At 44.7% G+C, this 144,179-nt stretch overlaps 6 protein-coding genes across 10 annotated transcripts in view; all 6 read left to right on the top strand.

Annotated features, from left to right (window-relative positions):
- swap70b (switching B cell complex subunit SWAP70b) overlaps positions 1-3,130 on the top strand; it is a 29,384-nt gene extending 26,254 nt beyond the window's left edge. Inside the window, exon 12 of the mRNA XM_042301273.1 lies at positions 178-3,130. Coding sequence (XP_042157207.1) covers positions 178-296 — 119 coding nt within the window. The 3' untranslated portion in view covers positions 297-3,130. The remainder of the gene's footprint in view (positions 1-177) is intronic.
- A 30,888-nt stretch (positions 3,131-34,018) lies between these two features.
- Positions 34,019-36,156, top strand: LOC112218256 (pro-adrenomedullin). Its single transcript, XM_024378902.2, has 4 exons — positions 34,019-34,158; positions 34,645-34,760; positions 34,908-35,030; positions 35,199-36,156. Exons 2-4 carry the CDS (start codon positions 34,657-34,659, stop codon positions 35,566-35,568), a joined length of 597 nt encoding a protein of 198 aa, XP_024234670.1. The 5' UTR covers positions 34,019-34,158; positions 34,645-34,656; the 3' UTR covers positions 35,569-36,156.
- A 6,694-nt stretch (positions 36,157-42,850) lies between these two features.
- Positions 42,851-52,165, top strand: zdhhc7 (zinc finger DHHC-type palmitoyltransferase 7). 4 transcript variants are annotated; one of them, XM_024378895.2, is made up of 8 exons: positions 42,851-42,954; positions 44,734-44,843; positions 44,993-45,298; positions 45,614-45,738; positions 45,986-46,082; positions 46,590-46,671; positions 49,307-49,437; positions 50,126-52,165. In XM_024378895.2, exons 3-8 carry the CDS (start codon positions 44,999-45,001, stop codon positions 50,303-50,305), a joined length of 915 nt encoding a protein of 304 aa, XP_024234663.1. In that variant the 5' UTR covers positions 42,851-42,954; positions 44,734-44,843; positions 44,993-44,998; the 3' UTR covers positions 50,306-52,165. The 4 variants fall into 4 exon arrangements, with proteins under 4 accessions (XP_024234663.1, XP_024234661.1, XP_024234662.1 ...); XM_024378893.2 differs by lacking the exon at positions 42,851-42,954 and adding an exon at positions 43,748-43,876; XM_024378894.2 differs by lacking the exon at positions 42,851-42,954 and adding an exon at positions 43,769-43,876 and having other exon boundaries at positions 44,738-44,843.
- Positions 52,166-52,618: 453 nt separating this feature from the next.
- On the top strand, positions 52,619-56,843 carry LOC112218255 (transmembrane emp24 domain-containing protein 6-like). Its single transcript, XM_024378899.2, has 4 exons — positions 52,619-52,951; positions 53,229-53,355; positions 53,467-53,630; positions 56,177-56,843. The coding sequence occupies exons 1-4, from the start codon at positions 52,757-52,759 to the stop codon at positions 56,411-56,413; spliced, it is 723 nt and encodes a 240-aa protein (XP_024234667.1). The 5' UTR covers positions 52,619-52,756; the 3' UTR covers positions 56,414-56,843.
- Positions 56,844-56,928: 85 nt separating this feature from the next.
- LOC112218254 (transmembrane emp24 domain-containing protein 6) lies at positions 56,929-59,787 on the top strand. The gene is made up of 4 exons (XM_024378898.1): positions 56,929-57,405; positions 58,146-58,272; positions 58,361-58,515; positions 58,821-59,787. The coding sequence occupies exons 1-4, from the start codon at positions 57,184-57,186 to the stop codon at positions 59,040-59,042; spliced, it is 726 nt and encodes a 241-aa protein (XP_024234666.1). The 5' UTR covers positions 56,929-57,183; the 3' UTR covers positions 59,043-59,787.
- A 5,722-nt stretch (positions 59,788-65,509) lies between these two features.
- Positions 65,510-135,826, top strand: LOC112218242 (DENN domain-containing protein 5B). 2 transcript variants are annotated; one of them, XM_024378876.2, is made up of 21 exons: positions 65,510-65,847; positions 94,382-94,491; positions 95,675-96,368; positions 96,517-96,704; positions 103,958-104,458; positions 104,637-104,868; positions 107,491-107,641; positions 107,772-107,859; positions 108,161-108,277; positions 108,772-108,924; positions 109,026-109,110; positions 109,371-109,446; positions 109,556-109,684; positions 111,704-111,825; positions 113,713-113,858; positions 114,064-114,182; positions 114,553-114,734; positions 115,028-115,110; positions 127,052-127,178; positions 127,581-127,743; positions 132,060-135,826. In XM_024378876.2, the coding sequence occupies exons 1-21, from the start codon at positions 65,736-65,738 to the stop codon at positions 132,241-132,243; spliced, it is 3,762 nt and encodes a 1,253-aa protein (XP_024234644.1). In that variant the 5' UTR covers positions 65,510-65,735; the 3' UTR covers positions 132,244-135,826. The 2 variants fall into 2 exon arrangements, with proteins under 2 accessions (XP_024234644.1, XP_024234643.1); XM_024378875.2 differs by having other exon boundaries at positions 108,158-108,277.
- The last annotated feature ends 8,353 nt before the right edge of the window (positions 135,827-144,179 follow it).

Below are 144,179 nucleotides of genomic sequence, written 5' to 3'. Positions count from 1 at the left end.
CTCCTTTTTTATCAATACTCTCTTCATTTAGTTATCTTCCCTCTCTGTCTGTTCTGGTATTTTGCTTTCTCACCGTCTGTGGCCTGGGCACATCTCAATAATCTAAAGTGGCTTCCTCATTTCCTTTCCTTTGTCTGCAGTGATGGCGAAAGACCTTCATGATTTTTGTTTTCTCAGGTTCAAAGGGGCCTCAGAAGATCACTAACTGGGGCCCAGCAGCCTTCACTGATGCAGAATTAAGCCTGAGGAAGAAAGATTGGCAGGAGAGGAAGAACCGACCCGCCCAGACCCAGTAGAGCCCCCATTCAACACACTCATGGTTGCTGAATCATTGATGGAACATTGATGCAACTTTGCCCTCAGTGTGCAATGTTGCGTCTTCAGCATTCATTAACTCAAAAGGGAACAGGGAAGGCAGGCTCACTTTTACAGATACCAGGGTTGTGTTCATTAGGCACCAAACTGAAACAGAGAAGGCCTACCTAGGCTTTTTGTCCAATAGGAAAGGCACATTTTATTTTCCCGTTGCAAATCGATTTGAAACGTTTTCTGTTTCGTGCCCTAATGAACTCGACCCAGGTGCTGCACAGATCTTGATACTACCTGCATCGCCTGAGAGTAAAATGAACAGCCAGATTCAAATTGCTTTCATATGATGGACTGAAGGAGCTGCGCACTTGACACGAGTAATTCAATGTCTGAGGAAGGTGGAGTGTGGTCCGAAACGTTAGATTCCTTTTATCAAAACGTTTTTGACCATGTTTTGATGATAGGGATTTCATAATTGTTTGTGTCTTTTGTAAATGTAAAACTACAGCTTGCATAATTTTTATCAGTTTGTGGGTTACCGTTTTTGGTTCCATTGCCAAAGTGATGGCACTTAATAACCCATGAAGTAGTATGAACAAAACTCCATGTTAACATCATCAAATTTCATTACTTATGAAAATAATAATCAAATAACTAGCCATCATAGTGTACTACTCCCATTTTATTAAATGTACGTTTTCCGTACACATACTGTGAGAAATGGGACATTTGCCGTGTTACACTTGAAACATTGCTGCTACACTGTAATGAAAAACTGTACAGTAATCGGAGGTATTATCAACATTCAAATAAACGATTTACAGCAACATACTGTACATTATGGCGCATTTTGGGAAAATGTTATGGGCTAGGAAAGAATTGCTGTATTTCAAATGTTACTGTAATTTCAGCACATAGAATACAGTACCCTACCATATCTTTGGCACACCAAAACCCCTTTATTTTTTTATTTTTTAAAAAACCTTTAACTAGGCAAGTCAGTTAAGAACAAATTCTTATTTACCATGACGGCCTACCCCGGCCAAGCCTGACCCGGACGACGCTGGGCCAATTGTGCGCCGCCCTATGGGACTCCCAATCACGACCGGTTGTGATACAGCCCGGAATTGAACCAGGGTCTGTAGTGACACCTCTAGCACTGACATTCAGTGCCTTAGCCCACTGCGCCACTCGGCAGCCCTCGGCCACTAGTGGATGCATGGTATCGTTGTTTCTGGCTCATTCAAATATTTTGAGGAATGCCTTGTAAAGGCTGTATTTGTTGCACCTGGTGAGTAAGAGTGCCCTATCACTTTAACTCCTATGTGGTTATAGTTCCCCATCAATAGAACTCCCCATGTTGTAGTCCTAAAAACTGAAAATGATTTACTGCCATCTCTATGGGGGAAATTAATGGGGTTTTGGGATAAGGTCTGACGTTAACACAGGCTTCGGAGATCTTATGTTTTAATCTATGAGATATCAGTCAGGTACCATAACCTATGTGTTTTCATGCTTGTTTTGATTACAGAAATGCTTCAAAATTCACAGCGATGTTTCCCAATGAAGAATATCTCATAGAACAAAACGTGTAAGGTCGTAAACCTGTGTTTTGAAAATAAAAGAGAGCCGCACACTCTAAAAGCTCAGATGCAAAAATGTAATACCAACGTTTCGACAGCCAAGCTGTCTTCAACCTGTGTTTACCACAGACTTTATTTTCAGCGTTTATCCAAAACCCCTACAAAAACCTGATTTCATTTCCCGAAAGACTTTGGCCAATGAGCCATGGCGGAGTTGGCGCCTACTAAAAGACACCATTACTATTGCTCTCTATTTAAATTCTATAGGGGACAGATTGGAGTGGCACAAAAATGGTTAAGCGTTGTATCTTCTTGTGCTTTTGGTCTGTTTTGCCCTGTAGTTCCGGCCAGTTTAAAAGCCTTTGTTGGCCCCTAGAAGTATGCGTGATAGAAGACACCCAAATATTCATTAATATGCTGTAATGTGTAAACTTCACCTAGCAACCACCCGCTTGCACCAATCCTTTGTAAATACCATTAAGTAAATACAAACCCCTCCCTTCAATCATCCATTCATTCCGATTACAGTAGCGTTGAATTTATTTTATTTTATAATAGTACATTTTAAGGTATTGTACTCTGTCATTACACAGTACTTGATACCGTATTTATATTACTGTAGGTGTACTGGAAAATGAAATGCAGAATTTCTTTACCTGTTACTGAGCTGCCTGTAATTGTCAAATTCACAGTAACCCCTTTACAGTGTAGCAAATTACAGGGCTTTGTAGCACGGTGCCAGAACCACGCTCATGGTGGGGGATGGAGTTGTATACTGACAATTTCACAAATGACAACTTTTTTGTGTTTTGTAGTCGTTAATGTGTTTAAATAGCTGAAGACCGGTGTCATGTTTTATTACAGGGTTCAGTCTTAAACAATAATTGTATGCAGTTGTTGCAAGGATGCACACGTAAGTAGAGAACTGATTGTTGATATGTCATGTAATAATATTCACAATAGACACAAGACCCCAGTCTCTAATTGATATGGTGCTGCCATTGAAACAAGAGGAATGGTATGGTACTTTCAAATGATGTACTCCAGGGGGCACTATAGTTTTAGAAAACGCAGGTTATCCTTCATTTGGTCATCTCCTAAACATACTTTACTTATGATAATACAACATGTTATGCTGTTAACAGTGTGTGTTTGGGGTCCCTATTTCCATTACTTCACTGCATAAACCCTCCACTTTCTAAAATAAAATATAATCTACAGTGACATGTAAACCAAGATTATCTGCATTGTTTTGTATTTGTCTGCCTAACAACTTTAACTTTCGTTCATATTGAAATAAAGTTTTTATAGCTTTTTTGCCAAATCCAGTGGTGAAAAGTACTTAAGTAAAAATACTTTAAAGTACTAAAGTATTTTTTTGTGTACATCTGTACTTTACTTATTATATTTTTGACAACTTGTACTTTTACTTATCTACATTCCTAAAGAAAATAATGTTATTTTTACCCAAAAGTACTCGTTACATTTTGAGTGCTTAGCAGGACAGGAAAATGGTTTAATTCACGCACTTATCAAGAGAACAAACCTGATCATGCCAACTGTTTTTGATCTGACGACTCACTTAACACACATGGTTCCTTTATAATTAATGTCGGAGTGTCCTCTGGCTTGCTTAATATAAGGAATTTAAATTCATTTATACTTTTGCCTTTGATACTTAAGTATAGTTTAACAATGACATTTACTTTCGGTACTTAAGTATATTTTAAACCAAATACTTTTAGACTTTTACTCAAGTAGTATTTTCCTGGGTGATTTCACTTTTACTCGGGTCATTTTCTATTAAGGAGCCTTTACTTTTACTCAAATATGACAATTGGGTACTTTTTCCACCACAAGCCAAATCTCTGAACTAGAAGTTGATCTTTTCTAGTCCGTAGCTAGGTTTCCATCCAATTGGCAACATATTTTCATGGCAATATCAACAAGTCCGAATTAAAAACAATATTCGCTTTGTCCCACCAGCGACATGTTTATCAAATTGACCTGTTGTGGATAAAATGCTGTGCCGTTGTGATGTAGTGCACGTAATAATACATTTTGCGGTTAAATTCCCATGTGCTAAATTTAAAGAAAATGCAAGTTAAATGGGTTTCCATCACATTTTAAACTCTACTGATGATGTGTTATACAGCGAGAGTTCCCACCCTAGTATTGGCACATGCGATCTAGCCAACAGATCGCAGATATGACCTGAGATTATTATGGACAAAAGAGCGGCAGCCAAGCATCGATAAAGTCACCAGAATAAGACCCTCGATATTTATTTGGAAAGGTGCATCAAGCTCATCCCTTTGAACTTTCACCACTCTGAGATTCATCGTCATTTATTTCATCTGTAGCCTAATAAACTGCACGCTTTCCCCACGAGCCATGGTGAGAGGACCACACGTGATTGCGTGACTAGAACTTTACTTCGATATGATGGTTCTCAGTGGTGGAAAAAGTACCCAATTGTCACATTCGAGTAAAAGTAAAGACACCTTAATTAACAGAAAACGAAACTCCCAGGTATTGCAAATACCTGCAAATGTAAAAACGAAGGAATTTCAGGTATTTGCTGTGAAGGGGTACTCCAAGTTAAGGAGCCTTAAGTGTCTCTGGACATGCTGTTTGTTTTGAGTTTATAATACTCAACTAAAGGGACTACGCCATAGTGTCCTTAGAGACAATGAACCTCTCAGGCATTGTTGGTTTAGTAAAAGTTGAGTGACCTTAACCAAGCATCTGGCGAGACACACAGTTTATCAGAGTATCTGTACATCATTAGTCTCGAAGGTAGGTTTAGGTTAAAAGGTCTGCAGAGAATTTTTGTTCAGGTCAATGATTCATATGACCTTGCTCAGCTCATAAACGGAGATGAGTATCAATACAGCAAAATGTATCTTGGTACAAAATGTAAAATACCCTAAATGTACCAAAATATACTAAATGTAGTGCGTTACTGTTATCGTATTACGGTCATTGTAATGAAGGAATTAATAAATGACATTCATTGAGGGGAGATGGGGTTTGTATTTGACCATAAATCCATGGGATTGGTGCAAGCAGGTAGACTGCTAGGTAATGTGTTTATCTATTACAGCATATCATTAACACTTTTGTTTGGTTACTACATGATTTCATGTGTTATTTCATAGTTTTGATGTCTTCACTATTATTCTACAATTTAGAAAATAGTAAAAAAATAAATAAAGAAAAACCCTTGAATGAGTAGGTGTGTCCAAACTTTTGTCTGGTAATACACAGTATTACACTGGTATTGTGCTGGAGAATGGGAAATGAGGTTGAAAAGTGGTGGAATTGTACTTTAAGGGTAAAAAATGCGCCATGTCAGAGGACACCTGGATCATCTATTGAGATGAGCCTTTTCAAGTTTATTTGTCACATGTGCCAAATACAACAGGTTTAGGTAGACCTTACAGTGAAATGCTTACTTACAGACCCGAACCAACAGTGCAATTTTAAGTTAAAAATAGGTATTAGGTGAACAATAGATGAGTAAGGAAATAAAAAACAACAGTAAAAAGACAGTGAATAATAACAGTAGCGAGGCTATATACAGTAGCAAGGCTATATACAGTAGCGAGGCTATATACAGTAGCGAGGCTATATACAGTAGCGAGGCTATAACAGTAGCGAGGCTATAACAGTAGCGAGGCTATATACAGGCACCGGTTAGTCGGGCTAATTGAGGTATGGTTAAAGTGACTATGCATATATGATAAACAGAGAGTAGCAGTAGCGTAAAAGAGGGGTTGGTGGGTGGCGGGACACAATGCAGATAGTCCGGGTAGCCACTGTGCGGGGGCACCGGTTAGTCGGGCTGATTGAGGTAGTATGTACATGTAGGTATGGTTAAAGTGACTATGCATATATGATGAACAGAGAGTAGCAGTAGCGTAAAAGAGGGGTTGGTGGGTGGTGGGACACAATGCAGATAGTCCGGGTAGCCACTGTGCGGGGGCACCGGTTAGTCAGGCTAATTGAGGTAGTATGTGCATGAATGTTTAGTTGAAGTGACTATGCATATTTGGTAGACAGAGAGTAGCAGCAGTGTAAAGAGTGGTTGGGGGAGGCACACAATGCAAATAGTCCGGGTAGCCATTTGATTACCTGATGACGGGCCTCCCGGGTGGAGTCTTATGTCCTGGGGGTAAACGCTTTTGAGAAGCCTTTTGGTCCTGCTTGCCATGCGGTAGTAGAGAGAACAGTCTATGACTGGGGTGAGTGGGGTCTTTGACGATTTTTAGGGCCTTCCTCTGACACCGCCTGGATTAGAGGTCCTGGATGGCAGGCAGTGATGTACTGGGCCATACGCACTACCCTCTGTCGTGCCTTGCGGTCGGACGCTGTACAGTTACCGTACCAGGCAGTGATGCAACCAGTCAGGATGCTCTCAATGTTGCAGCTGTAGAACCTTCTGAGGATCTGAGGCCAAATCTTTTTTTTTTTAAGGAATAGGCTTTGTCGCGCCCTCTAAGACTGTCTTGGTGTGTTTGGACCATTCTAGTTTGTTGTTGATGTGGACATCAAGGAACTTGAAGCTCTCGACCTGCTCCACTGCAGCCCCGTCGATGAGAATGGGGGCGTGCTCGGTCCTCCTTTTACTGTAGTCCACAATCATCTCCTTATTCTTGGTTACATTGAGGGAGAGGTTGTTATTCTGGCACCACCCGACCAGAACTCTGACCTCCTCCCTACAGGCTGTCTCGTCGTTGTCAGGCTGTTGCTGTTGTGTCATCTGCAAACTTTTTATTTTATTTTAATTTTTACCCCTTTTTCTCCCCAATTTCGTGGTATCCAATTGTTTTAGTAGCTACTATCTTGTCTCATCGCTACAACTCCCGTACGGGCTCGGGAGAGACGAAGGTTGAAAGTCATGCGTCCTCCGATACACAACCCAACCAAGCCGCACTGCTTCTTAACACAGCGCGCATCCAACCCGGAAGCCAGCCGCACCAATGTGTCGGAGGAAACACTGTGCACCTGGCAACCTTGGTTAGCGTGCACTGCGCCCGGCCCACAGAAGTCGCTGGTGCGCGATGAGACAAGGATATACCTACCGGCCAAGCCCTCCCTAACCCGGATGACGCTAGGCCAATTTTGTGCGTCGTCCCACGGACCTCCTGGTTGCGGCCGGTTGCAACAGAGCCTGGGCGCGAACCCAAGGTCTCTGATGGCACAGCTGGCGCTGCAGTAAGCTGCAAACTTAATGATGGTGTTGGAGTCGTACCTGGCCACGCAGTCGTGGGTGAACAGGGAGTACAGGAGGGTACTGAGCACGCACCCCTGAGGGGCTCCTGTGTTGAAGATCAATGTGGCAGATGTGTTGCTACCTACCCTCACCACCTGGGGGCGGCTCGTCAAGAAGTCCAGGATCCAGTTGCAGAGGGAGGTGTTTAGTCCCAGGGTCTTTAGCTTTGTGATGAGCTTTGAGGGTACTGTGGTGTTGAACGCTGAGCTGTAGTCAATGAATAGCATTCTCACATAGGTGTTCCTTTTGTCCAAGTGGGAGAGGGCAGTGTGGAGTGCAATCGAGATTGCATCATCTGTGGATCTGTTTGAGCGGTATGCAAATTGGAGTGGGACTAGGGTTTCTGGAATAATGGTGTAATGTGAGCCATTACCAGCCTTTCGAAGCACTTCATGTAGTTATTTAGGCAGGTTGCCTTAGTCTTCTTGGGCGCAGGGACTGTGGTAAATGAGCTGAAAAGGAGACTAGAGTAGGACTTTAAAATACGCATTTCAAATACATGTGAACAGAAATACGGCCCCTCTCAAACCAGGAAACATAGGCAGAGATCATACAGAACTACGGGTCATGTAGACACTACTATCATCACCAGTTATCATGATCATATCTTTCACTTGGTCAGTCTATGTCATGGAAAGAGCAGGTGTTGTTAATGTTTTGTATACTCGGTGTATGTGTTCAGTTATCATCAGCTTTAGGTAATAAGAGGAATACTACAAGGTTATAGCATTGTGTTTGATTCTGTGAAGAGGCAAAGATTCAGAATAAGGGAATACGAACACAAGGTTATAGCATTCTCAAATTATTGCTTCGCCTGGTTCACCAACTACTTCTCTGATAGAGTTCAGTGTGTCAAATCGGAGGGTCTGTTGTCCGGACCTCTGGCAGTCACTATGGGGGTGCCAAAGGGTTCAATTCTCGGGCAGACTCTCTTCTCTGTATACATCAATGAGGTTGCTCTTGCTGCTGGTGAGTCTCTGATCCAAATCAACTGTAAATTTCGGTGTTCCTCAAGGTTCCGTTTTAGGACCACTATTGTTTTCACTATATATTTTACCTCTTGGGGATGTTATTCGAAAACATAATGTTAACTTTCACTGCAATGCGGATGACACACAGCTGTACATTTCAATGAAACATGGTGAAGCCCCAAAATTGCGCTTGCTAGAAGCATGTGTTTCAGACATAAGGAAGTGGATGGCTACAAACTTTCTACTTTTAAACTCGGACAAAACAGAGATGCTTGTTCTAGGTCCCAAGAAACAAAGAGATCTTCTGTTGAATCTGACAATTAATCTTAATAGTTGTACAGTCGTCTCAAATAAAACTGTGAAGGACCTCGGCATTACTCTGGACCCTGATCTCTCTTTTGAAGAACATATCAAGACCATTTCAAGGACAGCTTTTTTCCATCTACGTAACATTGCAAAAATCAGAAACTTTCTGTTCAAAAATGATGCAGAAAAATTAATCCATGCTTTTGTCACTTCTAGGTTAGAGTACTGCAATGCTCTACTTTCTGGCTACCCGGATAAAGCACTAAATAAACTTCAGTTGGTGCTAAATACGGCTGCTAGAATCCTGACTAGAACCAAAAAATGGGATCATATTACTCCAGTGCTAGCCTCTCTACACTGGCTTCTTGTCAAAGCAAGGGCTGATTTCAAGGTTTTACTGCTAACCTACAAAGCATTACATGGGCTTGCTCCTACCTATCTCTCTGATTTGGTCCTGCCGTACATACCTACATGTACGCTACGGTCACAAGACTCAGGCCTCCTAATTGTCCCTAGAATTTCTAAGCAAACAGCTGGAGGCAGGGCTTTGTCCTATAGAGCTCCATTTTTATGGAACGGTCTGCCTACCCATGTCAGAGACGCAAACTCGGTCTCAACCTTTAAGTCTTTACTGAAGACTCATCTCTTCAGTGGGTCATATGATTGAGTGTAGTCTGGCCCAGGAGTGGGAAGGTGAACGGAAAGGCTCTGGAGCAACGAACCGCCCTTGCTGTCTCTGCCTGGCCGGTTCCCCTCTTTCCACTGGGATTCTCTGCCTCTAACCCTATTACAGGGGCTGAGTCATTGGCTTACTGGGGCTCTCTCATGCCGTCCCTGGAAGGGGTGCGTCACCTGAGTGGGTTGATTCACTGATGTGGTCATCCTGTCTGGGTTGGCGCCCCCCCTTGGGTTGTGCCATGGCGGAGATCTTTGTGGGCTATACTCGGCCCTGTCTCAGGATGGTTAGTTGGTGGTTGAAGATATCCCTCTAGTGGTGTGGGGTCTGTGCTTTGGCAAAGTGGGTGGGGTTATATCCTTCCTGTTTGGCCCTGTCCGGGGTGTCCTCGGATGGGTCCACAGTGTCTCCTGACCCCTCCTGTCTCAGCCTCCAGTATTTATGCTGCAGTAGTTTATGTGTCGGGGGCTAGGGTCAGTTTGTTATATCTGGAGTACTTCTCCTGTCCTATTCGGTGTCCTGTGTGAATCTAAGTGTGCGTTCTCTAATTCTCTCCTTCTCTCTCTCAGAGGACCTGAGCCCTAGGACCATGCCCCAGGATTACCTGACATGATGACTCCTTGCTGTCCTCAGTCCACCTGGCTGTGCTGCTGCTCCAGTTTCAACTGTTCTGCCTTCTTATTATTCGAACATGCTGATCATTTATGAACATTTGAACATCTTGGCCATGTTCTGTTATAATCTCCACCCGGCACAGCCAGAAGAGGACTGGCCACCCCACATATGCTCTCTCTAATTCTCTCTTTTTTTCTCTCTCTCGGAGGACCTGAGCCCTAGGACCATGCCCCAGGACTACCTGACATGATGACTCCTTGCTGTCCCCAGTCCATCTGACTGTGCTGCTGCTCCAGTTTCAACTGTTCTGCCTTATTATTATACGACCATGCTGGTCATTTATGAACATTTGAACATCTTGGCCATGTTCTGTTATAATCTCCACCCGGCACAACCAGAAGAGGACTGGCCACCCCACATAGCCTGGTTCCTCTCTAGGTTTCTTCCTAGGTTTTGGCCTTTCTAGGGAGTTTTTCCTAGCCACCGTGCTTCTACACCTGCATTGCTTGCTGTTTGGGGTTTTAGGCTGGGTTTCTGTACAGCACTTTGAGATATCAGCTGATGTACGAAGGGCTATATAAATAAATTTGATTTGATTTGATCTTCTGCACCTACCATTCCAGTGTTTAATTGCTATATTGTAATTACTTCGCCACCATGGCCTATTTATTGCCTTACTTCCCTTATCCTACCTCATTTGCACATACTGTATATAGACTCTTTCTACTGTATTATTGAATGTAGGTTTGTTTATTTCATGTGTAACTCTGTTGTTGTTTGTGTCGAACTGCTTTGCTTTATCTTGGCCAGGTCACAGTTGCAAATGAGAACTTGTTCTCAACCAGCCTACCTGGTTAAATAAAGGTGAAATAAAAAAATAAAAAAATGAATTGGAATTTGTGAGGAGGCAAAGATTCAAAGTTTGGGACAAAGGAATCTGGCTTCAATCAGAGTTTCTAACTTCAGTCTACACTGCTCTCTTACAGGAAGATCCTTACAGGAAGATCATGCCAAAGGCCTTTGCAGGAAAATGAATCCCAGCTTTTTCAATTGAGCCAAGTAAAAGGTGAGTGGTGTGTCATCCCCCCCTTCTACAGCAGGATTTCTATTAGGTTTATGGCTAGAGGTTACACATGCACACACAGGTACAGGTAAGTGTGCAGCCTGAAGTGGACATGGAATGGGGGGGGCTACTCTGTTTGCTGTGTATCTGTGTGTGGAATGTTCTGTATGTGTGTCTCAGCAAAAGGACTTGCACCAACACCCCCATGGACCGTACCATACAGAGCGTTAAAAGAGAGACTCTCTCTCCTCATCCTCCCCCAAGAACACTGAGGAATGTGTGCAAATGTGTCTCAGCAAAAAGGACTTGCACCAACACCCCCCATGGACCGTACCATGGACAGTACTGCACTCTAGCCAGCCAGCACATCAGTTTATGCTTCTGTGATTTACTTGGACAAAACACAACGCAGGTAGATTACGATTTACATCTGTTACACTTCTCTCTTGATTTCTTCTGGCTGGGGCTGAGTAAGCCAAAGTTGAGTTGACCAACGCATTCTATGCCAGCATCCTTTAAAAAAAGTAGACTCTCTAAAAGTACCTGAATATCTGTATTAAAAATACCTGAAAGCAGTATAAGGGAGAAGAGGAAGAAGTTAACCGTTTCAGAAGGCTCTCTTTTAGTGGGTGAAAGGCTGTGAGCTTGATGTGGCAGTGCCTATAGGTAGAATTACCTGTGTGCCACTGTATCATCATTTGTTTCCTAGCACATACGTATTGTGCCCTGTGGGAGTAGTGTGTCATACAGGTAGAGCAGCAGCTGCTATTTTCAAATTAAGACAACATTGACTGCTTTGTTCTTGTGCCAGAGAAAGGAATTACACATAACCTTGACCGCAATGTCCCCCGATTCCCCCTTCTATCCACGGACACGGGCCCAGTGTTTAACAATGTCAAATTAACAGGATTTATCTGTTACTGCTCTGTCATTCCTTAATTGCCTGTGCAACAAATCGAAAAATGGTGCCGGGACAGAAGGCAGATGTTTAACGTGCCCCCAACCGATTTGTGTTTTTTTTTGTTCGTTTATCTGCGTTATTTGTAACTTATTTTTTTACACAATGTTGCCGCTCTAGGGAACAGGCCGCGACCGCAGTGATCTGCGTGATGGTGAGGCGGAGAAGGAGAGACCAGAGGGCAGGCTGCCTTCTGAGGAGTAGGAGGCGGTCGGAAAAAAAAAACACTCCCCTCAATTCAGCTCGCAAACATGCAATATTTGGACAATAGAATAGTCAAGTTATTGGGAAGATTAAACTACCAACGGGACATTCAAAACTAACATCTTATGCTTCATGGAGTCATGGCTGAACGACGACAATATCAACATACAGCTGGCTGGTTATACGCTGTACCGGCAGGATAGAACAGCAGCGTCTGGTAGGACAAGTGGCGACGGACTATGTATTTTTGTAAACAACAGCTGGTGCACCATATCTAAGGAATTCTTGAGCCATTGCTCGCCTGAGGTAGAGTTTCTCATGATAAGCTGCAGACCACATTACCTACAGAGAGAGTTTTTGTCTATATTCTTTGTAGTTGTTTACATACCACCACAGTCAGAGGCTGGCAACAAGATAGCATTGAATGAACTGTATTCCGCTTCAAGCAAATAAGAAAACGCTCACCCAGAGGCAGTGCTCCTAGTAGGTGGGGACTTTAATGCAGGGAAACTTAAATCCATTTTAACAAATTTCTATAAACATGTTAAATGTACAACCAGAGGGAAAATAACTCTGGACCACCTATACTCCACACACAGAGATGCATACAAAGCTCTCCCTCGCCCTCCATTTGGCAAATCTAACCATTATTCTATCCTCCTGATTCCTGCTTACAAGCAAAAATTAAAGCAGGAAGTACCAGTGACTAAATCAATAACAAAGTGGTTAGATTAAGCAGATGCTAAGCTACAGGACTGTTTTGCTAGCACAGACAGGAATATGTTCCGGGATTCCTCCAATGGCATTGAGGAGTACACCACATCTGTCATTGGCTTCATCAATAAGTGCATCAATGATGTCATCCCCACAGTGACCGTACATACTGTACATACCCCAACTAGAAACCATAGATTACAGTCAGCATCCGCATTGAGCTAAAGGCTAGAGCTGCCTCTTTCAAGGAGCGAGACTCTAACCCGGAAGCTTATAAGAAATCCACTATGCCCTCCGACGAACCATCAAACAGGCAAAGCATCAATACAGGACTAAGATTGAGTCGTACTACATCAGCTCTGACGCTCGTCAGATGTGGCAGGGCCTGCAAACCATTATATAATACAAAGGGAAGCACAGCCGAGAGCTGCCCTGTGACACGAGCCTACCGGACGAGCTAAACTACTATGCTCGCTTCGAGGCAAATAACACTGAAACATGCATGAGAGCACCAGCTGTACCGGAAGACTGTGTGATCACTTTCTCCACAACCGATGTGAGTAAGACCTTTAGACAGGTCAACATTCACAAGGCTGCGGGGCGAGACGGATTACCAGGATGTGTACAGCAAGCATGCGCTGACCAACTAGCAAGTGTCTTCACTTATTTTCCACCTCTCCCTGTCTGAGTTTGTAATACCTACATGTTTTAAGCAGACCACCATAGTGCCTGTGCCCAAGAACACTAAGGCAACCTGCCTAAATGACTACAGACCCGTAGCACTCACATCCGTAGCCATGAAGTGCTTTGAAAGGCTGGTAATGGCTCACGTCAACACCATTATCCCAGAAACCCTAGACCCACTCCAATTTGCATACCACCCCAACAGATCCACAGACGATGCAGTCTCTGTTGCACTCCACACTGCCCTCTCCCACTTGGACAAAAGGAACACCTATGTGAGAATGCTATTTATTGACTACAGCTCAGCGTTCAACACCACAGTACCCTCAAAGCTCATCACTTAGCTAAGGACCCTGGGACTAAACTCTTCCCTCTGCAACTGGATCCTGGACTTCCTGACGAGCTGCCCCCAGGTGGTAAGGGTAGGTAACAACACATCCGCCACGCTGATCCTCAATACAGGGGCCCCTCAGGGCCGTGTGCTCAGCCCCTTCCTGGCTTAAATAGCCCAACTAAAACCTAAACAAGAAACAGGTGTAACCAATAAGACAAAACCAACAGAAAAGGGAAAAGGGATCGATGGCAGCTAGTAGACGGGTGACGACGAGCGCCGAGCTCCGCCCGAACAGGAAGAGGAGCCACCTTTGGTGGGAGTCGTGACAGTACTTTAAATGGGAGATTTGTTTTTTTGGCTTTCCTTTAACTCACACATGTTGACAACCCTCAGGCACTCCAACAAATGCTAGGTTAAAAACAACCCAGCACTGGGTAAATAGTGGACAGAACACACGTTGGGTTATTTTGACCCAGCCAGTTGGTCACATAGTTTATTTGTATTTTTAAGACTGGTGGCATGACTTAGTAGGGGTGTGGCTTTCAGATAGTTCCTTTTGGCCAACCGTGAGAGTAAATGTCATTCAGTTTCATCTGTTGTGTTGTTATCACATGTCAAGTTTTAGCACTGACTAGGGCTGTTGTGGTGACCGTATTACTGCCACAACGGCAGTGACGAGTCATGGTCGCAGTAAAATTACAGCTGACCGGTGTCACGGTAATCTCCTTTTAGGCACTATGGACAGGCTCTGGTAGTACCCAACTTGCTAACTACCATCAGATCCTAATGGCCTGGTATTCAGGTTGCTGTTGTCCATCTAACCACTGACTTCAATGCAATTGAAAATCACATCAAACACTTACCATCAAAACAGTAGGCCTATCATACTTTTTTTTTACCTCACTGTGTTGATCAATATGAAGAAAGAAGTTCAACCGCAGGGTTAAAACATGGTTGTTGTGGATGTTGTTTCAAAGCCTTAGCGCTGTCCATTTCGTTATCTAAGGTGATGACTCATTCAAAACATCCAGATTCATATTAGAGCTGATGCATAAAGTTATGAGCCCCGCGGGGAAAAACCTTGAATTAAAATGATGATTGTGCTGTTATACAATACATAGCCTACCGCACGTTATGCATTGTAGACTGTATTATTATGCATACTGGATGGACTGGTTACCTTATGCTACACTTCAAAATGTACATTCATGAGTGGGAGAGAATGTATAACCCTAGGCTGTTGACTCATTGGTTGTGCAGAGCAGGTTACAGTTAGCCTAAAACTATTGAATTTGTATTTGATTTTTAATGGCCTAGTAAATAGAGAATCCTTGAATTCTTGATCGCGCAGACGGGCTGTCAACAGTTTAGTGCACTATAACTTGTTGCCAAAACATGTTACTGTTGATGTTCCCGAACAGATTTCACTTGGTTTCCCAAATGAAGCACTGGGTAGCTGCAGGATCAAGGTTTGAGAGCCCATGGTATACAGAGTTTGGGTGGAATATCCAACAGATGACAATAATTTTTTCCCCTGCCCCTGTTCCTGCCCATTTTGATAATGGGTCATTCTAAATGCTAAATACAAGATAAATTGAGAACAGTCTGATGGGTGAAAATATGATCAGCTGTGCAGCCTGCAGCCTGAGGCAAGGAACTCAAGCTTCTTTTTTTACTACTCTTTCAAATCATCAATAGCCTATAGTCGCACCATGCAACTAAAGGTGCCAAATAACTCTACATCTAGCCTATAGGACCTTTTGCAAATGATCACTTTTATGCTCCACATAGCCACTTCATATGCACACTTGATGTGTTAACTCTCGCAAGGCTGCCAGCCCAGACGGCATCCCCAGCCGTGTCCTCAGAGCGTACGCAGACCAGCTGGCTGGTGTGTTAACGGACATATTCAATCTCTCCTATCCCAGTCTGCTGTCCTCACATGCTTCAAGATGGCCACCATCGTTCCTGTACCCAAGAATACAAAGGTAACTGAACTAAATGACTATCGCCCCGTAGGACTCACCTCTGTCATCATGAAGTGCTTTGAGAGACTAGTCAAGGATCAAATCACCTCCCCCTCCACCTTACCTGTCACACTAGACCCACTTCAATTTGCTTACAGCCTTCTCTTATTGGGCAGGTACATTTGGAAAAGGTGAATATTCTTGTACCTTCTTCAAACCCTTTCATATTCCCTTTTCAAACAACTTAATAGGAAGGTCTCACTTCATGTCTATGGGAAGGAAACCCCCCCAGTGTGAAACTCACAACTTTATACAAACCATACTCATAAGGAGGGCTTACTCTACCTGACTTCCAGGTGTATTACTGGGCATCTCAGTTAAAGGCTGTGTGAGTATGGCAAAGTACAACGAGTTCACCCTCTTGGAGACAGACAGAGGAAGAGTGTCATTCCCCTGTTTCATTAGCATCTATACCAACTTTATACAAACCATACTCATAAGGAGGGCTTACTCTACCTGACTTCCAGGTGTATTACTGGGCATCTCAGTTAAAGGCTGTGTGAGTATGGCAAAGTATAACGAGTTCACCCTCTTGGAGACAGACAGAGGAAGAGTGTCATTCCCCTGTTTCATTAGCATCTATACCTTGTATTAGCCCACCTAAAGCTTTGCTAGGTCTCACAAACAACCCTTTCATTAAAAACACTCTAAATATATTGATTAAAATCTGTAAACAAACAGAAGGGCATAGATCTATATATAAACAAACACTTTTCTATAATAACCCAAAGCCCTGAGAGTGTATTACATTTTATTTTCTTGGTTCAACAAAGGAATTAAAGCATTTGGTAATCTCTATAGAGAAGGTGAACAACTATCCTTTCAACAACTGGCATCTCATTTTCAGTTACCTCAATTTCTTCAAGTACCAACAGGTTAGGCATTATATTGCCACTCAACAGGGAGGTAGGATTCAGCCCACGAGTAAATCTACAACTGATTAACTGTGGCTGGAGAGGAAAGAGGTAAAAGGTAATTTCTTACATTTATTCTAGTGTTCAAACGCTGAAGGCTTGCATGAAGTGGCATGATAACCGTGGTCTCCTTTTTGAGGATGAGAATGGCGAAAGCTCTTTTTAGATGGTCAGCGTCTTTCATTTAACACAAGGCACAAGTTGATGCAATTCAATATTTTTTTTTACATAGGGTCTACTTTACACCAGAGAGACTGTATAAGACCAATTCTAAATATTTAAAATCTTGCCCAAGGCGTGAAACCGGCATGGGCACACTTATGCATTTGTTTTTGTCCTGCCCTGAACTAGGTAATTATTGGGAAGACCTTATTCAGATCTTATCACAGGTCATGAATATGACTTTACCACTAGATCCATCATTTTCTTGAACATAACTCCGTTCTACCAGTTAATATTGGTTGTAGCCAATAAATGCACAGCTTTTATATGGAAGAGTGACACTCTGCCAAACATGCAGATGTGGCTAAAGAACTAACTTCCTATATTCCATCTGAAAAACAATGTATAATTTACGTAATAAACCCTTTGAGTTTACTGATGTCTGGGGGGACTTTCAACAGTTTCTAGAGTTACCTTAGCTGCCTGATGATTATGTTCTTCATTAATGTATTTTTTTGTTGTTTTTGCGTTGAATAATTAATAATCATTTATTTTCTAGCTTTGAATGTGAAGGTCATTCTGTTTCATTTGTTTGTTGTTAATCATTGAAGCTAATACTGGGTGAGGGGAGGGAGGGGGTGTTCATGGGTTGGGGAGGGTTTTGCACGATGTGCTCCCATGTAGCCTGATGTTTTGTGTAGGTGGGAGGGATAACGTGGCATTACCTGTGTCATATTTTTCTGATGATTGTTAAATTGTAAAAAAAAATGCAAATAAATATATTGTAATAAAAACAAAGTATGACTTCATCAACTGCTTATGCATAGTCCAATGTTGGGGTCCTTACCACTTTGTTAGATTATTTAAATAACAATGTTATTACTTTTATATAAAAATATGTCATGTGTAAAAACATTGACGGAAAAATTACATTTGCAATGCACAAACTTAACATGATGAACAGGAATTACATTTACTCTCACAGGAGGTGGAGAGGAAGTGAAAGGCACTTGCACGCTTACGTTACAGCCGCCAGAAACAAACACAGAGCAGACGAAGCCAACAAGCTTGTTAACTGCCAGCAGTATACCACCCTGCATCCCACTGCTGGCTTGCTTCTGAAACTAAGCAGGTTTGGTCCTGGTCAGTCGTGGTGTTGGAGGGCCAGTAGGAGGTGTCCAGTAGGAGGCACCCATTCCTCTGGTCTAAAACAATATCCCAGGGCTGTGATTGGGGACATTGCCGTGTGTAGGGTGCTGTCTTTTGGATGGGAAGTTAAAAGGGTGTCCTGAATCTCTGTGGTCACTAAAGATCCCATGACACTTATCGTAAGAGTAGGGGTGTTAAAACCATTGTCCTGGCTTAATTCCCAATCTGGCCTTCATGGTCACCTAATCATCCCTAGCTTACAATTGGCTCATACATCCCCCTCCTCTCCCCTGTAACTATTCCCCAGGTCGTTGCTGTAAATGAGAATGTGTTCTTAGTCAACTCACCTGGTAAAATAAGGGTAAAAAAAAACACTTATTTGCAAATAAACTGTCCTTGTAGCAGGGACAACAGAAACAAACATCATTCTTGGTTCTTGGATCTGAATCAACTCGACCCCAAAAGAGAAAAAGAAGTGAGAAAAAGACTGCTCATGATCAAACCAGATAAACATCGGAATTCATTTTTTAAAGAGTGACACTGACATGGCCACTGTTCTTATGGACAGGTAGGTAAGTGTTGGATTGCGTTTTTAGCCTGCTAACTACATAAGCTGCTAATTTTAGTGTGTTCAGTGTTCACGCTAGTTAACCCGGCTACTTAGCTAGCTAGCTACCATCTGTATTCTGACTGTTTTGCGATGGAATCTAATGATAGCATCATGTGCTACACTATATAAACCCCACAAGATACCCAATGCCTTTATTTCAACTAGCTAATGTTAGCTAGCTAGCTAAAGCTAGATATTCAGATTGTTGACATGGATAACATTAGTGTGTTTGGTTTGTAGATGACACTGCTTGCTAGCTTGGTGGTCAACAGCATTTTTGGCCCAGGACCATCACAAAAAATACATCTAGCTATAGAATTCGGTACAGTAACATCACACAAACATGTATTTCTCAGGGAGATACCGGTGGAGACTCCCTCGTCTGATTTCGAGGGAACATGAGGCTGTACAAGTTGTGGTTGTGCAAACCCCAACACTGAATGAGAGGTAAGTAATCCTGTATGCATTTTTTGTTATCCTTTGTGATTCAATAATTATTTTGTTGGTAATCAACCAAAATTCACTGAACAAAAATGGAAACGCAACATGAAAAGTGTTGGTCCCATGTTTCATGAGCTAAAATAAAAGATCCCTGAAATGTTTCATACACAATTTTTTTTTCTCTCAATTATGCACAAATTTGTTAACCAACATACACTGTTAGTGAGCATTTCTCCTTTGCCAAGATAATCCATCAACCTTACAGGTGTGGCATATCAAGTAGATGATTAAATTCCCTGATAATTACACAGATGCACCTTGTGTTGGGGATAATAAATGGCCACTCTAAAATGTGCAGTTTTGTCACACAACACCACAGATGTCAAACATGTTGAGGGAGCATGCAACTGGCAAGCTGACTGCAGGAATGTCCACCAGAGCTGTTGCCTGATAATTGAATGTTAATTTCTCTACCATAAACCGCCTCCAACTTCGTTTTAGAGAATTTGGCAGTACGTCCAACCTTGCCTCACAACCGCAGACCACGTGTAACCATGCCAGCTCAGACTGCAATTGTGTTCGTTGTCCGTAGCTTATGCCTGCCCATACCATAACTCCACCGCCACCATGGGGCACTCTGTTCAGAACGTTGACATCGGAGAACAGCTCACCCACACAACGCCATGAAACCGAGATTCATCCGTGAAGAGCACCCTTCTCTAGTGTGCCAGTGGCAATTGAAGGTGAGCTGACTGACTGAAGTCAGATTTTTATTTATTCATTTTATTTTACCTTTATTTAACCAGGTAGGCAAGTTGAGAACAAGTTCTCATTTACAATTGCGACCTGGCCAAGATAAAGCAAAGCAGTTCGACAGATACAACGACACAGAGTTACACATGGAGTAAAACAAACATACAGTCAATAATACAGTATAAACAAGTCTATATACAATGTGAGCAAATGAGGTGAGAAGGGAGGTAAAGGCAAAAAAGGCCATGGTGGCAAAGTAAATACAATATAGCAAGTAAAACACTGGAATGGTAGTTTTGCAATGGAAGAATGTGCAAAGTAGAAATAAAAATAATGGGGTGCAAAGGAGCAAAATAAATAAATAAATTAAAATTAAATACAGTTGTGAAACAGGTAGTTGTTTGGGCTAAATTATAGGTGGGCTATGTACAGGTGCAGTAATCTGTGAGCTGCTCTGACAGTTGGTGCTTAAAGCTAGTGAGGGAGATAAGTGTTTCCAGTTTCAGAGATTTTTGTAGTTCGTTCCAGTCATTGGCAGCAGAGAACTGGAAGGAGAGGCGGCCAAAGAAAGAATTGGTTTTGGGGGTGACTAGAGACCTGCTGGAGCGTGTGCTACAGGTGGGAGATGCTATGGTGACCAGCGAGCTGAGATAAGGGGGGACTTTACCTAGCAGGGTCTTGTAGATGACATGGAGCCAGTGGGTTTGGCGACGAGTATGAAGCGAGGGCCAGCCAACGAGAGCGTACAGGTCGCAATGGTGGGTAGTATATGGGGCTTTGGTGACAAAACGGATTGCAATGTGATAGACTGCATCCAATTTGTTGAGTAGGGTATTGGAGGCTATTTTGTAAATGACATCTCCAAAGTCGAGGATTGGTAGGATGGTCAGTTTTACAAGGGTATGTTTGGCAGCATGAGTGAAGGATGCTTTGTTGCAAAATAGGAAGCCAATTCTAGATTTAACTTTGGATTGGAAATGTTTGATATGGGTCTGGAAGGAGAGTTTACAGTCTAACCAGACACCTAAGTATTTGTAGATGTCCACGTATTCTAAGTCAGAGCCGTCCAGAGTAGTGATGTTGGACAGGCGGGTAGGTGCAGGTAGCGATCGGTTGAAGAGCATGCATTTAGTTTTACTTGTATTTAAGAGCAATTGGAGGCCACGGAAGGAGAGTTGTATGGCATTGAAGCTTGCCTGGAGGGTTGTTAACACAGTGTCCAAAGAAGGGCCGGAAGTATACAGAATGGTGTCGTCTGCGTAGAGGTGGATCAGAGACTCACCAGCAGCAAGAGCGACCTCATTGATGTATACAGAGAAGAGAGTCGGTCCAAGAATTGAACCCTGTGGCATCCCCATAGAGACTGCCAGAGTTCCGGACAGCAGACCCTCCGATTTGACACACTGAACTCTATCAGAGAAGTAGTTGGTGAACCAGGCGAGGCAATCATTTGAGAAACCAAGGCTGTCGAGTCTGCCGATGAGGATGTGGTGATTGACAGAGTCGAAAGCCTTGGCCAGATCAATGAATACGGCTGCACAGTAATGTTTCTTATCGGTGGCGGTTAAGATATCGTTTAGGACCTTGAGCGTGGCTGAGGTGCACCCATGACCAGCTCTGAAACCAGATTGCATAGCAGAGAAGGTATGGTGAGATTCGAAATGGTCGGTAATCTGTTTGTTGACTTGGCTTTCGAAGACCTTAGATAGGATAGATATAGGTCTGTAGCAGTTTGGGTCAAGAGTGTCCCCCTTTGAAGAGGGGGATGACCGCAGCTGCTTTCCAATCTTTGGGAATCTCAGACGACACGAAAGAGAGGTTGAACAGGCTAGTAATAGGGGTGGCAACAATTTCGGCAGATAATTTTAGAAAGAAAGGGTCCAGATTGTCTAGCCCGGCTGATTTGTAGGGGTCCAGATTTTGCAGCTCTTTCAGAACATCAGCTGAATGGATTTGGGAGAAGGAGAAATGGGGAAGGCTTGGGCGAGTTGCTGTTGGGGGTGCAGTGCTGTTGACCGGGGTAGGAGTAGCCAGGTGGAAAGCATGGCCTGAAAGATACAGCATTGAATTCTACCTAGTGTGAACTACCCACCAGCACGACTGAGTGAATATCCAGCGTGGTCAGTAAAGTAAGCAACGGCTCATCTGCATGACATATTGGTTGACTATGGGCCATCAAGTAATAGGATGGTTACATTAGTATGACACATTACACTGGTTACAACATAACACCACATTCTATTTATGCAGTGGCGATTTTACCATGTAAATCTTGGTGGGGCAAACATTTATTTTTTATTTTTTAGATGCATGCCTGCAAAGCCACAACACAACACTAAACAATACATGAATTGCACTATAACGGTCACAAACTGTGCCCACAAACTGTTAGGGCACACATAAAGCTGTCCCAACATCTGAGCTTTGTTTTCAGCACCAAGGGAGTGAATCCTTACCACCGCTACACCTGACTATCAGCAGAGCCTTGTCTGACTGCAAAACAGTTCATTCAGCATCATTTACTGCCTTAAAGAAAACATAGTTCACATGGCTGACTTGTTTAAACAAATGTGGTTTTTACAGACAATTGAGCAGTACAAGCTATTGCATAAGCGGACGACGAGCGGCTAAGAGGCAATCTGTAATTTCCATTAAGATATTCAATGATTGCATTTCTCTAAAACAGGCTATAGGCTACATGTGCACCACTAAGTCAGAACAGTAGGCTAAATTATGAGGGGGAAAGGGATCAACTTATTAGGGTGAGGCACATGGGCTACTAACAGCTTACTACACAACATTAGTATTTCTTTCTTAGCTACAGTATACATATCTCCCTGGCATATTACATCATTTATGCAGCAGCATACAATACATTGTTGGACTCACCTTGTTGTGCTGTGTTCACTTGAACAGGAATGTGTTGCGGTGGTCCTTTGTGGGCAAATTTTGTCATCACACTATTCCATCAAAGTCTGGCGTTCTCTGGATTTATGGTGCTTTCAAGACAACTGGGAACTCGGGGGAAAAAACAAGGTCCAATTATCATGACGTCAGTGATCTTCAGGTCGGAGCTCTAGAAAGAGGCCAGAGTTCCCTCACTTGTGGCCAATGTTGAATGTTTATCCTTTTAAGCTCAGGAAAGAGACCCTTAAACCCAGACACCCACTCCACTGAATCTAATCTGTTATCAGTTAAACTTGTTCCAGTTTACATGGTTAAGGTAGTCTCATTGATACATTTTCCCTACCTTGGCAGTCATTCTAAATGGATTGCGGGAGATAAAAAACTCACATTTTGCTGGATTACAATAGGAATTACATGGCACTTTGCAAGCCATTATAACGTGACTTGCCCGATGTGGCCTGCAAACCAGGAGTTTCAGACCACTGGGATAGGGTAAAACTAGGCTGGCAAAGTATGGCCTTATGTAATGTATAGTCATAAAGAGTTTATTTTATGAGGGTGCAGGGAGATACCCGATGAGTTGAACAATATTTTTCTCTTCAATTGCCTTGAAAAAACATATACTTCAAAACTGGAAATAAACCAATCCTCCATCGTTAACACAATGGAAAGGTCAAATGCTTTATTACCTAAATGTTGAAAATGCATGGGCGATGGAGAGAAACAAAATGGTGCGGTTTGAGCCCATGTGGCAGAGATGCGGACACTGGAGATGGGGGTGTGAACAGGTGTGATATCATTGATGTTTGTATGTGGCTGTATGCTGTCATTTGTAGGTGTATGTTTTGTAAAACAAATAAACAAAATTAAATTTTTTAAAATTTATTTTCAGTTATAAAATATTAACTTAAGCACTCACTTGGTGAAGGCTATGGGACTGGAAGTCACGGAATATCTTTGTCACTAGCAAACACAGTCATGTGTGGTACTGGTAACTGTAAAATTCACACAAAAGGCACCCTGGGAAATATGCAAATAAAGCTTTAAACCTTAAAGTGTTAAAACAACACCCCAAAACCTTTTTAGAGGTTCTTCTGAAACTCGTCAGTCTATTCTTGTTCTGAGAAATGAAGGCTATTCCATGCGAGAAATTTCCAAGAACCTGAAGATCTCGTACAACGCTGTGTACTACTCCCTTGACAGAACAAGAATAGAGAGTAGCACAGAGCGTTGTAAGAGATCTTCAGTTTCTTGGCAATTTCTCGCATTGAATAGCCTTAATTTCTCAGAACAAGAATAGACTGACGAGTTTCAGAGAGAAAGGTCTTTGTTTCTGGCCATTTTGAGCCTGTAATCAAACCCACAAATGCTGATGCTCCATATGTATTTCATGATATTTAGGCAAGTTAGCTAGCTAATTCCTTGATCCTGCTTTGTAGTGTACCCCTCAGAGTCAAGTCCTAAATATCTGGGAAATGTGATACGCATTTGTGCCGCTTATTGCCTTAGTGACAAATATTGTACCCAAATGGTGTTGTGATGGATTCCTCCATGACCCAATAGTTGGAAGATCATTTAAAAACGTATTTTTTAATAAAAAAGTTGATTTGATTGATCTGTGGCTTCAAAGTTGACCATTTGCAATGTGGCGGTCACTTCAATTCACATGAGATCCACGAGCCAGATATAGTCCTCGAGCCACGAGTTTCAGACAACTGAGTAGCAGTATCTCAAAAGAAATGGATTTGCTACTCAAAATGTTATAGATATGCTATCCCAAGGCTGATGTTAATCTGTGCCATTGGGTCAGAGTCAGGAAAAATGTGCTCAGTGAAACCTACACAGAACTAGTATAAGAACCTTTCTATTTTCTTCTTCACATGCTTTCCATGCTCTCAGTGAAACCTTTCCAGAAGACCACTGGAGAGCGTTTGGCTCCATCCATTAATCAACATAAGATGGCATGGAAACCCATTTCATGAAGCTCCCATCGAACAGTTCTGACGTTGCTTCCAGACGCTTTCGCACTCTGCGTTGCTGTTCTGTGAGCTTGTGTGGTCTACCACTTCCCGGCTGAGCCGTTGTTGCTCCGAGACATATCCACTTCACAATAACAGAACTTACAATTGACCCAGGCAGCTCTAGTAGGGCAGCAATTTGATGAACTGACCTGTTGAAAATCATTGAGCTCTTCCGTAAGGCCATTCTACTGACAATGTTTTGTCTATGGAGATCGCTTGGCTGTGTGCTCAATTGTATACACCTGTCAGCACCGGGTGTGGCTGAAATAGCCCAATCCACTAATTTGAAGGGGTGTCCCACATGCTTTTGTGTATATATAGTGTATGTTACTGTTCTAAAAAACAAATGTAATTCTGACCGACCAGTGTGTTGTAGATCGAAACCACCCATACAGAAATAAATCCACTATTTAGTTTTATTCCATTGGTCCTACTTACAGAGTCATAAACAGGATTATCCAGAAGCGAACCGTGTCCCCTTAACGTTCAGATCTGTATTTTTCCACGGAGCACAGCCGACCCAGTGAATTTCCATTGTTTGGAGTCTATCCAAGTGGATTGTTGGGCCTTGACATTATATGTTTTGAGAAGGGAACAAGAAAGTATCACCTAAATCAGTTGACCGTTGATGTGCGGTTCCTTAATATAGTGTATGGGCTGAGGTTTAATTGGCCCTTTTACCATGATACATCCCAAGGAAGGTTTCTGGGGGATCTGATTCAACACAAGACCCACGCATGCCTGGCCAATGCGGTCAGTTATGTAGAATCACATTATCCACTATGTCATTGTTGTTTTAAAAAATCCAAAAACTCAATGTCACAGCCAAGAGTGTGAAGAGAACATCAACAGAAGGTGAATGAGGAAGAGGATTTTGTTTACCTTTATTTAACTAGGCAAGTCAGTTAAGAACAAATTCTTATTTACAATGACAGCCTAGGAACAGTGGGTTAACTGCCTTGTTCAGGGGCAGAACAACAGATTGTTTTACCTTGTCAGCTCAGGGACTTGATCTAGCAACCTTTTGGTTACTAGCCCAACACGCTAACCACTAGGCTACCTGCCACCCCAAGGATGAATGGACCAAGAGGAAAGGAACACAGATTGCATCGGCAGTATTGATTAAGAAAACATTTTTTTTGAATCAAGACACTGCACAGTCATGTTTGAACACACATCATTGAATCATGGTTTGGCTACTCCAAAGAACACATTTTTTTTTACCATGACAGCATAGTGTGCCTACGTTTTGGCATGTGTCCTATTAATCACCCACGGCCTTGTCTCTGCATAGATTCTAGAGGACTTGACTTACTGTCAGGTCGTTCAAAATGCTATCAAAACACACTTGACATTTGTAACATTACCTAATTCCGCCTTAAGCTCCTGTGTCAACAATGCACACGCCACACCTTCCCTGACAATTAATAATGATGATACTCTTGTAGATAAGCAGAGAGCAGACTCTACCACCCACAAAATTGTCTCCGTTTTCATCAAGTCAATGCTGGTTATAAAACAATGGAAATTATCCCTTGCATATTAAATAATGTTCGAACTTGAACCTTTATACCGTATCTTGACATACTGCACAGCAAATTCTACAGTGTACTTTTTTGTGTTAAAACAACACTGAAAGTGTTGAGTCCGTGGACCCATAACACAAGCCTAAGGTCACCATGTGCAATGCCAAGCGTTGGCTGGAGTGGTGTAAAGCTCGCCCACATTGGACTCTGGAGCAGTGGAAACACGTTCACTGGAGTGATTGAATGGCGCTTCCCCATCTGGCAGTCCGACGGACGGTTCTGTGTTTGGAAGATGCCAGGAGAACGCTACCTGCCCGAATGCATAGTGCATGTAAAGTGTAAAGTTTGATGGAGGAGGAATAATGATCTTGGGCTGTTTTTCATGGTTCAGGCTTCTTCCAGTGAAGGGAAATCTTAACGCGACAGCATACAATGACATTCTAGACGATTCTGTGCTTCCAACTTTGTGGCAACAGTTTGGGGAAGCCCCTTTCCTGTTTCAGCATGACAACACCCAAGTGATATCCAAAGTGAGGCCCATACAGAAGTGGTTTGTTGAGATCCATGTGTAAGAACTTGAATGCCTGCACAGAGCCCTGACCTCAACCCCATCGAACACCTTGGGAATGAAAGGAAACGCCGACCGTAAGCCATGCCTAATCGCCCAACATCAGTGCCCGACCTCACTAATGCTCTTGAGGCTGAAGCAAGTCCCCGAAGCAATGTTCCAACCTCTAGTGGAAAGCCTTCCCAGAAGAGTGGAGGCTGTTATGAAAGCAAAAGGGGGACTAACTCCATATTAATGTCTATCATTTTGGAATGAGATGTTCGACGAGCAGGTGCCACATACTTTTGGTCATGAAGTGTATACATGTGTGCTGATGCTATGTATTGGCCAATGAGAGGCTTTGAAGCCACAGGTCAGCCATATTGGCACTCCCCAGAAGGAGTCGTCCTCCATAGACGTTTCAAGGGAGTCCTCCATAGATGTTTGAGTCCCCCATTAAATCTTTCAAGGCCAAAATTACATGTATTTTAGTATTTTGTAGCTGTAGTGGGGACCATGACATTAGTACATTCTAAAAATGATACTTTAAGGAAAATGTTTTTATATATTTGTTTATTATTCATCTGTATGTTTAAATAACATAATACAATTTCAAAGTATGCATTAAGGTGTCTGAAATAGAATACACGTTGCAAAAACAAATGTAGACATAAAACATTTCTATAGTTTCTAAAATATTTTTACATTTGGGGACTGCGGAAGCATGGTGGCTTCAAAACTGCGCCCCCTGTCAGTCATCTAGTGTATATATAAATAATTGGTTACTACCCATGACTGTATTAGTTAGTGACAGAGACATGGTTGTTGCACTCATCCATTTTCAGTGCTAAGAGAATATGTTATCAAAAATATATATATTTTTTTATCACAATGCTATATGTATTTCTTAGTTTTACCCTAATGCAGGGGCCTGAAACTTTTTCACTTTTAACCAAAAACATCAGATTTCCCAGCATGCTGTATTGCAGGTAGATTTTTTTATTGTTTATTTTAATATCTATGTTTGTGCAATTGATTGATTGATTAATCTTATAATACGCAAAGAGAAATAACACATTTTCCAGTAACGCTTTACTTGACATAACAATGTCATAAAATGTCATGACAGCTGACATAACTTGTCAAAACCTGTCATAATATGGTCATAACACTGTCAAATTTACACCTGTTGTGACATATACAGATCTCTTTATCTACAGTGCCTTCTGAAAGTATTCAGACCTCTGGACATTTTCCACGTTTTGTGACGTCACAGCCTTATTCTAAAATGGAGCAGGAGTGGCTTCGGGACAAGTCTCTGAATGTCCTTGAGTGGCCCAGCCAGAGCCCAACTTGAATCTCTGGAGAGACCTGAAAATAGCTGTGCAGCAACACTCCCCATCCAACCTGACAGAGGTTGAGATGATCTGCAGAAAAGAATGTGAGTAACTCCCCAAATACAGGTGTGCCAAGCTTGTAGCGTCATACCCAGGAAGACTCGATTCTGTAATCGCTGCCAAAGGTGCTTCAAGAAAGTACTGAATACTTATGTAAATGTGATATTTCGTTTTTTAATTTAAAAAAAAGAAATGAGCGAACATTTCTACAAACCTGTGCCTTTGGAAAGTATTCACTTTTCCCACATTTTGTTACTTTACAGCCTTATTCTAAAACGGATTAAATAAACAAAATTCTTAATTAACCTACACACAATACCCCATATTGACAAGTGAAAGCAGGTTTGTAGAAACGTTTGCTAATTTATATAACATAGAAAACAGAAATACCTTATTTACATACCGTGTGGCAAAAAAGTATTTAGTCAGCCACCAATTGTGCAAGTTCTCCCACTTAAGATGAGAGAGGCCTGTAATTTTCATCAGAAGTACACTTCAACTATGACAGACAAAATGAGAAAAAAAATCCAGAAAATCACATTGTAGGATTTTTAATTCATTTATTTGGAAATTATGGTGTTTGAATTTTGCATAGGGTCAATTAAACATGACAAGAAAGGGAGATATCAGACTTCTTTTTAAAGAAGTGCAAACAGGCAGATCAGGTGCAAACAGAGGCCTTGCATCACCACTGGACCCCAGAGCAGCTCCCTACCTGAGGCTAGTCAGAGTCAGTGTGGTCAGGATCCAGTCTACCACCACCAGGTCAGAGCAGCTCCCTACCTGAGGCTAGTCAGAGTCAGTGTGGTCAGACTTCACAAGGACCCAGTCTACCACCACCGGACCCCAGAGCAGCTCCCTACCTGAGGCTAGTCAGAGTCAGTGTGGTCAGACTTCACAAGGACCCAGTCTACCACCACCAGGTCAGAGCATCTACCAGGCAGTCAGTCACATGCCCAGTTCAGAATTTAAGTTTAGCTTCAGCTTGTAATAGATGATTTTGTCAAATTAAGACTCACTTTAAAAAGTTGGTTGTTGATTCATGTGTGTTCTTGTTTTGATGGCTGTGGAATTTTTATTTTGTTTATACACTAATGGTTCTTGTGTGATTTTAACGTAGTAGATGTATCAGGGGATGACACTGACACCTCTGCCAGGAGGTGTCATCGAGCCTCTCCCAACTGCACCAAACACCAGATATGCTGTTCCAGAAGGACCCAATGGTAGGCCAGGCCTATACTTTACCACACATTTTACTTAGCAGCTGTTAGTATCTAATATTGTGGAACCCCTAATTATACATTTCCATGGAGATATGACACATTATTTAACGTGCATTTCAGACATTTCAAGATCCAGAGAAGGAGGGTCCCGTACAGCCGTGTTTGAAAACACTTCCCAGAGCTCAGCATGGTACTAGGAAAAGGGCTTTCAACAGCTCCTGGTATAAGGACAATTCATGGCTTTACCATTCTGTAACTCAAGATTCGACTTATTGTTTCGCCTGTAGGCATTTTCCCCTGCCCAATTCACCTGAATCTGCCTTCGCATCACAGTTAGGTCTTTGTAACTGGAAAAAGACGCTGTTTAAAGATTCTGGGTTTAAGCTCCACTCGGAGGCAGAGCATCATATCAATGCTATGTATGCTTGGAATCAGCATGTAAGGGCTATTGACAGCAACTCATCAATGTTAGATGTCATAAATGAGGTGCGGAAAAAGAAAGTGGAGGAAAACTGTACTTACATTAAAACAATTACAGATGTGCTCCCAATAACTGCCACTCGAAATATAGCCCAGAGAGGTCACCGAGAGTCTGATGACTCTCACAACAAGGGTACGTTTTGGACAATCTTAGAAGAAATAGCAAATCATGACCCTCTCGTAGAGAAAAGGATGGATGCATGTGGCAATGCTAAGTACACAAGCCACCAAATCCAGAAGGAAGTTCTTGAGTGCGGAGCTGAGATGGTGCAAAGTGAAATAATAAGAGAAGTAAAAGAAAGTGACGTTTTTAGTGTAGTTGCAGATGAAACCAAAGATTTAAAGAAAAAATAACAAATGTCTTTAGTTGTGAGGTACTATTACAAAGGGGCCATCCACGAAAGCTTTTTTCACCTTCAGTCAGCTGAAAGCTTAGATGCAGCAGGTCTTACAAAAAATGGTAATTGATTGCCTTGAAAAACATGGTCTGGACTACAGAAATAATCTTGTGGGGCATCCGTCATGAGCGGAAAGCATTCTGGTGTGTCTGCACGGATTAAAAACAGTGCAAGACTTTCATTTTATGTGCACTGTAATAATGAACATTGTTTGAATTTGGTTCTTGTCGATGCTGTAAAATCAGTGTCTGAGGCAGTTAACTTTTTTTGCTCTCCTGCAGAAGCTTTATAACTTTGTATCTGGCTCGTACGTTCATCTCAAGTGGCTTGCTGTTCTGAAAGAGCTGTATCCACAGCAGCAGCCCAGGGAATGACAGAGACTTACGTAAGGTGGGCATGCAGATACATGGCATGCCGTGATCTGAGGGACAGGCTTCCAGCAGTTCTGAGTGCTACAGGACATCACACTTAGTGAATAGTGGTGATAGATCAGTGGAGGCAAGGGGCCTTCTTTCTCAGATATATTTACATTTCATAGGGCTTTTGGTTACCTTTTGTAAAGTGCTTGGTGATGCCAAATGTCTTTTTGACTTGCTCCAATCAAGCTCTCTTGATCTAGCAAGGGCTGTGGATCTAGTAGGTGCCCTTACAGACACACTACAGGACTACAGAAGGTAGGGTTACTGTGGAGAACTATGGAAAGAGGTTGAAGAGATTGCAGAGCACTGCAAAATAAGTGTACAAACAGTGTGTACAAGACAGCCTAAAACAAGCTTTCACGACTCAAGATGGGGGGGCAAGATTTCACGACTCATTGATGATAGAAAAATAGTGACCAAAGTGATGGTGAGAGCTTCCAAAGAGCTCTCTTTTATCAGGTGCTTGACAGTCTCACAGCTGAGCTGCAGAAGCGTTTTTCAAAGAAGAATTGCGAGATAATGCAAGGGGTCCTGTCTCTCAACAAAAAGTGTACAACATTCTTGAACGAAGAGCCTCTGTTTGCCTTTGCTCAGACCTTTAAGTCAGATTTAGAGGACCTCAAACATGAGGTTCATCAAACCAAGCAACTTCTTGATAGGAGAGAGGGCAGTGGAAGGAACAGACCGTATACTCTCCTTGACGTTGTTGTGTTTCCAGAACCTTATAAAGAGGTCTTCCATGAGCTATTTCGACTTTGTAAGGTTTCTGTTGTTACACCAGTCAGCAGTGCTTCTTGCGAGAGAAGCTTCTCAGCTTTAAAACTGATTAAAACCCACCTTAGGACAACAATGGTTGATGACAAGTTAAGTCACCTCGGAATTCTCAGTGTTGAGTCAAGGCTGGCACACTCCCTCAACATGATTGAGTTTTTGAAACATTTTGCCAGTTCTCACCAGAACCACATAATTATGCTGTTTTAAATCGACCTAGGATAATTTGGCACTTAGGCACTCCCTCTGGTCATGATTAAAACCTGCACTGTGTACTAACTGGTACACTGACATTCTAAAAATATAAATCCAAAACGTGTCATGTCACACAGATTTAATTTGGTCTTGATTAGGCCAATTCCAAAACATAATATATATGAGCATAAATCTAATTATGTTAGTTTGTAATATTGATGGGCACCCAAAAATATTTTGGATGCCCAACACCAGATTATATATTCAAGAATACAGAGTGACCCGTGTGTGTGTGTGTGTGTGTGTGTGTGTGTGTGTGTGTGTGTGTGTGTGTGTGTGTGTGTGTGTGTGTGTGTGTGTGTGTGTGTGTGTGTGTGTGTGTGTGTGTGTGTGTGTGTGTGTGTGTGTGTGTGAGAGAGCTGCAGTTCCGAGGTAGACACTGACTATTCATAGTATGTTAAAGAATTCTAGTGAACCCTTTTGGACCACACTGTCACATTGAATTCTAGTGAACCCTTTTGGACCACACTATCTGTCACATTGAAGAACTCCGGGTTAAGTGAATTATCACTTCTACCTCTAATCAGCAATCATAGGATTGATTCATGCTCCTCAGATGCCAGGTTAGGGTTACACACAAATGTTCTGTCATGGTCTATGGACCCCCTGAAGTAGCCTTGACCACCCCCTGGCCACCCCATGGAGAAAACTCTAGTTCCGACACTGTATACAGTGTCTTCGGAAAGTATTCAGACCTCTTGACTTTTTCCACATTTTGTTACGTTACAGCCTTATTCTAAAATGGATTAAATAGTTTTTCGCCCCTCATCAATCTACCCAAAATACCCCATCAAGACAAAGCAAAAACAGGTTCTTATAAATGTTTGATAATTTATAAAAATTTATCAAATTAAAACTGAAATATCACATTTACATAAGTATTCAGACACTTTACTCAGTACTTTGTTGAAGCACCTTTGGCAGTGATTACAGCCTAGAGTCTTGGGTATGATGCTACAAACTTGGCACAAGTGTATTTGGGGAGTTTCTCCCATTCATCTCTGCTGATCCTCTCAAGCTCTGTCAGGTGGGATGAGGAGCGTTGCTGCACAGCTATATTCAATTCTCTCCAGAGATGTTCGATCGGGTTCAAGCAGGTTTTCATCAAGGATCTCTCTGTACTTTGCTCTGTTCATCTTTGCCTCCATCCTGACTAGTCTCCCAGTCCCTGCCACTGAAAAACATCCCCACAGCATGATGCTGCCACCACCATGCTTCACCGTAGGGATGGTGCCAGGTGTCCTCCAGACGTGACGCTTGACATTCAGGTCAAAGAGTTCAATCTTGGTTTCATCACATCATAGAATCCTGAGAGTGTTTAGGTGCCTTTTGGCAAACTCCAAGCGGGCTGTCATGTGCCTTTTACTGAGGAGTGGCTTCCGTCTGGCCACTCTACCATAAAGGCCTGATTGGTGGAGTGCTGCATAGATGGTTTTCCTTCTGGAAGGTTCTCCCTGTCAGAGTGACCATCGGGTTCTTGGTCGGGAGGGAGTCAGGGAGTCTGGAAGGGCATCAAGGAATCTTTGGGTTGTCCAACAATTTATAGCGCGGCTTTTGATCATCTTTGGTTGGAATCTAAGCAAATCATTTATTTTGCGATTGCAAATGTAATAAGATGGTGGTCCCATAGTCCAGTATTATAAGGAGAAACATTAACTGTAGATCGACAATATCTATTCCACGGGACAAAACGACACTGAACAAAAATATAAACTCAACATGTAAAGTGTTCGTTTCATGAGCTGAAATAAAAAATCAGAAAAAAATATTCGATATGCACAAAAATGGAGATGCAAAACTCGATACGGCTAGCACCGCAGCGTTGTGCAATGTGACATGCACTGCAGAACAAAGAGGAGGAATGTTAGTTTGGTCAGGTTAGTCTGGTCAAGTAGGGTGGCAGTGGTGATTAAGGAGAGTGAGGACAAGTGTGGAGTCTGATCAGCAATGAGTTACAGCTGATGCTTGGGCAAAAAAACGCTGGTTTGTATACCCTAGCCGGCAAGGTGAAAAGGCACTTAACCCTAATTTCCTCCAGGGATTTAACAAGTGACATCAATAAGGGGTCATAGCTTTCACCTGGATTCACCTGGTCAGTCTATGTCATGGAAAGAGCAGGTGTCCTTAATGTTTTGTGCACTCAGTGTATAGCTGTGCTACATTACATGGGCCTCACGAGCCTGACAATGGCTTATCCCGCTGTCTGCTGGAGAATGGGATGAGAGAACCTTTCACATACACAAGCCCCTCCCACACTGTCACTCGGGTATAAGTCCCTCCCATCCCCCCTATAAAGCCTCTCATTTGGCTGTGTACACTCAGACTAATAGGTAACTCTATAGCCTTGAAAAAGACACTGGATAGACCGGATAGATTGAATGTATGCAACTGGGAGCCATTGGGATACATACTACTCTTTTTCCTCACAACCTCCCGGTGAAGTAAAATTGTTTTGAGACTGAGGTAAGTCACCTCTGTCATTTGAACTTGTGAATGTATCTTTTGTTTCTGACTTGTATTAGGTAAAACATATATTTTTTGTTGTTGCTGAAGTCATGGCAGGAATGTATAGACAGGGGTGCTGTCTTTGTTGTCCAAGATGAGCAGTTTTGTGTGTGTGTGTGTACAGAGGTGCAGCTTTCTTACTATATTGTTCTTACTGAAGGAAATAACCCAGTCTCATCCATTTAGAATGTATGGTATTCCTGAACACAGAGGAATTCTTGCCAATACAGTTTTTGTCCAGCTATTACATTAGGCCAAATGTAACCCTGCAATAAAGGAATGACCAGGGGCTGGAGGGAACCTGCCTTTTGGACCCTCTTATGTAAGCATGGTATAATCCAGGTATACTTTTGGAGCCAGGAGATTGTCTCAACTACTCGTGGGGAAAGGTGAGAATTGTACTGTTCTGGAAATCATGCTAATTCATTTCATTGTTATTCACAGGTTCTAGCCAATATGAAAGTGGCTCTTCAAACCACCATCTGCTTGTGTGTTCTAGCCACAATTTTACCTCTGGTGAAAGGCACCAAAGTTGGCCTCAACTCCAACTTGAAAAAGAGGTAAGCTGATTGATGAAAGACGAACAGTGGCCACCATCTAATTCAATAGAGTGTACAGGATTATTGGATAGGGTGTGTGCTCTGTCTTTGATATGTCTCGGGAGAAGTGGGTTAGTTCTGCATTAACCAGGCCTTCTCGTTTGGTAGATTTAGAGGCTGGCTACCGAGTCGCTTGAGGGCAGCACTCCACAGCAGCTCTGCCTTAGACTCAGGGATCCTCAGTGGACCAGGGCAGAGAGAGGAGACGGACTCCTCTGTATTTAATTCCAGGTAATCACATTATATTTAAATAATGGTCACTGTTTCTTGTTTTGGTTTTACTGCTATAAATGTCACGTTCGACTCTTTTTTTTGGTCAAGCCCATTTACATTTCAGTCATCTTTAGAAATCTTCGTAAATCTCTGATTTCTTGTCTCATCTCCTTTGATCTCTTTCAGGTCCAGAAGATCCATTGTGACCTCAGTGAAAAGACCTGGCTGTTCTCTGGGAACATGCACCCTGCAAAACCTGGTCCATCGGCTGCACATCCTCAACAACAGGTTAAAGGTCAACAGAGCCCCGGAGGATAAGATCAGCTCGCAGGGTTATGGTCGCCGCCGCCGCAGGTCTCCCACAGCTCTATGCTTTGCTAACTCTCCATGCGGAGAGATTGAGATTGGGCTGGAGCAGCGAGAGCCGCTAAGGAATCCATCTACAGGCCACCCTGTTCAGACAAACTTGAGTCAGGCAGAGAAGAGGAGTGTCAATCTAGTGAATGCCAGGTGCTTTTTTTGGCTGGCTGAGATACTGCTGAGGTCCTATTCCTAACCATTCCCTTCCTGTGTGGGGGAAAGGATGGACATAGTCAATGGAGTAGGAAATGAATTTCATGCCACTGTGGATGAAAGAAAGCAGTGAAAGAGGGAAGCGATAAGAAGTGTCTGGATTTTTTCAGTCCAACATTTCTAGTGTTAATTCAGGCCATAAATTAACACTCATTGGTGTAAAACACCAAGTGTTGGTTTTAATAGCCAGAGTTAAACCAAAACCATGCCCATTATTATCATATTTCCTAGCATGCTCTATTGCAGGTTCATTTTTAATTGTTTCACCATGCTATGTTTTTGCATGTACATTAATTAATCTTATGCTTCTCAAATATAAATAACATTTTTTCTAATCCAATCTGTTACTTGATCTTATTGCACCTGTTACTGAAATGGTTGTTCCTTGTTTCATATGTTTATCTTCCCAACCCTGCTGTCATTTTTAATTCAGGTTGCAGGTGAATAAAAATTCCAAATGCTGGATATTCTCACTAGCTAGATTCCAATTGGAATTACATGGAACCCAAACTGGCTGCGTGCGTGCGCCATCGTGCATAAATGTATTTTGTCCCCCTACACAAAACGCGATCGCGACATGCAGGTTAAAATATCAAAACAAACTCTGAACCAATTATATTCATTTGGGGACAGGTCGAAAAGCATTAAACATTTATGGCAAGCTAGCTAGCTTGCTAGCTAATTTGTACTTTTTAGCTAGCTTGCTGTTGCTAGCTAATTTGTCCTGGGATATAACATTGAGTTATTTTACCTGAAATGCACAAGGTCCTCTACTCCGCCAATTAATCCACACAAACGGTCAACTGAATCGTTTCTAGTCATCTCTCCTCCTTCCAGTTTTTTTCTTCTCTTGACTTTATTTTGCGATTGGCAACTTTCATAAATTAGGTGCATTACCGCCACCGACTTTGTTTGTCTTTCAGTCACCCACGTAGGTATAACCAATGAGGAGATGGCACATGGGTACCTGCTTCTACAATCCAATGAAGAGATGGGAGAGGTAGGACTTGCAGCCTGATCTGCAACAGAAATAGAACTGACTTCTATTTTAGCCCTTGGCAACGCAGACGCTAGTTGGCACGCGCGAGCAGTGTGGGTGCAATAATTGAATAACAGATTTCTAAATGTATTTTGCAGCGCACGTGACGCGAGCGGTGTAGTCCGCCTGTTAATGTCAACTACTGTAAAAGGCCTCTCTTACCATGGGATTTGGGCTGGGACTGGAGCCTAACAGGAAAAGAGGACCTATATAAATGCTATTGACTTACAAATTCAACATATACCACCAATATCAGTTCAAAACTAAATCAATGGTGGTGAGAGAAGCATTGCACCAGAAATACTGTATTTGGGACTACAAAGATCTGCAATGTTTGGTTATCAAGGCCTTGGATTCTGTATTTTGTGCTCATTGATACTGTACTTGAACTTGAGTTTGTGTCCATATCGAGAGAAGTGCAATTTAAATACGAGTACATAGTGCATTCGGAAAGTATTCAGACCCCTTAACTTTTTCCTAAATGTTTTAAGTTACAGCCTTATTCTAAAATAGTTTAAATTGTTTCCCCTCATCAATCTACACACAATACCCCAAAACGACAAAGCAAAAACATGTTTTTAGAAATCTTTGCAAATGTAATTTAAAAAAAAGGAAATATTACATTTACATAATTATTCAAACCCTTTACCTAGTTGAAGCACCTTTGGCAGCGATTACAGCCTTGTCTTCTCGGGTATAACGCTACAAGGTTGGCACAGCTATTTTCAGGTCTCTCCAGAGATGTTCGATTGGATTCAAGTCTGGGCTCTGGCTGGGCCACTCAAGGACGTTCAGAGTATAGTCCTGAAGCCATTCCGGAATTGTCTTGGCTTGTGCTTAGGGTCATTCTCTCCAGTCTGAGGTCCTCAGCACTCGAGAGCAGGTTTTCATCAAGAATCTCTGTACTTTGCTCCGTTCATCTTCCCTCAATCCTGACTAATCTCCCAGTCCCTGCCACTGAAAAACATCCCCACAGCATGATGTTGCTGCCACCACCATGATTCACCGTAGAGATGGTGCCAGGTTTCCTTCAGACATGACGCTTGGCATACAGGTTAAGAGATCAATCTTGGTTTCATCAGGCCAGATAATATTGTTGCTCATGGTCGGAGTCCTTTAGGTGCGTTTTGGCAAACTCCAAGCGGGCTGTCATGTGCCTTTTACTAAGGAGTGGCTTCCGCCTGGCCACTCTAACTGAGTGCTGCAGAGATGGTTGTCCTTCTGGAAGGTTCTACCATCTCCACAGAGGAACTCTGGAGCTCTGTTAGAGTGACCATCAGGTTCTTGGTCACCTCCCTGACCAATGCCCTTCTTCCCCGATTGCTCAATTTGACTAGGCGGCCAGCTCTAGGAAGAGTCTTATTGGATCCACAGAATTGTTTTGGTACCCTTATCCACAGGTGGACTCCAGCCAGTCAAGTTGTAGAAACATCTCAAGGATGATCAATGGAAACAGGATGCACCTGAGCTCAATTTCGAGTCTCATAGCAAAGGGTCTGAATACTTATGTCAATAAGGCATTTCTGTCAGGTTTTTTTTAAACCTGTTTTCACTTTGTCATTATGGGGTATCATGTGTCGATTGATGAGGAGGAAAAATTATTTCGTACATTTTAGAATAAGGCTATAACGTAAGAAAATGTGGAAAATGATAATGATGGGTGTGGTTTTGATGGGAACATTTTACTCCCCACAGAGTAAAACTGACAAAATCGCACTCTAACATTCAACTCTGTTTATTAACACCAACAGTGGGGTTCTTTTACACCAATGAAAAGTTCATTTAACACTTACAGGGATAATTTAACACCTGAATTAACACTAGAAATGCTACACTGAAAAATCAACACAAGGTAACCCTGGCCAATTTTCTGTGTATGATATGAAATAGAGTATAACGGCTTTGTAACATGTATGATTAGCAGTTGTGCAGTGTAGTACTGCAGTTTAATGTGTCAATAGCTACTTGGTCATGTATCATGTTTATGTGAAGCTAAGCAACATGGTCAAACATTAAAATATCCATACACCTAAAGTTATATACATTTTTTCCCTTCGCTTCAGCGGTTTCATTCAGTGGCGTTATGAATATTTTAAGTCATGGTAAACAGACTGTGATGATTCTGCTCTTTGGAAAGTGGTGACATTTGTTTGGCTGACCAAATCTAAACATGGTTACTGAAAACGCAAGTGGAGATAAGGGGTCCATTAGGCTGCGTTTACACAGGCAGCCTAATTCTAATATTTTTTTCACTAATTGGTATTTTGACCAATCAGATCAGCTCTAAAAAAAAGATCTGATGTGAAAAGATATGAACCAATCAAATACCAGTCAATGAACCAATTAATGGAAAAAATATTAGAATTGGGCTGCCTGTGTAAATGCAGCCTTTTTGTTTGGCAGTTCTCAGAAGATTTGGGTCAGGAGCCAGTGGAATTGTGGTGCTACTTTGTTATGTAGCTATCTGACAGTAAAGCATGAGGGAAGGCAGCTTGCAAGGGAGATTTTGAGAAGTGTTCTACTGCCATCTATCTTCCTCTGTGACTACTTACAGTAATGTAATTGCGCTTCTTCAGCCATCCTCATGTTCCTGTGTGTTTTGTGAAAAAAACCTTGACCCCCATCAATCCACCATCTTTGCTTTTAAAAACAACAACAAGCTCTTGGAGATGGCATGTATTTACTTAATCTGCATTGATTGATTATTAATATGGTTTAAAGGTCCCGCACAGTCATCCTGATTTCTATGTAAAATAGCCTTTTGAGTGACCAAAACATCCCCCGTAATATTTTTCCCAATACAAATTCTATGAATTCGAGAAAATGTACATTTTCTCTCATGTCTAACTATCAGGAAGTCTGAAAAGACAGGCTGAGTGGGAGGGGAGCTAATAGCTGAGTGGGCAGGGAGCTCATCTTGACTGACAGTGCTTTGAAACACCTATGTCAACAAGTGACATGGACACATTGAGGTCATCTCAAATCAAGTCAAAAATCAAATCAAATTGATTTATATAGCCCTTCGTACATCAGCTGATATCTCAAAGTGCTATACAGAAACCCAGCCTAAAACCCCAAACAGCAAGCAATGCAGGTGTAGAAGCACGGTGGCTAGGAAAAACTCCCTAGAAAGGCCAAAACCTAGGAAGAAACCTAGAGAGGAACCAGGCTATGTGGGGTGGCCAGTCCTCTTCTGGCTGTGCCGGGTGGAGATTACAACAGAACATGGCCAAGATATTCAAATGTTCATAAATGACCAGCATGGTCGTATAATAATAAGGCAGAACAGTTGAAACTGGAGCAGCAGCACGGTCAGGTGGACTGGGGACAGCAAGGAGTCATCATGTCAGGTAGTCCTGGGGCATGGTCCTTGGGCTCAGGTCCTCCGAGAGAGAGAAAGAAAGAGAGAATTAGAGAGAGCATATGTGGGGTGGCCAGTCCTCTTCTGGCTGTGCCGCGTGGAGATTATAACAGAACATGGCCAAGATGTTCAAATGTTCATAAATGACCAGCATGGTCGAATAATAATAATAAGGTAGAACAGTTGAAACTGGAGCAGCAGCATGGCCAGGTGGACTGGGGACAGCAAGGAGTCATCATGTCAGGTAGTCCTGGGGCATGGTCCTAGGGCTCAGGTCCTAGTTGAAACTGGAGCAGCAGCACGGCCAGGTGGACTGGGGACAGCAAGGAGTCATCATGTCAGGTAGTCCTGGGGCATGGTCCTAGGGCTCAGGTCCTCCGAGAGAGAGAGAGAAAGAGAGAATTAGAGAACGCACACTTAGATTCACACAGGACACCGAATAGGACAGGAGAGGTACTCCAGATATAACAAACTGACCCTAGCCCCCCGACACATAAACTACTGCAGCATAAATACTGGAGGCTGAGACAGGAGGGGTCAGGAGACACTGTGGCCCCATCCGAGGACACCCCCGGACAGGGCCAAACAGGAAGGATATAACCCCACCCACTTTGCCAAAGCACAGCCCCCACACCACTAGAGGGATATCTTCAACCACCAACTTACCATCCTGAGACAAGGCTGAGTATAGCCCACAAAGATCTCCGCCATGGCACAACCCAAGGGGGTTGTCTCAAGCACATTGAAATTAGAATGCAAAATCCACATCACATCATGGTTTCACAAATGATTTGTGTTGGTTTATGCAACTGTTTGGTTATTATAAAATAATCAATATAGACAAAAATGTTGGCTGTTTAACGTAGCTAGCTTGCCCAAATGGAAATGTCAGCCATGTTTAATCTGGGACTTTTTCAGTAAGAATTGGACAGGATGAGGTCTGGGTACTATATAGACTGCCAGACAATATTCATAAACAATAACTATCAATGATATCAAGAACTTTTATACTTCTTCCATTTGGCATCTCTTCATGTATTGACATAACTGTATCTGAGTTTTGAGCGACTCTTCCCCCTCTTTTGGTCCACGCTGGCTGAAGACCTAGCTAACCAGTAACTCACCAGACAAAGGGGAGACCTATAAGTATCCTTGCCTTAAATGCCTTAAATTACAGAAAAATCTGTAATTCTAATTGCTGATATTCTGAAGTACATTTTTGGAACCAGTAGACTAGCTGCCTAGCTATGTAAACCGGGCCCCTCTGTGAACACAGTGTGGCAGGTAGCCTCGTGGTTCGAGCGTTGAGCCAGTAACTGAAAAGTTGCTGGATGGAATCCCCGAGCTGACAAGGTCAAAATCTGTCATCTTCCCCTGAGCAAGGCAGTTAACCCACTGTTCCCCGGGTGCTGAAGACATGGATGTAGCAGCCCCCCGCACCTCTTTGAATCAGAGGAGTTGGGTTAAATGCGGAAGACACATTTCAGTTGTACAACTGACTAGGTTTTACCCTACAACACACCTTCTGGTTACAAGATGGTACTTATTGAAATTATGTATGAGAATAAGACGTTACCATTTGTGAACTAAAATGAGAGGCTTTATGTGATGTTACATAAAGCCACTATAATCCCGCCTCCTGAATTCAAGTTTTTAACAGGGGGAGGGGACCAGTAACTTTATAATCAAACTTTATCAATGTACCAGCAATAGTCATTTTTCATACTTTGGTCATCCTACTTTGATCTGGTTTCATCCAAATATTATCCCATTTAAATAAAAACATGATTTTGACTACGCAGGACTTTTACCAGTTTATTGGAATTTGGCTAAGTAGAACATTTTTTACTTTAAATCTTATTTTGGGACATTCAAATAGAGACAGATAGAGACTGTGATTTTAGTCAGTCAACATAGCTGGGCCTTTGACACAGAACAGCATGGTCACCTTATGCCATTATGTTATGAAATGACTACCATTTTATCAGGATTTTAATATTACCCATTGACAGTTCAGTGGAGGCTGCTGAGGGGAGGACGCTTATAATAACGCCAAATTGAATGTTTTGATACCATTCCACCCATTCCACTCCAGCCATTACCATGAGCCCGTCCTCCCCAACCTCCTGTGATTGACATACTCCCTTCTATTTATTTTTAACAGATCTGGGTTGAAATATGTTCAAATGTTCTAATACTTTAAGCGATTGCCTAACTAAGCCTGCCTGGAGTCCCAGATGGGAAGACTATTCTATTGGATCCATTGCACCAGGCAAGCTCAAACTATCCCAGCTAAATTATTTGAAATTATTTCAAATAGTATTTGAACCCAGGTCTGATTTTTTCAAACCAAGTTAGCACATTAGTTGAGAAGGATGTAATTACAGACTGCCATTAGGGGCATTTTCTGATATCGGCATTTCTTAATATAAAGTTACACCCATTGATGCTGGCCATTGGTCCGTGGTCATTGCTTTCGCATCGGGGACAACTGTATCGTTGTAGCTAAGCCTAATCCTTTTCCTAACCTTAACCTCATTCTCCTAACCCGCCATCCTAATTCACCTAACCTGCAACGTTAATTATCCTAACCTGCCACATTAATTATCCTAACCTGCCACATTAATTATCCTAACCTGCAACGTTAATTATCCTAACCTGCCACATTAATTATCCTAACCTGCCACATTAATTATCCTAACCTGCCACATTAATTATCCTAACCTGCCACATTAATTATCCTAACCTGCCACATTAATTATCCTAACCTGCCACATTAATTATCCTAACCTGCCACATTAATTATCCTAACCTGCCACATTAATTATCCTAACCTGCGATGTACAAAAATCACCAGTGTTGAGAAACGATCACCCTCCCTCAAAACACCGGAACTGACCAATGGCAAGCACCAATGGGTGTTTCCTAATACCAAGGGACGACCACATCAAGAAATGCCCTGAATTGCGGTCTGTAATTACACCATATTGCATTAGTTTGGGATGACACTAATTTGGGAAAACAATAATTAGCACATTTCAGACAGGAACTGCCACATATTTGTTTAACAATTTATAAGAAAATTAGGCTACAATACATGCAGTACATAGGTCTTGTCGTTAGGACATTAATATTGTCCTTCGAGCTAGCTCACTGCCAGAGCACACATCATGTAAGATAATAATTACAGGCAGTGAAAAATGTATGCTACACCAATGCCCATGACCGAACAAAAGCAGATCCCGACACACAATCAGATTCAGTGATAACGGATCTACTGACTAGAAAAATACATACACAGAGTCAAGGTATTGGCCTAAAACTGAAGTTTCCACACAATATCATCACTTCATGTTTTTAGAACTAGGTTTCCATGACCAAGGAATGATTGAATTAAAGTCCCACATGTTGTAATTAAATGATGTGAATATTTGTTCCAACTTTGTCAGGGCCTGTTTCAAAACGTGTTATTGCTTTATGCATTCTCACATTATTACAGGAATGATCCTCCAAAGTGACAAATGTTCTGTATTCAAGTTTGTATGGCACCTTATTTAGTACTGCCTGCAGAAACATAGGTAACATAAATATGGGAGGGGGCCCAGTGGCTAAACCCTACAGTACACAGGTAGGTTTATGTTTGCCTGTTGCACAAAAACTTCTGATTTAATAAAGTAAATAAGTAGCTAAATGATTAAAACATTTTAAAACATATACAAATCTGATCATAACAAAATTGGACAGTTCTCAAAATATTCTACCATACCGGAAATGCACCTTCCCAAACAGTGTTGTGTAGCTAGCGTTAGCCTAGCTACTTGCCTTGAGTGGGGCTCTGTCATGAAGTCGAAGCCTTATTCCATCAGAAGGAAACTTGTAAACTGTCTGAGGGTAAGAATTGAGTTACTTAATATTTAACGTTAATAATGCTAGCGCAAATACCTACAGCTGCTCACTAATGTTAGACAGGTGTAAATGTTAGCACTTCTAGCCAGCTGTCGGCTAACGTTATCTAGCGAACGGTTATCAGTCAAAGAGAAGTTTGACGACACCACTAGTTTACTACTGTCGGACGGCAATCGTTTGTTTAGTAAGTAACTGCACAACCTATTTTAACGTCAACCACCACGGAGGGCTAGACATGCTAATAGCTAGCTGTCTTTATATGTGTTTACGACGTCGATAGCTAGCAAGCTGCACAATGCCATATTGTCAAAGGTCTTTGTTTAAAAGGGATGTGCAAATGCTATTCCATCTGCTGTGCACACAACATTTGTTACTGGATCAGATGTTGACCTCTGATTTATAGATATGGATTGTTGAACTGTCACCGTAATCATTACACAAAACAGTTGCCAATCGAACCAAAATGTCCGTTTCTATTGGACAGGTTCCGCAAACAGGCTGGTACCTACCCGAATCTGTCTAATAGAAACGCTAGTTTTGCAATTGTTTGGAGAAATGATTACAAATGGAATCGCAATCGATAGTTAATATTGGACACATTCAGGGTTGTATCCATTCCGCTTAAACAGAAGCAACCGAAACTGGGCGGGACCTACCTGAATGTGTCCAATAGAAACTCTATTTTTGCTGTTTGTTTCCGTATGGTTCTTAAACGGTCAACAGTTTCTGTAATGAATACACCCCAGGTAGGGCACTCGCCCTTTTGATCCATTTTCTCTGTTTGTTACCTTTTGATTTTTAAACTGTAAATGGTTTCTGTAATGAATACACCCTTGTTACAGCAAGGCTGTTTCACTTTCAACTATGTGGCCTGAGAAGTCAGGCCCTGGATGCTCTCATCAGTAGTGCTGAAGATTGGACACAATGGCACTCTAAAGGATACTAACAAAAAGTGAGTACAAAGCACGCCTAATTAGTCAATGGGCACGAAGTAGGGCTTAATAGCCTATGTCCACAATTACACCAAAGCGTTTTATTTGAACAAATACTACATTTTTCTTTCTGTGCTTTCATATTCCCATTTTCTGTCTCTCCCTGCAGGGCAGCATGTCTTCAGGTCATCGGCTGCGAGATGTAGAGCAACAGCACCCCCTGCTGGACAGGGAGGAGTCTGCAGCGGGTTCCGCAGTAGGGGAGGCGGAACGGGTGTGGTTCATTCAGGACGGCTGTGGCATGGTCTGTGCCTTCATCACCTGGTTCCTGGTGCTCTATGCCGACTTTGTGGTCACCTTTGTCATGCTGCTGCCCTCCAAGAGCTTCTGGTACGCTGTGGTCAACGGCGTGGTCTTCAACTGCCTGGCCGTGCTGGCACTCAGCTCGCACCTGCGCACCATGCTCACCGACCCGGTGAGTGAACTGACCACTGCAGGGCCGTGCTCATTAGGGCCCACCGTAACAAAGAAGCGAGGATGCATTGTAATGTTGGGTGACTTGAAAAAGGGAGTGCCTTTGAATGGAGGGCAAGACGGACCATGCAAGCAGTCAGAAAGAATGTCATATGAGAGCACTCTGATGCCCATGGGCACATTATAGGAACCATGCGTGTTGTCCTATTAGCATGAGAGAACTGACTTACGAGGAGTTTCCTTGAGGTTTTGAATGAGTCTGTCCAAACATGTCAGTCTGCCTGTGTCCATTCTGTCCATCCTTGTCTGTTCTTAGGGAGCTGTGCCCAAAGGCAACGCCACCAAGAAATACATGGAGAGCCTGAAGCTGAAACCAGGAGAAGTCATCTATAAGTGTCCAAAATGCTGCAGCATCAAACCTGAGAGAGCCCACCACTGCAGGTGAGAAAGAAATGCGTTGTGTGCTTTGTGTATTATGCTTTATGGTATCTAGGGCCAGGTTCTTTTCCTGGTCTAGTAACCAATATGATGGGTCCTGTTCATTAGTCCACACCGTAGTAAAACTTTTGCAATGGAAAACAAAAAGGAACATTTCATATTGGAGCAGTCCAAGTAGTCCCTGTCAGTTTCAGTGAATTTTCTTCCGTTTGGTGCCTAATGACCATGGTTTTGTTTCCTTCTCCTGTAGTATTTGCAAGCGCTGCATCCGTAAGATGGATCACCACTGTCCATGGGTAAACAACTGTGTCGGAGAGAACAACCAGCGCTTCTTTGTCCTCTTCACTGTGAGTTCCATCTCAGATCCACATTGTTTAAGTCCAGGTGCACAATGGAAATGGTGAAATGCATTTCTAGTACATCAGTCCAATTAATCAACTAATAGGGCAAAATTATGAATATATATTTTTTTTCGCGACTGACATCCCTATTTTATGCTATTGTATAGTTTTGCATGGAAACAATGGGTTTTATAAAACGATTAGGCTAACTGTCATCTTTATTTGTGGCATCTTCTCACCGTGCTTATCATAAAAGCCCGTAAACCAAACAGTCCCTGTTAACTGATTGCTACAAGCAAACATTGGTGCTGCTGTGCTTTTTAACTCTCGCCAGATAGGAGAAATCCAATTTATTATAAGGATAGGCTGTGATCATGTAGGCTGTGGTCGTCAGGTGGCTTTTTGTTGTATCTTTATGCCTATGGGCATTGTCAATGCACAATGAATTGAAATGAATGTTTTACCATCAATACTAGAGTTAAGTCATAATTCCTTTTCTTTTTTTCCCCCCAGATGTATATAGCGATGATCTCCACCCACGCTCTCACTCTGAGTGGGTACCAGTTCGTAACCTGTGTCAAAGTCCAGTGGAGTGGTGAGTGTCGTCATATGAGTCGTTGTCTAAATATACTGTTCCTTTTTTTAAATACAGCTACATTGACTTCAATGTGCCCTGTTTAAAGACACAATCTGGGATTTTCCTTGCCAAAATACTGTACCCATCATAAGTATTTTGTCACTGATCTATATAAAATACACCATAATGTCAAAGTTAAAAATAAATTTATGTAAATGTTTACAAATGTGTAAAAAATAAATAACTCGAATGTCATGGGTGTGTGTACAAGTATTCATCCCCTTTCTTATGGCAACCCTAAATAAATTTAGGAGCACAAATTTGCTTAACAAATCACACAATGGGCCTTCCGAGTGGCGCAGTGGTCTGAGGCGTCACTACAGACCCTGGTTCGATCCCAGGCTGTGTCACAACCGACCGTGACCGGGAGTCCCATAGGGCGGTGCAAAATTGGCCCAGCGTCGTCTGGGTTAGGGGACGGTTTGGCCAGTGGGGGGGGGCTTTACTTGGCTCATCGTGCTCTAGCGACTCCTTGTGGTGGGGACATTGGTGCAGCTGGCTTCCATGTTAAGTGGGCTGGTGTTAAGAAGCGTTGCATGACTCGACCTTCACCTCTCCCGAGCCCTTTGGGGAGTTCATAATTAAAACATTTAAAATAATGTCAAACAATAAGTTGCATTGACTCACTCTGTAATAATAATAATAATAATAATAATAATAATAATAATAGGGTTTAATGTGATTTTTGAATGACTACCTCATCTCTGTATACCACACACACAATTATATGTAAGGTCCCTCAGTCGAGTAGTGAATTTCAAGCACAGATTCAACCACAAAGAACAGGGAGCCTTTCCAATGCTTCGCAAAGAAGGGCAAAATAAAAAGCACACACTGAATATCCCTTTGAACATGAAGATACTCATTGGGCTTTGGATGTTGTATCAACACACCGAGTCACTACAAAGATAGAGGCGTCCTTCCTAACTGAGTTGCCGGAGAGGAAGGAAATTTCACTGTCACCTAATGGGATTTTAAAACCGTTAGCGTTTAATGGCTGTGATAGGAGAAAACTGAGGATGGCTCAACCACCAGTATAAACACCATGGGACCACGCAGCTGTTATACCGCTCAGGAAGGAGACGCATTCTGTCTCCTAGAGATGAACGTACTTTGGTGCGAAAAGTGCAAATCTATCCCAGAACAACAGCAAAGGACCTTGTGAAGATGCTGGAGGAAACGGGTACAAAAGTATCTATATCCACAGTAAAACAAGTCCTATATCGATATACCCTGAAAGGCCGCTCAGCAAGGAAGAAGCCACTGTTCCAAAACCACCATAAAAAAAAGCCAAACTACGGTTTGCAACTGCACATGGGGGCAAAGATTGTACTTTTTTGGAGAAATGTCCTCTGGTCTGATGAAACAAAAATGGAACCGTTTGGCCATAATGACCATTGTTATGTTTGGAGGAAAAAGGGGTGACTTGCAAGCCGAAGAACACCATCCCAACCGTGAAGCACGGGGGTGGCAGCATCATGTGTGGGGGTGCTTTGCTGCAGGAGGGACTGGTGCACTTCACAAAATGGATAGCATCATGAGGAATTGAAAATTATGTGGATATATTGAAGCAACATCTCAAGACATCAGTCGGGAAGTTAAAGCTTGGTCACAAATGGGTCTTCAAATGAACAATGACCCCAAGCATACTTCCAAAGTTGTGGCAAAATGGCTTAAGGACAACAAAGTCAAGGTATTGGAGTGGCCATCATAAAGCCCTGACCTCAATCCTATAGAACATTTGTTGGCAGAACTGAACAAGTGTGTGTGAGCAAGGAGGCCTACAAACCTGACTCAGTTACACCAGCTCTGTCAGGAGGAATGGGCCAAAATGCACATTTTTTTATGGGAAGCTTGTGGAAGGCTACCTGAAACGTTTGACCCAAGTTAAACAATTTAAAGGCAATGCTACCAAATACTAATTGAGTGTATGTAAACTCCTGACCCACTGGGAATGTAATGAAATAGGAACTATTATTCTGACATTTCACATTATTAAAATAAAGTGGTGATCCTAACTGACCTAAAACAGGACATTTTTACTAGGATTAAATGTCAAGAATTGTGAAAAACTTTGTTTAAATGTGTTTGGCTAAGGTGTATGTAAACTTCCGACCTCAACTGTACATATAATAAAATAAAATAAATGTAATATATATACATTGCATAGTATTTTGTGTAGATCGTTGACAAAAAATTGCAATTACATCCATTTTAATCCCACTTTAACAGAATAAAATGTGAAGTAATCCAAGTGGTGACTATTTATGATAAGCATTGTAAGATTGCTATTTATGATAAGCATTGTAAGATTGCTTGTAAACAAAGTCTTTGTTCAGAAAATGTTACAGCTTCAAAATATACTTCAAAATGACCATTTTAATTTTGTGGACAATCATTCTTTGCATCCATAGCTCCATCTATGAATTTGATAGGGGTTATTTTTATTTTGCCCCATCCCTCAGCTTTATAGCAAACCAAGTGGCGGGGCAGCCGTTTTTTGGTTTTCAAATTCAGGATTGCAGCTTCAAATATAACTACATTGAGGTCAGTGTTGATGTCATTATGCTGGATGATGTTTCTGCCCCTCCAGAATGCAGTGACTTTTCCCCTCCGGTGACGGTGATGCTGATGATCTTCCTCTGCCTTGAGGGCCTCCTCTTCCTCAGCTTCACAGCTATCATGTTTGGCACTCAGGTCCACTCCATCTGCAATGATGAGACAGTGAGGAGATTAACAGTATATGCCACTTAGCAGACATTTTTTTTAAATCTTAAAAAAAAAAATCCTAAGTAAGTTTCTGCACAGTGATTGCCTACATTTTCAATTTGTGTTATGTGATTCTTGTGGGAATTGAACCCACAACCTCAGATATACAATGTAGATTAGATGGAGTCTTGTGCATGATTAAGAATTCTTTCCATGTTATACATTACATTCTCAGGTCCACTTCATCTGCAACAAGATGGTGAGGAGCCAAACCACATAGACAAACCATAGATAGACATGCAGGGCTTATTCAGTAGGGCAAAGGCATTACAGAATGCCATTCTACATTGACCATTTCTATCAACAATAAGATTCTCTATTCTGCATGATTGGGATTGGGATTTGTTTCCAAGTGTCCTGCCCCTCTGAACAAGCACATGGTCATGGTAGTGAAGTCCCATTTGTCAATAGAATCAGGAGGGAAATGGGGCCTATTTACAAATGAGACATCAGCCTCCTTCAGAAAACTGTTAGTAATGTAAGAATGTAGAAACTTAGTGGTGGTGATGTTGAGACTCGTGACCTATGGCAGGCTTTTTTACCATTGTGGTTATTTGACCATTAGCTCATCTTTTATTGAATTCTCACCGTGCGTTGCCGTTTACCCCTCTCTCTCTGTGTGTGTGTGTGTGTGTGTTACTAGGAGATTGAGCGTCTGAAGAATGAGAAGCCCACTTGGGAGAGGCAAGTTCGCTGGGAGGGCATGAGGAGCGTGTTTGGTGGCCAGCCGTCACTGCTGTGGATCAACCCGTTTGCCGGTCTCCGACTGCGCCGGCTACTCACTACTAGCTCCAGGAAAGCCGGCGCCGAGTTCTCAGTCTGACCTCTCACATTATGAGCAGCTTCGTACAGGAACTGTCTGGAACGATCTTTGGAACCGGTCTCTGACACCAGGGTCCTGTTCATTTAGGCATCAAACAGAAGAAAACGGATTGAAACAGGAAAGGGACTATGCGGACTTGTCCAATAAGAAACGTACATTCTTGTTTTATTTTTGGTAAATATTTTCCATTGCGTGCCCTAATGAACACGAGCCCGGCTACCAGGAAGACTCCAGTTCTATACAACTGCATGGACAATGGTGCTTCTGAACATCACGTCTCCCCGTAGCTGACATGGAGCAGGAATCAAAAGATCAAGAGACCCATCGAAAACTGTTGAAAGATCAAATGAAAGTGCGCTGTCGTCCTAAAACGGACTGAAACACAACATACTACACAGTAAACATTTCCTAAATTGCCGCCTAAAGGGAGGATCCACTGTATCTCAGAGGACTGTTCTGTTGTTTAGTTATTGACTTCCTTTTAAAGACACTAGTTGTTTTCTGCTCTTCCTCACTCTGGGGGCGCGTGAGTAAAGCCTAATTTATACCTCACGATACATACGCAACACAAGAGCTCAATTAGCTACTCAAAATGACAATCTTGTACTTGTATCGAGTTACAAATTGCTGGACTGCACACGTCTTTTGGCTACGGAACTATGTAGGGTCGCTGTTTTACGTAGCTAATTGGAGATCTTGTATCCTGTATGTAGGGTTTAAATTAGGCTTAAGTGTCCTTCCCTGGCCATCGTTAGCTGCACCTCTGGAAAAACAATGCGCTGGAATTGGTGTTAACCACTACTATAACCATATCATTTTTTTTTTTTATGAAAACAGTATATTGCTGGATATATTGCTGGTGAATCCTGTTGTTTTTGCATACCAAAAAAAAGTGTGTTTACCACTTGTAGGAGTTCAATGAGTTGGGGTGGGGAATGAGGCATATGAAATATGAATAATTCATGCCAGCAAGATGGTAGAGAACTACTATAATCAGCAGTTTGGATTCTGCATGAGGCAATCACATCAACTTTTACTAATGTGTCTGACAAATTAGCTGTGAAGTTGACCATTTTTAAAGGCATAGGAACTGGATTAATTAGCCAAAAGTTAGCATCATGGTTCTTTTTAATAGGTAGTAAGAATGCTATGATCATTTAACTCTAATTTAAAGGTAAACTCAGTGTTGCACGACGTTGACAGCCATATTGGGCCACTTTCCGCAACAACTAAGAGCGTTGAAGCGCGCGGCTAAACTTTTCTGTGGTGCCGTCGTTGCTACCACTTTAGCAGCGTGAAGCACACCCGTGCCTATTGGCAGATACTCTGTGTGTCTCTGAGAGCCAAGTCTTTCATCTCAGTGTCTTCGGTGCTGGTCGTGGCAACGTCATAACGCTGAGTCTACCGTTTAAAAATGGTAATTTGTGTGTAATGGACTATATGACTCCAGCAGAGTCGATGATTATCTCAAACAGTCAAATGCTTACATGGCACTGTATGGTATTTACTTGATCAAGTCGAAATACAGCACTGTACACAACCTTATGAGCTTTCACACAGAACTATGTGCATGTGCTTCCCTCAAGTACTCCATGCTATACACTCCTATGTTATACTCTCCTATGTACACAGAGGAAGTTCCTATCATACTGATCTTAAAATAATTCTGATGAACCGTTATGATTTTTTTCATTTGACATTTGATGGACTGGATAAAGTAATGTAGGAGGACTCGGCTGTTTTTTAAAAATGCTCTTGTTATGAGATTATACAGTATGTTATGTACTTCTGTTTTGAACCCTTTCGTGCTAACTTTTTCCCGGGCTCCCGTTTAAATGAACTTAATTTCTACCTCTCAAATCCTGATTTCTTTGTCAATATTACTGACTGTATAGAAGATAGCAGCACTTCAAAAAGCCCACTTGGAACTGGTGAATGATTTGCTGTACTCAGAAAGCCGTATGTGAAGCACTGGTCCCAATTCGCTCCCTTCCCCTTCCTGTAGCCCTTTGATGTCGACAGATCTCTAAGGTGGAAGCAATATAATGGAAGCTTCACCTTTTACACTGCTTATACCTGTCCAGGCCCTTCAGATCTGCAAACGCTAAAGGGTTATGGCTGAGGGGAAAGGCTAGGGAGGGAACTGGGACCAGCTTAGTCAACGCCATATGTGAAGGGACCTGTATTTTCCCATATCACACAACTCCACCCATCATAGGGAGTAGGATGAAGTTGTCACTAGACACTGACCTTGGGCCAGTTTTGCACTTCCCCCACAATTGGTTAAGTGTATAAGGGGGGTCTAATCCTAGATCTATACCTTGGGGAAACTTCACCCCGGGTTGTAGTTAATCATTCCTTGTCCCACAAGCCACGACACATCCACACTGGCAGACAGCAGCAACCTGCACTTCATTGCTATAAAAACGCATCCATTCAAGAGGACCAGCCATGTTATGTGGGGTATCCTTCATTGTGCTCCTGGCTCTATTGGGTTTGGTGGACCCCCGTCCAGACCTACCAGCGGACAAGGACTTGTTCTGGGGAGCGGACCAGTATGACTTTGCTGTCGTGCTGCGTGCCTCCGGACTGGAGTGCTTCTGGCACTTTGCGCACCAAGGGGAGCGCTTCTACTTGACTTTTATGGTAAGATGTTGTTCTAGCTTAGTAGTACAATAACAGGATATGTTTTTATTGTGCAACATATTTATCTTGGAAAGTTATGCCTACTAATTATTGCCTGGCTTGGCCTGAACATTTTATTAAAAGGCTTAAAATGTATAATATTCAGATAAAAAGTCAATCTGTTCAGGACTTACTCCATTGTCATTTACTGAGGCAGTCTACAGAGCCCCCAACATATGGTTTGCAGCACATGGTCGTCCCATATGACAGTGAACGAGAGCCATCTGTCTGCGTTTAGGTCCAGTGGGTGACTGGTGTCGGCAACGACAGACACTTATCCGTCACTGTCAACTCTCCTAAAGGCTTGCTGTTGTCCAAAATTGACGAAGCTACGGGTCAAATCAACTTTGTAGCTGAGGAGACCGGTACATTGTTCCTCCTTCTGAACGTACACACACACACACACACACAACAACAACAGTACACCCGTTGAAATGTGGTGGAAGTATGTAACTTATTTTTATTTTGAATTCTAGGTTTCTATCAAATGTGCTTCAGCAACTTCCACAACCGATTTGGCAGCATGCAGGTCTTCCTCAACTTTGGGGTGTACTACGACGGTTCTGATGACCAACGGAAACAGAAGGAGGAGAAGAAGAAAGTCCAAAAAGACCTGAACAACACTCTGTCCACCATAGAGGTAATACTCTATTTGGGGTTTGACTGCATGTACGATCCAATATGTTACAATAACTTTTGTCCATTTTACATGGAAATGAATGAGGTCAGCATACACACAATCTTATTGTCCAATATCACGTATCATATATTGTGAGGTTTAAAGAGGAGCATGGGGAGCTCTGCCAAACATGCAGGTTCTTAAAGTGATGAGAGCTGATGCTCCAGAACTTTTGTAGAATTTCAGCCAGTAGTTTTGAAAGTGGTGCTCACGAGCCAAAACACTCTTGTGTACTACATCATCCAATTCGTACAATATGTTACAAATGCTGTGTTAAAAGTTTGGGTTAAGTGGCGAAATCAAGGTCAACAACAACTTGCAAGTTTACACATTGTATTTTCTCCTTCTCCACCCACCTCGTTTTTAAGCCTGGTCGAAGGACAAGGAACACACAGGAGAATGCCATGAAATATACAAACAAAAACAGGTTTTAGTGCAGGTTTGAGAGAAGCACTACCTAAACATGAATTCAACTTCAAATCAAGATAAGTCAAATATATTCTCTCAATTTAGACAGCAACACCTCCAAACAAAAAAAGATTGTATTTAAAGAAACAGCCAATGAAATTACAGGATCAATCAAGAAGGCAGACACATGCGTGATAAACAATGGAGGCTAATTGTCACACCTGTGACAAACTTGCCCAGAAAAATGTTTACATTTCCACACTTTTTTTGTAAATATAAATTTAGGACAATTAAGTACAAAACAATTGGTTGAAGTTCTTACTCAAAGTCTCATTTAAATCCGTCACGTTTCTTTCAAATGTCCCCTTTTTAAAGTCGTTATGGTTCAGTCAGTAACAGGCGCTGCAACACCCCTCCGTGTGTTGTCTGAGACCTTGGGTGCATGGCTTTAGCTCCACTCCTCTTACAGACCCGATGGCTGCGTTTTTAACGTTACGGTGCTGTACTGAATAACCAGTTGAAGTCGCGATTTTAGTATCACATATTGTTGACCTATTATGTGGTCTGAACGTGGTAATGGTAATGCTTTCACTGATTGTGTACAAAGGAAGATATTTCTTACACGATGGTGCTTGCTTTGTTATCCAACGGATCTTGTGTCCTTTGTCATCCTGTGAACCCTGTTCATTCCTGCTGCTGTTTGGGATGTCAGTTCTTGCAACTGGGGTGGGGGCAGAAATAAATAAGGTAATGGGTCAGGCCATAGGTTAGATTTAAATTAGAAAGTCAATCTCAATGTCACATGGATTTTAAAAGGAATAGTGCCAAGGCTGGTTAGTGCCAAGGCTGGTGCAACAAAAATGTGGAGGAAAACTCACCCATGTTGACACCAAACGGATGCTGTTTAACTTTAGTAGTACAGGTACGAAGAATCAAGTTGGTTACCTAGACAAATTTTCCCCACTAGTTATTGATTGACAAGCCAGCCATCTCCTGAATCCTTGCCATATCCTGGCCGCATTTACCCGGCATATTAACTCCCCCAAAAGCTTAAAAACCAAGCTTTTGGGGTTACTACATTTATTTGGTAATAATTTTATTTCAGTTTAGTAAATAGTTTCCATGATTTGTTGTAGCTTACCATAATAACTTGCCCATAGAGCCCCTGATTATGCTCGGAGTGGTTGCAAAGGGAACAGGGAGCAACCAATTCCACCATCCTGAGGCCTCAACAACCTGTAGGGCGACAACATGCAGTAGACTACCCAGGGGTTATACAGTACATGGCCAGCACAGTTTAATGTTATGCCACTCATTGAGAATGTGACACCCTGGCCAAGAGGGCTGTGACAACTCAGTTCAGTACCATAGATCCGCCTACACCACAAGGCAGGTAACAGTTCACTCCCCCTCTGAGTTTCGGCTTCCATAAACCAAGATAACTTTAGGTTTACAAACAAAATGGAGGGAGGATATAACACAAAACAATCAAATCAAACAAAATGGAGGGAGGATATAACACAAAACAATCAAATCAAACAAAATGGAGGGAGGATATAACACAAAACAATCAAATCAAACAAAATGGAGGGAGGATATAACACAAAACAATCAAATCAAACAAAATGGAGGGAGGATATAACACAAAACAATCAAATCAAACAAAAACCTGTTTCAGTGCAGGGAAAGCACAACACCACCTCAGCCACTAAGCCCTGTACCTGGGCGACACACCTCCAACGACGGAAACAAGGCTTCTAAAGAGAGACAATCACATAGAGAACCAGTCACATTGCTCTCAATTAAGCGCATATGGACAGTAATAAGGGCATTCGTCACACCTGTGACAATATCATACGCTACTAAAATGTGAACATGCCCAAACAAACGACAACATACTGTTCAAATACTTGAGTAGGTGTAACTACTTGCTAAAATGTAAAAAAACATTTACACTATTTTTCGACTTAGTCAATGACGGTAATATATGTCTAAATATATTACTCAATGAATGTGTTTGGCCTATCCCAGCATTAACCATGTCAGTTGGTGTTAAATAATAATACCGTTTTAACGCCACTCTCCAAACCACTTTTTAGGAGACTTCCCATCGTGTGGAGGGCTACGTCTTCCACATGTTTCGACATTACAACTTTGGCCGCATGCGGAAAGGCGCCGACTACTACCTCCTCCTCTCCAACTCTAAATACATCACCTGGTGGTCTGCGGTCCAGAGTGTGGTCATCGTCATGGCGGGCTACCTGCAACTCTTCTTCCTCAAGAGGCTCTTCAACACCAAGCCCACTACAGAAGCACCAGAGAGAACTCGCTGCTGAGTCCCTGGGTGCTTTTAGTATTCAGTGCCCTCATGTGCCCTGGTTGGGATGAATTCCATTTGAATTCAGTCAACCAGTAACGACGCCGTCAACAATTTAAGGCCGGGATTCATTCCGATCGCCCCTTTTCGGCTATGCACCTTTTAAAGGCAATATTGTTGCATTTGTGGAGACTGCATTCACGGTAAATGCTGCATATGTTGGCTCAATCTCCAATGACCTTTGAATTTCACGTGCGCTGTTACACGGATCTACCACTGATCGGATACAATCGCAGCCTTAAATTCCATTACATTGATTGAATTAAAATCAAATTGACCCCGACCCTGTTGTTAATGTAAGTGTTACTAATGGGATCTGCTCCCTACGTGTCTATGTTGGAATTGATTAAAGTCGCACACCTTTTGACAAATGTTGTCATTCCAGTGCATATATTTGGTGTGGATTTGAGTTTCTGTGTTCTGACTCAGTGATGGTTAGCAGCACGTTACCGTTGAGCACCTTTTTATTTTACGCAATTAGGTCGTGTTCGTTATGGGACAAGCTTAACATTACACAATGGAAAATGAAAATAAGCCATTCTTATTTGGACTGGTCCAGGTAGTTCCTCCCTGTTTTACTCAGATGAAAACTGTTTTGTGCCTAATGGACACAACTGTGGTTAATCATTCACCTGGGCATGATACAGTATTGTATAATTGGCTCAAACAAAAAAAGTAGCTACCTCTAGTCTACCACTCCCAAACAGTATGAGTTTTGTGAGTGTATGAATGCAGACCATGCATGTTGAGGTGTGGTACTCCGTTCTCGTCATACTCCTTATGGGGCATGGGGGCGGCGGACAAAAGACAGAGCCCCGCTTAGGCCTGAAGGACCACAACCTGTTCCGAGGGTCCGATCGATATGCCTTTGCCATCGTGGTGCCAGCCTCGGGGCTAGAGTGCTTTTGGCACTTTGCACACCAGAGTGGGAACTTCTACCTAACCTACATGGTAAGCACATTTTACCATGTTTTTATTTAACATGTATTTAACTAGGCAAGTCAGTTAAGAACAAATTATTTTTTACAATGCCGGCCAAACCCGGACGGCACTGGGACAATTGTGCGCCACCCTATGGGACTCCCAATTATGGCCGGTTGTGATACAGCCAGGAATCGAACCAGGGTCTGTAGTGACTAAGATGCAATGCCTTAGACCGCTGCGCCACTCGGGAGCCCAAAGGTACATACTGTCTTAACCCAACATCTAGCGACCTCATCAAGAGGTTGGGGGAACAACTGGTGTTGGGTTGACAATTACAAGGTCCCAAGTTCAACCCCCTTTTTCGGGACTACTCCCTGCCTTTGCTAAATGATCTGCGCAGTATTGTGCCAATAAAATGTGCTACAATAATATTGGTTGAAGATAACTTTTAGTTGAGGAAGAGTATAGGAACAAGCTTTCATATAATAATACACCAGTAACTTTATGGAACCTGGCTTGTAATTGCATGACCTTGGACTTATCAGCTAGCTAGACATTTTAACTCCTTATCTTCTTATCTTTGCTTAGCTTCAACGTAGAGCTAAGATAACTGAATGGAAGACTAAAAATAAATTTCGTGATAAAATGGTAGCTGTGTGTGTTTTTAACAGTCGCTTTACCAAGATCAAGTAGTGAATGAATAACACATTTTATCAAGGGACATCTGGTAATTATGGCTGTGCAATGTTCCATGTGTGTGTGTGTAGGTCCAGTGGGTGACAGGACTAGCCAGTGACAACCATCTTTACGTGACCGTCATTTCCCCAGAAGGGGCCCTCATGGCCTCAACAGACGACACCATTGGAGAAATCAACTTCCAAACTGAAGTGACCGGTAAAGTCCACAGACATCTGCTCTTTCATTTGTACAATATTAAGTTGTATTGTCGTGTTGCCGAGAATCAACCATTTGCTATCTCTAGGTTTTTATCAGATGTGCTTGGGGAACTATAAGAACCACTTTGGTGGCGTCCGAGTCTTTCTCAACTTCGGTGTGTACTATGAGGGTGCTGAGGAGATGCAGCGAGAGACAAAGGAAGGAGAACAAGTCCTCAACAATACTCTGTCCAACATTGAGGTACATGATGTTCCTGCACTAGAGTGTTCTGGACTTTCACAATTCATCTGAAGGATATTTCTGATGAGTTTGCCTGCACAAAAAACATTTACACTCCTCGTGTGGTGTCTCCACAGTGCTTGTGTAAACATTTTGTTGTGCAGACAATTCCTGAAAAACATAACGCATCACAACCATTGTATCCAATGCATTTTACATCGGTTGTACAACCGGAGCATCCACGGAGCCTTTTATGGCTTATAGTTGATCGTGTCAATTTGAACAGATTAGAAAACATATCAATTATGCCTAACCTTTTTTTCTAGGAGAGTACCAACAAGATACAAGGTCAAATTTTACACATGTGGCGGCACTACAACTACGCTCGCATGAGGAGAGGTGCTGACCATTACCTTCTCCTCTTCAACCACAACTACGTCACCTGGTGGTCTGCGGTACAGAGTGTGGTCATCATCATGGTGGGCTACCTGCAGCTTTTCTTCCTCAAGAGGCTTTTCCACACAGACACCCATAGACCCCGCTGTTGATGAAGGATGGCTCGTAAAATGTCACACACTGCTTGTGTTGCTTTGTGGATCGTGTTTGTTCAACGTTAAAGGGATAGTTCCTCCAAATGACAAAACATACATATTTTTTTGTTGCTTACCTGGTAAGCAGGCTTTGGACAAGGAGAGATTGCAAGCTATGCGTTGGTTTTGTTGATCTGGCTTTTCTGTCCCAAAAAAATCCCATGCAAGTCATTATCACCCAAGTTAGCATGTTTTACATTTCCTGCACAAATCCCCCCCCCCCAAAAAAATCCAATGAGCTATGATTTCAAACACTATGGGGTGATGAATAGCCATAATATACCTGTGCAAAGGCCATGTTCACAACCTCTCTTTTCAAGATGGCAGCAATTTAGTATATATAAAAAATTTAATTAAATAAAAAATGCACACTTGGAAAGACAACTATTCAAGGTCCGTTGTCTTTCCAATTGTGCAGTTTTTCATAGGTCTTGGAGCCAGTCGTGTCAAGACAGGGACCTCTACACTGATTAGAGTTGTTTTAGGAACTCCAGCATGCACTATTCCTATTCCACATTCTCAATTGAATATGTAGCAAAGTCAAGTTACACTTGAAGTATACTTTAATCTCCAAGTGTAACTTGACTTTCCCTGGGCTACATATTCAGACCAGCAATGTGTGTTTGACTAGACTTATGAAACTTCTATAGAATTGTTGTCATTTCTAGCAGGACAACAATTGATCCCCCCCCCCCACACACAAGCAACAAAGATAACATGTACACTGTATTTATAGTCACTGTAACATGGGCATTTAAACAAGGTTCCTTACATTTCAGCCAGTCTACATCATGGTTGCAGAGCAAGCAAATGGCAAGAGTATAGAAAAAAACAGTCCCTGAGGTAAATCACGGACTTAAAACCTCTTTAGGATCGGACCCTTTTTTTCTTTTTAAGTTTCCGCCTAAAATGACATACCCAACTCTATCTTCCTGTAGCTCAGGACCTGAAGCAAGGATATGCATATTGTTGATACTATTTGAAAGGAAACACTTTGAAGTTTGTGGAAATGTGAAATTAATGTAGAAGAATAACATTAGATCTGGTAAAACATAAGAGAAAAAAACATTTTTTTTTAAATGCAAGGGAAAGGCCGCAATCGTATTGCGTATACCAATCCTTAAAACCCTTTTAAACTAAAATGCTTTACTTTGACCTTTCTTTTTAAAGCAAAGTTGATGTCGATTTAACACTAAAGGCCTCGAGGGGGATTCCCTAAAAACATACAGCTACGACTGGAACTTAGTTTTTGTAGGAGAGCATTTTCACTAACCCGAACCCTTTTCCTAACCTTAACCGAATTCTCTTAACATGCCAAGTTAATTATCCCAACCTGCTATGAAAAAGTAACTTCAGTTTTTTTTTGGGGGGGGGAGGGGAGATCTCAGCCTCGAGGGACCCCACTTCGAGCCAATGACGAGTCTTTTGGATGTCAAGATTTTAAATCAAATAAATGTCATATTTGCTTGTTGAATTGACGTCTTTAGTTTATTATTTATCGTTAATGGCTTCTTTGGTGTGATATCCCATACTGCTAGTGAAGTTGCTGGCTAGCAAGTTAGCGTAAACGAGCGCAACATGTCTCAATCAAAATTGTACAGAAAAGAGTGGGAGTCTGTCCCTGAACAAATGTCAAATCATATTTTTTGCCGAGCTGACCAGTCAATTTGAGTAACGTTATTGTGTGTTCTACGTTATCACGCAATGACATCAGAACGTTATTTAGCAACAAATCAACCTGCCTCTTACCCTGAAAATTAGTTGGCAACACTGAATGCATGACCAGCATAAGTAGCTCAGTTTGGTACCTGCAGGACTTTAGGAAAATGGTTGTCTGCCCCTGCTGTGGGCTATATGTAAAAATAAATATTACAAATTTTAAAATGCAACAATTCAAGAGTTGAATTCATCAAAGAAATCCATCAAAATGTCATTTTGTAAAGAAACATTTCAAAAGAACAGAATAGCCAATTTTTAAAAATGTTACTAAGCTTTGCTAGCCTGAACAATGATGCTGCGAGTGATCACATGGACGCATGGAACAGAGGTTATTTTTGGGAAAGTGATATTTTGAAAAATAGCTCACCTCTTGAATTTGAGTTATTTAAAAGGTGTTTTAGAAACTACAGAATCAGCCCTTAATGATACTATATAGAAATCAAAATGCTCTTTTTTATTATTTATTTACCTTTATTTAACTAGGCAAGTCAGTTAAGAACAAATTCTTATTTTCAATGACGGCCTAGGAACAGTGGGTTAACTGTTGGATAGGTGAAAGCAAGGTTACCACACTCTTTGGAAAAAAGGTTAAATGGCTGCATTTACACAGGCACGCCTATTCGGATCTTTTTTCACTAATTGGTCTTTTTACCAATCAGATCAGCTCTAAAAAATAGCTGATGTGAAAAAAATCGGATGTGATTCGTCAAATGACGAAATTTGTATAGCACCCCTAAAGGATCTATATAGAAGCCTTTTGTAGAGATCATTGGCTACGTTTTCACAGGCATCCAATTCGGATTTTTTTGCCAAATTATTGGCAAAAGATCTGATCTGATTGGTCATAACACTCACGAGCCAAAAGTGGTCCCCATTTGTGTATTAGGTCATCAAATTGTGTACTTTAATTTTTTTGCAATTTGCTAGGAATCCAATTTGTACTATATGTTATGAATTTGTTGTGCTTAAGATCCTGGAGTGCATCTTTAAGCACGTCATACATTACACGATTTTAAGATGTGATTTTGCAACGATTTGGGATCCATGACAAATTTCTGGGATTGCAGGTAAATCGTATAGTTGTAGGCTCCAGCCAAGATGCCCCACCTGTTTTGAGCCACACACTTTTTGCATTAAAAAAAGTGTATACAGTGGGGCAAAAAAGTATTTAGTCAGCCACCAATTGTGCAAGTTCTCCCACTTAAAAAGATGAGAGGCCTGTAATTTTCATCATAGGTACACTTCAACTATGAGAGACAAAATGAGAAGAAAAAAAATCCAGAAAATGACATTGTAGGATTTTTAATGAATTTATTTGCAAATGATGGTGGAAAATAAGTATTTGGTCAATAACAAAAGTTTATGTCAATACTTTGTTATATACCCTTTGTTGGCAATGACAGAGGTCAAACGTTTTCTGTAAGTCTTCACAAGGTTTTCGCACACTGTTGCTGGTATTTTGGCCCATTCCTCCATGCAGATATTCTCTAGAGCAGTGATGTTTTGGGGCTGTTGCTGGGCAACATGGACTTTCAACTCCCTCCAAAGATTTTCTATGGGGTTGAGATCTGGAGACTGGCTAGGCCAATCCAGGACCTTGAAGTGCTTTTTACGAAGCCACTCCTTCGTTGCTCGGGCGGTGTGTTTGGGATCATTGTCATGCTGAAAGGTTTTCACTCAAAATCTCACGATACATGGCCCCATTCATTCTTACCTTTACACGGATCAGTCGTCCTGGTCCCTTTGCAGAAAAACAGCCCCAAAGCATGATGTTTCCACCACCATGCTTCACAGTAGGTATGGTGTTCTTTGGATGCAACTCAGCATTCTTTGTCCTCCAAACACGACGAGTTGAGTTTTGACCAAAAAGTTATATTTTGGTTTCATCTCACCATATGACATTCTCCCAATCTTCTTCTGGATCACACAAATGCTCTCTAGCAAACTTCAGACGGGCCTGGACATGTACTGGCTTAAGCAGGGGGACATGTCTGGCACTGCAGGATTTGAGTCCCTGGCGGTGTAGTGTGTTACTGATGGTAGGCGTTGTTACTTTGGTCCCAGCTCTCTGCAGGTCATTCACTAGGTCCCCCCGTGTGGTTCTTGGATTTTTGCTCACCGTTCTTGTGATCATTGATCCCAGGGGGTGAGATCTTGCGTGGAGCCCCAGATTGAGGGAGATTATCAGTGGTCTTGTATGTCTTCCATTTCCTAATAATTGCTCCCACAGTTGATTTCTTCAAACCAAGCTGCTCACCTATTGCAGATTCAGTCTTCCCAGCCTGGTGCAGGTCTACAATTTTGTTTCTGGTGTCCTTTGACAGCTCTTTGGTCTTGGCCATAGTGGAGTTTGGAGTGTGACTGTTTGAGGTTGTGGACAGGTAAGTTCAAACAGGTGCCATTAATACAGGTAACGAGTGGAGGACAGAGGAGCCACTTAAAGAAGTTACAGGTCTGTGAGAGCCAGAAATCTTGCTTGTTTGTAGGTGACCAAATACTGATTTTTCCACCATAATTTGCAAATTAATGAATTAAAAAATCCTACAATGTGATTTTCTGTATTTTTTTTCTAATTTTGCCTGTCATAGTTGAAGTGTACCTATGATGAAAATTACAGGCCTCTCTCATCTTTTTAAGTGGGAGAACTTGCACAATTGGTGGCTGACTAAATACTGTTTTGCCCCACTGTATATGTGTAAAAAAAAATATATCATTGAGTTTAATAAAGCCGCATACAAACAGGCAGCTCCAAAATGGTGTTTCAGCCTAGCTCAGTGTTTTCTGTGGTGGTGGGGCCGGCCAGCAGAAAATAGGAGCATTGCACCGTGATTGGCTCAGTGTTCTGTCACTCTTGGAGACACTATGTCACCCACCTTTGGTAAGGGTAAACATCAAGAATGTGAGCCCTTTGGGCCCTACCATAGACTTAGATTAGAAGTGCCCTTCCAAGAAGGCTCAAGATTGTAATTTTATCTGTGGCCAACATCAAATAATGTTATCTACAGTAGCTTTGATTGGACTGATCATGTAAACATCTTACTTTCAAAATCTTAGCTAGCAATCTTCGCTAGCAATTGTGTGGTGCACTTCGCAATTGTGCGGTGCACAATTGGCCCAGCGTTGTCTGGGTTTGGCCGGTTTAGGCCGCCATTGTAAATAAGAATTTGTTCTTAACTGACTTGCCTAGTTAAATAAAGGTTACAAGAGAAATAATGAAGATAAATTACAGATAAAATGTATTGGTGCTCATCGGACATTGGACAAAAACATTACACAATTACAAGTTGTTTGGAAGAAATCGGTGACAGTGGCTAACCGCAAGCATTGCAACTGGGAAGTCAGACTGGAAAAATATATTTTGAACGGTCACCCAACTCGGAATTGTAAATCTTTCACTTTGATGACAAAATTTGCCAACGATGGACAGCCACGCACAACAAGGAGACTTCAAAAATGTCTTATGCTGCTTCATAAATGATGTAATATGGAGAAATGTTCAGCCATATCAGCTATGGTTTTTAAAAAGGCAGTAAATGAAGCTGAATGAACTGTTTCACTGCCAGTCAAGGCTCCGCTGCTAGTCCTGTGTAGCGGTGGTAAGGATTCACTCCATTGTGCTGGAAAGAAAGCTCTGCTGCTGGGACAGCTTTATGTAGGCACTTACAGTTTGTGGGCACCGCTTGTTGCTGTTACAGTGGAATTAATGTATTGTTAGTGTTGTGTAGTGGCTTTGCTGGCATGCTTCTAAAAAATGGGGGGTTTGCCCCACCAAGATTTACATGCTAAAATAGCCACTGCGTAGGTCACATAAAATGAGCAGGTCAAAGACATGCGATTATGGGTCTTGCGCTCATAATGGGGGTGCCACCATGAGACTTGTGCAACTTGTATGCAGTCGCTCAGTTACAGCCACAGAGAAGAAGGGGTAATGATTACACTTAGCGCTACGACACATCTGGAAACCGCAAGACCAGAGAGGGGTCTGGACAGGTTCAAAATTGGAGCGAACCTGTGTAATATGAGCACACAGGTTGCAGACTTCAGGATTCCCAGATTATGCAGACACTTTGCATAATGTAAGTGCTCCCAAGATGTCAAGATTTTATTCCTAGTGTAACGGATGTGAAACGGCTAGCTTAGTTAGCGGTGGTGCGCGCTAAATAGCGTTTCAATCGGTGACGTCACTTGCTCTGAGACCTTGAAGTAGTGGTTCCCTTTGCTCTGCAAGGGCCGTGGCTTTTGTGGAGCGATGGGTAATGATGCTTCATGGGTGACTGTTGTTGATGTGTGCAGAGGGTCCCTGGTTCGCGCCCGGGTATGGGCGAGGGGACGGTCTAAAGTTATACTGTTACACTAGTCTAGTGTATGCCTAGCTTTAGGGTTCCATATAGAACTCAACCAACACCAAGGAAGGAAGGATCTGTCGTATTCGAACAAGGCCCTTTAATGAGCACTAATCACCACCCAGCACTGACGATGACTGTGCTCCTGTTTTTGCACAGTACAATTACCTATTTTAATTGTATGGGATTTTAATTAGCTTCATTGTCATAATTAGATCACATCAAACATTAGTCATCATCTGGCCAGCTTAAATGTGAATCAGAATAAACCTGATGAGGACATTTTATGAGATTTACTCTCTCTCTATCTCTCTCTCTCTCTCACACACACACACACACACAATGAGGTAGGCTGCCTCCTACACAACACAGTCATTTCGGGCTGACACTAGGCTGACTGCCGACGTGGACGGAGAACATACAGAAAGGACAATTTCATCCCGAAAAGAATACAAGGTGTTCGTTTGATTAAAACGGAAATTAGCCCACTGTCTAGACTACAGCGTGTCATAATTTGCCCTGCGTATAGGCTACAGGATGGATGTCCAGAGTATGAAATAGAGACTAACCGAGTAGCATATCTAAACCGATGATGAGCTGGGTTACTTCGGGCACAGGGTCGGCTTCGTGCCGCTTCGCCCACTACTTCGTGGTGTGTGGATTGGACACGGAGACTGGTCTAGAACCCGAAGAATTAGCAGGTAAATATTCTGTTGTTGATTGATATTTGCCTAATTAATAGAATAAAAAATGTATCTAAACTTAAGAATTAGCTTACGCAATTAAAGGCGAAAACCCCGAGAGATCTTCAATTGATTGATTGATCAATTTATTTATCAAAGTGATTGGGTGACTGTTCGAGAGGGTTTTATTTGTGTCTGGTAGCAAGTCCAGTGTCATGTGAGAAGTGATGTTCCGTGGCGTGAGACAACGTCGGGAAAACAGAGACTGGGAGCGGTGTTTATTGTTGTCACAGTCACAGCTGAGTGCATATGAAGCCCCTAGTTGGGTACTATGGGGTAACCAGCCCCCCCTAAGAAGAATGTCTAATTGCTGACACAAAAAAGCAATGTTTGGAATAAAATTGGTATGTGGACGAAGGTCATGCTTAGATTAATAAACTATAAAGGAAAACAAATGGCTACAGTTTATTTTGTTATTTTATTAAATGTTTTTTAGAAAAGGGTACCCGGGTAACCCCGGTAGAAGATTAGGGCATAGGGTTTCACAGAAGTGTCTTTAAATCAATTTAATGAGTTTTATTTAGAAACGATTTTGTAAGTAGTAATATATTTTCTTTGGTCTTCCTTTGTTGTTCCTTTTCCTTACAATCCATCATGTACAATTGCACAAAAAAAAAATTGAATAATGCAAGATTTTAGATTTATCCCTTTTTCGTGGTATCCAATTGGTAGTTACAGTCTTGTCCCATCGCTGCAACTCCTGTACGAACATGGGAGAGGTGAAGGTTGAGAGCCCATTCATCCTCCGAAACACAACCCAGCCAAGCCACACTGCTTCTTGACACAATACCTGCTTAGCCTGGAAGCTAGCCGCACCAATGTGTTAGAGGAAACACCGTGCACCTGGCGACCGTGTCAGCATGCATTGCGCCCAGCCCGCCACAGGTGTCGCTTCTGCGCAATGAACATCCCTGCCGGCCAAACCCTCCCCTAACCCGGACGACTCTGGGCCAATTGTGCGCCTAAATCCTAACAGTCTTTAAAATGACATTCTGGAGCAAAAGGTTTTCAATAGTTGTCTTTAATTCATTAAAAAAAGATGATTTGGAATGGAATATAACTAATAACATTAAATAACATTGGAATATAACATTTTAATAACAATAACTTAACTAATTAACCCAGTGTAAAATTGATGTGGCAACTCGCTTATCCTCTGCAACTGCACGATTCTAATTTGTACATTGGTCACAAATAAAGCTATCCCCAGGAAAATTGGAGCACAACTCATGAGCCCACCTTCTGCACTGCTCAGACCTAATCCAGTCCCCACCTGTGACTGAAAACAGGGGGAGAGATGCCAACTGAAAAGCTCACTTAAAAACATAGCTAGCTATCTAGCCATATGACATAAAATGCTGTGTAAAATAGCTAAAAGGCTATAAAGTAACATTAACTGTAAAGCTATCAGTGACTAGTGGAAACATTTACAACTGCAACCAAGTTGCGTTATTTTGTTAATGTATTTTACCTCAGACGATCTGGCAGTAAGGTTGCTAGCTAGCACTCCTAGCAGCTTATGCTAACTAGCTAGCTGGCTAGCATTTACTGCTAGTGAAGTTGCTAGCTAGCAAGTTAGCATAAACTAGCGCTAACTGGGTTAGTCATTGTCTAAATGACAGTTTGCTTCCATTTGGTTCTTAAATGGTTTCCGTTGCCAGACGTAATGAATACACCCCTAGTTTATCACAGTCAAGGTAGAGGTAAGGGTTAAGGTTAGCACTGACCCAGCCAACCCACAGTTACTTCTTCGCTGTGGTTTTATGGCGAACTACGCTCAAAAAGGTGTATTGCCGCCACCAACCGAACGGTGGTGAAAAAACTCAAATAAAGTATTTGCGTTACTGGGTAGGGAAAATGAACATTAGACAAACTACAAAAAATTATTAATAACACATATTCCCATTACTTCAGTCATTTGAAAACTCAAATACCCTACTCAGGCTCTGAGGCCTGAGAGGGTGGGACCGCACGATACAGTATTCCATGTAGTTCCTCTGATGTTAAATATTTTCCACCCAGAAATAGTTCAGCTGCAAAAACAATGACGTCCATTAGTTCTTGACTTCTTTTCAACTTGTGTAGTGCCGTTTACCACCATCGCTATAAAAGACACAAAGTCACTTTATTAAGGTGAAATGTTCTGCATTTATTAGCGGAGGAAGGCGGATCCCAACCATGTATATTATTCCACTCCCAATCACTCTTGTTGATGCTGCAGCAGAGTAGCCCACGCACAGGGACAAACAAGTGAATTAACATCTCGGACATGTTTATTCTGATCTGCACTCATCTGTAGCTGGAACAGGGTGGATGCACACTCAACCAGATTAACAAAAGCCGTCTTGCTGGACTGTGCTTGGTACCAAATTAGACATGGCACTGTCAGGTGTGTGTGGTATCTCGTCTGCCGAGAATAGACCTCCTTGTGAGGTCAAAGGTGGTGCATGGCGGTTCTCCAGGGATAATCTCCTCCACTGATGAGTCCTGTTTTATCACAGACAACCATCTCCCTGTCCTATCCTCCGCTGAAATGGGTGTGGTGGGTCTTGTTCATTGATTATGGCACAAAATGTTTACAAAATGTTGTGCAACACGACACAAAAAAACAAGCCTTTCTTAAAAGGGCCTACTGTTTCGTGCCCTGTAGTGAACACGGCCTGTTTCTTCTGTAGCCAACTCCGTTGTGGTTGTCGTAGCCTACCTTGGGGCCAGAGCCTTACCTGGTCAGGTCACTCGGATGCAGTGGATGGCGTGCTTCACGTTGCCACGGCAACCGCGACAGTCAGCCACGGTGATGCTGTCTTGCCTGAAACCCGAGGGGGAGTGGCCACTTCCAGAGAGTCCCTGGCCTATGGTGTGTAAATGGTATATTGCAGGCTCTTGTATATTGGATTCTCCATAATAAGTCCTTGGTGAGGAGGAGGCAAGGAAGTATGCGTGCGGGCGAGTGCACATATGCATGTGTCCGTGTGTGGGTTCTATTTAGAATAAAACAATTTGAACCTCTCCCCACTGCCTCTCTGTCATTGTTAAATCACAGAAAACACACACAGTCACACCCTGTATTCTGTTTTCCATGTGGAGTTGGAGGAGAACGACAGGGGAGAGAGTATCAAAGGCAGAATATTCTCTGTAGAATGTAGAATACGTCCACAGGGAACATTGCGGGGTGGTAACCGGACACATTTATCCCTCTGTGACTGTCGTCATGCAGCCTAGCTAGCCTAGTGCTTTGTCTCAGGCTATGAAAATGAGAAAAAAAACATCCTTACCCCCCTTCACATTCACAACAGCCCCCCTACTCACTGAGGATCACGTTATCCAGACCATGCAGGGAAAGGAAAGGACAGAACTCAGTATTACTGTTATTAGTTATCGTGTGTGTTTGTGTGTTTCGATAAATGGATGTGTGGGCATGCATGTGTTCTAGATTATATATATTCTTTAATTAATGCATGCTCGTGTTTTTTCGAGGTAGGAGCGGGTGTGTGTGTCTTGGTGTAGCGTTTCCAAGTAAGGACAGTAGTGATAGCAGGTTCCCTGCTGGGTGGGACATGGTTCTACTCCCTGCTGGGTGGGACAGGGTTCGCTCCCTGCTAGGTGGGACAGGGTTCGCTCCCTGCTAGGTGGGACAGGGTTCTGTTCCATGCTGGGTGGGACAGGGTTCTGTTCCCTGCTGGGTGGGACAGGGTTCTGCTCCCTGCTGGGTGGGACAGGGTTCTGTTCCCTGCTGGGTGGGACAGGGTTCTGTTCCCTGCTGGGTGGGACAGGGTTCTGTTCCCTGCTGGGTGGGACAGGGTTCTGTTCCCTGCTGGGTGGGACAGGGTTCTGTTCCCTGCTGGGTGGGACAGGGTTCTGCTCCCTGCTGGGTGGGACAGGGTTCTGCTCCCTGCTGGGTGGGACAGGGTTCTGCTCCCTGCTGGGTGGGACAGGGTTCTGCAATCTGGCCTTCACCAATCTGCTTATGTAACAGCAGGCCATCCTCGTGTGTGTGTGTGTGCGTGTGTGTGTGTGTGCGTGTGTGCGTGTGTGTGTGTGTCTGTCTGGATGGTGTTTTCTGAGAGGTATGTTTGTGTCGGTGAACAAATGTGTGTTCCTTTGAGGGGCGGTGTGTGTGTGTGTGTGTGTGTCTGTCGATGGTGAATGTGTTTTTTGAGAGATGTCGTTTGTGTAATTGGAGAGTGACTGCAGGGAGACAATCTGCTCTTGTTGGCCTCTCAATAGATGCCCCTTGTGTTTCTGCAGCCCTAATCAAATGTCACATGACGTTCCCGGCTGGAATGCCAGATCGTCGTGGTTTCATCTACCGGCTGCTCCCGGCCGGCTGACTGTCACACGAAGGACATTAGTGTCGGAGAGGGAACCCCCACAGTGGGCTGTTCAGGGACGCCGAACTGTCGTCCGGTTTGGAACGTGTGATATTGCTGGATTGGAAAATGCTTTTTTAAGAATGGACATTGAACAGGTGTCAAGGGAAGTTTTGATTTTTAGAGCCTACTACAACCTTGCTTAAAGGAATCATGAACGCAGCCTGTGATTAGTTTGTGTGAAGGAAGACAAGGATGGACTTAGCTCCTGTTGGCTGTACTGTAAAAAGACCTATTGGACTCCTATTAGGCTATATTCAGTCACATTGAAAAGCTGGTGGTTATGCTTGTACAGTCGGTTTTGACCTCACATGAGCTCTTGGTTTCTTCTGTAACCAATCAATGATCAAATCCGAGTCATCCATTCCGTGAATGCGTTATCCCTCTGAGCTAAAGCCTTCATGCAAGCTCTCCAGTGTGGAAACAGTGGTGCATATGATTTCAGCATAGTTCAGCAAACCACTACATTTATTCAGGAGACGAAGACCACTTGGAGATTCTTATAATTGAGACGGAGTGTCTGCTCCTTGAATGAAAGCCTGTTGTCATTCTGTCTTTTTATCGGTCTGCCCACCTCCGTCTCCCTCCTTCTCCTCTTGCCCATCCGAGGGTGTGATGAATTGAATGTGGTGGGGCAATTGAGTTGGGCGAAGATGAAATTACATCGCTCTTTATATAGTCAGTCATCCCTGTCTCAATCTGTCCGTTTTGAAGGATGGGACGCTGCGTACGACTGTTAATCACACATTTAAATATCTATTAGCCGTGAAATGTCAGCTGCTTTATCATAGGCCTCTTTGTCTTTTAGGTTTCGGATCACACCTCTGTACGTCTGCGTATCTACTGTATGGGAAAATTGGGTGATTTTTACAGAATGCCTACTAGCATCCAATGAAATTGTATGCATTTGTAATCTTATTTAACATCACCAACACTATAGACCAATGAAAACCAGATGTCATCCTGTGATCCAATCAGCAATGTTCATTAGGGCATCCCATAGCAACATGTTTTGAAATGTTTCGCAACAGTAAACCAAGTCAAGAGTTTCTTATTGGACAAGGTCTGGTAGTGCCTCCCCATTTGGATTGTTTTCCTTCCGTAAGTGGGCCTACTGAACCAGACTCAGGTTCGACAGCGAAAGGGTTATATGTGGCATAAAAATGGCATTGTCCTCTTCCTGTCCTGAGAACTGATGTGACTGACTGAACTCCCCTTGAGAAATCTAGCCATGCTTGAAGAGGGATCCTGTGACGTTGAGATTTGCAGCAGTGTCTCGGAGACGTTTCAGTCCCTGGAGTGGAACCGTGAGACTAAAGGCCCGTTCCAATGCGAAGGAATTGCCGTCTTAATTCTTTCTACTGTTCCTCCTTCCTTCCTCTGAGTAATCACTGATCCGTCATGGCAGAATTGGTGTTAGCATACATGTACATCGTAGAATCGTGCTTTCACCTATTCGATGGTTTTACTTCTAAGTAGGATAGATGCATTTTCGTAGCTGATTTCACAGTGCTGTGTGGGAGATGTCTAGCTAGGGCAATGATGATTATGATAGTCGCACAGCCTAACCGAGGCCCCATTTTTAATCTTTCATCCGCAGAACAAAAACAAGCCACCCTCCCCTCCCCCTCCCTGCTTCACCATCCTGTTAGCTCCCTCTTCTTCCCCCTCTGCTTCCATATCTCCCTATCCCTCTTCGCTTTCTGTCTCTTGAACCCTTTCATCTCCTACGATTCTCTCTCTCTCTCTCTCTCTCTCTCTCTCTCTACCTTTTGTCTTTAATGTGGTCAGCAACTTCCTAATATTTGACCTCCATCTCTGACACTAAACAGCTCAAAAACAACAGTGTACCATTCATTCACCAGTGGACTGTTCATTTCAAGTGCTTATGTTTAAAATGCGTCCCCGTGAGACCTTCAAAGAACAGGTTCAGTGAATGGACATGAGCAGTGAAACCCATTCCCAGGCACGGAGTGAATAGAGATTTGATCACAGGTGGCTTGCAGCACCTTAATTGGGTAGGATGGGCTCTGGAGCCATCTTCCCCTCACCAGCCTCCTGTGGATTTCGCACAGATGTTTGATGTTGCCTCATGGCTGTGTGTGCGTGCGTGCGTGCGTGCGCGTGCGTGTGTGTGTGTGAACCTACCTATCTGGGTCAGCTAATGAAACGTAGCGACTGACTTCCTCTCCAAGGCCCCGGCAAACTTAATGCCGGCGGAAATGGTGACCATGGCAGCCAGACGTCCCTCTCTTCTCGACGGCTAGGCTCAAGGCTCTTCTGGTTTCTCCCTCCCTTTGCTTTTTTTTGTTGCCCTGAGGAAGATCAAGGCTTGGTAGATAACGCGTCACAGTGTGGTCTTAGTGTTTGTCACATCTCTTGAGCTACACTGTTGGTTAAGGGCTTGTAAGTAGGCATTTCACAGTAAGGTCTATACTTGTTGTATTCGGCGTGTGTGACAAATAAAATTGGATTTTGATTTGATCTCTGCGTGTCATGTCCCTTGATTATAATACAAATAGAGGACCAGAATGGTAGAACGCTCAGCAAAATAGTGTCACTGTTGAGTTTTTTTGATACCAGCTCTGATTCACTTCCTTATCACACCGATATCCAACATTGGCTGCCCTGTTCTCATAACATCGCATTCGTACAATGGCTCCCACCCAACAGAGTCGTTCTCAATAGTGCACACCATAGCAAAACGTAAATGAGGGTTTCCCCCGCAGGAGGCTGAAAAGATTTGGCATGTGACTGGCTGCATCACCGCTTGGTTTGGCAATTGCACCGCCCTTGACCGCACAGCTCTGCAAAGGATGGTACGGACAGCCCAGTACATATCTGGGGCCGAGATACTAAGCTATATGGAATTGTTTTAAGGTCATACCAAGGATCATTTTGCTATTTGATTTGGAATGTTAAGACCCCTTGAAGTGTATATATATATCTAAAAAATGATTTGGCCTTCCTGCTATTAGCCCAATAACATTCATTACATGGAACAACAGATAGTCCCCCCTCAAACAAATCTGAAGGAAGTTTGTTCTGAGGTGTCTGTCCTATATCTGAGAGATATAAGAAAGATCAGGATATTTTAGCCTGTATTCATACTACCCACCCACCAGCCTGCATTCATACTACCCACCCACCAGCCTGCATTCATACTACCCACCCACCAGCCTGCATTCATACTACCCACCCACCAGCCTGCTTTCATACTACCCACCCACCAGCCTGTATTCATACTACCCACCCACCAGCCTGCATTCATACTACCCACCCACCAGCCTGCTTTCATACTACCCACCCACCAGCCTGCATTCATACACCCACCCACCAGCCTGCATTCATACTACCCACCCACCAGCCTGCATTCATACTACCCACCCACCAGCCTGCATTCATACTACCCACCCACCAGCCTGCATTCATACTACCCACCCACCAGCCTGCATTCATACTACCCACCCACCAGCCTGCATTCATACTACCCACCCACCAGTCTACCATACTACCCACCAGCCTGCATTCATACTACCCACCCACCAGCCTGCATTCATACTACCCACCCACCAGCCTGCATTCATACTACCCACCCACCAGCCTGCATTCATACTACCCACCCACCAGCCTGCATTCATACTACCCACCCACCAGCCTGCATTCATACTACCCACCCACCAGCCTGCATTCATACTACCCACCCACCAGCCTGCATTCATACTACCATTCACCCACCAGCCTGCATTCATCTACCCACCCACCAGCCTGCATTCATACACCCCACCCACCAGCCTGCATTCATACTACCCACCCACCAGCCTGCATTCATACTGCCTGCATTCATACTACCCACCCACCAGCCTGCATTCATACTACCCCACCAGCCTGCATTCATACTACCCACCCACCAGCCTGCATTCATACTACCCACCCACCAGCCTGCATTCATACTGCATTCACCCACCCACCAGCCTGCATTACTATACCCACCAGCCTGCATTCATACCCACCCACCAGCCTGCATTCATACTACCCACCCACCAGCCTGCACCCACCCACCAGCCTGCATTCATACCCACCACCAGCCTGCATTCATACTACCCACCCACCAGCCTGCATTCATACTACCCACCCACCAGCCTGCATTCATACTACCCACCCACCAGCCTGCATTCATACTACCCACCCACCAGCCTGCATTCATACTACCCACCCACCAGCCTGCATTCATACCCCACCCACCAGCCTGCATTCATACTACCCACCCACCAGCCTGCATTCATACTACCCACCCACCAGCCTGCATTCATACTACCCACCCACCAGCCTGCATTCATACCAGCCTGCATTCATGCATTCATACCACCCACCAGCCTGCATTCATACTACCCACCCACCAGCCTGCATTCCTACACCCACCAGCCTGCATTCATACTCCCACCCACCACCTGCATACTACCCACCCACCAGCCTGCATTCACATAAACCCACCACCCACCTACCCACCCACCAGCCTGCATTCATACTACCCACCCACCAGCCTGCATTCATACTACCCACCCACCAGCCTGCATTCATACTACCCACCCACCAGCCTGCATTCCTAGCCTGCATTCATACTACCCACCCACCAGCCTGCATTCATACTACCCACCCACCAGCCTGCATTCATACTACCCACCCACCAGCCTGCATTCATACTACCCACCCACCAGCCTGCATTCATACTACCCACCCACCAGCCTGCATTCATACTGCACCCACCCACCAGCCTGCATTCATACTCACCCACCAGCCTGCATTCATACTACCACCCACCAGCCTGCATTCATACTACATTCATACTACCCACCCAGCCTGCATTCATACTACCCACCCACCAGCCTGCATTCATACTACCCACCCACCAGCCTGCATTCATACTACCCACCCACCAGCCTGCATTCATACTACCCACCCACCAGCCTGCATTCATACTACCCACCCACCAGCCTGCATTCATACTACCCACCCACCAGCCTGCATTCATACTACCCACCCACCAGCCTGCATTCATACTGCCATACACCCACCAGCCTGCATTCATACTACCCACCCACCAGCCTGCATTCATACATTCATACCCACCCACCAGCCTGCATTCATACTACCCACCCACCAGCCTGCATTCATACTACCCACCCACCAGCCTGCATTCATACTACCCACCCACCAGCCTGCATTCATACTACCCACCCACCAGCCTGCATTCATACTACCCACCCACCAGCCTGCATTCATACTACCCACCCACCAGCCTGCATTCATACTACCCACCCACCAGCCTGCATTCATACTACCCACCCACCAGCCTGCATTCATACTACCCACCCACCAGCCTGCATTCATACTACCCACCCACCAGCCTGCATTCATACTACCCACCCACCAGCCTGCATTCATACTACCCACCCACCAGCCTGCATTCATACTACCCACCCACCAGCCTGCATTCATACTACCCACCCACCAGCCTGCATTCATACTACCCACCCACCCACCAGCCTGCATTCATACTACCCACCCACCAGCCTGCATTCCCCACCCACCAGCCTGCATTCATACTACCCACCCACCAGCCTGCATTCATACTACCCACCCACCAGCCTGCATTCATACTACCCACCCACCAGCCTGCATTCATACTACCCACCCACCCAGCCTAGCCTGCCTGCATTCATACTACCCACCCACCAGCCTGCATTCATACTACCCACCCACCAGCCTGCATTCATACTACCCACCCACCAGCCTGCATTCATACTACCCACCCACCAGCCTGCATTCATACTACCCACCCACCAGCCTGCATTCATACTACCCACCCACCAGCCTGCATTCATACTACCCACCCACCAGCATTCATACTACCCACCCACCAGCCTGCATTCATACTACATACCACCCACCAGCCTGCATTGCATTCATACTACCCACCCACCAGCCTGCATTCATACTACCCACCCACCAGCCTGCATTCATACTACCCACCCACCAGCCTGCCTGCATTCATACTACCCACCACCAGCCTGCATTCATTCATACTACCCACCCACCAGCCTGCATTCATACTACCCACCCACCAGCCTGCATTCATACTACCCACCCACCAGCCTGCATTCATACTACCCACCCACCAGCCTGCATTCATACTACCCACCAGCCAAAAATACACATACAGCCTGCATTCATACTACCCACCCACCAGCCTGCATTCATACTACCCACCCACCAGCCTACTACTACCCACCCACCAGCCTGCATTCATACTACCCACCCACCAGCCTGCATTCATACTACCCACCCACCAGCCTACATTCATACTACCCACCCACCAGCCTGCATTCATACTACCCACCCACCAGCCTGCATAAATACCAGCCTGCATTCAAATACTACCCACCCACCAGCCTGCATTCATACTACCCACCCACCAGCCTGCATTCATACTACCCACCCACCAGCCTGCATTCATACTACCCACCCACCAGCCTGCATTCATACTACACACCCACCAGCCTGCATTCATACTACCCACCCACCAGCCTGCATTCATACTACCCACCCACCAGCCTGCATTCATACTACCCACCCACCAGCCTGCATTCATACTACCCACCCACCAGCCTGCATTCATACTACCCACCCACCAGCCTGCATTCATACTACCCACCCACCAGCCTGCATTCATACTACCCACCCACCAGCCTGCATTCATACTACCCACCCAGCCAGCCTGCATTCATACTACCCACCCACCAGCCTGCATTCATACTACCCACCCACCAGCCTGCATTCATACTACCCACCCACCAGCCTGCATTCATACTACCCACCCACCAGCCTGCATTCATACTACCCACCCACCAGCCTGCATTCATACTACCCACCCACCAGCCTGCATTCATACTACCCACCCACCAGCCTGCATTCATACTACCCACCCACCAGCCTGCATTCATACTACATGCCAGCCTGCATTCATACTACCCATAACCCACCCACCCACCCACCAGCCTGTATTCCACCCACCAGCCTGCATTCATACTACCCACCCACCAGCCTGCATTCATACTACCCACCCACCAGCCTGCATTCATACTACCCACCCACCAGCCTGCATTCATACTACTACCCACCCACCAGCCTGCATTCATACCTGCACATACTACCCACCCACCAGCCTGCATTCATACTACCCACCCACCAGCCTGCTTTCATACTACCCACCCACCAGCCTGCATTCATACTACCCACCCACCAGCCTGCATTCATACTACCCACCCACCAGCCTGCATTCATACTACCCACCCACCAGCCTGCATTCATACTACCCACCCACCAGCCTGCATTCATACTACCCACCCACCAGCCTGCATTCATACTGCATTCCCCCACCCACCAGCCTGCATTCCTGCATTCATACTACCCACCCACCAGCCTGCATTCATACTACCCACCCACCAGCCTGCATTCATACTACCCACCCACCAGCCTGCATTCATACTACCCACCCACCAGCCTGCACCAGCCTGCATTCATACTACCCACCCACCAGCCTGCATTCATACTACCCACCCACCAGCCTGCATTCATACTACCCACCCACCAGCCTGCATTCATACTACCCACCCACCAGCCTGCATTCATACTACCCACCCACCAGCCTGCATTCATACCCACCCACCAGCCTGCATTCATACTACCCACCCACCAGCCTGCATTCATACTACCCACCCACCAGCCTGCATTCATACTACCCACCCACCAGCCTGCATTCATACTACCCACCCACCAGCCTGCATTCATACTACCCACCCACCAGCCTGCATTCATACTACCCACCCACCAGCCTGCATTCATTTGCATTCATACTACCCACCCACCAGCCTGCATTCATACTACCCACCCACCAGCCTGCATTCATACTACCCACCCACCAGCCTGCATTCATACTACCCACCCACCAGCCTGCCAGCTACCCACCCACCAGCCTGCATTCATACTACCCACCCACCAGCCTGCATTCATACTACCCACCCACCAGCCTGCATTCATACTACCCACCCACCAGCCTGCATTCATACTACCCACCCACCAGCCTGCATTCATACTACCCACCCACCAGCCTGCATTCATACTACCCACCCACCAGCCTGCATTCATACTACCCACCCACCAGCCTGCATTCATACTACCCACCCACCAGCCTGCATTCATACTACCCACCCACCAGCCTGCATTCATACTACCCACCCACCAGCCTGCATTCATACTGCATTCCCACCCACCAGCCTGCATACTCACCCACCAGCCTGCATTCATACTACCACCCACCAGCCTGCATTCATACTACCCACCCACCAGCCTGCATTCATACTACCCACCCACCAGCCTGCATTCATACTACCCACCCACCAGCCTGCATTCATACTACCCACCCACCAGCCTGCATTCATACTACCCACCCACCAGCCTGCATTCATACTACCCACCCACCAGCCTGCATTCATACTACCCACCCACCAGCCTGCATTCATACTACCCACCCACCAGCCTGCATTCATACTACCCACCCACCAGCCTGCAGCCTGCATTCATACTACCCACCCACCAGCCTGCATTCATACCCCACCCACCAGCCTGCATTCATACCCACCCACCAGCCTGCATTCATACTACCCACCCACCAGCCTGCATTCATACTACCCACCCACCAGCCTGCATTCATACTACCCACCCACCAGCCTGCATATACTACCCACCCACCAGCCTGCATTCATACTACCCACCCACCAGCCTGCATTCATACTACCCACCCACCAGCCTGCATTCCCACCACCAGCCTGCATTCATACTACCCACCCACCAGCCTGCATTCATACTACCCACCCACCAGCCTGCACCAGCCTGCATTCATACTACCCACCAGCACCAGCCTGCATTCATACTACCCACCCACCAGCCTGCATTCATACCCACCCACCAGCCTGCATTCACCAGCCTGCATTCATACATATTCATACTACCCACCCACCAGCCTGCATTCATACTACCCACCCACCAGCCTGCATTCATACTACCCACCCACCAGCCTGCATTCATACTACCCACCCACCAGCCTGCATTCATACTACCCACCCACCAGCCTGCATTCATACTACCCACCCACCAGCCTGCATTCATACTACCCACCCACCAGCCTGCATTCATACTACCCACCCACCAGCCTGCATTCATACTACCCACCCACCAGCCTGCATTCATACTACCCACCCACCAGCCTGCATTCATACTACCCACCCACCAGCCTGCATTCATACTACCCACCCACCAGCCTGCATTCATACTACCCACCCACCAGCCTGCATTCATACTACCCACCCACCAGCCTGCATTCATACTACCCACCCACCAGCCTGCATTCATACTACCCACCCACCAGCCTGCATTCATACCCCACCCACCAGCCTGCATTCATACTACCCACCCACCAGCCTGCATTCATACTACCCACCCACCAGCCTGCATTCATACTACCCACCCCAGCCAGCCTGCATTCATACTACCCACCCACCAGCCTGCATTCATACTACCCACCCACCAGCCTGCATTCATACTACCCACCCACCAGCCTGCATACTCCCACCCACCAGCCTGCACTACCCACCCACCAGCCTGCATTCATACTACCCACCCACCAGCCTGCATTCATACTACCCACCCACCAGCCTGCATTCATACTACCCACCCACCAGCCTGCATAAGTACTACCCACCCACCAGCCTGCATTCCCACCCACCAGCCTGCATTCATACTACCCACCCACCAGCCTGCATTCATACTACCCACCCACCAGCCTGCATTCATACTACCCACCCACCAGCCTGCATTCATACCATACTACCCACCCACCAGCCTGCATTCATACTACCCACCCACCAGCCTGCATTCATACTACCCACCCACCAGCCTGCATTCATACTACCCACCCACCAGCCTGCATTCATACTACCCACCCACCAGCCTGCATTCATACCCACCCACCAGCCTGCATTCACTACCCACCCACCAGCCTGCATTCATACTACCCACCCACCAGCCTGCATTCATACCACCCACCAGCCTGCATTCATACTACCCACCCACCAGCCTGCATTCATACTACCCACCCACCAGCCTGCATTCATACTACCCACCCACCAGCCTGCATTCATACTACCCACCCCAGCCAGCCTGCATTCATACTACCCACCCACCAGCCTGCATTCATACTACCCACCCACCAGCCTGCATTCATACTACCCACCCACCAGCCTGCATTCATACTACCCACCCACCAGCCTGCATTCATACTACCCACCCACCAGCCTGCATTACATTCATACTACCCACCCACCAGCCTGCATTCATACTACCCCACCCACCAGCCTGCATTCATACTACCCACCCACCAGCCTGCATTCATACTACCCACCCACCAGCCTGCATTCATACTACCCACCCACCAGCCTGCATTCATACTACCCACCCACCAGCCTGCATTCATACTACCCACCCACCAGCCTGCATTCATACTACCCACCCACCAGCCTGCATTCATACTACCCACCCACCAGCCTGCATTCATACTACCCACCCACCAGCCTGCATTCATACTACCCACCCACCAGCCTGCATTCATACTACCCACCCACCAGCCTGCATTCATACTACCCACCCACCAGCCTGCATTCATACTACCCACCCACCAGCCTGCATTCATACTACCCACCCACCAGCCTGCATTCCCCCACCACCAGCCTGCATTCATACTACCCACCCACCAGCCTGCATTCATACTACCCACCACCAGCCTACCCACCCACCAGCCTGCATTCATACTACCCACCCACCAGCCTGCATTCATACTACCCACCCACCAGCCTGCATTCATACTACCCACCCACCAGCCTGCATTCATACTACCCACCCACCAGCCTGCATTCATACTACCCACCCACCAGCCTGCATTCATACTACCCACCCACCAGCCTGCACCCACCAGCCTGCATTCATACCACCCACCCACCAGCCTGCATTCATACTACCCACCCACCAGCCTGCATTCATACTACCCACCCACCAGCCTGCATTCATACTACCCACCCACCAGCCTGCATTCATACTACCATTCATACCCACCAGCCTGCATTCATACTACCCACCCACCAGCCTGCATTCATACTACCCACCCACCAGCCTGCATTCATACTACCCACCCACCAGCCTGCATTCATACTACCCACCCACCAGCCTGCATTCATACTACCCACCCACCAGCCTGCATTCATACTACCCACCCACCAGCCTGCATTCATACTACCCACCCACCAGCCTGCATTCATACTGCATTCATACACCCACCACCAGCCTGCATTCATACTACCCACCCACCAGCCTGCATTCATACTACCCACCCACCAGCCTGCATTCATACTACCCACCCACCAGCCTGCATTCATACTACCCACCCACCAGCCTGCATTCATACTACCCACCCACCAGCCTGCATTCATACTACCCACCCACCAGCCTGCATTCATACTACCCACCCACCAGCCTGCATTCATACTACCCACCCACCAGCCTATTCATACTACCCACCCACCAGCCTGCATTCATACTACCCACCCACCAGCCTGCATTCATACTACCCACCCACCAGCCTGCATTCATACTACCCACCAGCCACCAGCCTGCATTCATACTACCCACCCACCAGCCTGCATTCATACCCACCCACCAGCCTGCATTCATACTACCCACCCACCAGCCTGCATTCATACTACCCACCCACCAGCCTGCATTCATACCCCACCCACCAGCCTGCATTCATACTACCCACCCACCAGCCTGCATTCATACTTCCCACCCACCAGCCTATTCATACTACCCACCCACCAGCCTGCATTCATACTACCCACCCACCAGCCTGCATAATACTACCCACCCACCAGCCTGCATTCATACTACCCACCCACCAGCCTGCATTCATACTACCCACCCACCAGCCTGCATTCATACTACCCACCCACCAGCCTGCATTCATACTACCACCCACCAGCCTGCATTCATACTACCCACCCACCAGCCTGCATTCATACTACCCACCCACCAGCCTGCATTCATACTACCCACCCACCAGCCTGCATTCATACTACCCACCCACCAGCCTGCATTCATACTACCCACCCACCAGCCTGCATTCATACTACCCACCCACCAGCCTGCACCAGCCTGCATTCATACTACCCACCCACCAGCCTGCATTCATTCATACTACCCACCCACCAGCCTGCATTCATACTACCCACCCACCAGCCTGCATTCATACTACCCACCCACCAGCCTGCATTCATACTACCCACCCACCAGCCTGCATTCATACTACCCACCCACCAGCCTGCATTCATACTACCCACCCACCAGCCTGCATTCATACTACCCACCCACCAGCCTGCATTCATACTACCCACCCACCAGCCTGCATTCATACTACCCACCCACCAGCCTGCATTCATACTACCCACCCACCAGCCTGCATTCATACTACCCACCCACCAGCCTGCATTCATACTACCCACCCACCAGCCTGCATTCATACTACCCACCCACCAGCCTGCATTCATACCCCACCCACCAGCCTGCATTCATACTACCCACCCACCAGCCTGCATTCATACTACCCACCCACCAGCCTGCATTCATACTACCCACCCACCAGCCTGCATTCATACTACCCACCCACCAGCCTGCATTCATACTACCCACCCACCAGCCTGCATTCATACTACCCACCCACCAGCCTGCATTCATACATACTACCCACCCACCAGCCTGCATTCATACTACCCACCCACCAGCCTGCATTCATACTACCCACCCACCAGCCTGCATTCATACTACCCACCCACCAGCCTGCATTCATACTACCCACCCACCAGCCTGCATACTACCCACCCACCAGCCTGCATTCATACTACCCACCCACCAGCCTGCATTCATACTACCCACCCACCAGCCTGCATTCATACTACCCACCCACCAGCCTGCATTCATACTGCATTCATACTACCCACCCACCAGCCTGCATTCATACTACCCACCCACCAGCCTGCATTCATACTACCCACCCACCAGCCTGCATTCATACTACCCACCCACCAGCCTGCATTCACCCACCAGCCTACCCACCCACCAGCCTGCATTCATACTACCCACCCACCAGCCTGCATTCATACTACCCACCCACCAGCCTGCATTCATACTACCCACCCACCAGCCTGCATATACTACCCACCCACCAGCCTGCATTCATACTACCCACCCAGCCTGCATTCATACTACCCACCCACCAGCCTGCATTCATACTACCACCCACCAGCCTGCATTCATACTACCCACCCACCAGCCTGCAGCCTGCATTCATACTACCCACCCACCAGCCTGCATTCATACTACCCACCCACCAGCCTGCTTACTCCTGCATTCATACTACCCACCCACCAGCCTGCATTCATACTACCCACCCACCAGCCTGCATTCATACTACCCACCCACCAGCCTGCATAAATACTACCCACCCACCAGCCTGCATTCATACTACCCACCCACCAGCCTGCATAAATACTACCCACCCACCAGCCTGCATTCATACTACCCACCCACCAGCCTGCATTCATACTACCCACCCACCAGCCTGCATTCATACTACCCACCCACCAGCCTGCATTCATACCCACCAGCCTACTACCCACCCACCAGCCTGCATTCATACTACCCACCCACCAGCCTGCATAATACTACCCACCCACCAGCCTGCATTCATACTACCCACACCAGCACCAGCCTGCATTCATACTACCCACCCACCAGCCTGCATTCATACTACCCACCCACCAGCCTGCATTCATACTACCCACCCACCAGCCTGCATTCATACTACCCACCAGCCTGCATTCATACAGCCTGCATTCATACTACACACCCACCCGCCTGCATTCATACTACACACCCACCAGCCTGCATTCATACTACACACCCACCAGCCTGCATTCATACTACCCACCCACCAGCCTGCATTCATACTACCCACCCTGCATTCCAGCCTACATTCATACTACCCACCCACCAGCCTGCATTCATACTACACACCCACCAGCCTGCATTCATACTACCCACCCACCAGCCTGCATTCATACTACCCACCCACCAGCCTGCTTTCATACTACCCACCCACCAGCCAACATAAATACTACCCAGCCACCAGCCTGCTTTCATACTACCCACCCACCAGCCTGCATTCATACTACCCACCCACCAGCCTGCTTTCATACTACCCACCCACCAGCCTGCATTCATACTACCCACCCACCAGCCTGCATTCATACTACCCACCCACCAGCCTGCATTCATACTACCCACCCACCAGCCTGCATAAATACTACCCACCCACCAGCCTGCATAAGTACTACCCACCCACCAGCCTGCATTCATACTACCCACCAACCAGCCTGCATTCATACTACCGACCCACCAGCCTGCATTCATACTACCCACCCACCAGCCTGCATTCATACTACCCACCCACCAGCCTGCTTTTATACTACCCACCCACCATTCTGTATTCATACTACCCACCCACCAGCCTGCATTCATACTACCCACCCACCATCCTGCTTTCATACTACCCACCCACCATCCTGCATTCATACTACCCACCCACCAGCCTGCATTCATACTACCCACCAGCCTGCATTCATACTACCCACCCACCAGCCTGCATTCATACTACCCACCCACCCACCAGCCTGCATTCATACTACACACCCACCAGCCTGCATTCATACTACACACCCACCAGCCTGCATTCATACTACCCACCCACCAGCCTGCATTCATACTACATACCAGCCTGCATTCATACTACCCACCCACCAGCCTGCATTCATACTACACACCCACCAGCCTGCTTTCATACTACCCACCAGCCTGCATTCATACTACCCACCCACCAGCCTGCATTCATACTACACACCCACCAGCCTACATTCATACTACCCACCCACCAGCCTGCATTCATACTACCCACCCACCAGCCTGCATTCATACTACCCACCAGCCTGCATTCATACTACCCACCCACCAGCCTGCATTCATACTACACACCCACCCGCCTGCATTCATACTACACACCCACCAGCCTGCATTCATACTACACACCCACCAGCCTGCATTCATACTACCCACCCACCAGCCTGCATTCATACTACCCACCAGCCTGCATTCATACTACCCACCCACCAGCCTGCATTCATACTACACACCCACCAGCCTACATTCATACTACCCACCCACCAGCCTGCATTCATACTACACACCCACCAGCCTGCATTCATACTACCCACCCACCAGCCTGCATTCATACTACCCACCCACCAGCCTACATAAATACTACCCACCTACCAGCCTGCTTTCATACTACCCACCCACCAGCCTGCTTTCATACTACCCACCCACCAGCCAACATAAATACTACCCACCCACCAGCCTGCTTTCATACTACCCACCCACCAGCCTGCATTCATACTACCCACCCACCAGCCTGCTTTCATACTACCCACCCACCAGCCTGCATTCATACTACCCACCCACCAGCCTGCATTCATACTACCCACCCACCAGCCTGCATTCATACTACCCACCCACCAGCCTGCATAAATACTACCCACCCACCAGCCTGCATAAGTACTACCCACCCACCAGCCTGCATTCATACTACCCACCAACCAGCCTGCATTCATACTACCGACCCACCAGCCTGCATTCATACTACCCACCCACCAGCCTGCATTCATACTACCCACCCACCAGCCTGCTTTTATACTACCCACCCACCATTCTGTATTCATACTACCCACCCACCAGCCTGCATTCATACTACCCACCCACCAGCCTGCATTCATACTACCCACCCACCATCCTGCTTTCATACTACCCACCCACCATCCTGCATTCATACTACCCACCCACCAGCCTGCATTCATACTACCCACCCACCAGCCTGCATTCATACTACCCACCCACCAGCCTGCATTCATACTACACACCCACCAGCCTGCATTCATACTACACACCCACCAGCCTGCATTCATACTACCCACCCACCAGCCTGCATTCATACTACCCACCAGCCTGCATTCATACTACCCACCCACCAGCCTGCATTCATACTACACACCCACCAGCCTGCTTTCATACTACCCACCCACCAGCCTGCATTCATACTACCCACCCACCAGCCTACATAAATACTACCCACCTACCAGCCTGCTTTCATACTACCCATCCACCAGCCTGCTTTCATACTACCCACCCACCAGCCTACATAAATACTACCCACCCACCAGCCTGCATTCATACTACCCACCCACCAGCCTACATAAATACTACCCACCCACCAGCCTGCATTCATACTACCCACCCACCAGCCTGCTTTCAGACTACCCACCCACCAGCCTGCATTCATACTACCCACCCACCAGCCTGCATTCATACTACCCACCCACCAGCCTGCATTCATACTACCCACCCACCAGCCTGCATTCATACTCCCCACCCACCAGCCTACATAAATACTACCCACCCACCAGCCTGTATTCATACTCCCCACCCACCAGCCTGCATTCATACTACCCACCCACCTTCCTGCTTTCATACTACCCACCCACCAGCCTACATAAATACTACCCACCCACCAGCCTGCATTCATACTACCCACCCACCAGCCTGCTTTCATACTACCCACCCACCAGCCTGCATTCATACTACCCACCCACCAGCCTGCATTCATACTACCCACCCACCAGCCTGCATTCATACTACCCACCCACCAGCCTGCATTCATACTACCCACCCACCAGCCTACATAAATACTACCCACCCACCAGCCTGTATTCATACTCCCCACCCACCAGCCTGCATTCATACTACCCACCCACCAGCCTGCATTCATACTACCCACCCACCAGCCTGCATTCATACTACCCACCCACCAGCCTGCATTCATACGACCCACCCACCAGCCTACATAAATACTACCCACCCACCAGCCTACATTCATACTACCCACCCACCAGCCTGCATTCATACTACCCACCCGCCAGCCTGCATTCATACTACCCACCCACCAGCCTACATTCATACTACCCACCCACCAGCCTGCATTCATACTACCCACCCACCAGCCTGCATTCATACTACCCACCAGCCTGCATTCATACTACCCACCAGCCTGCATTCATACTACCCACCCACCAGCCTGCATTCATACTACCCACCCACCAGCCTACATTCATACTACCCACCCACCAGCCTGCATTCATACTACCCACCCACCAGCCTACATTCATACTACCCACCCACCAGCCTGTATTTATACTACCCACCCACCAGCCTGCATTCATACTACCCACCCACCAGCCTACATTCATACTACCCACCCACCCACCAGCCTGCATTCATACTACACACCCACCAGCCTGCATTCATACTACCCACCCACCAGCCTGTATTTATACTACCCACCCACCAGCCTACATTCATACTACCCACCCACCAGCCTGCATTCATACTACCCACCCACCAGCCTACATTCATACTACCCACCCACCAGCCTGCATTCATACTACCCACCCACCAGCCTGTATTTATATACCCACCCACCAGCCTGCATTCATACTACCCACCCACCAGCCTGCATTCATAGTACCCACCCACCAGCCTGCATTCATACTACCCACCCACCAGCCTGCATTCATACTACCCACCCACCAGCCTGCATTCATAGTACCCACCCACCAGCCTGCATTCATACTACACACCCACCAGCCTGCATTCATACTACCCACCCACCAGCCTGCATTCATACTACCCACCCACCAGCCTGCATTCATACTACCCACCCACCAGCCTGCATTCATACTACCCACCCACCAGCCTGCATTCATACTACCCACCCACCAGCCTGCATTCATACTACCCACCCACCAGCCTGTTTCAAAGTAAAGCAACCCTCTTAGTTCGGGTGATCCATTTCTTGTCTGCAGCATCCTTTCTGTTGTCGGCTTTCCATACGTCATCGGAGAAGTAGGTAGAATAATATAATCTGGGTGGATAGTGGATATGCGTCAAAGCAAGCGTTAGATTGTAAGACACGTTGTTTTAATTAATTATTTAAATTTTAAAAAATGACCCCTTTTCTCCCCAATTTCGTGGTATCCAATTGTTAGTAGTTACTATCTTGTCTCATCGCTACAACTCCCGTACGGGCTCGGGAGAGACGAAGGTCGAAAGCCATGAGACGCGTTGTTTTTAAGCAAGAGTGTTGCTCTTCCTGCTTTGTCACCATGTTATTGCCCATGGGTGTTTTGACAGTGCATGGATCAAATCAAATCAAACCAAATGTATTTATATAGCCCTTTGTACATCAGCTGATATAGAAATCAGCTGTACAGAAACCCAGCCTAAAACCCCAAACAGCAAGCAATGCAGGTATAGAAGCACGGTGGCTAGGAAAAACTCCCTAGAAAGGCCAAAACCTAGGAAGAAACCTAGAGAGGAACCAGGCTATGAGGGGTGGCCAGTCCTCTTCTGGCTGTGCCGGGTGGAGATTATAACAGAACATGGCCAAGATGTTCAAATGTTCATAAATGACCAGCATGGTCAAATAATAATAATCACAGTATTTGTCGAGGGTGCAGCAAGTCAGCACCTCAGGAGTAAATGTCAGTTGGCTTGTCATAGCCGATCATTAAGAGTATCTCTACCACTCCTGCTGTCTCTAGAGAGTTGAAAACAGAAGGTCTGGGACAGGTAGCACGTCCGGTGAACAGGTCAGGATTCCATAGCCCCAGGCAGAACAGTTGAAACTGGAGCAGCAGCATGGCCAGGTGGACTGGGAACAGCAAGGAGTCATCATGCCAGGTAGTCCTGAGGCATGGTCCTAGGGCTCAGGTCCTCTGAGAGAGAGAAAGAAAGAGAGAATTAGAGAGAGCATATTTAAATTCACACAGGACACCGGATAAGACAGGAGAAGTACTCCAGATATAACAAACTGACCCTAGCCCACCGACACATAAACTACTGCAGCATAAATACTGGAGGCTGAGACAGGAGGGGTCAGGAGACACTGTTTCCCCATCCGATGATACACCCAGACAGGGCCAAACAGGAAGGATATAACCCCACCCACTTTGCCAAAGCACAGCCCCCACACCATTAGAGGGATATCTTCAACCACCAACTTACCATCCTGAGACAAGGCCGAGTATAGCCCACAAAGATCTCCGCCACGGCACAACCCAAGGGGGAGCGCCAACCCAGACAGGAAGATCACATCAGTGACTCAACCCACTCAAGTAACGCACCCTTCCTAGGGACGGCATGAAAGAGCACCAGTAAGCCAGTGACTCAGACCCTGTAATAGGGTTAGAGGCAGAGAATCCCAGTGGAAAGAGGGGAACCGGCCAGGCAGAGACAGCAAGGTCTGTTCGTTGCTCCAGAGCCTTTCCATTCACCTTCACACTCCTGGGCCAGACTACACTCAATCATATGACCCACTGAAGAGATGAGTCTTCAGTAAAGACTTAAAGGTTGAGACCGAGTTTGCGTCCCTCACATTGTTAGGCAGACCATTCCATAAAAATGGAGCTCTATAGGAGAAAGCCCTGCCTCCAGCTGTTTGCTTAGAAATTCTAGGGATAATTAGGAGGCCTGCATCTATGATTATTTTTTATCATTGTGTCAAGAGATATAGTACTAAAACACTTGAGTGTCTCTCTTGATCCTAGGTCCTGGCAGAGTTGTGCAGACTCAGGACAACTGAGCTTTGAAGGAATACGCAGATTTAAAGAGGAGTCCGTAATTTGCTTTCTAATAATCATGATGATGATCTTTTCCTCAAAGAAGTTCATGAATTTATTACTGCTGAAGTGAAAGCCATCCTCACTTGGGAATGTTGCTTTTTAGTTAGCTTTGCGACAGTATCAAAAATACATTTCGGATTGTTCTTATTTTCCTCAATTAAGTTGGAAAAATAGGATGATCCAGCAGCAGTAAGGGGTCTTCGATACTGCACGGTACTGTCTTTCCAAGCTAGTCAGAAGACTTCCAGTTTGGTGTAGCAGCAGTAAGGGGTCCGATTGTCCAGGATTATGAGGAAAAACATTAAGATCCACAACATTTATTCCATGGGACAAAACTAGGTCCAGAGTATGACTGTGACAGTGAGTAGGTCCAGAGACATGTTGGACAAAACCCACTGAGTCGATGATGGCGCCATGTTTAGTTTTGCCCAACCCAGGTCGAGGCACAGACACGGTCTCAATGGGGATAGCTGAGCTGACTACACTGCCTGTGCTAGTGGCAGACTAACAGCCTGCTGCCTGGCATGCACCCGATTTCATTGTGGAGCTAGAGGAGTTAGAGCCCTGTCTATGTTGGTAGATAAGATGAGAGCATCCCTCCAGCTAGGATGGAGTCCGTCACTCCTCAGGAGGCCAGGCTTGGTCCTGTTTGTGGGTGAGTCCCAGAAAGAGGGCCAATTATCTACAAATTCTATCTTTTGGGAGGGGCAGAAAACAGTTTTCAACCAGCGATTGAGTTGTGAGACTCTGCTGTAGAGCTCATCACTCCCCCTAACTGGGAGGGGGCCAGAGACAATTACTCGATGCCGACACGTCTTTCTAGCTGATTCACACGCAGAAGCTATGTTGCGCTTGGTGACCTCTGACTGTTTCATCCTAACATCGTTGGTGCTGACGTGGATAACAATATCTCTATACTCTCTACACTCGCCAGTTTTAGCTTTAGCCAGCAATTAACGTCGGTAGCCTTGCCCCCTGGTAAACAGTGTATGATCGCTGGATGATTAGTTTTAAGCCTAATACTGCGGGTAATAGAGTCGTCAATGACGAGGGTTTTCAATTTGTCAGAACTAATGGTGGGAGGCTTCGGCGTCTCAGACCCCGTAACGGGAGGAGTAGAGACAGGAGAAGGCTCGGCCTCTGACTCCGACTCGCTGCTTAATGGGGAAAACCGGTTGAAAGTTTCTGTCGGCTGAATGAGCGACACTGGTTGAGCATAACTACAGCATTTCCCTCCAGAAACTGTGAGAAAGTTGTCCGGCTGCGGGGGGATTTATACTAACGTTATTATCTGTACTTACTGGTGGCACAGACACTGTTTCATCCTTTCCTACACTGAAATTACCCTTGCCTAACGATTGCGTCTGAAGCTGGGCTTGCAGCACAGCTATCCTCGCCGTAAGGCGATCGTTCTCCTGTATATTATGAGTACAGCGACTGCAATTAGAAAACATCATGTTAATGTTACTGCTTAGCTTTGGCTGTTGGAGGTCCTGACGAACCACGTCCAGATAAAGCGTCCGGAGTGAAAAAGTTGAATGAAAAAAAGTTGAGTGAGGGAAAAACCCAAAATATAAACGGTAATTAAAAAGTAAAAACCGTAAAGTTGTCCTGTAGCAAAGTAAGGTTGGCAACAAAATGCACAAAACGCACAGCAACACGTAAACAAGTCTGCAAGTTGTGACCGGAAATGGCATCACAGATTTCTTGGATGTGTGCATGTGCGCATCCACATCCCAGGCAGGGTAGTAATGGGAAGAGTGATGCACTCTAGGGAAAGATGGTGTTCCTTCAAAAATGAGGTAGTTTGAGTGTACATACCAGGGTTGTGCTCAATTCTGAATTGAATTGAGAATGCCTCATTAATTCCAATTGAGTTTGAATTGAAGTAGTAAACAGGATGCAGAATTGCAATTAGAATTTGAATGAAAGGGAATTGAATTCAGTCAAATTCAATCAAATGTAATTGACTCTTCTATATTAGGTCTAGTCTATACAAATATACATATTGTACATGTAAAAATGCATGTAAAATATTGTTGAAACAATTGATTTTCAGGACAAACTCTTAATGGATGATCAATGAAAACAACCTCCATGCAAATATTCCAAGTTGTTATATTTAATTAATATTTAATTATTTAATTAATCAAAATAAAAAAAATCCCAGAATGCATTAGTTTAACCCTCAAGTTGACCCTAAAAGCCTTCAAAGAGAAAACCACAAATATTATGGTCGGTGGACATATAATTGGCTATTCTAAGCACAAAGGTTAAAAGAGTATATGAACATTGTTTCCAGAGAAAGTGATATATTCTTTGGTATCTGGAAGTGTGACCTGTCAGAATCAATGAAACCTCATGTTCTATGACTGAGTGGAATTTCTTTAAATTGCACTCAATTAAATTCTACTTCCTGTCACTCAAATTCTACATCATGTGGGATGTGGCCAATTGGAATTTCAACTCATGAGTTGAATGGGAGTCAATTCCAAAATCCTGGATGGAGCACAACGCTGGTACACACCAGTGGCTTGCATCACACACACACACACACACACACACACACACACACACACACACACACACACACACACACACACACACACACACACACACACCACACACACACACACACACACAGCTATCTGTGTGTAATTGGAGCAGGCAGTTGACACAGGGGACAGTGAGAGAGGCAGGAGATGCATCAGGCAGACAAGGTTATACATCAAGGTCAGGGGAAGTGTGTGTCACTGAATTCTCTCCTTCCCTTCAGTGCATGTACACATACCATACACACATACGTGTGTCAGAAAATGTAGTACGTTTTTTTTCATTTGATAGTCTGTTACACAAACAAAAAAACACTTTCACTTTGCTGAAACTATGACATGGATGGTGCGATGTAGTGTGTTTTCTTATTTCCAGCCAAACCAAAGATCCTCTTTGCTATCAAGACCCAGTTTCAGCTTGTATCCGCGTACTGTAAACAGTCAGGTTCACCCTGCAGAGCTTTGGGATGCGTTCTGTGCATTGCTCCTGCTTCTACAACATCTTGAATCAAATCCCCCCTCATCTCCTCTAACCCTTCCTCACTTATCTCCCTCTCCAAATCAACCCTCCTATCCCCTAGGGTTGTCACGATACCAATATTGCAATACCATGACAATACTGGATTTTCATGAAGCAGACTGAACTTTATGGTCTTTTACAAACCAGCTCTATGTGAAATACTGTGTGATATAGCTTTAAAAAATAAACAAACGTGACTCTGGGTGACAACAGAAAGTCAGCTCAATGATTTGTCTCCTTGCCATGATACTTCAGAGTATGACTGGGATCATGACAACCCTACCTATCCCCCTGTTCTCTCTCCTCCTCTATCTGACTTTCTGGCGATGGTGCAGTGTGAGGGGATGTGGGCCCTGTAGCTGCTTTGAAGGCACCTCAGGGTTGGTCGTTATATAAGTCTGGACTTGGCAGGGCTTCCCCCCGTCACTGCAGAACCACCCCTATACTCTCACTTCTCTGTTGTCTCACTAACGGTCTCACCTCTCTACTGCCTTACCCCGCTACTGTCTCAGTAATGTCACAAATCTATTGTATCACTTCTCTCTCACCTCTACTGTCTCACTGATATCTCACCCCTCTACTATCTCTTCTCTCTGCTGTTGCCCAACTCTGTCTCATCTCTCTACATTTTCTACTAGACCGGTCTGAAAATTACTAGCCTCGGGCAAGCGGGTTAACTTAATTTCCATCTCTGGTCTCACCCCTCTACCATCTCACCTCTGGCTCATTAAAGGTATTCAACACACACAGAGTTTTTAGCTGATATCAGATGATGGGCCAAAAGCTTTGCTGTCTCAGTTATATAAAATCCTGTCTGGTAACCGCAGTGTTGCTCTCCGCCCTGTCCCCTTATTAAGAATTCAGTGCGGGGAATGAAGGTCACTTGTCCCTCTGAATTTGTCTGTGCCAGTATTGCAATGCTGACATACTTGTTCTCTCCGTCTGTCTGTCTCTACCCTCTCTCTCTCTCTCTCTCTCTCTCTATCTCTCTCTCTCTCTCTTCCCCGCCACTCGTTTTCAACCCCTTTCTCTCTTTCCTAGGTGAGAGCTTTGAGCAGAGCCCTCTACGGAGGTCCTTCAAGTCCAAGGTTCTGGCCCACTACCCTGAGAGCACAGACAGGAGTCCCTTCAATAGAGATGCAGTCAACATGGTAAGACAGTGGGGCTAGGATACATTTAGAGAACTTAGCAAAAGGTTAAGTCTGTCTTTTGGCTGTTTTAGCCCTTTATGGAAAGATGGTTGTTTTGAAAATGGCCTCATTTCATGCATTCATTACAAGAAAGTATAGCTTTTGTTGTGCACATATTTTACACAGAATAGAGGACTTTCCATTTGTTGTTTGTGCACTATTGTGCACTATCGGGATAGTTCATCTCCTTCCCCAGAGTCAGATGAACTGGTGGAGACCATTTTTATGTCTCTGCATGCAGCTTTGAAGGAAGTGGCTAACTAGCGTTAGCGCAATGCTAACTAGCGTTAATTGAACCATTTGAAAGTGGTTGGGCAAAATGTTTGATTGATTAGCGCAATGCTAACTAGCATTAATTGAACCATTTGAAAGTGGCAAAATGTTTGATTGTTTGGTACTGCGAGAGCCTTAAATGCTGTGCCGTCACGTCTTTATTTTGTTCTCCGGTACCATAATGCATTTCTCTTTCATGCGAATGAGAGAATATTTTCTGTTTTTAAGTGTTGATTTTCATGGCACACTCTTGTATCTACAAGTCTGGATTGATAAAAGCGTAAGGGCAGGAACTCAACACAATCTACTAACATAGATGAACCAATTAAAAAAAACTTGAGTTGTTTTTGGTGAAAAGTTCAAACTTGTTGTGAGCAGTCTCCCTACAGACACTGAGGTACTTTGTAGCAGATAGAGCGCCTTTTCATGGAGCCACACTCTGGTTCTTTCCACAAATAAGGCCCCTTTTAACCGCTAGTCTTTAATGTTGTTTGTCAGAATGATTTGACCCCTCTTGCGTTTGATTTAAGAGCTATTGAAGGCAGTTGAGATTGTTTGCCTCTCTTTCTGTACCTTCCCCTACCTCGTCTTCCTCTCCTATCGCTCTCTCTCTCTCCTTTATTTTCTTTTTCCTCTGCTATGTCCTCTAAAACATCCCAACTCGCTCTTCCTTCGACATCTCTCCCACCTCTATTCCATTCACCATCCTCTCACTCCTCTCTCTCTCTCTTTTTCTCCCCACCTCACCTCCCTCTTCCCATGTCTCTCTTCCTCCCTTCATATCTCTCTCCTCACCCTCTCTCTCCTTTCTTCATCTCTCATTCTCCATCTTCCTCCTTCATCTCTCTCTCTCCCTCTCTCTCATCCCCAGCTCTGCATGCCGCACGGCCTGTCGTTCCGTAGTCAGGCGGACGGCCGCGAGCACCACTTCCACTCCTTCACGGTCGCCCAGGACGACGGCACGCGCTCCTACGGCTTCGTGCACACGTACTACGAAGCAGTGACGAGTGCCCAGATCACCACGGCGATGGAGATCCTTCATCAGATGCACCATGTGGAGCACTACTCCACCTCCTCTTCGTCATCTTCCTCCGCCTCCTCCCCCTCCACATCCAGCATGGACTCTCTGGTGAGCAGCCTGGATGAGTTGGATGCCGACTCCCTGTCGGCTTGTTTGGGCTGCGCGGCGGGCTCCTTCCAGCCGGCCCGGGACACCCTGTATGCCTCCAAGGCCCTCTGCCTCCTCACGCCCCTCCCCTTCCTGCACGCCGCCCACCACTTCCTGTCCCAGCTGCACCAGGCGGTGACATCGCACGCGGCCCCGCCACTGCCTTTGGAGAGCTACATCCACAACATCCTGTACGAGGTGCCCGTGCCGCCGCCCGGTCGTTCGCTCCGGTTCCACGGGGTCCAGGGGCCTATCGTGTGCCAGCAGCCCGGCCCTGAGGAGCTCCCGCTCGGGGACTACCCACTGGGAGAGGCCTTCTCCCTGCTGGGGGTGGAGAACATGGTGAGGCTGCTCACCTCTGTGCTGCTGGAGACCCAGGTCCTGCTCTACTCACAGGGTAAGCACCAAAAGATCAGGCAGCATTTTCTGAAAGATCACCAATCAGGTTGTGTTTCGACCAATCAGGTTGTGTTTCAATCATTTTTCAAATGTAACCTAAAAGTGTGCACTTCTTCATTTCCCATCATGCGTCTCTCTGTCTCCAGACTACCAGCGGTTGATGACGGTGGCAGAGGGCATCACCAACCTACTGTTTCCATTCCAGTGGCAGCACGTCTACCTGCCCATCTTGCCCGTGCCCCTGCACCATCTCCTGGATGCCCCCGTGCCCTTCTTGATGGGCATCCAACGGAAGGATTGCTCCCAATGCTCCACTTTGGATCTGTCCCATGAGGTATTGAATGTACTTAGTACCAGGGCCATAAACAGACCTTTGAAAAAAATTATAATTTCATACTTCCTAACATACCAAATTCCTCTGTAGTGATCATTTACAAAAAAAATTAAGCATAGGCCTATTTATTTCTGCAAGAACACACTCATTTCTTTGACTCACAAATTGACAATGAAGCAAGCTAGTTACTGTTGATATTTAAACTAGGTAGCGTCCTAAAGAGATGATTGACACCGACTGAGAAAAGCGTGAGAGAGCTCCGTACAGGGCAGATCAACATGCCAACGGACACGGGATGAGGGGTGGCGAACATGACCACGACTTGCAGGCAGAGGGTTCTGACCAAAACATTTTTATTATACCACCACCCAAAAGGGCACTTTGGAGACTGGAAGGGCAAAGGGGCATGTGCTCTGCACAGGTAGAGCCCTATCTGTGTATGTGCCTGCTTAGTGCTTTGTGTTTGGAACTGTAGGCATGTAACGGTGGCTTAAAAAAAAAAAAAACATTTTTACCCTCAAAATGCCTTTATTTAACCAGTCAAGTTATTGAGAACATATTTCTTCTTTAAATACGACCAAGAGGGAGCAACAATTTTTAAATGGTTTGAAGTTGACCAGAACTGGGAGGTGCAGTAGGACAAACGATGTTCTCATGTAGTCCAAAGCTCATATTTCTTTAATAAGAATGGGAGGTTGCTGAGTCCACACACCTAGTTAGTTTTAAATCCACTCTTCAATTACAATTCAACTGGCCAAACCAACTGGCTATACCATAGACTTTGAAGCATTCTATACTGAACAAAAATATAAACACAACATGCAACTATTCCAAAGATTTTACTGAGTTACAGTTCATATATGGAAATCAGTCAATTGAAATGAATTCAGTAGGCCCTAATCTATGGATTTCACATGTCTGGGAATACAGATATGCATCTGTTGGTCACAGATACCTTTATAAAATATTTTTTTTTAATTAATACAAAAAAGGTAGGGGCGTAAATCAGAAAACCAGTCAGTATCAGTCAGTGTGACAACCATTTTCCTCATGCAGCGCGACACGTCTCCTTCGCATAGAGTTGATCATGCTGTTGATTGTGGCCTGTGGAACGTTGACCCACTCCTCTTCAAATGGCTGTGCCAAGTTGCTGGATTGTGTACAGATCCTTGCGACATGGGGCCGTGCATTATCATGCTGAAACATGAGGGGATGGCGGCGGATGAACGGCACGACAACGGACCTCGTCGTGGCATCTCTGTGCATTCAAATTGCCATCTATAAAATGCAATTGTCTTCGTTGTCCGTAGTTTATGCCTGCCCATACCATAACCCCACCTCCACCACGGGGCACTCTGTTCACAACAATGACATCAGCAAACTGCATGCCCACACAACGCCATACACGTGGTCTGCGGTTGTGCGGGTGGTTGGACGTACTGCCAAATTCTCTAAAACGATGCTGGAGGTGGCTTATGGTAGAGAAATTAACATTAAATTATCTGGCAACAGCTCTGGTGGACATCCTTGCTGTCAGCATGCCAATTGCACTCTCCCTCAAGAATTTAGACATCTGTGGCATTGTGTTACGTGAAAACGGCACATTTTAGAGTTGTCCCCGACACGAGGTGCACCTGTGTAATGATCCTGCTGTTTAATCATCTTCTTGATATGCCACACCTGTCAGGCGGATGGAGAAATGCTCACTAAACAGGGATGTAAACCAATTTGTGCACAACATTTTAGAGAAATAAGCTTTTTTGTTGCATATGGAACATTTCTGGGATCTTTTATTTCAGCTCATGAAACATGGGACCGACATTTTAGCATTTATATTTTTGTTCAGTGTAGTTCTCTGTAGCATTTTGATACACCTTCTGACTGGCATTCTAGCAGGCATTCACTGACCTTGGAAAAAACATTCCAACAAGCATTCGAACACAATGTACTGTTTCACTGCAGCTTTCTAATAACAGGCATTCCATTACGCAATGTAACAGGCAGTGAAAAGAGCTTTGTAACATTTGCTGCATTCTTGCAGTGCCTGCACTAATCCATCCTATTATAGTTGCATTATAACCCCCCCGAGCTCTCTGGTGTTGGAGAACATAGAAATTCACATAGCTCCTCCGCTTCTCCCTTCTCTCCCCAAATCCAATTCTCCATCCCTCAACGAAAGATCGCGCCGTTTCACACAAGCATTTCGCTAGGCATGCGTCCCAAATGGCACCCTAAACCCTGTGTAAAGGTGCCATTTGGGACACAGATTTGAGGAGTTTTCTTTGAAGTGCTAGAGCTGGCCCAGAGAGAGGGAGCAGGAGACATCAGTAGAGAGAGAGAGGTGGGAGGAGGAAGGCACCGAGCAACACATTTCTAAAGATATCAGACAACGTGAATAATTAAGGTTTAAGAATTCCACAGTTTATTTCTGGATGTATGTGAGAGGGTAGGGGGGCCACAGGAGGCAGCAATAGAATGCACACTTAGCAGATTGTGGAACGCATCCCGACCCTATCCTGTGTATTAAATATCTATCTGTCTACAACCCCTTTTTTCCAGCAGGATTAAGTGCGTTTTATCTGTATCCTTATCTAAAGTCATGGCTTTTTAAAAAGCACATAGCTTTTGATGGCATTTAGCTGATGTGTCACAGTACAGTGGGATGTCAACATATTTTGTCATGGTAAATTGGGTCAACATACTCCGAGGGGGAAGGCGAGGGCGTGGTTTATGTTGCAAGCTTTCCCATGAGAAGTGGAGGGGGAAGGCGAGGGCGTGGTTTATGTTGCCATGAGAAGTGGAGCGGGAAGGCGAGGGCGTGGTTTATGTTGCCATGAGAAGTGGAGGGGGGAAGGCGAGGGCGTGGTTTATGTTGCCATGAGAAGTGGAGGGGGAAGGCGAGGGCGTGGTTTATGTTGCCATGAGAAGTGGAGGGGAAGGCGAGGGCGTGGTTTATGTTGCCATGAGAAGTGGAGGGGGAAGGCGAGGGCGTGGTTTATGTTGCCATGAGAAGTGGAGCGGGAAGGCGAGGGCGTGGTTTATGTTGCCATGAGAAGTGGAGGGGGAAGGCGAGGGCGTGGTTTATGTTGCCATGAGAAGTGGAGGGGAAGGCGAGGGCGTGGTTTATGTTGCCATGAGAAGTGGAGGGGGAAGGCGAGGGCGTGGTTTATGTTGCCATGAGAAGTGGAGGGGGAAGGCGAGGGCGTGGTTTATGTTGCCATGAGAAGTGGAGCAGGAAGGCGAGGCGTGGTTTATGTTGCAAGCTTTCCCATGAGAAGTGGAGGGGGAAGGCGAGGGCGTGGTTTATGTTGCCATGAGAAGTGGAGGGGGAAGGCGTTTATGTTGCCATGAGAAGTGGAGGGGGAAGGCGAGGGCGTGGTTTATGTTGCCATGAGAAGTGGAGGGGGAAGGCGAGGGCGTGGTTTATGTTGCCATGAGAAGTGGAGGGGGAAGGCGAGGGCGTGGTTTATGTTGCCATGAGAAGTGGAGGGGGAAGGCGAGGGCGTGGTTTATGTTGCCATGAGAAGTGGAGGGGGAAGGCGAGGGCGTGGTTTATGTTGCCATGAGAAGTGGAGCAGGAAGGCGAGGCGTGGTTTATGTTGCAAGCTTTCCCATGAGAAGTGGAGGGGGAAGGCGAGGGCGTGGTTTATGTTGCCATGAGAAGTGAAGGGGGAAGGCGAGGGCGTGGTTTATGTTGCAAGCTTTCCAATGAGAAGTGGAGGGGAAGGCGAGGGTGTGGTTTATGTTGCCATGAGAAGTGGGGGGGAAGGCGAGGGCGTGGTTTATGTTCCCATGAGAAGTGGAGGGGGAAGGCGAGGGCGTGGTTTATGTTGCCATGAGAAGTGGAGGGGGAAGGCGAGGGCGTGGTTTATGTTGCCATGAGAAGTGGAGGGGGAAGGCGAGGGCGTGGTTTATGTTGCCATGAGAAGTGGAGGGGGAAGGCGAGGGCGTGGTTTATGTTGCAAGCTTTCCAATGAGAAGTGGAGGGGCAAGGCGAGGGCGTGGTTTATGTTGCCATGAGAAGTGGAGGGGAAGGCGAGGGCATGGTTTATGTTGCCATGAGAAGTGGAGGGGAAGGCGAGGGCGTGGTTTATGTTGCCATAAGAAGTGGAGCGGGAAGGCGAGGGCGTGGTTTATGTTGCCATGAGAAGTGGAGGGGAAGGCGAGGGCGTGGTTTATGTTGCCATGAGAAGTGGAGCGGGAAGGCGAGGGCGTGGTTTATGTTGCAAGCTTTCCAATGAGAAGTGGTGCGGGAAGGCGAGGGCGTGGTTTATGTTCCCATGAGAAGTGGAGCGACAATGCTTCAATCCTATTAACTTTTAAAGGCACATTCTTTGATATTTACATGTTTGATCATTTAAATGAATGATACCCACTGTTCATGCCTGTTCATGATGAATATCACTGTCTTTTCTCAAGTTGAGGAGTGGGCCTTTAAACTAGAACTGTAAACAAATGGTGGTCTGTGTGAATCTGTCTCATCACATGCAGTTAAGAAAAAAACTGGACCATGGCATAACGTCAGTGCTAAATTTGGACCAACAGAGTGTCACTTAAGCAGAGCACACTGTTGATGCTGTTATGGGATTTCATGGTGTCGGTCTCTGACATAGTCTGTGTCAGGCCAGTGCCTGCTAAGCTTCTCTCCAGAGGTCGACTCGTTTCTCTGACTGTTTTCCGCATTGACGGACATTTTGTCAGTGAATGAGGGGATGTGCAATGAAACAGTTTCACCTCATTTCCATCAGCGTGTAAAAAATGTGCAACCAGAGGGGAAAAAATTCTAGACCACCTTTACTCCACACAGAGAGATGCGTACAAAGCTCTCTCTCGCCCTCTATTTGGAAAATCTGACCATAACTCTATCCTCCTGATTCCTGCTTACAAGCAAAAATTAAAGCAGAAAGCACCAGTGACTCGGTCTATAAAAAGGTGGTCAGATGAAGCAGATGCTAAACTACAGGACTGTTTTTCTAGCATAGACTGGAACATGTTAAGGGATTCTTCCGATGGCATTGAGGAGTACACCACATCAGTCACTGGCTTTATCAATAAGTGCATCGAGGACGTCGTCCCCACAGTGACTGTGCGTACATACCCTAACCAGAAACCATGGATTACAGGCAACATCCGCACTGAGCTAACGCCTAGAGCTGCCGTTTTCAAGGACTCTAACCCGGAAGCTTATAAGAAATCCCGCTATGCCCTCCGACGAACCATCAAACAGGCAAAGCGTCAATACGGGACTAAGACCTATCAGTCAAGCTAAACTACTTCAATGCTCGCTTCGAGGCAAATAACACTGAAACATGCATGAGAGCACCAGCTGTTCCGGAAGACTTTGTGATCACACCCTCCACAGCCGATGTGAGTAAGACCTTTAAACTGTTCAACATTCACAAGGACACAGGGCCAGACGGATTACCAGGATGTGTACTGCGATCATGTGCTGACCGACTGGCAAGTGTCTTCACTGACATTTTCAACCTCTCCTTGTCTGAGTCTGTAATACCAACATGTTTTAAGCAGGCCACCATAGTCCCTGTGGCCAAGAACACGTCTGTAGCCATGAAATCCTTTGAAAGTCTTGTCATTGCTCACATCAACACTATTTTCCCAGAAACCCTAGTCCCACTCCAATTTGCATACCGCACCAACAGATCCACAGATGATGCCATCTCTATTGCACTCCACACTGCCCTTTCCCACCTGGACAACAGGAACACCTATGCGAGAAAGCTATTCATTGACTACAGCTCAGTGTTCAATACCGTAGTGCCCTCAAAGCTCATCACTAAGCTAAGGACCCTGGGACTAAACACCTCCCTCTGCAGCTGGATCCTGAACTTCCTGACGGGCCGCCCCCCAGGTGGTGAGAGTAGGTAACAACACATCCGCCACGCTGATCCTCAACACTGGGGCCCCTCAGGGGTACGTGCTCAGCTCCTGTACTCCCTGTTCACTCATGACAGCACGGTCAGGCACGACTCCAACTCCATCATTAAGTTTGCCGATGACACAAGAGTGGTAGGCCTGATCACTGACGAGACAGCCTATAGGGAGTTCAGAGACCTGACCGTGTGGTGCCAGGACAACAACCTCTCCCTCAGCGTGATCAAGACAAAGGAGATGATTGTGGACTACATGAAAAGGAGGACCAAGCACGCCCTCATTCTCATCGACGGGGCTGTAGTGGAGCAGGTTGAGAGCTTCAAGTTCCTTTGGTGTCCACATCCCCAACAAACTAACATGGTCCAAGCACACCAAGATAGTTGTGAAGAGGGCACGACAAAACCTATTCCCCCTCAGGAGACTGAAAAGATTTGGCATGGGTCCTCAGATCCTCAAAAGGTTTTACAGCTGCACCATCAAGAGCATCCTCACTGGTTGCATCAAGGCACTACAGAGGGTAGTGTGTATGGCCCAGTACATCTCCGGGGCCAAGCTTCCTGCCATCCAGGACCTCTATATCAGGCGGTGTCGGAGGAAGGCCCTAAAAATTGTCAAAGACTAAAGCCACCCTAGTCATAGACTGTTCTCTCTGCTACCCGCACGGCAAGCGGTACCGGAGCGCCAAGTCTAGTTCTAAGAGGCTTCTAAACAGCTAAGACTCCTGAACAGCCAATCAAATTGCTACCCAGACTAGACCCCCCAATGCTGCTGCTACTCTCTGTTATTATCTATTCATAGTCACTTTAATAACTCCACCTACATCGGCACCAGTGCCCACGCACATTACATTGACACATTGACTCTGTACCGGTACCCCCTGTATATAGCCCTGCTATTGTTATTTACTGCTGCTCTTCAATTATTTGTTATTCTTATCTCTTACTTTTTAGGGATTTTCTTAAAACTGAATGGTTGGTTAAGGGCTTGTAAGTAAGCATTTTACTGTAGGGTCTACACCGGTTGTATTCGGCGCATGTGACAAATAAAATTTGATTTGAACTTGGCCTGGTCCCAGATCTTTGGCTGTTTAGCCAACTCCAATTGTTCTGGTTGACTATACAGCGCAAAGAGATCTGGGACCAGGCTACGTGAAACTAGTATGCCAAGAGAGACAGGGCTTTTAGAGAGGAAAGGGAGAGAGGAGGTGAAAGGAGGGATGAGATGTAGGCGAAATGAGGAAAAGAGAGAGTGATCTGGGGAAGAGAGGGATTTGAAACGAGCATTTCGCTGCACCTTTTTATACCCGCTGGAAACTGTGTACATGATGAGTAACATGTTTTTTTGATCTGTCCCCCTTCCAGGCCAACCTGTGCTTTGTGGACATAGACAACCACCGCGTGGATCCACCCGAGGACCTGCCCCTCTTCCCAGACCAGCCCGAGCTCATCCTCGAGCTGAACGAGGTGCTGCTGCGTTTCGGCCTCCAGCCACATGGTGGCGCCACCACCAGCAACCCCGCCCCTGCCGCTCCCCTCTGCCTCAGCAGCCTCGTCCTGGAGGACCTGATGGAAGACAGGCGCAATGGGAACCTGGGAGGGGAGGAGTTGGCCGTGCTGGAACGACTGCAGGCACTAGCCAGGAGGTGTGGAGAAGGAGGGGTGGAGGGGGGAAAGACCCTTGGACGGGCGTTCCAGGAGGAAGAGGAGGAACTGCATGCGGCCAAAATGAACGTGCAGCTGAGGGAGGTGTTCGCGGGGCGTTTTGCCGTCATTTTCGGGAGGTACGAAGAGTTTGTGATCCACAGCGCTCCCGACCTGGAGTCCTGGCTAGGCAACCGTGACGGAACGAGCAACTTTGATAAGGTAATGGTGAAGATTGATCGACAGTCACTAACTGAAGGAATACCATAGACACGCATTATATCCATAGGCTACTCCTTCACAGTCAGTAATCATACATACATTCACAAGAAGCTCTCATTCAGGATAGAAGCAATGTTCGCCCGCTGTTACTGCTTTAACTGGTTAGTGGTATCACCAGGGCTCCTTCCTGTCGGTGCAGCCTGCCCCGCACCTGCACTTCCTGTCCTGGTTCCTGGAGACGGCCATGTTCTCATCATTCTTGGACAGCAAGGTGTTGTCTCGCTGGGCCGACCAGGAGCCACTGCAGCGTGTGTTCGACGGCCGCCTGGAGAGTGAGCACCCTTACGACACGTTGGAGGATGACCCCGGCAACCGTCGCTACAGGAAGTGCAGCGTGCTCCACAAGTCAGGTGGGTGAATGCAGGGTGTGGAAATTGGATCCAGGGGTGTTACAGTAGTACTCACATTTCCATTATTATTATTATTATTATTATTATTTTTGCTAACTGCATCCGGTTTGCAAGCCCCCCAGTCTTCCTATCTCTGGGTCATGTTCATTAGAAAATATTTTAAAATCTTTTGCAACAGTAAATGAAAATGAGTTCAGATAGTCCCTCACTCTTGTAGTCTGCTGGTGCCTGATGAACACGGTCCGTTTGTCCAATGCACAGAGTATATTGAGAGGCAGAGATTAGGTAAAGATCCTGAGAGTCGCCAAAACCCGGAATGTGACTTTCAAACCATTATACACCTCGCATTGTATGGGTTAGCGGATCCGTCTTGGCCTTTTTTTCTTTCTCCTCCCTATATTCCCTCTGTTCCACTGAACGAGGAGGGAAACAAGAGGGAAGATTTAGATGGAGCGGCTGCGACATAGAATAAAAGATGAGTGAGGGATGGGGGATATTTGTTCTGGTGAAATTAGAGGGGAAATTAAGTTCACTATCAATCTGAGAGAAGACCAAATTGTAAAAAAGGGAGAGTGGAGGGTAAAAGAGGTAGAAAATGATATATGAGGGGGAGAAAGGGAGGTAGACTGAGAAGGGGATACTTTAGAGTGGTGGAGGATGGGGAGGGAGGATAAGTAGAATATGATGAGAGGAGGAGGGAGAAAACAGTACATTTTTTCCCTATAATGAGAGCCCCAAAACTCTCGGCTTTGAAGTACTGCCAAGTAATCTGCCAAGCTCTCTCTCTCTTTCTGTTTCTCGCTCTTTCTGTTTCTTGCTCTCTGTTTCTCTCTTTCTGTTTCTCTCTCTATCTCTCTTTCTGTTTCTCTCTCTCTCTCTTTCTGTTTCTCTCTCTCTTTCTGTTTCTCTCTCTTCTTTCTGTTTCTCGCTCTCTCTTTTTCTGTTTCTTTCTCTCTCTCACTCTTTCTGTTTCTCTCTCTCTTTCTGTTTCTCTCTTTCTGTTTCTCTCTTTCTGTTTCTCTTTCTCTCTCTCTCTCTTCTCTCTCTTTTTTCTGTTTCTTTCTCTCTCTCACTCTTTCTGTTTCTCTCTCTCTCTCTCTCTGTTTCTCTCTCTCTCTCTGTTTCTCTCTCTCTCTCTGTTTCTCTCTATCTCTCTTTCTGTTTCTCTCTCTCTCTCTTTCTGTTTCTCTCTCTCTTGTTTCTCTCTCTCTCTCTCTGTTTCTCTCTCTCTTTCTGTTTCTCTTCTCTTTGTCTCTCTCTCTCTCTCTTTCTTTCTGTTTCTCGCTCTCTCTTTTTCTGTTTCTTTCTCTCTCACTCTTTCTGTTTCTCTCTCTCTTTCTGTTTCTCTCTCTTTCTGTTTCTCTCTTTCTGTTTCTCTCTCTCTCTCTCTTTCTCTCTCTCTCTCTGTTTCTCTCTCTCTCTCTGTTTCTCTCTCTCTTTCTGTTTCTCTCTCTCTTTCTGTTTCTCTCTCTCTTTCTCTCTCTCTCTCTCTCTTTCTTTCTGTTTCTCTCTCTCTTTCTGTTTCTTTCTCTCTCTCACTCTTTCTGTTTCTCTCTCTTTCTGTTTCTCTCTCTCTTTCTGTTTCTCTCTCTCTTTCTGTTTCTCTCTCTCTCTCTTTCTGTTTCTCTCTCTTTCTGTTTCTCTCTCTCTCTCTTTCTGTTTCTCTCTCTCTTTCTGTTTCTCTCTCTCTTTCTGTTTCTCTCTCTCTTTCTGTTTCTCTCTCTCTTTCTGTTTCTCTCTCTCTCTCTTTCTGTTTCTCTCTCTCTCTCTTTCTGTTTCTCTCTCTCTCTCTTTCTGTTTCTCTCTCTCTCTCTTTCTGTTTCTCTCTCTCTCTCTTTCTGTTTCTCTCTCTCTTTCTGTTTCTCTCTCTCTTTCTGTTTCTCTCTCTCTTTCTTTCTGTTTCTCTCTCTCTTTCTGTTTCTCTCTCTCTTTCTGTTTCTCTCTCTCTCTCTTTCTGTTTCTCTCTCTCTCTCTTTCTGTTTCTCTCTCTCTTTCTTTCTGTTTCTTTCTCTCTCTCTCTCTTTCTGTTTCTCTCTCTCTTTCTGTTTCTCTCTCTCTTTCTGTTTCTCTCTCTCTCTCCCTTGAGTTTCCCAGCAATGTGTCTTTCAAAGGGAACCAGATAGGGTTCACTTCCATATCGTGACAACAACACATGACTGTAGTTATGTACAAAGAGCTTTACAGATCATAGACCACATACAGTATGACACTGATCAGAAATTCTCTATTCAGAAACACGCTTCTACAATGGTCATTCAATGTAAGACTTCTATGTAGAGGAATGAAAAGCTAGAAATTAGGAAGTGATAACGCTGTTGGTAGAGCATGGCACTTGCAATGCCAGGATTGTGGGTTCGATTCCTGCTGCGACTGTCCATACAAAAACGATGCACGCATGTCTATAAGTCACTTTGGCATATACTTTGGCACTTTGCCCTAGCCTGGTTACACGTCTACCATAGTTTCTGGAAATGACCGCGTGGAAGGATAATACCAGAGACAGCACAGTACAGTTTGGGTCAGCACTATAATGTGAAACGGTTCATTGGCACTGCCTCTCCGACAGCATTCTCCAGTAGGCCCCACTCACATCGCCCACCTCTATTTTGCTCTGATCCCTAGCCCAGGCCATGGAACGCAGGCTGCTGAAGGTTGACCACACGGCCATCCACCCCCACCTGTTGGACATGAGGATCGGCCAGGGTCGACACCAACAGGGCTGCTTCCCCAGGCTGCAGGCTGATGTACTGGCACAGGGACATAACACCAATAAGTAAGTGACATACACCCATATATACACACTGACACACAAGAATGATCTAAGCACACACGCACACAAATCACCTGCATGCACACAAACACACAATGTACACTGAGTCTGATGCAGTTGCCCCTGTGTGCAGGTGGTCAAGCCGTAACACTCGCAGGAGCGACATTAAGAGACCAGTGACCAATGACACGACATCAGGACTGGGCAATGACCAGAGAGAGGTAAACACCTGCTTTACCTATGGCCCTGTCCAAAATCAACCACTAGCCCTTTCCCTTAACTGGTGTAAGCAATATGGTGATGCCTTCACATTTCTTTGCATGACCATCATTCTGGATTCTTTGGGGGGGGGGGTTTTAAAAGTGGAAAAAATGAAATGAGCCAGGTAGTCCCTCTCTGTTTTAGTCCGATCTACAAACCCAGGATGGGTAGGGGCTAGGAAAGGAGTTATTGGTTGTTTTCAGAATTAACATTATTTTTGTGTCTGATTGGCACGTGCTCTCTGGGTTTATCCGTTAGAAGTATTCCCTGGGGAGGAGGAGCTTACACCAGTCCAAGCTTCTTGACCCCTCCCCCTCAGCTGTCACTCAAATCCAGCGGGGGTTCGTGGAGGGGCTCCTGAGTGAATGTCGCCTGAAGGTAAGGGGTCTCCTGACCCACCACAGCAGGGGCACATCATCTTTCAGTTGGGCATCGACTCTAGACAATCACACAGCATATTAGAGGTAGAGTGATTGTCCAAAATGGAACCATATTCCCTATATTGTTCTCCACTTTTGGAGAAATGCAGTGTGATTGTGCAGTGCATCTGTAGCTGAAACATGTCAGTTTTGTGACCTCTGATTCTTGAAATGATAACATAAATCAAGACTACATTCAATGAGGGCCAAGTCCTCCTAACTTGAGTTGTGGGTGCTTAATTCTGACCCTTGCATGAATCATGTATTGACATGTGTCCCAATTCTCCACACTTCTCCTAAAGTGTGCCCTAGCACACCCCCCTCATGGACCTAAAATCCTTAAATCAAGTCCACACTTCGGTAGAAGGGTGTAGAATTGGGACGCAGTCTAAGAGTAAGAAGTCAGGATTTAGGCCCGATTTAGTGTTTGTTGTGTGTCTCTGTGTGGTGCAGACCAGGCGTATGTTGATGGAGAGGATGGGGAAGGAGAGTGTGGAGCTGGGTCAGGGTGAGGCCAGCATCACAGGCCTGCAGGAGAACACAATGATCCACAACCTCTGTGACCTGCTGGAGAGGACCTGGGGCCACGGGCTGCTGCTCAAACAGGTTCGTAACAAACATACACAAACACGCGTTCAAACATACTGTAATCACACACTGCTGTTTTGCCGTGGTTGAGTGTGTGATTGAGTGTTTGTTCCGTCCAGGGAAGGTCGGCTCTGTGGTCCCACCTGCTCCACTGCCAGGCCAATGGGGAGAAGATGGAGCCACCATCACCTGCCGAGTCTCCAGGTCAGAGCAGATACCTTCTAGCCTGTTTGTGCTGCCAATGACAATGATCATTGGAATTGAATTTCCAGCACAAACAGATCTGGGACCAGGCTAGACACATACAAGGAATGTAGTATAGTAATCTATCTAATCATGCCTCAATCATTCTATGTTCTGGTCTGCTAGCATCACCTGTCATTAACAAGATAATAGTTTGTCTGTTAGGTGTACTCTGTCAAGTCTGATCACATCTGCCAATCACTCTCTCTTCCTGGTTACAGTGTCCAATGGGCTAGACAGCATGAGGCTAGAGGAGGGGCTTGCACCCCCGAAGGGCTCCTTTGTACAGGATATGAGGTAATAAAGTGCAACATAACCCAAATGGACAGTGCAACACAACCCAAAACAGTGCTATCTTTGAAAACCGTTGAATTTCTGATAGCGTTTTTAAACATGTTTGTTTTAGGTTTGTCCAGACTATGAGTGAGGGTCTCAGTGAGGTGGGTCGCGCGCGAGCCTGGATCCATCTTTCCCTGGAGAAGAAAGTACTCTCGCAACACCTCAAACTGCTGCTGGCCAACCAGAACCTAATCAGGTATACACACATATCACACATACCCTCTTCACACTACTGACCGCAATCATTCCTGTTCATGCTACAATGACTACCGTCCTGTAGCACTCACTTCTGTAATCATGAAGTGCTTTGAGAGTTATGGCACACTATCAACTCCGCCATCCCAGCCCCCTCTAGACCCACTCCAATTTGAATACTGGCCCAACAGATCCATAGACAATGCAATCGCAATTGCCCTCCACACTGCCCTCGCCCACCAAGATAAGAGGAATACCTACGTGAGAAATGCTGTTCAGTGACTAAAGCTCAGCATTCAACACCATTGTCTCCTTTAAGCTCATCACCAAGCTTGGGACTCTGGGTCTGAACACCTCCCTCTGCAAATGGATCCTGGATTTCCCGACGGGCCGACCCCAGGTGGTGAGGGTAGGCAACATCACATCTGCCACCCTTAACACGGGGGGCCCCACAGGGGTGTGTGCTTCGTCCCCTCCTGTACTTCCTGTTCTATCCACGACTGCGTGGCCACGCACGACTCCAGCACCATCAAGTTCGCTGACGACACGACGGTGGCAGGCCTGATCACCGGTGACGATGAGACAGCATACAGGGAGGAGGTCAGTGACCTGGCAGTGTGGTGCCGGAGCAACAACCTGTCCCTCGACGTCAGCAAGACCAAGGAGATGATCGTGGACTACAGGAAAGTGGGGGGGGCGAACATGCCCCCATCCATATCGACAGGGCGGCAGTGGAGCAGGTAGACAGCTTCAAGTTACTGAGTGTCCAAACCACTGGTCCAAACACACATGCAAGGTCGTGAAGAAGAAGCGACAGTATCTCTTCCCCCTCAGGAGGTTGAAAAAGTTTGGCAGGGGCCCTCAAATCCTGGAAAGGTTCTACAGCTGTAGCACTGAGAGCATATCGACTAGGTGCATCACTGCTTGGTATGGCAATAACACCGCCTTCGACCGCATGGCGCTACAGAGGGTTGTGCGGAAAGCCTAGTACATCACTGGGGCCGAGCTACCTGCCAACCGGGACCTGTATATTAAGCGGTCTGAAAAGAAGGCCCGGAAAATCGTTCAAGACTCCAGCCACCCAAGCCATAGACTGTTTCCTCTGCTGCCGCACGGCATGAGGTCCAGGTGCATCAAGTCTGACACCAACGGGCTCTTGAACAGCTTCTATCCCCAAGCAATACGACTGATAAATATCTAGCAAAATAGCTACACAGACGGTCTGCGTTAACCTTGTATCTTTATTGACCCTTTATTTGTGCACTGTCTCTATGCACACTCACATGGCCCTATACACACTCACTCCAACACACACACACAATCCCTCACTCCATCATTTTACTACTCACACAGAATACGCACATACATTTATTTACTCTACACACCCGCACAGCCACTCACATACAAGCTGCTGCTACCGTTTATCATATATCCTGATGCCTCGTCACCTTACCCCTCTACATATCTACCTCCATCACTCCAGTAGTCCTGCACATTGTAAATATTGTATTGGAACCGACTTAATAATTGTTTTCCTGTATATAGTATGCTTACTTACTTACTTTATTTTGCATTTTTTATTCAGCGCATTGTTGGGTTTTGAGTTTGCAAGAAAGGCATTTCACTGTACTTGTGCATGTGCCATTAAAACTTGAAACTTGAGCTGAGCAGAGCTGAGCAGAGCCGAGCCACTCAGAAGTCAGTGGTGGTCAAATGAAGTTATACCGAAGACATCCTTACTCGCAAAGTCAGAATTGTTTACAATGAAAATGCCATATGGAAACAATTCATCATAAAACAGTTTGGGAAGCCGCTCTGAGCTGGCTTGGTTGCACCTCCACGATAGTTAGGACCGTGCTGGAAAGGACCATGTGAAAAAGAAAATATTTTAGCCTCCACGTTTCAGGTCGTCACCATGACGTGAAAAGGGCAATGACAGATGAATCTTCAGACGTATGCTTCGTTTCCTTCTCTCTGTGAGGTGTGTGTGTGTGTTCACTTTTCGGTCCCCTCCCTACAGGCAGCTGTACAAGCCCCACGCGTTCCTACTGTGTGAGGAGGAGAGGGAGCAGTTCCTGTTCCACCTGCTGTCCCTCAACACTGTGGACTACCTCTGCTTCACACGCACATTCACCTCCATCAGTAAGTGTAGCAGGGCTGTGTTCAATGAGAAGCGTTCCTTTTTAGCTTTCTGCTAAATGTGTTCATTTGTTGCGGCTCCTCATGAACACGATCCAGCTTCCAAGATACTGAAACCAGAAACGTTCCTGGAACATATCGGGGGGTGTTCTCGTTGGGTTCCTTGTTCCTATTTGGTTGTATGACAACAGTATGAGACTGTTTTCCTACAACATTACTTTCATATCATAAGTCAACATCTACCTGCAGTTCTGAAAACAGTTCTTAAGACAGTCCCTGAAACGTTTTAAAAAGGAATGTTTTTAGAACACTGGCATCTTGGATAGTGGAACGTTACCACTAGCGTACTAGGGAACCGAACATCGTTACCACTAGCGTACTAGGGAACCGAACATCGTTACCACTAGCGTACTAGGGAACCGAACATCGTTACCACTAGCGTACTAGGGAACCGAACATCGTTACCACTAGCGTACTAGGGAACCGAACATCGTTACCACTAGCGTACTAGGGAACCGAACATCGTTACCACTAGCGTACTAGGGAACCGAACATCGTTACCACTAGCGTACTAGGGAACCGAACATCGTTACCACTAGCGTACTAGGGAACCGAACATCGTTACCACTAGCGTACTAGGGAACCGAACATCGTTACCACTAGCGTACTAGGGAACCGAACATCGTTACCACTAGCGTACTAGGGAACCGAACATCGTTACCACTAGCGTACTAGGGAACCGAACAGCGTTACCACTAGCGTACTAGGGAACCGAACATCGTTACCACTAGCGTACTAGGGAACCGAACATCGTTACCACTAGCGTACTAGGGAACTGAACATCGTTACCACTAGCGTACTAGGGAACCGAACATCGTTACCACTAGCGTACTAGGGAACCGAACATCGTTACCACTAGCGTACTAGGGAACCGAACAGCGTTACCACTAGCGTACTAGGGAACCGAACATTGTTAGCTGGTTTAAACTAGAGCAGGGATCATCAACTAGATTCAGTCGCGGGCCGATTTAAAAAAAATATTTTTTTTAAATTGTCTTGAGTAAATGAAGGGGCCATGAACTTAATTATAAATAATGTGTAGACTGCAAATTGACCGCGAGAAGTCAAAACAGATATAATGTTTGACTAAAACATAATAATTTCAGACCTTGTTTATATTTGTAGACGATCCCATGTCTCTATAATGCGTGGTAATACTTGGGAACAGATTTCTTAAATTAAAATCACTTGGAGCTGATTTCCTGGGGTTTTGACGGTCTTATGTCCTACAATGATTTTTTAAATGTCCAATTGGGGGGGGCAAATAAAACCACCCGTGGGACAAATTCTGTGAGGTTGGGGAAACCTGAACTAGAGGTAATGTAACGGTTCTCTTGTGGTGAAGGAGAGTCGGACCAAAATGCAGCGTGTTTCAATTTCGATCCAGGTTTAATAAACAAACGTAAAACACAAATCAATTATAAACACTACAAAACAAAGAACGTAACGAAAACCGAAACAGCCTCTACTAGTGTAAACTAACACAGAGACAGGAACAAGGACACTAAGGACAATCACCCACAAAACCCAACACAAAACAGGCTACCTAAATATGGTTCCCAATCAGAGACAATGACTAACACCTGCCTCTGATTGAGAACCATATCAGGCCAAACATAGAAATAGACAAACCAGACACACAACATAGAATGCCCACCCAGCTCACGTCCTGACCAACACTAAAACAAGGAAAACACATACGAACGATGGTCAGACCGTGACAGGTAAGGCATCTAACATTGCACTGAAATGTTTTCACCGCCTTGCAGTGATAAGAGCATCTGCTAAATGACCAAAATGTAAAAGTCCTTGTCTCTTGTGTCCCTTCAGGCATTCCATACCGTGTTGTCATAACGCCCATGAAGAAGCTGAGCATTGCCATGACAATGTCCAACCCCTGGGTGTGTGTGTCTGGAGAGCTGGGTGACTCTGGGGTCAGGCAGATCCCCAAGAACACACAGGAGATCGTCTTCCAGGTGAGATGCTCCGTTCCTCTGGGCTGGGTGGCGTGGATGGAAGCTACTGCTTTGGGAATTCAAACACACATGTGCAAACACATGCATGTACACACACACCACACATGTACACGCATTCTCACAAATCACTGTCTCACACACACATACACACACACACACACACACACACACAGTTCTCACTCTGGTCTCTCTGTCTCGGTGTCAGTGCCAGAACCTGGGCAGGCTGAGCACCCTGCAGTTGGGGCAGGAGAACTCTGGCCTACTGGCTAAGTGTCTGGTAGACTGTGTGATTGTGCACAACGAGATCACTGGACACACCTACAGGTAACGCACACATACTGTATGGACACACTGTTTTGGCTGCATGTCAAACCTGCATTGAACTCCACATCTTTTGGACCACGTTAGTCGGAAAAGTGTTGCTCTAATTTCTGCACTCACCTAGGTCATGTTCATTAGGGCACGCAACGGAACACGTTTGAAAACGTTCTGCAACAGGACAATTCATGTTTATTATGTCACAATGAATGTGACTCTCCTTCAAAATTCTGAACCAATCCCAAATGACTTCTCGCTTTCCCTATTTCACATCTTCTGACCCCATTATCTATCCTCTGACCCCATTATCTATCCTCTGACCCCATTATCTATCATCTGACCCTATTATCTATCTACATCCACGCTCTCCTCCCAGGTTCCCGTGTGGCCGCTGGCTGGGGAAGGGTGTGGGTGATGACAGCCTGGAGAGGGTGCTGATTGGTCAGCTGGTGTCTCCCAGAGGAGAGGAGGAGTCTGGGAGGTGGACGGGGACGCCCCCGGAGCAGGGTTCACCCCCTCAGAGTGGACACATGGGGTCACTGGGGCGCTGCAACAACAGTATGTATGGGGGACAGACACACACGCAGTTTGCACCTGTAATTAAAACGACAGTCAAAAACAGATATTTCACTTTTTATAGAAACAGTCAACCATAATATTTTCTTTCTATTGTCATGAGTAAAATGTGCCCAAAAAAATTCTTAAGTCACTCATTCCTATACCTTACTTTTAATGCTCTCCTTATCTCCTTATCTCCTCCACGCCATTGTCCATCTTCACATCTGTTCCTCCTCTCAATCCCTCCATCTCTTCTCCATGATCCTCGCCCTCCCCCTCTCTCCTTCATTCAGGACTGTCTTCTGTTCAGGTGCAGGAGGAAATGAGGGAGGCAGTAAACAACCTCGTCAAGCACTTCCACAAAGCAGAGCAGGAGGTATGGGTGGGTGTGTGTAGGTGTGTAGGTGTGCGTGTGTGAGAGAGAGAGAGATTCCAAAAACAGAAATAGAGAGAGAGCACAGCAGAGAGGTCTAATCTCTGATGAGAAGAGTGTGTGTGTGTGTGCTGGTCTGCGCAGGCCGATGTGTGTGCGCTAGGCTTGGGGAATTTAGAAGTACCACCTATAGTATGATTTTCAATACCGTACTCTGTGGTGGAAATTCTACCTTTTAACTAATAACGAGGAGAGGCAAAGTCAATAATCAATCAAGGTATTCCTTTTATTAAAAACGTATTATCGTAAGGTGGCTGGTCGCACCACCCACGCAGGTGAGATGGAGTGAGAGCCTGCACACAAAGAGCACGGAAGCCTTCTATAGTCGAGCTATCTCATGCAAACACCTGCAAAAACACGTGACCCTATCTATGTGTGTGAGGGGAGACAACTGGGTGAAAAGGTTGCCTCGGCAACTGAGTGAGGACAATTAGGTGCCAAAGTGACGGGAAGTCACTCCAGACATACTTCCTCTGACAGCAGCTCAACGGTTCCCCCAAGTTGGGAAAGCAAGCGCCTTTGACTCTCGGCCCAAATGACGTATGTCCTACCCCTAAACACGCACAAAACATGAACCTTTCGCCCAGAAACAGGCTCCAAACAGAACAACAGCTCTATCACTTTACTCTGTCTCCAGTTAGGCTGAGAGGAACCTTTCGCCCAGAAACAGGCTCCAAACAGAACAACAGCTCTATCACTGGTGTGTAGAATATAACACTTTACTCTGTCTCCAGTTAGGCTGAGAGGAACCTTTCGCCCAGAAACAGGCTCCAAACAGAACAACAGCTCTATCACTTTACTCTGTCTCCAGTTAGGCTGAGAGGAAGCAGTTGTTTCTGTCATTCTTGGCTGAGCGCCCAGTCATCATGGGGTCCTTCTACACACAACACAATTAGAACAGGCCTCTATTAATGCGCACCCACTATTAATGCACACCCACTATTAATGCACACCCACTATTAATGCACACCCACTAATAATGCACACCCACTATTAATGCACACCCACTATTAATGCACACCCTCTATTAATGCACACCCACTATTAATGCGCACTTTTCTACCTTGTATGAGTTTGTTAAAGAAACATTCTCAAGCCCAATGGCTTAAAGGATATTTTCGTACACAAGCATTAGTAAGGTTTAACAGAAAATGCCCTTGCAACTCCCCTTCACCCCTCCAAATAAATGGCTATGTGCCAGTCTGAAACCCCCTGGATTAGTGGAGGCTGGTGGGAAGAGCTATAGGAGGACGGGCTCATTGTAATGTCTGGAATGGAATCATCTTTTTGGCCTTCCTGTGACATCGAGTGCTGTAGGTGTCCTGGAGGGCAGGTAGTTTGCCCCCGGTGATGCGTTTTGCAGACCACACTACCCTCTGGAGAGCCTTGCGGTTGTGGGCGGAGCAATTGCCATACCAGGCGGTGATACAGCCTGACAAGACGCTCTCGATTGTGCAGCTGTAACAGTTTGTGAGTGTTTTAGGTGACAAGCCAAATTCCTTCAGCCTCCTGAAGAGGTGACAGCACCTTCTTCACTACGTTGTCTGTGTGGGTGGACCATTTCAGTTTGTCCGTGATGTGTACGCTGAGGAACTTACATTTCCACCTTCTCCACTACTGTCCCGTCGATGTGGATGGGGTGCTCCATCTGCTGTTTTCTGAAGTCCACGATCATCTCCTTTGTTTTGTTGACGTTGAGTGAGAGGTTATTTTCCTGACACCACACTCTCAGGGCCCTCACCTCCTCCCTGTAGGCTGTCTCGTTGTTGTTGGTAATCAAGCCTACCACTGTAGTGTCGTCTGCAAACTTGCTGATTGAGTTGGAGGCATGCATGGCCACACAGGCATAGTTGAACAGGGAGTACAGGAGGGGGCTGTGAATTCACCCTTGTGGGGACCCAGTGTTGCGGATCAGTGGGGTGGAGATGTTGTTCCCTACCCTCACCACCTGGGGGGCGGTCCGTCAGAAAGTCCAGGACCCAGTTGCATAGGGCAGGGTTGAGACCCAGGGTCTCAAGCTTAATGACATGTTTGGAGGTTACTATGGTGTTAAATGCTGAGCTGTAGTCAATGAACAGCATTCTTACATAGGTATTCCTCTTTTCCAGATGGGTTAGGGCAGTGTGATGGCAATTGTGTCGCCTGTGGATCTATTGGGGTGGTAAGCAAATTGGAGTGGGTCTAGGGTATCAGATAGGGTGGAGGTGATATGATCCTTGACTAGTCCCTCAAAGAACTTCATGATGACAGAAGTGAGTGCTAAGGGACGATAGTAATTTAGTTTCAGTTACCTTAGCTTTCTTGGGAACAGGAACAATGGTGGCCATCTTGAAGCATGTGGGGACAGCAGACAGGGATAAGGATTGCCTTGCGAGGGTTAACACATTTAAATGTTTTACTCAAGTTGGCCACGGTGAAGGAGAGCTCACAGGCTTTGGTAGCGGGCTGTGTCAGTGGCACTGTATGGTCCTTAAAGCGAGCAAAGAACTTGTTTAATTTGTCTGGGAGCAAGATGTCGATGTCTGTGACGGGGCTGGTTTTCTTTTTGTAATCCGTGATTGACTGTAGACCCTGCCACATACGTCTCGTGTTTCAGCCGTTGAATTGCGACTCTACTTTGTCTCTATACTGACACTTTGCTTGTATGATTGCCTTACGGAGGGAATAGCTACACTGTTTGTATTCGGTCATGTTTCCAGTCGCCTTGCCATGATTAAAAGTGGTGGTTCGTGCTTTCAGTTTTGCTGACGAATGCTGCCATCAATCCATGGTTTTTGGTTAGAGAAGGTTTTAATAGTCACAGTGTGTACAACATCATTGATGCACTTGCTAATAAACTTGCTCACAGAGTCAGTGTATACGTCAATGTTGTTGTCTGAGGCAAGCCGGAACATAATCAAGTCCACGTGATTGAAGCAGTCTTGAAGCGTTGAATCTGATTGGTCAGACCAGCGTTGGATAGACATGAGCACGGGCGTTTCCTGTTTTAGTTTCTGTCTATAGGCTGGGAGCAACAAATGGAGTCATGGTCAGATTTGCCGAAGGGAGGGTGGGGAGGGCTTTGTATGCATCGCGGAAGTTAGAGTAGCAATGGTCCAGAATGCTACCAGCGCATATCGCGCATTTGATATGCTGATAGAATTTAGGAAGCCTTGTTCTCAGATTAGCTTTGTTAAAAATCCCCAGCTACAATAAATGCAGCCTCAGGATATTTGGTTTTTAGTTTACATAGAGTCCAGTAAAGTTATTTCAGCAGGGTTGTCGAGGTGTCTGCTTGGTAGATAATTTGGTCAGCATTTGATTGCAAGGAATTCTAGGTTAGGTGTTATGATTACACCATGAGTCGTTAATCATAAGGCATACACCCCCGCCCTTCTTCTTACCAGAGATATTTTTGTTTCTGTAGCGTTAAGATTTTCCTTCACTTGGAACTAAGGAACTAAGGGGCCTAGCCCGAACTATGAAAAATCGCCCCAGACCATTATTCCTCCTCCACCAAACTTTACAGTTGGCACTATGCATTGGGGCAGGTAGCGTTCTCCTGGCTTCCGCATACCCAGAATCATCTGTCGGACTGCCAGATGGTGAAGTGTGATTCATCCCTCCAGAGAACACGTTTCCACTGATAGAGTCCAATGGCGGCAAGCTTCACACCACTCCAGCCGATACTTGGCATTGCGCATGGTGATCTTAGGCTTGTGTGGAGCTGCTCAGCCATGGAAACCCATTTCATGAAGATCCTGACAAACAGTTATTGTGCTGACGTTCCTTCCAGAGACAGTTTGGAACTCTGTAGTGAGTGTTGCAACCGAGGACAGACAATGTTTATGCACTACAAAATGGTATATCATAACCTGCAGTTTTGGAACAATGGGAAAGTAGTTCTGCTTCGAAAGTTGATTAATTTGAAACTCCACTTTTGAGAAAATGGCACTTGAATATTTTGGTACACCTACTGGAGAGCTCTCCTTTGTCGACACCTATTCAGCATCGTTCACACCCTCTGAAGCCTTAGCCCCATCCATCTCTTTAAGGATTCACATGTGCTAAACAGAGTGAGTAAGGTAGTGTAGTTAACAACCAAAGATTTCAAGACTGAAAATGGTGAAAGTAGTAGCCTACAATAAGAAAAACTCCAGGTAAAAGTACACTTTATCTCATCCTTGGCCTATATCCTAATCTGACTTTGCACATTTGCATAGTAGCGATATCAAAAATAGAAAGTGTCCAGATAAAAAAACATTTGATAATTATGAGATGTCGCTTACCCAGACACACTTGTCTAAATTGATGGGTCATGTGAAAGAAATGCTATAACCACCCCCCAGCCACATTTACCTAAGAAGATGGGTCACTTTTGTCAAGACATTTACACATGTTCATGAAATACAATAGATGGCCGTAATCAACCCCAGACACACCTGGCTAACTTGATGGGTCATGTAATCATCTGGTGAAGTGGAGTCTTTTTTGTTTAGACATGTAGCTAGCTAGCTAAAGAAGGAACCATAATCCCAACCCATACTACAAGCAATAGAAACGGATTTTCATAGCTAGCCACTGTGCATGAAATGCTGTAGTATTTCTGCAGGTACCTAAAGCTAACCAACTACGTTCAATGTTAAGTAGCTAGCTAACATTAGGATATAACTAGCAATGCATATGGATTTTTGAGATACTAATAATATTATTACACAGATCATACATGTAACGCTAGCTAGCGAACCAGCAAGCTAACATTCCCTAGCTAGCTAACAGTACGCTTTAACTTGCAATGAAAATGACTTTGGCAATATTAGAAACATATAATATCTGAAAATGTAGCTAGACTCTTACCCGTATACATGGATGATCGCTTTACGGCAGACTGGAACCCCTGTTACTAAGTAAGGCATTCTGTGTCGTGTCCGTTTTTGTTTGTACAGCTTGTTTGGCCCGCGTTGTGTCAAATCACTCCGGTTCACACTGATCGTGTGCAGAAAGCAGTCCATCACAACTTTTCCCCACTGATCTTTGTCGATAGCGCCTGCTAAATTCAGGGCAGCAATGTTGTTGAGAGTAGTAGCAACACTTTTCCAGTTCTCCATGGCTATTGTTAGACCTTTAAAAAATGCCACATGTAGTATCTACACATACTGAGCAGCTCATGTTATAGACAGAAGCATGCTACATGGCAGACCATTCCGAACTCATCTCTTGGCATGTCCAGCCTATCCATTATCTCAGCCAATCGTGGCTAGAGGGAAAGTTCCTGTCTTTTTCTGTGGCTAAACCAACTAGGCTCATAATTTAACAATTGTATCAGTATTTACAGATGGCATACACGTTTATTATTAAGGCACATGAAAGTTCACATGTTCCAAAAGGCATTTCTGCCAAATAACACATTGAGTTCAATTTCAAAGGCCTCTCCTGTGAAGTAGTGATGTGTGACATACGCCTAGCTTCCTGAAACGGGTCACATTTGTGCTTGACTAGAGCGCATTTAAGTCTGGCAAAGACTATATATATTTTTTATTTCTATTGCATAGATACATAGCCACTGACCAATCTGCATTAAGGTTGAATCACCAATAAGCTCAACTGTGCAACAGTGTAGGACAGATTCATGCTGGAAGAATCTACTGCCATACTGTGTTCGATCTTGTCTAACCATCTTGTCTCAAGAGGACCACAATGGAAATAAGTCCCAGACTTTATTGTGTGATATCCTCAATGGTTGTATTCATGTGCATGTATGGCTTTTTCAAGTTTTATGTGTGCTTCTTTCTTTTTAAATGGTCGAATTAATAAACTAAATAAACTAAAGGGGAAAGGAGAGGGATTTATGGTTCTATTTGTATGTCTTTTTTTGTGGGAGGGGTATTGGAGGACAACTGGAGATCTACTTAGAGTTAGTATGGATACGCATTTCAAAATGGTGGACAGTGATAAGTATCTCAAAATGTAACCCGTCATGGTAATCAGTGAATTAAGTTTAGCTAGCTATAACTCCAATGGTTTGTAACCCGTCATGGTAATCAGTGAATTAAGTTTAGCTAGCTATAACTCCAATGGTTTGTAACCCGTCATGGTAATCAGTGAATTAAGTTTAGCTAGCTATAACTCCAATGGTTTGTAACCCGTCATGGTAATCAGTGAATTAAGTTTAGCTAGCTATAACTCCAATGGTTTGTAACCCGTCATGGTAATCAGTGAATTAAGTTTAGCTAGCTATAACTCCAATGGTTTGTAACCCGTCATGGTAATCAGTGAATTAAGTTTAGCTAGCTATAACTCCAATGGTTTGTAACCCGTCATGGTAATCAGTGAATTAAGTTTAGCTAGCTATAACTCCAATGGTTTGTAACCCGTCATGGTAATCAGTGAATTAAGTTTAGCTAGCTATAACTCCAATGGTTTGTAACCCGTCATGGTAATCAGTGAATTAAGTTTAGCTAGCTATAACTCCAATGGTTTGTAACCCGTCATGGTAATCAGTGAATTAAGTTTAGCTAGCTATAACTCCAATGGTTTGTAACCCGTCATGGTAATCAGTGAATTAAGTTTAGCTAGCTATAACTCCAATGGTTTGTAACCCGTCATGGTAATCAGTGAATTAAGTTTAGCTAGCTATAACTCCAATGGTTTGTAACCCATCATGGTAATCAGTGAATTAAGTTTAGCTAGCTATAACTCCAATGGTTTGGCTGATAATAGAAAGGAAGAGCAGTTTTTACATGGCTAAAGGATAAAGAACCATATTCATTGTCTTCAGGAAACTAATTGAATATCTTCCCGAAGAAGTGGCCTGGGAAAAATAAAAATAAAAATAAATATATTTCAGTCAGGCTTAAAGAAATTCCAAGGTGTTATGATCCTGTTAAGAAACCATTTGGATCTTGAGGTGCAATCCGGTAAAATAGATCCTCGAGGACGATGGATCTACTTGATGATAAACAAATGTATTTGAACCAAATAATTACGATCCAAACTTCTTTGAAAACAGCACATACTGAATTGCGGTTGCATTTGGCTAGGAGGTTGGTAGTTATCCTGAGGTTCATCGGGTCTTCATGTCCTCTGGGAGGATGGGAACCCAATTGCGCACAGCCATGTTGTGCAACACACAGCAAGCCATTACAATTCTGCACACTTTCTCAAGCTTGCACAGGAGTCTCCCACCGCGTATATCAAGGTACCACCATCTCCCTTTTAGTGCACCTATTGTGTGCTCCACAAGGGAGTGGATGAGACAGTGGAGCTCGTTGAAGCTCCTCTCTTCTGCGCCCTGGGAGTTGGTGATCAGCCAGAGTTTAAGGGGATATACCCTATTACCTGGGACGAGGAAAAAACCTTTACATGATGCAGGGGAAATAATTGTGACTATTTCATAATTAAACCTGCTAATTACAGTTGATGTCGGAAGTTTACATACACCTTAGCCAAATACATTTAAACTCAGTTTTTCACAATTTCTTACATTTAATTCTAGTAAAAATTCCCTGTCTTAGGTCAGTTAGGATCACCACTTTATTTTAAGAATGTGAAATGTCAGAATAATAGTAGACAATGATTTATTTCAGCTTTTATTTCTTTTCATTTCACATTCCCAGTGGGTCAGAAGTTTACATACACTCAATTAGAATTTGGTAGCATTGCCTATAAATTGTTTAACTTGGGTCAAACATTTCAGGTAGCCTTCCACAAGCTTCCCACAATAAGTTGGCTGAATTTTGTCCCATTCCTCCTGACGGAGCTGGTGTAAAGGTTTGTAAGGCCTCCTTGCTCGCACAAGCTTTTTCAGTTCTGCCCACAAATGTTCTATAGGATTGAGGTCAGGGCTTTGTGATGGCCACTCCAATACCTTGACTTTGTTGTCCTTTAGCCATTTTGTCACAACTTTGGAAGTATGCTTGGGGTCATTGTTCATTTGAAGACCCATTTGCGACCAAGCTTTAACTTCCTGACTGATGTCTTGAATATATCCACCTAATTTTCCTTCCTCATGGCGCCATCTATTTTGTGAAGTGCACCAGTCCCTCCTGCAGCAAAGCACCCCCACAACATGATGCTGCCACCCCCGTGCTTCAAGGTTGGGATGGTGTTCTTTGGTTTGCAAGCCTCCCCCTTTTTCCTCCAAACATTACTATGGTCATTATGGCCAAACAGTTCTATTTTTGTTTCATCAGACCAGAGGACATTTCTCCAAAAAGTACAATCTTTGTCCCCATGTGCAGTTGCAAACCGGAGTCTTGCTTTTTTATGGCGGTTTTGAAGCAGTGGCTTCTTCCTTGCTGAGCGGCCTTTCAGGTTATGTCAATATAGGACTCGTTTTTGTACCTGTTTCCTCCAGCATCTTCACAATATCCTTTATTGTTGTTCTGGGATTGATTTGCACTTTTCGCACCAAAGTACATTCATCTCTCCTTCCTGAGTGGTATGACGGCTGCGTGGTCCCATGGTGTTTATACTTGCGTGTTATTGTTTGTACAGATGAACGTGGTACCTTCAGGCATTTGGAAATTGCTCCCAAGGATGAACCACACTTGTGGAGGTCTACAATGTATTTGTATTTCAAGGTCTTGGCTGATTCCTTTTGATTTTCCCATGATGTCAAGCAAAGAGGCACTGAGTTTGAAGGTAGACCTTGAAATACATCCATAGGTACACCTACAATTGACTCAAATTATGTCAATTAGCCTATCAGAAGCCTTTAAAGCCATGACATCATTTTCTGGAATTTTCCAAGCTGTTTAAAGGCACAGTCAACTTAGTGTATGTAAACTTCTGATCCACTGGAATTGTGATACAGTGAATTATAAGTGAAATAATCTGTCTGTAAACAATTGTTGGAAAAAGTGCTTGTGTCATGCACAAAGTAAATGTCCTAACTGACTTGCCAAAACTATAGTTTGTTAACAAGAGATTTGTGGAGTGGCTGAAAAACGAGTTTTAATGACTCAAACCTAAGTGTATGTAAACTTCTGACTTCAACTGTATTTAGCTTATATATAGTCTGTTGCCCACACTGCTGTTCATCCGGATGAACAAGTCGTGACTTGAACCGGGCCAATGGTCAACAACATTGGTGAGTGCCATTTGTCGATCACAAATCACTTGCACATTGATGGAGTGGAAGTTTTTCCAGTTCACATACACAAACTTGTTCTCACTGTTGCCCTTATTGCAACACTAGGGCAGACTAGGGCAGTCGATCGCCCCAAACATGATTTGGAAAACCTTCCATTGCTACAAATTGCAATTGTTTTTTTGCCTGTTCACTGGCTGTGTAGGGGAACTGTATGTACCTCAGACACAGACAAATGATGCCATCCAACACTTGGCATTACACGGCTGAGGGAGGGCTGTGATATGCCCAATCTGTCACACTATTCCCTCTGAAAGTCCCTGTGGCTAGGAACCCAACAGTGGTCAAAACCTGTACATGGACAGGTATAGCCTGATTGCGGCGTGTAGGCCGTGCAGGCATTTACCCTAATTCAGAACATCGGTCCAACAGAATGGCTTTGGGGAACCTGTATTGTCTCATAATCCAGTCATCATTGTGGGCAAAGAAAATCTGCTCGTCTCAAAAGACGCTCGCGGAGAATAATCATGCCAAGATTGCCAACGCAGCCCTGGTCTTTGGATGAGGCTAGTCTAGAGCAGACATGCATATATTTATATAAACAGAGACCATTTTGAGTAATTGCTTGCACCAGTGCAGTGAAATGCATCAATATTAAATGTTAATGAGTGAGAATTGATTAGCCTATAAGGAATAGCCATAGGCCCAAGTGATATTTAACCTATAATGTAAAAATATCTAAAATAATAAGTGACAATAATACAAAAATAATGATGCATTTTATTTGTATAGCACTATTTTAACAACAGAACATGCAGGCTATATGCAGACTTAAGCCTAACAGGCTACTGTTTAGTGTGTATTTTTAGCTTCTTGGCTGTGCGTACGCATGGTTAGCGGGGAGAAAAGCACATTCTCACATTCTGTTCTTTATAAATTCCAACTTTTTTTGTGAAAACTGGCATACACATGTTTGGGACATATGTTGTACGTATACCACGTCTATAAATGAGCCCCCAGGGCTCCAGCATTTGGTTTGCTAACTTGCTCGATAAGTGGCTCGTTTGCAAGATCAAGCTTCTTGGTTACGACAGAGACAACCGACCTCCTCCTGGATCAAGATCCCTGCTGCCTAAATTGTTCTGTGTGTTTTTTTTAACGTTTGGAAAGAAATCCCTTGCTGGTCCACTGCTGGTAGTACAGTATACCCCGGTATGGTACAGGAACTCTATGAACACCTGGACACCTCCCAACCCTACTGTGTTCGTGTTTCTTGTACACGATTCATGACCTTCACTCTGCAAGGCAGAATCTCTCACAGTTAAAAGGCAGACTGGCTTTTTTTTCTCTATCTCTCTCTAGTCTACGGCCTGCTCTGACCTCCCCCTTTTAAAAGCCTGCTCTGGAGCCGTATCCACAGTGACTCAGGGTAGAGAATTGGTCATAAGTCTGAGAGTAGACGTTTTACTCCTACTCTTATGGCTAAAAAAATAAAAGCTGTTCAAGAAGCCCTTTTAGTCGTAAGAGTCCTGCCTAGTCGACAGATATTTAGGAGAGCTCGAGCTGTCCTAACCAGTTATGTTACCAGCAGGTGTCTTGGTGATTGGCAGAGAGTCAGTGGGTCCTGCACCATAGACAGGCAGTACTGTAGGATTCAGTGCAATAGGCCCATCACATTATAAACAATAAAAAAAGAGTAGGCAAAGTGTTCGTGTCAGGTGTAAATTTATAGGCCGTTAAATGTTTTTCCATTGGTTTTTCACCTTGGTTTTCTGCTACAGAGTTCACAGCTGGCAATGTCTCCTCGCAATTGGTTATTCCCCATGATTTGCAACAACGTCACCACAACCTTTCCTTTACGTACCTCCAACTGTCCTGATTGCGAGTTAAACTTTTATGGGCTGATTCTTACTCCTGGATCAGATTTTCTCTGAGCAGCGTTTTAACATCATCCTAAAACTCTGAGCAGCGTTTTAACATCATCCTAAAACTCTGAGCAGCGTTTTAACATCATCCTAAAACTCAGCAGCGTTTTAACATCATCCTAAAACTCTGAGCGAAGAGTTTTTTTGTTGTTGTCCTAAAATGGGTTTTAACAGGATTCCTAGGACTGAGACGCTAAGTGGATACGGGCCCTGACCTCCCCTTTAAACACCAAGCCCTGTCGAGACTGTTGGTGAATCACGGTAGTATTGCTACTATGGGGCCTGTGGCGCACCTTAATAACATTTGAATCGGATGCCACTTAGCCCCTGCCACCAGGACAACGCCTCTATCAATCAGCTTGATTAAATGTCCCTTTCCTCGGCACAGCAGAAGCTGAGGAGCCTTGCAGATTTACACAGCCCCTCTGTGAATTGTAAATTACAGAAAATTGGAAAGAAAGTGCCTTTTAAAATCCATTCAATTATAATGTATAACAACACACCGCTTTGGGTGATTGTGTGACAGCAAGTGCTTTGGATTTGGTTGTTTTAGGAACCTGAAGGGAAAGCTGAAGCGTGGTGTTTGAAAGCCCTCTGGAAATGAAGTGTACTAAATATTATCGTCCCGTGTTGGGGTTTGTCACCGTGACAACCATAATTCAACTCCTCCACACTGCAGCCCGGCAATTGTACAACACCATAGGCAAGACAGTAGTGCCTCATTTGCAAGGACACTTTATGGCACGTGAAAATTGGCTACTCTCATACCATTGAACTCGTGCATCAAATGTCATCATTGTGGTGGACTCCTGGCTTACTAAACCTGCGTTCCAATTTCTGTGATGATATGCCCAAACATTTCTGAATGCAAGACCTCTCCTCTCCTCAGAGGGGGAACCTGACTGCTCTGCTGTGTGGAGAGGAGGGGCTGGTGCGCTCCCTGGAACAGTTCCTCCTACATGGCTTCAAGTCCTCCCGCTTATTCCAAAGGAGTGTGTTCATATGGGACTTTGTGGGTAAGTGGGTGTGGGTGTGTGTGTGCACGCAGACAGACTATGTGGAGTGTAGTACTCTAAGTCCATATAACTTGTCTGAATCTAGTGGCTGATTTAGTGTAAGTTCACTTTTACATGATTCATTGTTAGTGCAGCACAGCATGACTCATCCAGTACAGTAAACAGCCTCATCTTTGCCTTCAAACAGTTATTTTTCTAGAACAGTACATACACTGACTGAAATCTTAGAACGACTTCTCAATTTGTCCGACTCCTTAGCTCAGATCTTTATTCCATAGTTATCCAAGGGTTATCCTTGCCATAGAAATAAAATTACTAGAAGTCTAGTGTAGGAATAGTCATTATTTATCTATGAACCCTGTCCTTCTAATGTGTTACCTGCTCCTCACCTCTCCCCCACAGAGAAGGTGGTGGTTTCCATGGAGACGGCGGATCAAATGGGTGACTTGCGGGGGTCAACGGAACTGTGTGACTCTCTGTGTCACTATGCCAACGCCATCAACGCCTCGCCGCGGAACATCGGCAAGGAGGGCAAGTTCCAGCTGCTGGTCTGCTTGGGAGTCAGGTGAGAGGTCAAAGTTGAAAGTTCAAACGGCAATGGAGATGGTAGGGGCCAGGAGGATGTAACGTCACATCACAAAACATTCAGATATACTGTAAATATGTTTAGTATGTTAGGTTCTAATTTTCAGAGTTCAAACTCAACGGACGCTTTGAAAGCTTAACCAAGTTTATTCTTCCCAGAGGATCGCTGCATTAGACACAAACCTTTTCACACAAGCACAATGCTGGGTGTCCACTTACACATCTGTACAAACATTGTCTTTACTGCTAGGCAGGACACTAAGTGATACGGGTCAAAAACTTTTCTTTCTCCCTTAACTTCTCTGGGATATGTGGGACGGTAGCGTCCCACCTCGCCAACAGCCAGTGAAATTGCATGGCGCCAAATTCAAAATCCCATAATTAAAATTCCTCAAACATTTTTAAATTTGTTTATTTCACCTTTATTTAACCAGGTAGGCTAGTTGAGAACAAGTTCTCATTTGCAACTGCGACCTGGCCAAGATAAAGCATAGCAGTGTGAACAGACAACACAGAGTTACACATGGAGTAAATAATTAACAAGTCAATAACACAGTAGAAAAAAAAAGAGAGTCTATATACATTGTGTGCAAAAGGCATGAGGAGGTAGGCGAATAATTACAATTTAGCAGATTAACACTGGAGTGATAAATGATCAGATGGTCATGTACAGGTAGAGATATTGGTGTGCAAAAGAGCAGAAAAGTAAATAAATAAAAACAGTATGGGGATGAGGTAGGTAAAATTGGATGGGCTATTTACCGATAGACTATGTACAGCTGCAGCTATCGGTTAGCTGCTCAGATAGCAGATGTTTGAAGTTGGAGAGGGAGATAAAAGTCTCCAACTTCAGAGATGTTTGCAATTTGTTTCAGTCACAGGCAGCAGAGAACTGGAACGTAAGGCGGCCAAATGAGGTGTTGGCTTTAGGGATGATCAGTGAGATACACCTGCTGGAGCGCGTGCTACGGATGGGTGTTGCCATCGTGACCAGTGAACTGAGATAAGGCGGAGCTTTACCTAGCATGGACTTGTAGATGACCTGGAGCCAGTGGGTCTGGCGACGAATATGTAGCGAGGGCCAGCCGACTAGAGCATACAAGTCGCAGTGGTGGGTGGTATAAGGTGCTTTAGTGACAAAACGGATGGCACTGTGATAAACTGCATCCAGTTTGCTGAGAAGAGTGTTGGAAGCAATTTTGTAGATGACATCGCCGAAGTCGAGGATCGGTAGGATAGTCAGTTTTACTAGGGTAAGGTTGGCGGCGTGAGTGAAGGAGGCTTTGTTGCGAAATAGTAAGCGCGTGCTCCAACATATAAGTATTTTACACCATTTTAAAGATAAACTTCTTGTAAATCCAACCACAGTGTCCAATTTCAAATAGGCTTTACAGCGAAAGCACACCAAACGATTATGTTAGGTCAGCACTTAGTCACAGAAAACCATACAGCCATTTTCCAGCCAAGGAGAGGGCTCACAAAAATCAGAAATAGCGATTAAATTCATCACTAACCTTTGATGATCTTCATCAGATGGCACTCACAGGACTTCATGTAACACAATAAATGTGTGTTTTGTTCGATAAAGTTAATCTTTATGTCCAAAAACCTCATTTGAAATTGGTGTGTTATGATCACAAATGCGTTGTCTCAAACAAACATCCGGTGAAAGTGCAGAGAGCCACATCAAATGACAGAAATACTCATAATAAACATTGATAAAATATACAAGTGTTATACATGGATATATAGATAAACTTCTCCTTAATGCAACCGCTGTGTCAGATTTCAAAAACACTTTACGGCGAAAGCACACCTTGCGATTTATGTTAGGTCTACGCTTGTCACAGAAAAACATCCAGCCATTTTCGAAAGAAGGAGAGGTGTCAGAAAAGTAAGAAATATCGTTATAAATATTCACTTACCTTTGATGATCTTGATCAGAATGCACTCCCAGGAATCCCAGTTCCACAATAAATGTTTGTTTTGTTCGATAAAGTCCATCATTTATGTTCAAATACCTCCTTTTTGTTTGCGCATTTAGCCCAGTAATCCAAATGCATAATGCGCAATCACTTGTTCAGACGAAATGTCAAAACAGTTCTATTACAGTTCGTAGAAACATGTCAAACGATGTATAGAATCAATCTTTAGGATGTTTTTAACATAAATCTTCAATTAATGTTCCAACCGGAGAATTCCTTTGTCTTTAGAAATGCAATGGAAAGCAGCTAACTCTCACGGGGGCGCGGGTGATCAGCTCATGGCACTCTGCCAGACACCATATGAGTTCTGTTATACTCACAGACATCATTCAAACAGTTTTAGCAACTTCAGAGTGTTTTCTATCCAAAACTACTAATTATATGCATATTCTAGCTTTTGGGCCTGAGTAGCAGGGAGTTTACTCTGGGCACCTTTTTATCCAAGCTACTCAATACTGCCCCCCAGTCCCAAAGAAGTTAACGTGACCTGAGCTCATCTCGACCCCCCTTCATCACTAATCCATGGCTCTCTCCCCTTATCAATGCCTGCCACATGTGATCGCTTTCCCTATACTCAGCACATTCCAAGCTTAATTGCACACACCACATACCTTCCTCCTACAGATAACCATTAACTTCTGGTGTAGACCCTCTGAACCTAAGCACTCAATATTTCAATAGGATACCTGATATCATGTAAACGTTATACATTACCCTCTCTCCCTCAGTGACATGAATAAGTATATTTCATATTCTCAGAATCCAACAAGTAGAACAGATATGACTGTCATGCAGAATAGGGAATCATTTCAGCTCTGGTCATCATATTTCTATCTGCGTGTTCAAAACGCTGCATCCTTCAGAATAAACCCCAGTTGAGACCCCACTTGTGCAGGTGTGACTTGGATAGATGCATTTGAACAGGGCTTTCTAATGAAAATCGGAACGTCACCCCTGCCCTCTGGTGGTTGTGTTAATTGTGTCAGTCAGAGTTACACACTTTCACTCCCCCTGAAGCCCCTGAGCGCTGCTCCGGCAGAGTGGCTGGCAGCAGGAATGGGCCCGTAACCACACAAAGTAGAAGATTGGTCGTAAGTGCTGAGAATAAACATTTGACTCTTATGAGTAAAAATAAAAGCTATGCATGAAGCCTCTTTAATAATAAGAGTCACCCCTAGTGGACAGATATTTAGGACACCTCATGAGCTGTCCTTACCAGTTAAAAGTTACCAGCACGTGTCTTGATAATAGAGAAATGCAGCGAGTCAGTGGTTCCTGCACCACATAATTGCTTTGGAGTTGTTAAAAATTATGTTTTGATAATTCTATATGGTAGGCCGTCATTGTAAATAAGAATTTGTTGTTAACCGACTTGCCTAGTTAAATAAATGTTAAATTAATACAACATTTTTAAAATGTCAACATTTTAAATATGTCAATAATCTAGATGTGTATGGTAATGTGTATGGTAACTTTGACAATGATTTCACATGCTATACCTAAATACTTATAACAAATAGGCTAATAAATCAACATTTTGATTATTTAATTGGTCTCCAAGGCCCAGGGGCAGCACTATACATTTTTCACTGGGGGTAGGTAAGGAGTAGCTTGGTCCATGCATACGAGTGCTTGCAATATATGGTACATGCGTGTATGTGCCAGGGCCATTCTAGAGGGGGCTTCAGCACAGTCTTGCCCCTTCCTGGAGCCGCCAAGGCCTCACAGTCACCGACCTGACTCGTTTACATCACACTCTGTTATTTCGGCGAGGATTTTCGGCTGTAAGTGGTCTGAGGTGCTTATATTGTATCTATATTTTCCTGAGATGGACCACCTAGCTAGTAACTGACCACTATATTGGAAGAAGCATCAAATAAAATTCATATTGAATGAGCTCACTTGTTGTTGAATTTTAAATAAAATGCCTAACTTGAATCTGAGGACCTAGTCAACAGCTCCAGGTAGAAGTTGCCCCTATAAGCACAGATTTAGGATCAGCTCCCTCTCGCCAATTCCAATCCTTAACCATTCTAGCATAAATGCAAAACTTTGCTTAGATCAGTTGCCTTAGGGCAACTTCGTCCTAATCAGAGTAATCATCGGGTGTATTTAGAGAGGTGGAACATTCAGAACATTGCAGATAGAAATGTAAGGAATAGAGCTGACATGATCCCTCTATTTCACATGGTAGGCAATCAGATTTGTTTTACACAATGTATTTCTGTCTGAACGTTAGGTAGCATTGCGCCCTCCTGAACAGGCCTCTGGAGAAAGTTATGATTTGACCTTTGACCCTTTGTGTTGGCAGGGACCAGCTGCTGCCCCAGTGGCTCCCCTTGTTGGCCGAGTCCCACCTGACAGCACGTCTCTACGAGGAGTCGGCTTTGGTCCAGGACCACGCAGCCGTCAACTCCCTCTCTCGCATCCTCCATACCCTCCACGAGTTCCCCATCACCCTGGAGACGGCCCTCATTAAGGGGGTTGACCTCTAACCCCACCGCCGCTGAGGACACTGGGATATGGAGTTTTACCCCTATTCACATAATGCACAACGTACACAGGGTAGCAGGACCTCAGCAGAGTCGAGTGACTGCTAGGGCTGGCACAATTACCGTATAACCGCTTAACTGACGGTTATGGATGAAGACTGTCATGAAAATAAAATCACCTTCATAACCATTGAAATTATGATCATGTTTTTTTGGGGGGGGTGGAATGAACAGCTGACGGGACGGCTGGGCATTTGTGCGGTTGCGTCGGTTTCTGCTGTAACACAGACTCTACAACGGATGAAACTTTGTTGCTCCTTGGTGAAACAGGCAGGATGTTGTAGTTGCCTAGGCAACACCCCCCCGCAGCAGCAGTCAGTAGAGAGAAAATGTGCGTCTTTAAAGCGGCAATCTGCGGTTGAAACAATAAAGCACCCCTGCTTTGGTGTAAAGCTGAGGGACGGGGCAGGAGAAATGTAACCACTCTCAAATTCATAAACAGAGCTATGGATGCAAAGACTGACCATCCATGATGTCAGAATTATAGTATTAACCATGTTTTAGGGTAAAGTGTTAGTTTTAGATTTACTTTGTTTACAAACATTGTAGTAAAAACAAGCTTATATTTTAGGTTCTGATGGCGTATAACATTTGAACTAAATGAGGCATTTGTAAGTTATATTCTTCAAGAATCAATGAGTACATCACAAGTCAGTCACAAGTCCCAAAATGAATGTAGCAACTGCAGATTGCCCCTTAAAAAATATATATATATATATATAATTTGTTTTGCCATTCATATGGTTATATAGCGATGACCGCGGTCATTTGGCTGACTAATTACCGTCATCCAAAATGACATGACCGTCACAGCCTCTCACGGTGTCCTCTCTCCTTCCTTTCCGCACCCATCTGTGAAGATTTGGCAGTTGTAAGTAAGCAGTGTGGCACAAAGCTCGTCATTGGATCATCACCTCTTCAATCCCGTCCTATCTAGTGTAGAGGAAGGAAAAGAGACAATGACAGGAAGTTACTTTAAGCCGAAGTCACACGAAGCAATCTGAATGCAATTTTTTTAATGCTTGCAACAAAGTTGCATCTGGGTTGCTCAGTGTGTCAACGCACAAACATGGCCAGCAACTTAGTTGCATTGCATCGCAAGTGCTAGAGATCGATCCTATTTCACCAACTGACTGTATGCAATGTCCAATCAGTGAGCTACAAGACTTGTCATATCGTTCTGTTCGGGACTCAGATGTCACTTGCAACCAGGGTTGAGTAGGTTACTCTCTAAATGTAATCCGTTAGTTACTAGTTACCTGTCCAAAATGTAATCCGTTAGTTACTAGTTACCTGTCCAAAATGTAAGGGTAAAATAACCTTTGGATTACCCAAACTTCAGAATGTAATCCGATTACTTTCTCGCTGATTAAAGTTACATGTATTTTATTTTTTTATCCGATTACATGTGACTGATTACATGTAACAAATTACTCCCCATGCAACCCTGTTTGCAACTTACGTCTACAGCAGAAATTGCATCCAAATTGCTTTGTGCGACACAGGCTTTAGACTATTGAGACACAACCACCGGGGCTGGTCAGAACTAGACAACTGAACTCTCATGAAAAGAGGAAGTTATTTGTGGGTGGTGTCTGGGAGGGGAAGGAACCCAGAAACAAGCCACTGCCAAACGGCAGCTTCTGCAGGCCTCTATTGCCACAGCACAGCAGGCTTATTGCCTTGTCCACTAAATCAGTCAATGTCATACATACTGTACATACACACAGAAGAAAACAACATGGTTTTTCTTTCGTCTCCTCTTATCTACACTGTGATCTGTCTGTAGGAGGAGTGAGGCGGAGTGATTCCCTTTTACCCAGCTTTGATGTCTCACATCGTGAAGAACAAGGGAGGAGAAAAGAGTTAGTGGTAGTGATGGTCATGAACTTTGACCTGCCCACCAGGCCTACTTTGAATCCTATTGCTGTTATGCTTTCCTTGGGAATATAATCCTGACAAATGCATGCATGGCCATATCAGGGGCGTATTCACTAGGAACCAAACGGGCCGAAACGAGGAGGGACAAACTTGTCCAATGAGAAACACTAATATTTGCTAATGTTTTCAATGGTATGCACTAATGAATACACCCCTGTTTTTCTCTCTCTGATGGTGTATTCTCTCGACACAGTTTTTCTGCCCGCCAATCATGTGTATTTTTTTGGTATGGGCATTGTGAATGGATTCATTTAGGATAGTTACTCTGCTCAAAAGCTGGTGTACATGTTTGTCCTCCAAACCTTGGTAACACTTTGTAATATCTTTCATGAAAAAAAACATCAAATGCTTTATAAACTATAAATGTTATAAAATATTATGCTTATAAAGGCTTACAAATAACACTTAAGTTTATAAATGGTTTATTAATGGCCTGCCGAGTGGCGCAGTGCTAGCTGTGCCACTAGAGATCCTGGTTCGAGTCCAGGCTCTGTCCCAGCCGGCCGTGACCGGGAGACCCATGGTGCGGCGCACAATTGGCCTAGCATTGGCCGGATTAGGGGAGGGTTTGGCCGGCAGGGATGTTCTTCTCCCATTGCACTCTAGCGACTCCTATGGCGAGCTGGGTGCAATGCACGCTGACACAGTCGCTTTCCAGCTGGCTTCCGAGTTAAGCAGGCATTGTGTCAAGAAGTGGTGCTGTTCAGCTCGGTTATGTTTCGGAGGACGCACGGGTCTCCACCTTCGCCTCTCCCAAGTCTGTACGGGAGTTGCAGCGATGGGACAAGACTGTAACTACCAATTGGATACCACGACATTGGGGAGAAAAAGGGGGTAATTTTTTAAATAAATATGTTTATGAATGCCCATTCATGAAAGTTGATTTAAAGTGTTACCAAAATGTCATGTAATTTTCTCTTGAAATTGTCTCTGTGCAACAGTTGCCTAGTCCTGTACATTGGAGGTTTTATTTGACCTACTGAAGCCATAAGAGGCACGGCTCTTAATGTTCCCTGACTTATTGATCTGTGTTGTTCGATTCACTGTTTGCCTCCGGGGCCATTCTGTTTTTGCTGACAAATATAGATTAGTGAAATATTGAAAATGGTCTTTTGTTAAATGAACATTTTGTTCACACAGCTTCTTTTTTTTTTTACTGTGAATGTTTGTTTATTTGAACGTCGCCTAGTAAGAAGTCGTCCTTCAGTCATCCAATGTCACAATATACAATGTTACTTACAGTAGACTTGTGAAAACAATCTGTCAACGAGTACAAAAGTGTTTTCTGCATTTTCTGATCGTAATATTGTGATGCTTATTCAATTATAATTGCTAGGTCTAAACACTGAGTACAGAAATAAGCCTCATATTATATTGATATTACATGTGCTTTCTTTGTTGACAAGGTCCCAAGATACTGTCTCGTGCGTTGTCCTGCAAGCACTATCCTTAGTCAAAGCCACAATGACCAAGTCTCTACTAATATTACCTGAACATAGATATGAGGGTAAGCAATCATGTATTATTGTTACTTTGAATATTTATGAAACGTGTCGTTAAAGATTAAAGTCTAAGATGAACTGTTTGCTTGGTGATATGATTCTCACGACTCATTTTACTGAAAGCAATGAGCCCATCAGCCCGATAGCTGAGTTACAGTAACAGGCCATTAAGAAATGTCTGAGAATGGAATTACATTGCAAAATGAAAGGATTCACTTACAAGGCATAAAGCTTCAGTTACAAGGCATTATTCTACGCATAGAGAGAGAGAGAGAGAGAGAGAGAGAGAGAGAGAGAGAGAGAGAGAGAGAGAGAGAGAGAGAGAGAGAGAGAGAGAGAGAGAGAGAGAGAGAGAGAGAGAGAGAGAGAGAGAGAGAGAGAACAATGAATCTAAAACCTTTTTTATAAGCATCTCAGTTGTTGACCAATAGTTTTACTGTAAAGTTCATCTCTAATTAGATATCAGATATACGTGATGTGATTACAAAAGAACCTCTGCTTCTCAGAGGTGTGACAATGGGGGATCGGGAGATCAACACAGAAAAGGCTGAATTCCTGAAAAGACAAAACCTTTTGCACAGAGTGTAGATACATGTAAGAGTCACTACGGGGGCTGCCCTACAACAGCCCAGATGCAAACTGGTGAAAACGGTGTGCAGGTGAGTTGGAATCCCAAAAGGGCTTATATGAAAACCCCACCGTAAAAAATACAATATAAGTACAAGAAAGGTATGCTCAATCAGATAAGCAAAGCATACTAATTATTATTTGTGCATGATATACTCGGTAAACACCAAAATATTTGTTCGTGCTGGCGATAGTTAGATGACATGGAGGGGGTTAAATCAAATCAAATTTGTCACATGCTTCGTGAACAACATGTGTAGAGTAACAGTGAAATGCTTACTTCAATAATGCTAAAACTTAAAAAATAATAATAATAAGGAATAAATACACAATGAGTAAGATAGCTTGGCTATATACAAGGGGTACCAGTACCGAGTCGACGTGCAGGGGTACGAGGTACAGTTGAAGTCGGAAGTTTACATACACCTTAGCCAATTACATTTATACTCAGTTTTTCACAATTCCTGACATTTAATCCAAGTAAAAATTCCCTGTTTTAGGTCAGTTAGGATCACCACTTTATTTTAAGAATGTGAAATGTCAGAATAATAGTAGAGAGAATGATTTCTTTCAGCTTTTATTTCTTTCATCACATTCCCAGTGGGTCAGAAGCTTACATACACTAAATTAGTATTTGGTAGCATTGCCTTTAAATTGTTTAACTTGGGTCAAACATTTCAGGTAGCCTTCCACAAGCTTCCCACAATAAGTTGAGTGAACTTTGGCCCATTCCTCCTGACAGAGCTGGTTTTCTATAGAATTGAGGTCAGGGCTTTGTGATGGCCACTCCAATACCTTGACTTTGTTGTCCTTAAGCCATTTTGCCAGAACTGTAGAAGTATGCTTGGGGTCATTGTCCATTTGGAAGACCCATTTGTGACCAAGCTTCAACTTCTTGACTGATGTCTTGAGATGTTGCTTTAATATAACCATGTAATTTTCCTTCTCATGGTGCCATCTATTTTGTGAAGTGCACCAGTACCGCCTGCAGCAAAGCATCCCCACAACATGATGCTGCCACCCCCGTGCTTCACGGTTGGGATGGTGTTCTTCGGCTTGCAAGCCTCCCCTTTTATTCTCCAAACATTACTATGGTCATTATGGCCAAACAGTTCTATTTTTGTTTCATCAGACCAGAGGACATTTCTCCAAAATGTACGATCTTTGTCCCCATGTGCAGTTGCAAACCGTAGTCTGGCTTTTTATGGCGGTTTTGGAGCAGTGGCTTCTTCCTTGCTTAGTAGCCTTTCAGGTTATGTCGATATAGGACTCGTTTTAATGTGGATATAGATACTTTTGTACCTGTTTCCTCCAGCATCTTCACAAGGTCCTTTGTTGTTGTTCTGGGATTGATTTGCACTTTTCATAGTTCATCTCTATGAGACAAAACGCGTCTCCTTCCTGAGCGGTATGACGGCTGCGTGGTCCCATGGTGTTTATACTTGCGTACTATTGTTTGTACAGATGAACGTGGTACCTTCAGGCGTTTGGAAATTGCTTCCAAGGATGAACCACACTTGTGGAGGTCTACAATTTTTTTTCTGAAGTCTTGGCTGATTTCTTTTGATTTTCCAATGATGTCATGCAAAGAGGCACTGAGTTTGAAGGTAGACCTTGAAATACATCCACAGGTACACCTCCAATTGACTCAAATTATGTCAATTAGCCTATCAGAAGCCTCTAAAGCCATGACATCTTTTTCTGGAATTTTCCAAGCTGTTTAAAGGCACAGTCAACTTAGTGTATGTAAACTTTTGACCCACTGGAATTGTGATACAGTGAATTATAAGTGAAATAATCTGTCTGTAAACAATTGTTGGAAAAATGACTTGTGTCATGCACGAAGTAGATGTCCTAACTGACTTGCCAAAACTATAGTTTGTTAACAAGACATTTTTGGAGTGCTTGAAAAACGATTTTTAATGACTCCAACCTAAGTGTATGTAAACGTCCGACTTCAACTGTAATTAAGGTATGATCATATAGGTAGGCATAAAGTGAATAGGCAACAGGATAGATAAACAGAAGCAGCAGCAGATGTGATGAGTCAAAAGAGATGTGTGCAAGAAGGGTCAATGCAGATACAGTGCATTCCGAAAGTATTCAGACCCCTTTACTTTTTCCACATTTTGTTACGTTACTTTATTCTTATTATTATTCTTATTCTTATTCTAAAATTGATTAAGTTGATTGTTTTCCCCTCACACAATACCCCATAATGACAAAGCATATAGTTTGTTAGGAATTTCTGCAAATGTACTATAAATAATAAACTGAAATATTACATTGATATAAGTGGGCTCCAGAGTGAGGTCTAAGGCACCTCATATCAGTGCTAGCAGCATCACTACAGACCCTGGTTTGATTCCAGGCTGTATAACAACCGGCTTTGATTGGAAGTCCCATATGGCGGCGCACAATTTGCTCAGCGTCATCCTGATTAGGGTTTGGCTGGTGAACGCTGTCATTGTAAATAAGAATTTGTTCTTACTGACTTTCCTCGTTAAATAAAGGTTAAATAAAAGTTTTCAGGCTCTTTACTCAGTACTTTGTTGAAGCACCCTTGGCAGTGATTACAGCATTGAGTATGATGCTACAAGCTTGGCACACCTGTATTTGGGGAGTTTCTCCCATTCTTCTCTGCAGACCCTCTCAAGCTCTGTCAGGTCTCAGCTATTTTCAGGTCTCTCCAGAGATGCTAGATTGGGTTCAAGTCCAGGGTCTGTCTGGGCCACTCAAGGACATTCAGAGACTTGTCCTGAAGCCACTCCTGCGTTGTCTTGGCTGTGTGCTTAGGGTCGTTGTCCAGTTGGAAGGTGAACCTTTGCCCTAGTCTGAGGCCCTGAGCTCTCTGGAGCAGGTTTTCATGAAGGATCTCTCTGTACTTTGCTCCGTTCATCTTTCCGTCAATCGTGACTAGTCTCCCAGTCCCTGACGCTGAAAAACATCCCCACAGCATGATGCTGCCAAAACCATGCTTCACCATAGGGATGGTGCCAGTTTTCCTTTACACATGACACTTGGCATTCAGGCCAAATCTTGGTTTCATCAGACCAGAGAATCTAGTTTCTCATGGCCTGAGAGTCCTTTAGGTGCCTTTTGGCAAACTCCAAGTGGGCTGTCATGAGCCTTTTACTGAGGAGAGGCTTCCGTCTGGCCACTCTACCATAAAGGCCTGATTGGTGGAGTGCTGCAGAGATGGTTGTCCTTCTGGAAGGTTCTCCCATCTCCACAGAGGAACTCTAGAGCTCTGTCAGAGTGACCGTCGGGTTCTTGGTCGCCTCCCTGACCAAGACCCTTCTCCCTCGATTGCTCAGTTTGGCCGGGCGGCCAGCTCTAGGAAGAGTCTTGGTGGTTCCAAACTTCTACCATTTAAGAATGAATGAGGCATCTGTGTTCTTGGGGACCTTCAATGCTTTTTGTATCTTTCCACAGATCTGTACCTCGACACAATCCTGTCTTGGAGCTCTACAGACAATTCCTTTGACCTCATAACTTGGTTTTTGCCCCTGTCAACTCTGTCAACTCTGAGACTCTGTATAGACAGGTGTGTGCCTTTCCAAATCATGTCCAATCAATTCAATTTACCACAGGTGGCCTCCAATCAAGTTGCAGAGACATCTCAAGGATGATCAATGGAAACAGGATGTACCTGAGCTCAATTGAGTCTCATAGCAAAGGGTCTGAATACTTATGTAAATAAGGTATCTATTTATTTATTTTTATAAATTAGCAACATTTTCTAAAAACTTGTTTTCACTTTGTCATTATGGGGTATTGTGTGTAGATTGATGAGGGAAAACATTTATTTAATCAATTTTAGAATAAGCCTGTAACGTAACAAAATGTGGAAAAAGTAAAGGGGTCTGAATGTATTGTAACTTTGTTTTACCTTTATTTAACCAGGCAAGTCCGTTAAGAACAAATTCTTATTTTCAATGACGGCCTAGGAACAGTGGGTTAACTGCCTGTTCAGGGGCAGAATGACAGATTTGTACCTTGTCAGCTCGGGGATTCGATCTTGCAACCTTGCAACTAGTCCACTGCTCCAACCACTAGGCTATGCTACGTGTATTTGTGCACTTTCTTTACATGTCTCGTCCTGTGTATTATTTAGGTATTCATGCACCTGTCTCCAATCATTAGACAACATGACAGAATAACCAACCAATTAAATGGAGACAGCAGGACCATCGTAGAGACAGTCCTTCATCACGCGGACTGTCTCTCCAGACTCGGCAGCACCATGGACATCGTGCTGGCAACTATCCTGCGCTTGGAGGGGAATGTGCAGTCCCTACAATCTCCAGCACCGGTTCCGGCACCAGCTCCACACCACAACCGGCCCCATCTGAGCCGGCCCGTGGAATACCCCTGTCCCTCCTGGAGTGCTTTCACAGAGCACCAGCGAGATGCAAGGGATTCCTTCTGCAATGCAAAATGTATCTCGCTCGCTATGCCGAGGCTGTCTCCGGAAAAGACAGGGTTGCCACCGTCATCTCGGCACTGACCGGATGGGTCCTGGACCGGGGGGCCGCGGTCTGGGAAACGGGCGGACCCGAGGTCGAGTCCCAAGAGCGCTTCACCCTCCTCTTCTGCTCTGTGTTTGATCATCCTGTGGAGGGCCGAGAGGGGGGTGAGTGCCTACACCGACTACGCCAGGAATCTAGGACCACCTCGGAGTTGGCCCTGGAGTTCCAGACCAACTTGGAGTACATCAGGGCAGTGAAGAGGCTAAACCCGAGACAGGCCAGGTGGGCTCTATTCTTCGCCAGGTTCCAAATCACGCTTTCTTACAGGCTTGAAGAACGTGAAGGTGGACGCCCTGTCTCGCCTCTATGACACATAGGAGAGAGAGGGAGAGGATCCCCATCATCCCTCTGTCCCGCATCATCGTGCCAGTGGTGTGGGACGTGGACACCGACATACGGCAGGCCCTGCACACAGAACCTGCACCTGCACAGTGCCCGGAGAACCGCATCTACATACCCACGGGTGTGCGGGACCGCCTCCTTGCCTGGAGGCACACGGCGCTTGTGTCGGGTCATCCTGGCCGTACATTCGCCTGCATGACTGAGAAGTACTGGTGGCCCACCTTAGCTAGGGACGCCCAGGTTTACATCTCTTCCTGCTCCATCTGTGCCCAGTCTAAGACACCCAGACACCTCCCTTTTGAAAAGCTCCTTCCCCTGCCGGTATCACAATGACCCTGGTCTCACCTCTCGGTGGACTTTGTCACGGACTTTCCCCCCTCCCAGGGGAACACCACCGTTCTCGTTGTTGTGGTCCGGTTTAAAAAGCTTGTCGCCTCCTTCCTCTGCCTGGGCTCTCGTCGACCATGCAAACCACGGAGGCTCATTTTACTAAGGTCTTCCTGCACTACGGGATCCCGGAGGACATTGTGTCAGACTGTGGCCCTCAGTTCACCTCAAGCGTATGGAAAGCGTTCATGGAACGCCTGGGGGTCACGGTCAATCTCACCTTCGGGTACCGTCCTCAAGCTAATGGGCAAGTGGAGGGGATCAATCAGGAGGTAGGCATGTTCCTGAGGTGTTACTGTCAGGACCGGCCGGGGGAGTGGGCAGATTTTCTACATTGGGCTGAGTACGCGCAAAACTCCCTCCTTCACTCCTCCACTAACCTCACTCCTTTCCAGTGCATGTTTGGGTATCAGCCGGCCCTGGCACCTTGGCATCCGAGCAAGACCAAGGCCCCTGCTGTGGACGAGTGGTTTCGGGACGCTGAGGAGACCTGGAACGCTGAGCACAATCGTCTCCAGCAGGCCGTTTGTTGGCACAAGAAACAGGCCAACCGCTACCGCAGTGAGGCGCCTGTCTTCTCTCCAGGCGACCGGGTCTGGCTCTCCACCCGGAACCTGCCCCTCCGCTTGCCCTGCAGGAAGCTGAGCCCGTGGTTTGTGGGGCCGTTTAAAGTCCTGAGGAGGGTTAATGAGGTAACGTACTGTTTGCAACTCCCTGCTGATTACCATATTAACCCAACTTTTCATGTGTCTCTCCTCAGGCCAGTGGTTCCTGGTTCCCTTGCTGAGGCTGGACCCAGTGACGACCTGCCTCGTCGTCTGGACATTGAGGGGGGTCCGGCATACTCTGTCCATGAAGTCCTGGATTCGAGATGTCGAGCAGGGCGTCTCCAGTACCTCATCGACTGGGAGGGGTACGGCCCAGAGGAGCGGTACTGGGTTCCTGCGGTGGACATCCTGGACGCTTCGCTGACCAGGGATTTTCAGCTCCGGCCTTCTAGGCATCACTGAACTGGATTCATTACCACCAACCCCGAACTGTCTTGTCTCATTACACACATCTGGTTCCCATTCCCCCTGATTAATATGTTATATTTGTGCCCTCTGTTCCCCATTGTCCTTGTCGGTTATTATTACCATGTCTGTTGGTCCTGTGAGTACCTATGCTGTTGTATCGGCTTCCATGTATTTGTGCACTTGTTTTACGGGCCTCGCCCCGTGTATTATCTAGAGGTTTAAACCTCACTCTTTTGTTTGGGTGGAGAAACTAAAAACCCCTATTACGTATTCCTGCGCCTGTCTCCGATCATTAGACAATGTGACATTTATCTGTGAATTCTGAAAAACTATCCAAGGATTGTTCCATAGGGTGGTGTTTTTAGGGAGGGATATTGGTTCTAGAATACGTTTAATATTCTTCCATGTTGTTATAGTGTTCTTAACTATGAAGTTGTTCATGTTCTTAGCTTTTTCCTTTGAAAATAGACATGTGAAAAGATTCTGGGGATGAGCATTACATCTTCAATGTGTACCCATTGTTCCACTTTAGTGCATTTAACTATACGTCATGAGTAAAAGCCTTGGATGGTGAGTTGATACAATTCCAAGTCTGGAAGGTTAAAACCACCCTCAGACTTAGGAAGATGTAAAACTTGCCATTTTATTCTATGAGTTTTATTTGCCCTTATAAAGTCTGTTATGACAGAGTATACTTTTTTAATGAATATCTTTGGTGGGGTAAACAGTATTACCGAGAATTCATATAAAAACTTTGGGAGCCATGCTATTCTGAAGAGGTTTATTCTACTTGTAAGATTAATGTGAGGATTGTTCCATTTAATTAGATCTGCTTTCATATTGTTGAGTAATGGCATGAAGTTATCTTTATATATTTGTTGTTTGTTGTCACTTATAAGGCATCCAAAGTATTTGATATTTTTTGTGGTTCACTTATAGGATTGCTGCAGATCATGAGTTATTCTTTTCTTTTTGCTATTGCCAATATTTTGTTTTTTTCCACTTTAATTTTATATCCTGAGATTTTCAGATATTGAGTTTTCAATATTGGTCAGGTATATTAGGAGATCCTCTGCAAATGAGTTTAGTTTATACTTATGTTTACCAATACTTATACATATTACGTTTGGTTCCTGACCAATGAATTTATGCAAGTGGTTCAATTGCCAGTGAAAACAGCAGGGGGGAGAGAGGACATCCCTGTCTTGTGCCCCTTTCTAAAGCAATTTCATCAGATAATATTATTTGTGTGTATTTTTGCTTTAGGACATTTATATATTTAGTTTTTCTAAGGACACAGAAAATAGAGGCAGTGGGAGAACCTATTCAAGTAAGTAAATATATTTTGAAAATGATTTTTTTCTTCAAGTTTACTTGCTAGCTTGCTACAGCAACTTAGTGTGCAGATTAACTCACATCAATCAAATCAATCAAATGTATTTATAAAGCCCTGATGTCACAAAGTGCTGTACAAAAACCCCAAACAGCAAGTAATGCAGGTGTATAAGCACGGTGGCTAGGAAAAACTCCCT

Source organism: Oncorhynchus tshawytscha, linkage group LG19 (assembly GCF_018296145.1).
Source record: "Oncorhynchus tshawytscha isolate Ot180627B linkage group LG19, Otsh_v2.0, whole genome shotgun sequence".
In the NCBI taxonomy this organism is placed as follows: domain Eukaryota; kingdom Metazoa; phylum Chordata; class Actinopteri; order Salmoniformes; family Salmonidae; genus Oncorhynchus; species Oncorhynchus tshawytscha.
The sequence above is the reverse complement of the archived record's forward strand: the minus strand, read 5'-3'. Positions and strand labels throughout refer to the sequence as shown.

Bases quoted from the DNA above. Each gene is read 5' to 3' on its own strand.
- zdhhc7 (XM_024378895.2), top strand. From the start codon at position 44,999: ATGTCTTCAGGTCATCGGCTGCGAGATGTAGAGCAACAGCACCCCCTG. The intron at 45,299-45,613 runs GTGAGTGAACTG...GTCTGTTCTTAG, and splicing joins GCACCATGCTCACCGACCCG to GGAGCTGTGCCCAAAGGCAA. The intron at 45,739-45,985 runs GTGAGAAAGAAA...CTTCTCCTGTAG, and splicing joins GAGAGAGCCCACCACTGCAG to TATTTGCAAGCGCTGCATCC.
- LOC112218242 (XM_024378875.2), top strand. From the start codon at position 65,736: ATGATGAGCTGGGTTACTTCGGGCACAGGGTCGGCTTCGTGCCGCTTC. The intron at 109,685-111,703 runs GTATACACACAT...CCCTCCCTACAG, and splicing joins GCCAACCAGAACCTAATCAG to GCAGCTGTACAAGCCCCACG. The intron at 127,179-127,580 runs GTAAGTGGGTGT...TCTCCCCCACAG, and splicing joins GTTCATATGGGACTTTGTGG to AGAAGGTGGTGGTTTCCATG.
- LOC112218255 (XM_024378899.2), top strand. From the start codon at position 52,757: ATGTTATGTGGGGTATCCTTCATTGTGCTCCTGGCTCTATTGGGTTTG. The intron at 52,952-53,228 runs GTAAGATGTTGT...GTCTGCGTTTAG, and splicing joins GCTTCTACTTGACTTTTATG to GTCCAGTGGGTGACTGGTGT. The intron at 53,631-56,176 runs GTAATACTCTAT...ACCACTTTTTAG, and splicing joins ACACTCTGTCCACCATAGAG to GAGACTTCCCATCGTGTGGA.
- LOC112218254 (XM_024378898.1), top strand. From the start codon at position 57,184: ATGCAGACCATGCATGTTGAGGTGTGGTACTCCGTTCTCGTCATACTC. The intron at 58,273-58,360 runs GTAAAGTCCACA...TGCTATCTCTAG, and splicing joins CTTCCAAACTGAAGTGACCG to GTTTTTATCAGATGTGCTTG. The intron at 58,516-58,820 runs GTACATGATGTT...CTTTTTTTCTAG, and splicing joins ATACTCTGTCCAACATTGAG to GAGAGTACCAACAAGATACA.
- LOC112218256 (XM_024378902.2), top strand. From the start codon at position 34,657: ATGAAAGTGGCTCTTCAAACCACCATCTGCTTGTGTGTTCTAGCCACA. The intron at 34,761-34,907 runs GTAAGCTGATTG...CTCGTTTGGTAG, and splicing joins AACTCCAACTTGAAAAAGAG to ATTTAGAGGCTGGCTACCGA. The intron at 35,031-35,198 runs GTAATCACATTA...GATCTCTTTCAG, and splicing joins TCCTCTGTATTTAATTCCAG to GTCCAGAAGATCCATTGTGA.